The sequence below is a fragment of the Oryctolagus cuniculus genome, chromosome 19 (assembly GCF_964237555.1).
Source record: "Oryctolagus cuniculus chromosome 19, mOryCun1.1, whole genome shotgun sequence".
Lineage (NCBI taxonomy): Eukaryota > Metazoa > Chordata > Mammalia > Lagomorpha > Leporidae > Oryctolagus > Oryctolagus cuniculus.
Window position 1 is genome coordinate 14342569 of NC_091450.1, and position 121896 is coordinate 14464464.

Below are 121896 nucleotides of genomic sequence, written 5' to 3' on the forward strand. Positions count from 1 at the left end.
GCCATGGCTGGAGCTGCACCAATGCGAAGCCAGGAGCTTCTTCCAAGTCTCCCACGTTGGTGCAGGGGCCCAAGGACTTGGGCCATCTTCTACTGCTTTCCCAGGCCATGGCAGAGAGCTGGATTGGAAGTGGAGCAGCCAGGACTCAAACTGGCACCCATTTGGGATGCCGGTACTGCAGGTGGCAGCTTGCCTGTTATGCCATACCGCAGGCCCCTCGAAACTACTCTTAACTATGACACTGCAGAGGTCATGGTGAAGAAGCCAGAAAAATGCACACAGAACAACTGCAACTTGCAAAATGCTCAGGGTCCCCTAAATCTTCTCTGGCCAAGGTTGGTGTTTCCACTACGGGAGCTGAGACCCTGATTCCACGGGAAGCCTCCTGCCAGCCTGCGTAGATCCAGCTCAGGACAACTAAGCCATGGAAACAACGTGGATCCCTACGGCCACACCCAGCTTCTGTGGGCCTGCAGCCAGTTCTCCCGGTGCTTATTGTGTGAGACAAACAATCAGTGTCTTGACTATTTCAGCCAAGTTGAGTCAAGCTTCTGGTACTCACGGCCTCAGCCTCCTCACTGCTGTCCAGCGCAACATCACGTGTCCGTGTTGCCTGATGAGCAAGCTGACATTTAAGGGGGGTGTGTGCTCTACGGTGAGTCTACGGAGAGACTCCAAGCTCCCAAAAGCACGTACCCATCTCTTCCCTGCTTTTTCTCTACCAACAAGACTTACCTGTACCTTGACTACAACAGGGCCTAGGTGCCAAGTTCTACATAAGCACGTCTCCCACAGCCTCTAACGTCTGCACACCCACAGACATCCATAAAGAAGCATCTACATTCAGCTTCTCAATGCCTCAACTCAACACAAAAAGAGGCAGAGCACTCACACTAATGGACACACTTTTCTCTATAAGCCCAGACTGCCCAAGGGAAAAGAGCGGAGCACACTGCAACGTTGAACTTCTTCTAAAACAGTGCTTGTCAGGCACTGAGTTGTGACTCAAACATTGTAAAAAATCAGCTTAATAGTTTTCAAATACACATTTTTAAAAACTCTAGGCTAGAGGGCCGGCGCCATGGCTCAACAGGCTAATCCTCCGCCTTGCGGCGCCGGCACACCAGGTTCTAGTCCCGGTCGGGGCGCCGGATTCTGTCCAGGTTGCCCCTCTTCCAGGCCAGCTCTCTGCTGTGGCCAGGGAGTGCCGTGGAGGATGGCCCAAGTGCTTGGGCCCTGCACCCCATGGGAGACCAGGAGAAGCACCTGGCTCCTGCCTTTGGATCAGTGTGGTGTGCCGGCCACGGCTGCCATTGGAGGGTGAACCAACGGCAAAGGAAGACCTTTCTCTCTTTCTCTCTCACTGTCCACTCTGCCTGTCAAAAAAGAAAAAAGAAAAAGAAAAAGAAAAAAAACTCTAGGCTAGGGTTAAATAGAAAATATCAGCTTGCACTTCAGGCAGTAAAGCCTAAAACTGTCTTGAAACTTCTGTTTCCAGTGTATGCTAGGGGTGTAAGTGCTAGGGGTTTGAGAAATGATTTCAAAGGGATCACCCAGTGCCACCTAGTGGCGAAAGCTGTATCTGCCGCTGACACAAGAAGGGTGGACTAGTGACTTCATGTCCTCCCATTTTGAAGGCTGGGAAGAAGCAGGGGAAAGGATCCAGTCAGCTTCAACAGCCAGCGCAGGAACTGTTTCAACAGTATCACAGCCCCTGTTCTACAACTCGCGCAAGGAAGGCACTTGCCCCACTGCTGTGGAACCTTACTGAAAAGCTGATCAATCACCTCCCTCTGGAAGTACAAACTTGGATTCATTTCTGCCCCCTTGGACCACAGAGAGGAGTTTCTACTGCTCTCGACTCAGGAATACTCAATACTATTGGTTTAGGCAAGCAACACGTATTGTCTGCCATGTGCTAGGCCCTGGTGATACAGAGGAGCGAAGGAGAAAGGACAGAGGCACAGATAAGCAGAAGATGAGGACAAGGGCAGGTGCTCGGCACAGCAGTTAAGCTGCTGCCTGGTACATCTGTGTTCATATCAGAGCAGCTGGTTCAAGTTCTCGCTTCCTTCCCATCCAGCTTCCTGCGAATGTGCACTCTGGGAGGCATCAGGTGACAGCTCAAGAACTTGGGTTCCAGCCACTCCCATGGGAGGACTGAGTGGAATTCTGACATTAGGCTTCAACCTGGCCCAGCCTTGGTTATTGGGGGTATTTGGGGAGTGAATAGGAGACAGAAGATCTTTCTCATCCTGCCTTTCAAATAAAATGAAAATAAACAAATTTGAAAAATAAACTCTTGGGGCCAATGCTGTGGCATAATGGGTTAAAGCCAGCCTGCAGTGCCGACATCCCATATGGGCGCCAGTTCAAGTCCCATCTGCTCCACTTCCAATGGCCTGGGAAAACAGTAGAAGATGGCCCAAGTCCTTAAGCTCCTGCACCCATATGAGAGACCCGGAAGAAGCTCCTGGCTCCTGGCTCCTGGCTTTGGATCAGCTCAGCTCTGGCCATTGCAGCCATTTAGGGACTGAAACTGCAGATGAAGGACATCTCTCTCTCTCTCTCTCTCTCTCTCTCTCTCTCTGGCTCTCTCTGGCTCTACCTCTGTAACTATGTCTTCAATAAATAGAATAAATATCAAAAAAAAAAAAAAAAAAAAACAAGTTCTTGGGATGGAAACATAAAACATCACACTTAGTGAAATAAACCAGTCCCAAAAGGACAAACACCATATGTTCTCCCTGATCTGTGGAAACTAATAGAGCGCCTAAAAGGTAATCTACAAAAATGAAACTGACACTTTGAGATGCGACAACTTTGAATAGCCCTTGTCTCAACTGTTGAGGAACATTTTTTTCCCATATTATTTGTTGGACTCTTAGTATAGTTATTCATATTTGTATAAAGTGAACTGAAAATAGACTTTAGTAAAAAATAAGAATGGGAATAGGACATGGAGGAGGAAGAGGGTGGGAGTGTGGGTGGCAGGGTGAGTACAATGGGAAGAATCACTATGTTCCTGAGGTTGTACTTATGAAATGCATGAAGTTTGAATTCCTTAAACAAAAGGTTTCTGGGAAGAAAAAAAACACACATACAAGTCACAGAAAAATATATAAAATAAAAAATGGAACAAATTCTTAGACGTTTTAAGAAATGTAGCATGTGCTGGGGAGGAGATGAAGAGGGGAACAGGCGTTTGGTCTAGTGCTGAGCCCCTGTGGAGGACGCCTGTGTCCCACATCAGTGACCCGGGTTCAAGAGCCCGCTCCAGCTCCCGATTTCAGCTTTCTGCCAGCGCAGACCCTGGGAGGCAGCAGTGACAGCACAAGGAATTGAATTCCTGCCGCCCTATGGGGGAGACTTGGATTGAGTTCCCACCTCCTGATTCAACCCTGACCCTGTCCTGGTCACTGTGGACATCTGGACAGTTAAGCAGAGAATGAGGGCTGTCTCTCAACCAAACAAGCATGCACAAAATAACTGAGAAATGAAGGCTATGCTAACACCGAGGACGCCCGTGAAGAAGGGATGGGCTCTGGAGGAGGGGACGGCCGGGCTGGGCTCTGGGGAGCAGGATAAGTCGGCTGTACAGAAGGCGCTCCAGACAGGAGGAGGAGCAGCGAGAAGGCGGGGAACGGATGTCGGCACTCCCGCAGCAGATAGGCTGCAGGACTGGCAGGGGAGGTTGGAGAGGGCAGCCTGCTCCCGGCGCACAGAGCCTGGCAGGTGTCTGGGACTCAGCAGGAGAATACACTCGACACAGCCAGGGATGCACATTCAACCAAGAGGTAGCAGGTGCAAATCTACCCAATATATATCAAGTAATACAAGTATACCCAATCACCACCCCAGTTCCTCAAACTCCAAACGTTCTTCTTGCCAGCCCTCAAGTCTAGATGCTTACACGTGGTTTCCATGCTCTGTGCTTTGAATGTCCACACTGAACTCATGCTGAAATCTAATTCCCATTGTGGGCAGTTAAGAGTGGAAACAATCCAACTCTGCTAGCTGGGACTCAGGGAGGTAATTAAGAGTAAATGAGGTCACGAGGGTGGGGCCCAAGTCCCATGGGATTATGGCTTTGTAAGAGGCGCAACAGAGATCCCAGCTAGGACACTCAAGTCCCCCTTGCAGGAGACACCCTGCACTGCCTCTGCACTCTGCAGAGTCCTCCCCACCCACCCCAGCAAGAAGGCCCTCAACCCCTCAACTTCCCAGGCTGAGAACCCAGAGCTCAATATACCTCCTTTCCTTAGGACTCACCCAGTCTGTGCCATTCGCTTACAGCAACAGACCATCACTAAGACGCCATGCTGCCTCTGGGGAAACAGGCCTGAGCGCATCATCGGCCCTGGCACAGGGGCCAGGACAAAAAGACTGACGACTCCCTGGTGGGAAACACCAGCAAGGGAGGACTGTTGGGTGCTACTGGCAAGTGGGTGTCAGGATTTACAGGCCATAGGCTGGCGATTAAGCAAACCAATTACAGTGTACCCATATGATGAGATCCAAACCAGTCATTTAAAATACAAACCAGAAGGGTTAGACATGGCAAGATGGTCACAATATCCTGCTGAGAGACATGGGTACGACCAGAAATACATGTAACGTGTGTGTGTCTGTGTAACACAGAGAATTACTAGGGGAGTGATACCAAATTATTAACTCTTCATTTGGGGAGTGCGCCAGTGCATGGAAGATCGCTCCCTCTCTCTCTGTAACTCTGCCTTTCATACAAATAAAAAATAACTTAAAAAAAAAAAAAAAAAAAAAGGTGGCCAAAGTCCCTGTTCTGCTTGCTCTAACTGATCTGCAGCATGTTGGGAAATGACAGTTCCACTGCACCTGCCAGTCCTCAGATGTGTCACATGAGGATTCTGGAAGACTTTGGAGAGTGAAGACTCCAGTGGTCAGGATGTGGTGAGATACATAACCCAGAGAGCATCTCTTCTATTCTTATATCCTGACTTCATGGTTCAAACTCAGATTCAAAGACCCAAAAAATCCAGACTTGGAAAAACCTTACAGAGTCTCCCAGTCTTTATTCAATCCACTGCTGCTTTCCATTTCCATGACATTCACACCCCATCTGTCAGCTTAGAATGTCTTTGAATCATTCTTTGTCTTAATACTGAGGTCTGATGAGCCATCTAGCATTTTCTTGTACCACGACACAGTGAGATACCTACCTACTAAAATATAAGGTGTCTGCCTGTGTAAAGTCCCCAATCACACACACACTCCTCCCATGGGAAGCTCCAGTCTGGCCCAGCCACCCATACATTCCAGAAGCATTTACTGGCTGTGCCTTATCTGCATGAGTGCCAACCACAACAATGGCTCCTTCATCCGAAAGGTGTGAAATTCCCTGCAGTGGCTGCAGGGAGAGCAGCAGGGCTCTCCCTGCTCTCCCACCTGTGAGCATCAAAGCTCATTTACTCCTTCAGTGGACATTCACCGAGCACTTCCTCTGTGCCAGGCATCATTCCAAATGCTTGGGAAGCACTTAACACTCTGACCCCTGTACAACACTCTATAGAAGGCACTGCTATACAGACTTGGGTATGGGGTATTGGAATCCGGCACTATTAACATGGGGCACTTCATTCCACTGCTTTCCAAGCCTACCTACCCTCCTGCATTTATACCCCACCCCACCCAATTGTTCTTTCTCCCATAACACTTTAGTTGCTCAAATGGCATGCCTGTGTATGTATGGGGACAAACACACATTTTGACAATGGCAAGAATCAACGGACTATTCCTCACAATAAAATGTCCAATTTGGGATTTTTAACTGCCCACCACCTGTGGTCTTGAAGATGATACACTACTTTCAACTCTAATTTTTTTGATGTTCTCTTACATGTTTTGGTTTCATTTTTAGTTTCTGTTTCCTGGTGGTCTTATTCTTGGCTTATAAATGGAAAACAGAAGGCAAAGTCTTAAGGACAATACACTCTGTACCTAAACAACACTTGGGTTTGTTTCGCTTCCCACAAGACCCGTGGCTTTTCTAGGTAGATCTGCCAGACCCTAAGTTCTGAATCACCTAAAACCCTGGGGATCAGTAACTAGAAAGACTCCCAAGCTACAATTCCCTCCCAAAAGAGACGCCTGGCACCGCCTTTCAGCTTTAGCAAACATCTGACTACTTTACAAGGAGTCATCTCTACTGCCTCTGTTGTAAGCAGTCCCTGAGTATCAGCTGCAGCACAAATGAAGGGGTGGGTGTTGGGACCAGCAGTTAAGACACCACGTGCACATCAGAGCCTGGGTCAGAGGGCAGCTCCTAATAGTGCAGACCTTGGGAGGCAGCAGTGAAGGCTCAAGCAGCTGGTTCCTCCCACGTGGGAGGCTCGGATGAACTTCCTGGCTCTGGCCGGGCTCAGCCCTAGCCATTGCTGCCACTTGGGAAGTGAACTGGAGTATAGAAGATCTCCCTGTGTCTCTCCCTCTCTCTCTGTAACTCCGATTCTCAAATAAAATAATAATTTTTAAAAAACTCTTTCCCTCCACTGAATTGACTGAACCGCTTTCAGCAAAAACTGTTAAAATGTATCTGGGCTTATTTCTAAACTCTCTATTCCCTTTCATTCATCTATCTTTATGCCAAGACCACACTGTGTAACCGTACAATAAGACATGAAATTAAGTAGCATAAAAAATTAAGCACTGGTAAGCTCTCCAATCTTGTTCTTCTCACGTTTTTACTTTTTTTGCTTTCTAGACTTTTTTTGCATTTTTTTTTTTTTTTTTTGACACATTGAGTTAGTGAGAGAGAGACAGGTCTTCCTTTTTCAGTTGGTTCACCCCCAAGTGGCCCCTATGGCTGGAGCATTGCGGCTAGCACGCAGTGCTGATCCGAAGCCAGGAGCCAGGTGCTTCTCCTGCTCGCCCATGCGGGTGCAGGGCCCCAAGGACCTGGGCCATCCTCCACTGCACTCCCGGGCCACAGCAGAGAGCTGGACTGGAAGAGGAGCAACTGGGACAGAATCCAGCGCCCCGACCAGGACAAGAACTCAGGATGCCAGCGCAGCAGGCGGAGGATTAGCCTAGTGAGCCCTGGCGCTGGCCTTCAAAGATCTGTTTGTTTATTTGTTTGTTTGAAAGGTAGAGTGTCAAAGAGAGAGGGAAACAGACCTCTCACCTACTGGTTCACTCCCCAAGTAGCCGCAACAGCAAAGACTGTATTTGAAAGACAGAGTTCCAGAGAGGCAGTGGTAGAGAGAGCATAGCTGACACACAGAGTCTGCTATACTACTCCCGCCCCATGGTTTCAGATCGGCCGTCAGGACAAAATCAGGAGCCAGGAACTCCATCCAGGTCTCCCACAAGGGTGGCAGAGGCCCAAGTAAATGGGCCATCCTCTTCTGCCGCCCCACACATTAGCAAGAAGGTGCATAGGAAGCAGAGTAGCCAGTGCTCACACCGGTACTCTACCACAGGGTACCAGTGTTGCAAACAACAGACTTAACTTGCTGTGCTGTAACACTAGCTGCTAATAATTTGTTTTTGATGCAATGGTAAATGATGGTCTAAAACATTATTTTCATACACAAACACACATTTATTTTTCAACATTTTTTGCTAATAAAGAGAGTTCTATCCAGAATACTTTAATGAAAATCAGCCATCAGCCAGCGCTGCAGCTCACTAGGTTAATCCTCCGCTTGCAGTGCCAGCATCCCGGGTTCTAGTCCTGGCTGGGGAGCCAGATTCTATCCCGGTTGCTCCTCTTCCAGTCCAGCTCTCTGCTGTGGCCCGGGAAGGCAGTAGAGGATGGCCCAAGTGCTTGGGCCCTGCACCCCATGGGAGACCAGGAGGAAGCACCTGGCTCTTGGCTTTGGATCGGCGCAGCACCCCGGCCGTAGTGGCCATTTGGGGGGTGAACCAATGAAAGGAAGACCTTTCTCGCTGTCTCTCTCTCTCACTGTCTAACTTTGCCTGTCAAAGAATAAAAAAAAAGAAAAAAAGAAAAAAGAAAAATCAACCATCAAAACTACCAGAAAGAAGGGCCAAAAGACTTGAACAGACAGCCCACAGAAGCTGTAGGAATGCCAAGAAGTACAGGAAAAGGCACCTGTCACCACTGATTAGTCACAAGAGAAATGATATCTAAAACCATAATGAGATGCTACTCCACACCTGCTGACAGTAACAAATGTGAGGAAGGACAGATGCCGGTGGGAGTGTAAACTGACAGACCACTTTGGAAAAGCTTGGCAGCTAGCTTAACGTCCTCTCTATGACTAAGGAATTCCACTCCTAGACAAGGAGAAGCCAAGAGAGATGAAAGACATAATGAGAATGTTCATCACAGTCTGTTTACCATGGCCAATGCTGGACACAATCCAAATGTCCATCAACAGATGAACAAAGTATGGGACACCAATACACCATTAAAAAGGAGAACCCAGGGCTGGCGTTGTGGCAGTTCAAGCCCGGCTGCGTCGCTTCTGATCCAGCTCCCTGGTGATGGCCTGGGAAAGCTGTAGAGGATGGTTCAAGCACTTGGGCCACTGCCACCCATGCGGGAAACCCGAAGGAGTTCCTGGATCCTGCGTTTGGCCTGGTCCAGCCCCAGCTGTTGCTGCCATTTGGGGAATGAATCAGTGGACAGAAGATCAATGGCGGGGCCTGTGCCATGGCATAGCAGGTTAAGCCACCACCTGTGACATCAGCATCTCAAATAGGCCCTGGTTCGTGTCCTGGCTGCTTCACTTCTGATCTAGCTCCCTGCTACTGACCTGGAACAATCAGTGGACGATGGCCCAAGTGCTTGGCCCCCTGCCACCTTGTGGGAGACCTGAATGATGCTCCTGGCTCAGACGTGGCCACTGGACTGAACCAGTGGATGGAAGGGCCTCTCTGTCTCTCCCCCTCTCTCTATAACTCCTCTTTTCAAATAAATAAATCTTAAAAAAAAAAATTGGTCTTTCTAACTGCCTTTCAAATAAATGAATCAAAAAGCTAAACTAAACTAAAACCCCACTGCTTACCCTGACAGCTTCTCTCCTGACCAAAGTCTCACCAGGCTCCTCCAGGCCCTCTTCTTGACCAGGCCTCAACCCTGGCCTCTGAAGACTGACCAAACATCAACAGTTTCTTACAGCTCAAGGCCACATCCCTAGGGTGACTCCTTTCAAGCACCTGCCTGAGAAAACTGCCAACCTGCTGTTCCTTCCAGTTAGCACTCTGTCTCCTGGCCTCTATGGGAGGGCGCAAGCTAACTTTGACAACTGCCCATTTGCAACCCCAGAGGGGTTTCCCACGGGCCAACCCTCCCTTCCCTCTCTTTCTAACATTTCACTTTCCTGGCTCTTCTAGGCTCTTCCTCTGCCCTCCACCATCTTCCCCAACCCCCAACTCAACTCCCTACTTCCTCACTGTCCCTTTAATGTGCCTATACAAATCAAAGTTGAGTTCAGTTCATACTGGATTGAACGTGACTTAAAATCTGTCCTTAACCACTTCAGTATCTGGGTTTATTTACCTCTCTAAGAAGGAAATTGGATCTCTGCAGTATAGAAGTATGAAACAAGACCCCTATCTTACATACTATATAAAAATCAACTCACAATGGATCAAGGATCTAAACCTAAAACCTGAAGCCATCAAACTACTAGAGGAAAACAGGGGAAATACAGCAAGACATTGGCATAAGGCAAGGACTTCTTGGATAAGACCCCAGAAACACACGCAGTAAAAGCTAAAATGGATGGATGGAATACATCAAGCTAAGAAGCTTCTACACCCATAAAACCATAAAAATAGTGAAAGAATGGGCCGGCACTGTGGCGCAGTGGGTTAAGCCACCGCCTAGAGTACTGGCATCCCAGTTCGGGTCCCGGCTGCTCCGTTTCCGATCCAGCTCTCTGCTGTGGCCTGGAAAAGCAGTAGAAGATGGCCCAAATCCTGGGGCCCCTGCAACCCCTTTGGGAGACCTGGAAGAAGCTCCTGGCTCCCAGCGCAGCTCTGACCACTGTGGCCAATTGGAGACGGAACCAGTAGATGGAAGACTTTCTCTCCTTCTCTCTCTGTGTAACTCTCACTTTCAAATTAATAAATAAATCTTAAAAAAAAATAGTGAAAGAAAACATTATAATGATGGGGTATGGTCTTTCTAAGCATTACCCACAACCTATAAAAGTAAAGATTGTTAAGAGTTTCCACCATGATTTACAACTTCTGTACTGTGAAATGCTCCATGCAAATTGAACTGAAAGGTCTGCACTAGCACAGAAGAAAACATCGCAACAAAGACAGAGGCAAAAGATCACTATCTCCAACATCATGAGTTCTTGCAACTCAATGATAAAGATACAAATAACCCATTAGGAAACTATACGGAGAGATGACTCATACAAAAACCAATGTTGTGGAGCAGAAAAGGGGTGGGTGGGCTGCTGTTTGGAATGCCCACAACCCAAATCAGAGTGCTGGTTTGAATCCCAGCACCTTCCCTTCCAGCTTCCTGCTAATGCATCCTGGGAAGGCTGCAGATTCTGGCTCAAGTGCTTGGGCCTCTGCTACCCACACTGGAGGCCGGAGGAGTTCAGGGCACCTGGCTTCAACCTGGCCCAGCCCCGGCTGCTGCAGGCAGTGGAGGAGTGACACAGCAGAGGGAAGATCTCTCTCTGTGTCTCCATCTTCCAGCTAAATGAAAATAAACTTTAAAAAGAAAGGATGAGGCAGTCTTGTATGTGAAATCACATGGACAGTATATTCACACTATTTTTGGCACTAAAAATCTCAGCTTTTCAGAATAAAGAAAGAAGTGACATTAATATTCTAAATCGAAGACCATTATCTTTGGTAAATATTTTCCAAAATTTTATCTGTTCCTAGAAACAAAAAACTCCATGACTTATTTTACTTTCTCAAAGGGCAAGTTTTATAGCTAATCGGTCTTCAACAGAGTGTTCTAGTTTGAACACTTCTCTGGGACACAATGTAGTATCTGCCTTAAAAAGATTTCAGATCAAAATCTCAAGCTCCCTTGCTGGGGCAGAACTCTGCAGATCAGTCAGCGTTCTGGAAAGACCAGGGCGTAACCTCTCAGGAAAAAGCCTGCTTGGCAGAGAGGTGGGTGACCCTTGACATGCTTTCATTGGTGGGGGTGGGGGTGGGAGTGGGGGCCAGAGAGAAATCAGTATAAGTTCTTTAATTTCACAACAAGATTTCCACCTCATAAGCCTTGGTCTGCCTTTTTTTTTTTTTTTTTTTTTTTGACAGGCAGAGTGGACAGTGAGAGAGAGAGAGAGAGAGAAAGGTCTTCCTTTGCCGTTGGTTCACCCTCCAATGGCCGGCGCGCTGCGGCCAGCGCACCGCGCTGATCCGATGGCAGGAGCCAGGAGCCAGGTGCTTTTCCTGGTCTCCCATGGGGTGCAGGGCCCAAGCACTTGGGCCATCCTCCACTGCACTCCCTGGCCACAGCAGAGGGCTGGCCTGGAAGAGGGGCAACCGGGACAGAATCCGGCGCCCCAACCGGGACTAGAACCCGGTATGCCGGCGCCGCTAGGCGGAGGATTAGCCTAGTGAGCCGCGGCGCCGGCCCTTGGTCTGCTTTCTAAAACACACAGATTAGGCAGAAGAGACAGACAAAGATCTTCCATCCACTAGTTCACTCCCCAGATGGCTGAAATAGCCAGGTCAAAGTTGGGAGCCAAGAACTCCATCCTGTCTCCCACATGGGAGGCAGGGGCCCAGGTATCTGGACCATCTTGCACTGCTTTCCCCAAGTGCATCTGTAGGAAGCTGGATCAGAAGTGGAGCAGCTAGGATTTGAACCAGTGCTCAGATATGGGATGCTGGCGTACCCAAGTCACAGCTCAACCCACCACATCACAACACCTGCCCCGTACTGGCTCTACCTTCAAAACACACCCAGATCTGGCAAGTTCTCTGCACTTTCCCAGCTACCATCTTGACCCAAACACCAGCATTTCTTACTTGGGATGTTCCCAGAGTGGCTAACTAATCCATCTCCCTGCCACCATCCCTGCCCCCACTCCCCACTCCCACCCCATTCTTCTCTCCACAGAGAAGCTGCAGGGATGCTGCTAAAACCCACGGCAGGTCATCTCATTCTTCAGCTTAAAGTTCCTCAATGGCTCCCATCTTACCAAGAAGAGGTTCTCACAGGAGCCTACAACTTCTGTCCCACCTGACCCCTAGGCTCCCATCTCCCCACTTCCCCTCTCCCTCTCCCTCCTACAACTCCTGGCACAGTTCAAGGCCTCAGGGCCTTTCTGCTCGTTCCTGTTCCCTCAGGAGCATGCTGTTCAGTCTCCATGTGTCTGCAATGCTCTAGAGATTCCTGAGTTGCTGATCCCCAGCTTCATTCCATGGTGGTCCGAGAAGATGCAGAGCAGGATGTCGATTTTTTTCAATTTGCTGAGACTTGCTTCCTGGCCTAGTACGTGGTCGATCCTAGAGAAAGTTCCATGTACTGCTGAGAAGAATGTGTATTCTGCAACTGTAGGATGAAAAGTTCTGTAGATATCTGTTAGGTCCATTTGGTCAACAGGGTCGATTAAATCTGCTGTTTCCTTGTTGATTTTCTGTCTGGTTGATCTGTCCATTCTGAAAGTGGAGTATGGAAGTCCCACAATACTATTGTATTGGAGTCTTAAGTCTCCCTTTAAGTCCCTTAACATAACTTTTAAATAGCCAGGTGCCCTGTAATTAGGTGCATACACGTTTATAATACTTACATCTTCCTGTTGAACTGATTCCTTAATCATTATATAGTGCCCTTCTTTGTCTCTTTTAACAGTTTTTGGGTTAAAGTCTACTTTGTCTGATATTAGGATGCCTACACCAGCTCTTCTTTGGTGTCTGTTGGTGTGGAGTATCTTTTTCCAATCTTTAACTTTCAGTCTGCATGCACGTTTGTTGGAAAGATGTGTTTCTTGTAAGCAGCAAATAGATGGGTTTTGTTTTTCAATCCATTCAGCCAGTCTATGCCTTTTTTTTTTTTTTTTTTTTTTGGCAGGCAGAGTGGACAGTGAGAGAGAGAGACAGATAGAAAGGTCTTCCTTTTGCCGTTGGTTCACCCTCCAATGGCCGCCGCGCTGCGGCCGGCGCACCGCGCTGATCCGATGGCAGGAGCCAGGAGCCAGGTGCTTTTCCTGGTCTCCCATGGGGTGCAGGGCCCAAGCACCTGGGCCATCCTCCACTGCACTCCCTGGCCACAGCAGAGGGCTGGCCTGGAAGAGGGGCAACCGGGACAGAATCCGGCGCCCCGACCGGGACTAGAACCCGGTGTGCCGGCGCCGCTAGGCGGAGGATTAGCCTAGTGAGCCGCGGCGCCGGCCCAGTCTATGCCTTTTAACTGGAGAGTTGAGACCATTTACATTCAATGTGACTATTGATAAGTAGTGACTTTGCCCTGCCATTTTTCCAAAGATATTCCTAATTTATACTTTGAACTTCCTTTGATCTTTTACTGAGAGATTTTCTTCCTTTACCTTCTTTCATATTGATGACTGTGTTTCTGTGTGTAACACATCTTTTGCAGGGCTGGATGAGCGGTGACAAATTCTTTCAATTTCTGTTTCTTGAGAAAGGTCTTTATTTCACCTTCATTCACAAGTGAGAGCTTTGCAGGGTGTAATACTCTGGGATGACAGTTTTTATCTCTTAGGACTTGGGCTGTATCTCACCATTCTCTCCTAGCCTGCAGGGTTTCTGATGAGAAGTCTGCAGAGAGTCTAATTGGCGATCCTCTTAAAGTAATCTGGCGTTTCTCTCTTGTACATTTCAGAATCTTCTCTTTATGTTTCACTGTGGTGAGTTTGATTACAATGTGTCATGGAGAGGATCTTTTCTGGTCATGTCTATTGGAAGCTCTGTGTGCTTCCTGTACTGGGACCTCTCTTTCTCCAAACCCAAGAAGTTTTCTGCTGGTATTTCACTAAAATGCCTTCTAATCCTTTCTCTCTCTCCACGCCTTCAGGAACTCCTAGAACCCAAATATTGGAGGTTTTCATAGTATCCTGTAGATTCCCAACAGTGTTTTTAGATTTCTAATTTCTTCTTCTTGTCTTTGGTTTGACTGTATACTTTCCTGTGCTCTGTCTTTGAAGTCCAATATTCTCTCTTCTGCTGCACTGATTCTGTTTTTAAGGCTCTCCACTGCATTTGTATTCTATCAAATTCTTCATTTCATTTTGATTTCTCTTCAATTTCTCAATTTCATGTTCTATTGAATTCTTCATTTCATTTTGATTCCTCCTGAAGATTTCAATTTCAGGGGAGAGATTTTCTTTCATGTCCTGCATGGATTTCAATAGTTTCTGTGTTTGCTTTTGGTTACTTCTATGTAATCTTACCATCAATTTTTTGAGTTCCATTTCTTCTATCTGATCATCTTCATAATCTTGTACTGAAGTATCGTGTTCTTTAGGGAGCATCATGTAGTCTTCCTTTTTTTTTAAATATTTATTTCTTTATTTGAAAGTCAGAGTTACACAGAGAGAGGAGAAGGGGGGAGGGGGGGGGTCTTCCATCCAATGGTTCACTCCCCAATTGGTTGCAATGGTTGGAAATGTGCAGATCCACAGCCAGGATCCAGGAGCTTCCTCCAGGTCTCCCATGCGGTTGCAGGGACCCATGGACTTAGGCCATCTTCCACTGCTTTCCCAGGCCATAGCAGAGAGCTGGATTGGAAGAGGAGCAGCTGGGTCGTGAACCGGTCTTGCTTATTCTTGTTTCTAGGATTGCTGCGTTTGTTATTTGGTATTTGTGGAGATACTTGTTGGTTTCTTTTTCTTCTTCTTCTTTTTTTTTTTTTTTCCGGTTGTGGTGGCTTTTACCGTTGTACTATGACTCTGTAGATAAGTGGACTGTCTGCTTTCAGTGAATCTCTAGAGGCTTGTAGAAAACTGTTCAGTTTTCCAGGGCGTGCCTAATGTAACACACCCAACTTTGGTGTGGTGAATCTTCTCTCTCTTTTTTTTAATTAGAAGGGATGTGTATTCTGTTCAGCTGAGCTCTTCTCGATGGAGACCAGTGCCTGAGCACTAGCCCCAGTGGGTATAATATTCAATGTTCCGTCCCAAAGACCACACAAAGGATCTATGCAGACCTCAGTGTAAGTTCAGATTTTTCAGCAATGTCTCTCACCAGGTAACCAGGACCACCCCAACTGTGGCATCTCCCACTGAGACTGCTCTAAGTCTCAGCCACACAGTGAGTTCTCCCACACACCCTCAGTTTTTGTTTTTGTTGTTGTTGTTGTTGTTTTAGAGACCTGGTTCAGAAGCTTCACACAGTCAAAGCCCCTGGCCCCCCATTCCCCCCACCCCGAGTCAGGAGTCTGCTCAGCTGATTGCTGGGTGCAGACACAAGCTGGTGCAGCTGTTACGCATGTCCAAAACGGTGCCAGCTCTATCAGCTTGTATGCCTCTTTAAGGTGATCGGGGAGAGAGAGAAGTGTCCATACCGTCCCTTTCTTTTTTTTCCCCTCCTCTAGTTAGCCTGGTGCACTTTCCTCCATGGGGCTTCAAGCCTCGTTCCCTCTAGGCTCTTCCTGCTGCTCCACATAGGTCCACCATGTCCCTCTAGAGTTTCCCTCTAGAGTGTCCCAGTAGAGTTTCCTCTGCTGTTTTTTCCATAACTCTTCCCTGAGACTACACTCTCTCCAATAATTTAAAACTATCTTCTCCTGGAAGAGCAGAAAGCTCCCTCCCTACTCCGCCATCTTGAAACCTAAGGGCCCAAGTTCCAGGTTCATTTTTAAGTTGATCATTGTGTATGGCACCTGAACGATGTTATAAATACCCAGATAGCCCTTGGCAGAAAAAAGGTTTCCCACCCCTGTCCTAGATAAGTCTTTCCTCTGCACTGACCTTCTCACCCAGGCTTTCCCTGGCCAACCCCTCTCAAATTACAATCCTTTCCAACCGGACAGCTCATTCCTGATCCCAGCATCCAGGACAGCACCTCCATAGTTAAGCAAGCACTCGATAAGGACAGCTGAAGAATGCACTCCTCTGAGAGCTGATGGAGAACTAACTAGGAAAGAAGGAGGAGGAGACGAGCCAGGCCGAGGGAGGAGAGCGCTCAGAGACCCTGGAGAAGGACGGTGCAGGGGAAGGGACATGGCAGCACTGCCAAGGGGAGCGCTGGATGACGCACTGTAACGTCTCAGCTCAACCGACAGGTAACAGTGGGAGGGCAAAGCCTGAAGGTCACAGAGAACCCTGGAGCTCCGAGGAAGCAATGGGCACGGCTGAGGAACTGATCAAACTCCCTGGACAGAGGAGAGCAGGGTGAGAGAGTGTGGCACTATGCACCTGGGAGCTGGTGCAGGACCAGGACGGGAGTGAGGGCGTCGGGGTGGGAAGCTGTGACAGAGAAGGATGAGGAGAGGGGACACTGAAGAGGGTACATGCAAGAAAAAGCACATCCACCTGCAGGCCGGGGACTGCCCATGGACACAGAGGACACCTGGATGATATCGACAGTTGAGGCACAGAGGCCGACAGTGGGCCAGGTACCCGAGTCCCCAGGGAAATGGGTGAAAAACCAGGAGAGGGTACACAAGGCAATGAGGGAGAGTGGAGGCTAAGGGAGGGAGAGAGGGAGGAAGAGGGCCAGGTACCCGTGCCCCCAGGGAACTGGGTGAAAAACCAGGAGAGGGTGCACAAGGCAATGAGGGAGAGTGGAGGCTAAGGGAGGGAGAGAGGGAGGAAGAGGGTGGCTGGGAGATGGTGCCTGGGGAGAGGTGAGCAGACAGAGGCGGCTATTGACTCAGGAATGGTGATTTCAGGACACAGTGAGGGCATGGTGGGTGGGTTGGGTCACGGTAAACAAGAGTGGATGGAAAACTGACTCAAGGCCGTCACAAGAGGGGCAGAACAGAGAGACCAGACTGGGCTGTCTCTGTCCTTCTTGGGCGGCCTCAGTCCCTCTTGGGTGGCTGTAACAAAATACCTGCAGCTGGACACTTCATAAGGAAGAGACTCCTTGGCTCACGATTCTGGTGGCTGGAAGGTCCATGCAGTGTGGCGCCGGGTATGGGGAGGGCCCCTGGCTGTGTCACAATGCAGAGCATTGCATGCTGAGGCAGAGAGGAGCTGACATTTTAAAAAACATCCTAAATTTTAAAGAAAAAAAAAGTATGGGGGGCTGGTGCTGTGGCGTAGTGAGTAAAGCTGCCACCTGCAGAGCCCACATCCCATATGTGTACCAGTTCAAGTCAGAGCTGCTCCACTTCTGATCCAGCTCCCTGCTATGGCCTGGGAAAGTAGTGGAAAATGGCCCAAGTCCTTTGGCTCCTGCAGCGATGTCGGAGACCCGGAAGAAGCTCCTGGCTCCTGGCTTAGGATCAGCACAGCTCCAGCTGCCGCAGCCATTTGGGGAGTGAACCGGCAGAAGGAAGACCTCTCTCTCACTCTCTGCCTCTGTGTAACTCTGCCTTTCAAATAATAAAATAAATCAATCTTAAAAAAAAAAATGCAACAAAGTCAAGGAAAGGCATGCTCCAGTTAGACTATGTCTCTAGACTTTTTTATATTTCTCTGAATCATTGTATAACTCTTACTTTAAGTCAGCAAGTTGGCAAAGACTATTACCAACAAATATTCAATAAACCTGACCCTAATTGCTAAGGAAAGGATTTTATCTCTAATACTTTTTTTTAACTTTTATTTAATGAATATAGATTTCCAAAGTATAGCTTATGGATTACATTGGCTTCCCCCCCACAATGACTTCCCTCCCACCTGCAACCCTCCCCTTTCCCGCTCCCTCTCCCTTTCCATTCATATCAAGATTCATTTTCAATTTTCTATATATATAGAAGATCAGTTTAGTATACATTAAGTAAAGATTTCAACAGTTTGCACCCACATAGACACACAAAGTGAAAAATACTGTTTGAGTACTCGTTATAGCATTAAATCTCAATGTACAGCACATTAAGGACAGAGATCCTACATGAGGAATAAGTGCACAGTGACTCCTGTTGTTGACTTTACAAATTGACACTCCTGTTTATGGCATCAGTAATCTCCCTATGCTCCAGTCATGAGTTGCCAAGGCTATGGAAGCCTTTTGAGTTCTCGGACTCTTATCTTATTTAGACAAGGTCATAGTCAAAGTGGAAGTTCTCTCCTCCCTTCAGAGAAAGGTACCCGTGGGGAGCAACTCGGACTAGACTAAGTTACTGGAATTAAGACTTATTCTATGCATCTGCTCTCCCACAATATGGCGCTGGGAGAGGAGTAAACAACTTCTACACAGCTGCTTCTCTTTGGAGGAGAGCAGCGTGCTCGGCATGTGGGTAGCAGAGTTGGGATTGGTGGAAGAGGACTATAAAGGAGGAGAAAGACAACATGCACCAGGAACATTCGGATAACATCTGAGCAGCCCCCGAGAGAGCCAGCCGGCGGTGTGCCGCTCCCCCGCGGAAGTGGGGAAAGTGGCAGGGGGAGCCGCCCTTCCACAGAGGTGGAAGGGTCAGCAGCCAACCCAGGAAGAACCAGCAGCAAACCCGGGAAGGGCCGAGCAGACAAAAGAACAGCGCAGGGTCCTGTGTCGTTCCTCCACGAATGGGGGAGCGACAGGTACCTCCTTCTTCGAAGACCTGTTCTTTCCACTGGGATCTCACTCACAGTATCTCTAATACTTTTGATGCTACTTTAGATACTCTTAGCAAACAGCAGTCAATACAAGAAAAATTATTTCTAATTGAACAGTGCTGTAAATGTGGTCAACAACAAGTGAAAATGAAGATAAAGCCAAGAGTTACCTATTTAAACTCACACATTTCACCATGACTGCCTCCCACCTTACACACATAAATGTACTCATCAATGTATTTAACCACCATCACTAACACCTGCCATGTCCACGCCCTGCTCGAGTATCCTAACATTGAGCATCATTTAATCTCCACCACCTCCTACGAAGTTTGTTCTCAAACCCATTCTACAGATCAGGAAACTGAGGCCCAGTTTTCTGGGTTTAGTACCCACAAAGTGACAGAGTTCAGTCTGACAGAGTCTGGCTCCTGAGTCCATGTTCCCCATCACCATGCGTGGTCTCCAGGAACTACAGAAAGATCAAGGCTTGCTTCTCCCTCCTCATCCGGCTTTCTGTTCCTTTACCAGGAACTGATAACTCCTCCCTAGCTCTACCTGAGCACCCTCCTACCTACCCCCTCTTCATGCCTTTTGTGCCCAGCTGAAGTATCACTGTCTCAGGTCCTAACTCCAATAGCAGCCATGTGTTGCCAGGGCTCCAGGCGAAACTGTAAGTACGCCTTTCACGGCTAATGATTTGTTTCCTGGCTGTGTTTCCCAACTAGGATGTGAATTCCAGGATGTCGACACAGGCTTGCTGACCCATCAGCGAATCCCCACCGAACCAGGCCCAAGGCAGGGCCCCCATGCAGCGGCCTCTCCCTGACACTCCCAGGATGTGCACGAATGAAACCCGCTCCAGACAACGCCCCGTCCCCAACACCCACGACCACACTCCTAACTGCGGAGCCCTGGGTACCGGCTCTGCGGAAACACACAGGAACAGGGGGCCTGGACAGGTCTCCCCCTCTCACTGGAGTGACAGTGGGGATCCTAGCAGCCCCCAGGGGAGCGTGCCTGCACCCCTTCCCATAACTCATCAAGGCCGCCCTCATACGCTTCGGGACTGGGTGTCCCAGCACTGCTCTGGCGCCAACACCACCAAGACCACGGCCGCCTCCTTCCCGGCTAACCCTGCTCGCTGCATTTCACCCGCGAGGGGACAATCGCTCCACACGGGTGCGACGCGGCTTCGGGCGCCCCGGCGCAGCCCTCAGACACGGGCCCGCCTCCCTCCGGGCCCCGGGCGCCCGCGTGCCGACCCCTAATCCCGCGCCCAGCACACACCTCTTGCACATAGAAGCATCCTCGCAGGTGCCCCGCACGCCCTCGTCGTCCGTGTCGCAGCTCGTGGAGGCGGAAACGTTGAAGGACGGCTCCCTCAGGCTACCGGCCATGGGCTTGCAGCTTCCGGGGAGCCGTGCCCACCGGGGACATGAAAGCAATGCGGACAAACGGCGCGGAAAGGAGCGAGCCGCCGGGAGAACCCACGAGAGGGGCTGGGTTCCACTCGGCTCAGCTGGCGCGGCTCAATGACGCCGCCCACGACGGCTGCCCAGCAACCTCCTTGCTCATTGGCGCCTCTGCCAATGAGGGTGATGCTCATTGGGCAATCTCCCCGCCCCTTCACCCGGCGATAGCGCTCATTGGAGGACTCTTTAGCTCCACCCACACCCCCCGTACGTTGGCCGAGGCACAACCTATACTGCGGAAGAGAGTACCGCAGTGCCTTCTGGGAAATGGAGTCCTCGATGCTTGGTACGACCCTGTTTCCTTGGGGCCGGTCACAAAATTTTATAACCATAATTAACTCAGGGTGGAAGAGCTATCAGGATGCTCAGCAAGGGGCGAAGGGCGGAGAATCCAGGCAGAAGAAACAAATGGGAGGTAACCCTCGGGACTCAGTGTCGTTCAACAATCCAACAGGTTTGAGTGAAGATGTTGTGAAGGAAATATTGCGGGAAAACGCACACAAAGGAGAACTCTGGGGCCTGGAGAAGGAACGAATGGGAGCTGCCAGCTGCAAGCGTCAGCCGCTGCATTTCAGGGAGGGGAAGGACGTAGAATAACATTTTAGTAAAGTTCAAGCAAAACTTGTTTAGAGAAACGTAAGTGGCCGGCGCCGCGGCTCACTAGGCTAATCCTCTGCCTAGCGGCGCCGGCACACCGGGTTCTAGTCCCGGTCGGGGCGCCGGATTCTGTCCCGGTTGCCCCTCTTCCAGGCCAGCTCTCTGCTGTGGCCCGGGAGTGCATTGGAGGATGGCCCATGTGCTTGGGCCCTGCACCCCATGGGAGACCAGGAGAAGCACCTGGCTCCTGGCTCCTGGCTTCGGATCAGCGCGGTGCACCGGCTGCAGCGCTGGCTGTGGCGGCCATTGGAGGGTGAACCAACGGCAAAGGAAGACCTTTCTCTCTGTCTCTCTCTCTCCCTGTCCACTCTGCCTGTCCAAAAAAAAAAAAATAAAATAAAAAAAAATAAAAATAGAGAAACGTAAGTGGTAAAATGCTCTATACAGAAAAAGGGATCAGGATATTGGTGACCTCTAGGGAGTAGAGACGTAGGCGTCAGGACGGCAGGGAAGATACTAGGACAGAAGGAGATGGGGACATAGACTCCTCTTCAGTTTCTCAAGTTGGTAAGGGTGCATGTGTGTTTCTTATATTATTGTGCATATTCAGAATGTCCATTACCTATATTTTGTGCTTAAAACATTTTCTTGGCCAGCGCCGCGGCTCACTAGGCTAATCCTCCGCCTTGCTGCGCCGGCACACCAAGTTCTAGTCCAGGTCAGGGTGCCGGATTCTGTCCCGGTTGCCCCTCTTCCAGGCCAGCTCTCTGCTGTGGCCCGGGAGTGCAGTGGAGGATGGCCCAAGTGCTTGGGCCCTGCACCCCATGGGAGACCAGGAGAAGTACCTGGCTCCTGCCTTCGGATCAGCGCGATGCGCCGGCCGCGGCGGCCATTGGAGGGTGAACCAACGGCAAAGGAAGACCTTTCTTTCTGTCTCTCTCTCTCACTGTCCACTCTGCCTGTAAAAAAAGAAAAAAAGAAAGAAAAACAAAAAACCTTTTCTTGTTGTTAAACATTCCTTTTTTAAAATATTATTTATTTGAAAAGTAGAGTTACAGACATGAGAGGGAGAGAGAGAGGTCTTCCATCTTCTGGGTCACTCCCCAGTTGGCCGCAACAGCTGGAGCTGAGCCCATCCGAAAACAGGAATCAGGAGCTTCCTCCAGGTCTCCCATGCAGGTACAAGCACCCAAGGACTTAAGCCTTCTTCTACTGCTTTTCCAGGCCACAGCAGAGAGCTGCATCGGAAGTGGAGCAGCCGGGACTCGAACTGGCACCCATATGGGATGCCAACGCTGCAGGCAAAGGATTAACCTACTGCGCCACAGCGCCTGCCACTTAAAGCATTTTCTAAATGAAAAAGTGTATCCATGTATTCCATTTTATCTGACAGGTGTTGGGAGCTGTGAATGGATATACTCGAACTTGAAGAACCCTGAATTACACCCATTAGAAAGAAAATAAAAGGAAAATAAATGGCAACAGAAACTCAGACACTCAGCTTGGGGTGAGATGGGACATCTCATGCTTGCTTAGTCTTCAGTGGAGGCCAAGAACTCACTGATGCCCAAGGGAGAAATGACAGTGCAGAGTGACTGAGGTGGGGACTCCTGCCAGGCAGTTGGTGATGGTCTGAAACACACCACTTTCGTGGGATGGCCCTCTACCAAGAGTGTAATGCAAAACCAGCGACCCCAGCCTGGCCGTGCACACAGTCCATGGTCAGTGGTTAACCAGCGGCAACGGCAGCCGCCTCTGCCTTTTGTGTCTACAAAGTCCGCATGCAACAGCTCCTCCTGTTCCTACAACTGCACAGTGCCGCATCCTTCTCCTCTGACCGTGTGTGTGTGTGTGTGTGTGTGTGTGTGTAATAGCTGCTGTGGATCATATCTGTGCAGTGCCAAGTGTTGTGTAGTCAGTCTAGGGTGAGAGTCCCTCCCTCCCTCATCAGCAGATTGAGGAATCAGTAAAACTACTGAAATCACAGACACGATAGCCCATCCTCGACTGTGGATGCACCTGCTCCAGCTTTCACTAACTGCTGGTTTCCTAAGGCGGCAGTGAGCGTCTAGGATGTAACTGCCTGGTGCAGACCAGCTTGCACTTCAGCTAGTGAGTGAGTGTGGACATCTTGTGCACCCTAAGAAAGGCTGGCTGACTGTTCCCCGAGGTGAGGTACCATCAGCCGTGCCCGTATCTGCCAGTTGGTCTCTGAGGCTGTCACTTGGGAGCAGTGACAACATAACATCCTAGCTGGTAGGTTCTTGAAGTCCACTCACTGGAGGTCAGTACAGAGCCCTTTGCTCACTGTACATAGCCACCGGCCATCACTAGCAGTGTGAGACCCTCATCCTGACACTATTTGGGAGAATGTCCTCAGGGCTTAGGCCTGGAGACCACCCTTTGTTTGTGGAAAGGAATGAGCCCACTACCTCGGGAAAGTTTCAAAACAGCTTCCCGGTTGCTGCCTAGAGATACTGTTCAGGCAGGAGTGGTGTTTCCTGGGCTGATGCTTCCCTTGCTGCTGTCCTGAGCTCTCCTGATTGGAAGTGCACCTCCATGGCATTCCGGGGATGGCTTTAGGCCAGAAGTGATGATTAACAAAACAAAGATGTAGGAGGAAGGGCGTTTGGTACTCAACTGCTTTCCCACTTGGAAACCCCTAAGCACCAATGGGCTTTGCTTGGCACTACAGCTTACTGTCCTAGCACCCAAAGGCTGATCTTGTGATCAAGGTATTTGAGGGCCTCACCTGGCTGTAGACAAGATGAATTTACTGGGTATAGATCCCCACACTGGGATGAGTGGCTAGCATTTCCAGGAGGAAGGGGTAGGCCACCTACAGGGTCAACCCCTGGACTCCTTTCCCCATAACCACCCGGAAATCTGTACCTCATGTCATCTTGTGGAGACCCATACAAACATGTGACTTTATGACTCCAGAAATAAAAATTATTGTTTTCACTTAATTTATTCAACCCATCTATTTACAACTACCGCTTTTTGCTTGTTTTTGTATAGGAGTCATGATGCTGCTTTTAAAAATCCTGTATACCTATTTTTATTTGAAAGGCAGACAGACAGAGGTCTAACAGCCACTGGTCCACTCCACACATGCCTGCCACATTCAAGGCCAAATGCAAGAGTCAGCAACTCCATCTGGGTATCCCACGTGGGTGGCATGGACTCAAGCACTTGGGCTGTTACCTGCTGTCTCCCTGGGTGTGAGTTAGCAGGAAGATGGATCAGGAGCAAAGCACTAGGGACTGAAACCAAGCACTCTGATAATGGCAGGTGGGCATTCCAACCAGTGTCCTAACCATGTCCCCATACACCTGCCCCGGGTCTTCTGACATCAGCATTTCCGGTTGGGCTCTTGGAGATCCTCTAATGAACTCTTGCTCATCTTGGAGAGACAAGAGTTAACTAGGCTTATCTGGATTGTATGGAAGGTACTATTGGGCTGTGAAATGATGTTAGACTTTTTTTTTTTAATTTTTAAAATGTTATTTATTTTCGTTTTATTTGAAACGTGGAGAGATACAGATCTTCTATCCACTGATTTTCTCCCCAAATGTCTCCAATAGGAAGACTAGGCCAGGCCAAAGTCAGAAGCCTGAAACTCCATCTGATTCTCCCAGGTAGGTAGCAAGGACCCAAGTACTTGTGCCATCATTGGCTGCTTTCCAGGGTGTGCATCAGTAAGAAGCTGGATCAGAAGCAGAGGAGGGAGGCCAGCACTGTGGCTCACTTGGTAAATCCTCTGCCTCCAGCGCCAGATCCCATATGGGTTCCGGGTTCTAGTCCTGGATGCCGCTCTTCCAACCCAGCTTTCTGTGTGGCCTGGGAAAGCAGTGGAGGATGGCCCTAGTCTTTGGGCCCCTGCACCTGCATGGGAGACCAGGAGGAGGCACCTGGCTCCTGGCTTTGGATCAGTGCAGCTCCAGCCGTTGCAGCCATTTAGAGAGTGAACCAACGGAAGGAAGACCTTTCTCTCTGTCTCTCCCTCTCTCTGTCTGTAACTCTACCTCTCAAATAAATAAATAAATAAAAAAATCTTTAAAAATTAAAAAAAAAAGAAGCGGAGGCAGTGGGACTCAAACCAGGTACTCTTATAAGGCTTGTGGGCACCCTAAGTGGAGACTTGAGCTGCTGCACCAAACACACACCCCTGATGCTAAACTTCAGTTGTATATGATGTTTATAGAGGTCTGGGGTTCCTGGTGATAGCATTGATACCTTAGTGTAAGAGAGAGCCTTCCTCCTCCCTAAGGCCAGGAGGGCTGAAAGAATTGTTTATGAAAACTGGGGCTGGCACTGTGGCAGAGTTGGTAAAGCTGCCACCTGCAGTGCCGACATCCCATGTGAGTCCCTGCTGCTCCACTTCCAATCCAGCTCTCTGCTAGGGCCAGAGAAAGCAGTACAAGATGGCGCAAGTACTTGGGCCCCTGCACCCACCAGAAGAAGCTCCTGGCTCCTAGGTTCAGAGTGGTGCAGTTCTAGCCATTGTGCCCATCTGGGGAGTGAACCAGCAGATGGAAGACCTCTGCCTCTGCCTCTCTGTAACTCTGCCTTTCAATCAAATACATAAATAAATCTTAAAAAAGAAGAGGAAACCTTACTGTGCTTTCTAAAAATGCTATTACAAGGAAAGTAACTAAATATCCTTGTGGATTGCTGAACTGTTACACAAATCTTAATTATGTGTTTTTTTAAAGATGTATTATATTTTGCAGATGAATGGCAGAAGTAAAGAGAGAGAGAGAGGGCCAAAGAAAGATCTTCCATCTGCTGGTTTGCTGCCCAAATGACAGCCAAAGCCAGGAGATAAGGAACACCATCCTGGCTTCCCCGATGGGTGGCAGGGGCCCAAGCACTTGGACCATCTCCCACTATCTTCCCAGGTGCATTAGCAGGGAGCTGGATTAGAAGCTGAGCAGCCAGGATTCAAACCTGTACTCTGATATAGTTTATAGGTGGCAACTTAATCCACTGTGTTACAGTGCTGGCTCCGGTTTTAAGTCTTTTGCCACCAACAGTTCGAGGTCTTCTCTGGAAACATTTAGAATCAGAAAAAAACTCAGCAAATGTTTGTAATTGATTAATTAAGACAATAATTACACAATACTCAGTGAACTAATGAAATATATGGGGTTCTAGGTCTTATTTAAGTCAATATTGGTTTTATACCTAAATGTTTTGCCTTCTAGGCTTAAGGGAATTTTTTTCTTGAGATTTCTAGGGTTTACAACACTTTAGTAAAGTGTGTTTTTAAAAACACAGATGGAGGCAAGCATTGTAGCGTAGTGGGTAAGCTGCTATCTGCAACAGCGGCATCCCAAAGGGTACCAATTTGAGTCCTGGCTGCTCTACTTCCAATCCAGCTCCCTGCTAATGCACCAGGGAGAGCAGCACATGATGACCCAAGTGCTTGGGCTCCAGAGCCCAAGTGAGAGACCCAGAAGTTGTTCCTGGCTCCCAGCTTCTGTCTGGCCCAGCCCTGGCCATTGTGACCATTTGGGGAGTGAACCAGCAGATAGAAAATCCATGTCTCTCTTTGTCCCTACCTTTCTGTCTCTAACTGTGCTTTTCAAATAAAACTTAAAAAAAAAAAAGATAAACATGTGTACCTTTCCTTCCTACTGAATACCTTCGAAGTTCAAAAACTGTTTATTATCATCTTTTTTCTGTGTGCAAAGTGATTATTTGCATAAATTCATTAAGAACATGTTCTCTTCATGATAGAATACAATTTGAATCATTTGGCATATCTAAAAATATCCTCAGGGAGCCAGCACTGTGGCACAGCAGATTAGGCCACTGACTACAATGCCACTGGCATCCCATAATGGATGGAGTGCCAGTTGGAGTCCTGTCGCTCCCCCTCTTCGTGGAGGAATGACACAGGACCCTGCGCTGTTCTTTTGCCTGCTCGGCCCTCCCCGGGTTTGCTGCTGGTTCTTCCCGGGTTGGCTACCGTCCCTTCCACCTCCGTGGAAGGGCGGTTCCCCCTGCCACTTTCCCCACTTCCGCGGGGGAACGGCACACCGCCGGCCGGCTCTCTCGGGGGCTGCACAGGTGTTCCTTCAGATAGATGTTCCCCTTAGATGTTCCTGGTGCATGGTGTCTCTCTCCTCCTTTATAGTCCTCTTCCACCAATCCCAACTCTGCTACCCACACGCCGAGTACGCTGCTCTCCTCCAATCAGGAGCAAGATCAGCTCCTGCAGCTCAGTCAATCAAATTGGCGAGAGGCAGCTGCGTAGAAGTTGTTACTCCCTTCTCAGCGCCATATTGTGGGAGAGCAGATGCATAGAATAAGTCTTAATTCCAGTAACTTAGTCTAGTCCGAGTTGCTCCCCACAGAGTCCTGGCTGCTTCACTTCCAATCTAGCTCCCTGCTGATGCACCTGGGGAAAGCAGCAGATGACCCGAGCACTTGGCCCCCTGCCACCCACATGGGTGACCCAGATAGAGTTTCAGGCTCCTGGTTTCAAGTTGGCCTGGCCCCAGCAGCCATTTGGGGAGTGAATCAGTGGATAGAAGAGATCTCTCTCTCTCTCCCTCTCAGTCTGTAGCTGACTTTCAAATTTATAATATTTATGTGTATATATATATATATATACACAGAATGCCAGACTTCAAGGACTCCAAGCCTTACAGTGAGTAAACAAACTGTAACTTGTTAGCAGATCGTCAAACTTCAAAAGATGAGGTACTATACTTTTTAAGAAAAAATTGAAGTCTGACATAGTTTTCCTGAAAGTTCTCTGAGATCACTACATAGTAAATCAACTTTTCTTGTACTAATGCAAACAGTCAAGTATAATGTACCCGCTATTAGGCTGTAATTCTTTTTATTGCCTTTAAGAGGCACACTTGATTTTTTATGTTCTTGTTGGATTTGTTTTGGGTTTTCCTTTCTAGATTTTATGCCTGCTGCCTGTCAGAATTCTATAGACGTACAACTCCCAGCAAGACAATGCTGGGCCAGCATTGAGACGGTGACTCTCACCCACAGAACCGACGTGGTTTTACTAGGTAGCTAGTTTAGGTCCGAGGGAGCTGGAAGTCTCTGGAATGCTGTCCCTTTACCCATCAATCAAGGTGTTCTCTTTCCCAGGATGCACCTGTTTCATTCAGGCCCTAGAAGGGGAGACACCATGAAAATCTGGATATTAAGCCCCATGTGAATTTATGGAAGTATCATAAAGTCCCCAGGTAGCTTCCTGCATACAGAGACACACCTCCTACCTCATAAGAGCAAGCATCAGAGGTGAGCACTCTCTGTCACCATGGACCATGGCTGAAGGTGATATTCAGGCTTTCTACACCTCTCCCTGTGGGTAGCTCTCTGGCCCACTCATAATGGGTATTTCTCAGTGTGGGGCAACCCAGACTTGCATGTGAATCTATGTTTTCTCTCTTACTGTTAAATAAATCCTGTTTCTATTTGTGTACCTTACAGATGTCTGCACTTAGAAAGCTTCTATTTGGGGCTGGTGATGTAGTATAGCAGGTAAAGCTGCCACCTGCAGTGCCGGCATCAATATGGGTGTCGGTTCAAGTCCCGGCCACTCCACTTCCCATCCAGCTCTCTGCCATGGCCTGGGAAAGCAGTAGAAGATGGCCCAAGTGCTTGGGACCCTGCAGCCACATAGGAGACCTGGAAGAAGCTCCTGGCTCCTGGCTTGGGATCGGCACAGTTCTGGCCGTTGTGGCCATCTGGAGAGTGAACCATCAGATGGAAGACCTCTCTCTCTCTCTCTCTCTCTACTTCTGCCTCTCTGTAACTCTACCTTTCAAATAAATAAATACAATTTTTTTAAAAAAAGGTTATCTTTGTGTGAACCAGGAACTTGAAAAAGATTAGAATATACCCATGTCAACAACAGAATGAAAAAAAAAATTTATAATGGATTCCAAGTAAAGTTAGTTTAAGAACACATCCTCTTAAAACCCCTTGGTTGCTCAAATGCTGCTGAAAGGTTTGTTGACAAGACTCTTGGTTGTCAGTCACTTCCCATCCCTCCAGAATACAGGACCAGATCAGACTAGCAATCTGGGTAGATCCAACCAGAATGAAGGCCAAACAAAACCGAGCTACGGGATGATTAAGCAGCGATGTTTTAGAAAAATGATGACATGGGAGAATATAAAAGTGAAAGATGGGGCTGTCGTTGCGGCGTAGAAGGTTAAGCCACTGTCTGCAATGCCAGCATCCCATAAGGTTGCCAGTTCGTCTCAGCTGCTCCACTTCTGAGCCAGCTCCCTGCTAATGGGCCTTGGAAAGTTACAGGACATGGCCCAAGTGCTTGGACCCCTGCATACACATAGGAGACCTGGATAAAGCTCCTGGCTTCAGCTTGGAACAGCCCTGGGCTCTCATGATCATTTGGGGAGCAAACCAGTGGATTGAAAAATCTCTAACAAGCCTTTAAAATAAATATTTATTTATTTGAAAGAGTTACACACAGAGAGAAGGAAAGCCAGAGAGAAGGAGAGCCAGAGAGAGCCAGAGAGAGAGAGAGAGAGAGAGGTCTTCCATCTGCTGGTTCACTCCCCAACTGGCCACAATGGCCAGAGCTGTGCTGATCTGAAGCCAGGAGCCAGGAGCTTCTTCCGGGTCTCCCACGTGGGTGCAGGGGCCCAAGGACTTGGCCATCCTCCACTGCTTTCCCAGGCCATAGCAGAGAGCTGGAAGGGAAGCGGAGCAGCTGGGACTTGAAATGGCCCCCATATGGGATGCTGGCACTGCAGATGGTGGCCTTATCTGCTATGCCACAGTCCCAGCCCCCTATAATAAATCTTAAAAAAAAATGAAGTTAACTTGGAGTCACTGGTGTAAACCCGAAAGTGGAATACGTAAAGCTGAGAGGTTATGAAGGGCTCTTATGCATGACTGCCTGATAGTAACTATCACAAAAAGACTGCCAGAGTTAGAGGGCCATCATTTCTTTTTTTTTTTTTTTTTTTTTGACAGGCAGAGTGGACAGTGAGAGAGAGAGAGAGAGAGAAAGGTCTTCCTTCGCCGTTGGTTCACCCTCCAGTGGCCGCCGCGGCCGGCGCGCTGTGGCCGGCGCACCGCGCTGATCCGATGGCAGGAGCCAGGAGCCAGGTGATTTTCCTGGTCTCCCATGGGGTGCAGGGCCCAAGCACCTGGGCCATCCTCCCCTGCACTCCCTGGCCACAGCAGAGAGCTGAGAGGGCCATCATTTCAAGAGAGATGCCAACTAGATGTGATGCTTGGTGTTCTCGAACCGTATGTGAAAACCTATATGCAGCACCCACACTGGTGTTCCCAGACCTGAGAAGGCACTTTAACCTCACTGTATACACGAGGCAATTATTAGGACTAACAGCATAGACTCAGAAATCTTGGGAAAATTAAACACCCTGGGGCCAGGGCTATGGCTTAGCAGGTAACACCGCCGCCTGCAGTGCTGGCACCCAATTTGGGCACCGGTTTGCGTCCTGGCTGCTCCACTTCCGATCCTGCTCTCTGCTAAGCTATGGCCTGGGGAAGAAGAAGATGGCCCAAGTCCTTGGGCCACTTGCACCCGAGTGGGTGACTCAAAGGAAGCTCCTGGCTCCTGGCTTCAGATCAGCGCAGCTGCAGCCAATTCAGCCATCTGGATAGAAGATCTCTCTTTCTCTCTCATTGCCTCTTCTGCCTCTCTGTAACTCTTTCAAATAAATACATAAATCTTAAGAAAAAAATTAAACACCCCATGGCGTACTTTTCAAAGAATTTGGGCATTGTCGCAGAAGGCTGGCCAGCTTGGTTAAGAACAATAGCGGAGTGACTTACTGCAGGAGGCAGAGTAGTTAACTCTTGGGTGGGCCACTTCACTGTGCCCCGCCACTTCTAGATCATCAGGAGGTTCCTGGTTCACTTGCAGCCACTTGGGGAAATTAGACTGGAGGAGAGGAATCTGTAGGCAGTGAAGTCCCTGTTCATTGTCTTTGATGCACTCTTTATCAGGCCCCAGTATCTCCCTTGCCTTGCAGTTCCGTTGTAAAGAGTAACTCATTAAATTAAGGGAGGGACACAAGGGTAAAGGCAGAGCCAAAGTCTTTTGAGTCACAAGGACTCACATTGCTCTACAGCTAACATCTCATTGTTCAAAGTAATACCAATCCACCCTCAGACCCAGACAGACCGGAGCCCACTCTTGCCATTCCAAAAGAAACCCACTGACCAATCAAAGGCAGGCCACGGGCACTGTGCACCAACCAGGGGTCCACACATGAGCTGCTCATGGACTGCAGCCCACACTTTAAACACTAAGATTTAAGTCCTTTCCTTGGGGAGCCTGGGGATTGAGTCAGAGCTGTCTCATTCCTTGCTCTGCAGGTTGCACATAAATCGCTATTACAAAAGATATTTATTTGAAAGGCTGAGTCGCAGAGAGAGAAATGGAAGGAAAGACAGATCTTCCATCTGCTGGTTCACTCCTCAAATGGCAGCAACAGCCAAGGCTGGGCCAGGCCAAAGCCAGGAGCCAGGAACTTTACCTGGGTCTCCCACGTGGATGGTGAGTGCCTAAGCACTTGGACCACCTTCTGCTGCTTTCCCAGATGAATCAGCAGGGAGCTGGTTTGGAAGAGTAGCTGGGGCTAGAACCAGCACCCACACGGGATGCTGGCATTGCAGGCAGCTTAACCCGCTGAACCACAAGTGCTAGCCCCAGCAATCCTAACTTCTTCCATCCCCTCTCCCTCGCCTACCCTCACCCTCAGGCTGAAATTTGCTGTGTGTCCTGTGAGTGGACCATCTGGGAGGTTCTACAGAAATTCCTCCAAACACTTTTGCAGAGTTTTAAAACTTTATTGAAAATTTGTCACACATTCTGGTGTTCGGTTTAATATTTCCCCCATCTCTCGAAAGCTAGTGGAACTTCCTGTTGGATCTCGCTGTGTGGGTTCTCTGGTTTGCTGCGTGCAAATCTTCTTCTGCAGACAGTTCTGAGGAAGTGTTAAACCTTCCTTCTCATTCAGCCGTACAACACACTGGTTCTCTTGTTCTTTTGCGACAGAGAGCTGTCATGCCTTTCAGCCCTCGTTTGGAGATAATCGTTGACTTTTTCTGGACTCACTATGTGAGGCAACTTCCTGCGGGAACGTTCCAAGTCTTCAGCAGGTGAAACTAGCTTTTCCTCCAATATGAGAACTTGGCTAGTGGAGCCAGTATCACTTTTTTTTTTTTTTCCTGTTAAGACCTTTATGAACAGGTGCTTCAGTTTGTTGACTTTTTTTGGGAAAAAAGTCAAGTTGTAAACTTTTCTTACAGATTAAAGACAGTTATTAAAAATCTCAACTTGAACAGATGTGAAATAATTTTCAAACCTTAAAAGGTATACTTGAGAAAAACGAGAATTTGAAAAAAAAAAAAAAAACATCTTTAGCTAAAAATAATAAACACCGCGTGCCGCATAGAGAATGGAAATAGTTCTAGTAATCTGGTCAACTGACAAAAAGAAAAGAAAAAGAAAGAGATAAAGAAAAAAGAGAAAGAGAAAAACAAAAAGGAAAAAACATAGTGAGAGTTCGGGCTGTACTATCCCGCTCGCTCCATGCGCCGGAGTTCCACGTCCGTTCGTTGTTGGATGGCGATGGCGGACGACGGCGGCGGCGGCGGCGTGGCGCCCGCGGTCACTCAGCCTGGGCGGCGCCCGGCTTCTCGGCGGCTGGACTGGCGGCTCGGGTCTCCTGGCCGTCGCGGGGTTTGGAGGCGTCGGGGGGCCCGCGTGCGTCACCGCTGTGGCGGTCAGGCGGCTGCAGACCTGGGGCGTCCTCCTCGGGCCGGCTGGGGCGAGGCCGGGCCGTGCGCGCCCCCTCGGGCTGCACGGGAGGCTGGGGGCGCTGCGCTCGTCCGTGCCCGGGGGCTCCCCTCAGGCAGCGAGGGCACAGCAGCCCTCGGGGCCAGCGTGCTCGGGCCTGGCTCTCGGCAGCGCTCTGCGACCCCTCGCTGTCGCTGTCGCTGTCGCTGTCGCGGTCATGGCGCCCAGCGCGCCTCCGCCGCGGGTAGCGTCCGTAATGGCCGCGCTCCGGCGCGTACTGACTGCCTTGCACGGGAGCTCCCCCGGGGCCCGTCACGTTTGCCGCCTCGGCACCCTTCACGCCCTCCACCACGTCCAGCTCCACCGTCTCGCCGTCTCCCACACTGCGGAGGTACTTCCTCGGGTTGTTCTTGGTGATGGCCGTGTGGTGGACGAACACGTCTTCCTTGCTGTCGTGCCTGTGGATGAAGCCATATCCCTTTTTGACGTTGAACCATTTTACGGTGCCCAAAACCTTCCTGGCGATGATCTTCTTGTCGCCTGCAGGTGCCAGCCCTGGGAGGCCCTTGCCCGTGGTGCTGGTGGTGGGGATGGTGACCAGGGCTGGCTGCGGCAGCCAGGCCCCCGTGGGTCTTCTCGGGGCTCCCGGGGATCCCATGCCAGCCCGTCCACCTTCCTCATCGGCTGTCTCAGGGACCTCAGCACCTGCAGATGGGAGAAGATGGCCGAGCACTCCCCGCAGCTCCTGGAGTAACTTGTCCTGTAGATGTTGACTCTTGCGCTGCAGGGCTCGCTCTTCCGCGTGCGTCTGCTGCAGCGCCAACAGCACCGCATCTTGCTTGCGCTCGAATGCCAGCAGCTTCTCCGGGATGGACTGGAGCACACGGAAGAGCTGCTGTGCTGTTCGCTCTTTCTGCTTCAGCTTCTCCTTCACTGCGTAGCAGTGAAAGTCCCGCTCCTGGAGCTGCATCCGAAGGTTCAGGTTCGAGTCCTGTAAAGCCTTCTCCTTGGTCCTGGCTGTGTCCACTGCGAGCTCCTTCTCTTGGCGCAGTTTGTAGACCTCCATTTCTAGCGCTGACTTGCTTTCTTCTAGGCTCCTCACCGCTTGCCTCAGAGTCTTGTTTTTTCTCACTTTGTTTGCAAGGCGGTTCTTCAGAGAGCGCAGTTGGTCATTTTTGGCTTTAATGAAAAGGCCCTTGCCTGTCACTAGTCTTTGTAAAAAGTCTAGCTTCTTCTTCAGGTGTTCTATCTGAGAAGCCATCTCTTGGTGTTTGCGCATTTCAGGTTGGGCCAAGTGAGTGTCGTCGTCCTCTCTGTCTGTCACAGATGGTGTGGAAAGCTGTCTCAATGCCTTTCGAAGCTCCAGGGACTCGTGTTGGATACTTTGGGCTGGCCTTCTGGCTCGCCCTGCCCGGTCTTCCGTGTACTTCTCTCGATGTTGTGAGAGGCTGTGTTCTTGGAGACTCTCTAGAGAGCCTAGGAGATACTCCTTTCTCAGCCAGCTGTATTCTCTAGCCCAGTCCTTGCCAACGGAGAGTACTTGCTCTCTCTCCCAGGTGTACACTAGGAGGTGTTGCCGAGGATGAAGAGCGCCTTTGGTGTCAATGGACGCAGCTGCCGCAGAGTCCGTGCCCTGCGTCTCCACCTCTGTCACCTCTTGATGATGTTTTATCTCCTCCTCCAGAAAACCGTTGATGACCGTCAGCTGAGAGACCTCAGACAGCAGACTGGCGAGAGCCTTGAGCAGCTCACTAGGTGCACGTTCCCTCTGTCTTGCTTTCTCATTAATTAGGTCTAGTTCTTGTCTCAAGACATTCTCTGTATTTTTGGCAGCAGATACCTTGATGTTCAGATCTTGCACTCTGTCTTCCAGCTCTTGCATGTCCCTGGTGGATTTCAGTTGCTGGACCTGTTGTTTCTCCAGTTGGCTCTCTAGCGCCAGCTGCCTTGCCTGGAGAAGCTGGATTTCAGCCTCTTTCTCTTGTAAGGTGCGTTGGTACTGGGTGGCCTGCAGGTGGTTCCTCAGCTCTGCTGCCTGGTACGTTTCTTCCAGCTCTCTGCAGAGACTTCTTAGCCTCTCATCCTGCAAGGATTCCACACCCTTCCTCAGCACCCCCTTTGTAACGTCCGATAATTGGCTCCCGAGGGAAGCCACGTTGTCTTTCACGTGCCTCAGGGAGAGGCCTAAGCCGGAGCCAAGGCCACCAAGCCACGAGGACATTGCTGCGGGTCACAGAACTGACCTGGGTCGCTTCGGGAAAGCGTCCAGGGCAGTCGGACAGTCCCGCCAAGTGTCGCCGCCCCAGCGCGCGCTGGGGGCTTATATAGGGCAGAACCACAATGGGCCTTATTCTCCATCACAGGGCCTTGCCCGGAGAGCCCAGGCCGCGCCCACCGGCCTCCGCCCCGTCCCCCCAAAGCCTGCTGGCGCCGTCGGCCCTTGGCCCCTGCTCCCCAGCGCCAGGCGCTGCCGGCACCACACCGCGAAAAGCCCCCAAATAAAAGATCTTTCCCAGAGCGTGTGCGAGCCCCGGTATAAAAATACAGGGGCTGGCCGGTCTGTCGCCCCCTTCCCCGGCTCGGAATACCCACATTCCACATCCAAGCCTCTGGGTGGAGTCTAGGACCCCCTCCAGAGCCCAATTTCCTGCCCATGCGCAGTAGGGAGGCCGCCAGACCCCTGCCGCCCACGTGGGAGAAGGGACCGAGTGCCTGCCTCCTGGCTTCCGCCTGCCTGGCCCTGTTCTGGCTGTTGCAGGCTTTTGGGGAGCGAACCCTTAGCAGATGCGAGCCTTACTCGCTCGCTCGCTCTCTGCTCTGCCTTTCAAATAAATACATTTTTTTTTTTTTAAGGAGTAACACATGTCACCGTTCCCCTTTTCATTATTGCACTGAGTCGCAACATTGGTGTTCCGCAACCTTGTTATTTTCACCCCACAATCATTTGTTGAATGGAAGGAAGGTTTTCCCACGGTGAAACACAGCCATCTGAGCGGTACCTTCAGAGCGTACTGAAAGAGGTCTACACCCGCGCACAAGCCTGGCGCACGGGAGGCCATCGGCTGTTTCCGTCCCGGGACTAGCCCGCATCTTGGAGTTAGGGCCGCTGTTAGTGATTTACTCGTGTGTTGTCCTTGTGACCGTTGTTCGCGGTCTCCTCAGGGTGGTGGGTTTGAAATGATCGAACCCCACCGGACCGTATCGATCTATCGATCAGCTAACCACAAGGGCACCGAGTTGGGGCGCCACACGAGGCGCGGGTTCAGGGACCGAAAGCGACTAGAGCGGTGGTGGCGCGGTGAGGGGCCCCGGCGGGGCGGCCGAGGCTCCCAGGGCCGGCGCCCGGGCCCTCGCTCGCTCTCCTCCCTGGTTCGGCCTGGCTCGGCTCGGCCTCCTCACGGGCGGGCGGCGCCGCTGGAAGTGACGCGGCGAAGGCGGGGCCGGGCCGGGGAAGCCGCCGCCGCCGCCGCCGCCGCCTGGGCCGGGAAGCGATGTAGGAGCCGCCAGGCCGTCCCCTGCTTCGCCCGGCCCGAGCCCCGCGGGCTGCCGCCGCCGCCATGAAGAAGCAGTTCAACCGCATGAAGCAGCTGGCCAACCAGACCGTGGGCAGGCGAGTGCGCCGGGCCGGGGCGGGCCGGGGCGGGCCGGGGTCGCCTCGGGGTTGGGGGCGGGCGGCCCCTCCTCGGGCCCAGCGGCTTCCCGAGCGGCCTCAAGAGCCCCGCCCGGGGCCCCGCGGAGCTCGGAGTCGGGGGGCTGTGCCGCGCCGGGGCCTGGGCGCCGAGCGAGCTCCGGGCGGCTCCCCCGAGACGAGCCGGTCGGCCCGCTGCCTCCTCCAGGGCCACCCCTCGGGGCTGCGGGCTGCTCATTGTCCCGGCCCGGAGCAGCGTTGCCCTTGCGGGACTAGTAGACCCGATCCTTAGCTTCCCTCTTCGGGGGTCGAGTCTGCCCTGGCTCGCCGCCTCGTGCTGAACCTCCCCCGTCCCTTTCTGTGCCCAGCGCTGTGCAGAGGGGACTTGCCTTGCCAGCCCCTCCCCAGCCCCTTCTCCTGCAAGTGCACGGTGGCCGGAGGGTAGCTAAAGGCTGATGAAAGCCGCTCGGATTTGCTCGGGACATTCGGAGGTGCTGCTGTCTCCAACCCTGGGCTTAGATAGGAACTTTGAGAGCGGCTGCAAGTTCTTGACATTTAGAAATCCGGGGTTGGGAGGAAAAGGATTTTTGGAGACACCTTGTGCCCGTGACACAGTCTTCCCCCTTGGAGTTGGAGACGGATGCTTGCTCATCCGTGGCTCTTTGGTGCTGCTGTCACGCTTAAGCAGAATCGTTATTGATTATTAAGTGACAAAAGTGAGCTGGAGTGCGTGGGTGAACAGGATGTCGGAGCAGGAATGATTTGTGGTTTGGAGAACTTCTCGGAGGTGGTTATCATGAGCGCTATCGGCTGGGCCAAGCGTTTCAAGGACTTCCAGGGCAGCTGGGCTGTGCTGTAACCCAATTTACTGTTTATTCTGCGAAGAGATATGAAAGTGTGAATTTTTCACAGCTCTTGCTGCAGCTTCTCCTTTTTTTTTTTTCTTTTAAACAGTAAAGGGGAGTTTGGTTTGGCTGCAGCACGTGGGACACTTCTTTTTCTGTGTGTCTGTGAAAATACTTTTACTTCCTCTTGAGTTTTCTAAATTTGCTTTTTACACTGTTTCGTTTCCTTCAACGTTTTGCTTAGTTTTGTCCTTTTTCTTTCCTTGCCCTGCCATGGTGTCTTTGGTGGGCCTTTCTCCCATTTGGAGAGTTAATCCCTGCTCCTGACGTGTGGCCAAGGCTCCTTTGCTGTTATCTGTGGGAAAATTAAAGAAATAATGGCAGGAGGAAGGTGGACGTGAGTAGTAATAGGGGCTGAAGTTTCAAGCAAGGATCTGCAAGCGAATGATAGAAGTCCTTGTGAGTTTGGTGCCTGCATTCGTGCAGTCTAGAATTACTGCTCAGTGCTTAGATGGTCACTTTGGCTGTTTTTTTTTTTTTTTTTTTTTTTTTTTTTTTTTTTTTTTTTTTTTTTTTACATTGTTGTGTCAGGCAAGGAAAGTTTGCTGTTTCCAGGCAAAGTTCTGAGAGCTCTGGGTCTATAAAGCCATTTAGGGTCTCTAGTTCCTGCTTCCTCTTAGGCTTCTCCTCTCACACTTTAAATTCCAGCCTAGCTTGCCTGCTTTCAGTTTCTAGGGGAGGCCATGCTTTCTTCATTTCTGACCTGGAACTCTGGGAAGTCTGTCTCACCACACCTTGCCTGTGGCCACCTCAGTCTTCAAGTCTTCCTTTAGAGGTCTCTGTGCCTCTGGAAGCCTTCCGTCCCGGGTGTTTCCTATTCCCCTGCACCCCTGCTTTTCTGTAACCTGGTTTCCCCCTGTCTGTGCTCTCGGTGACACTGAACACCTTGAGAGTCCTTGCTGTGTTGCCTTTCATGCCCAGGGTCAGCTATGGGTCCTGCCACATGATAGATGCTCATTGAACACTGTTAACTCCAGGATTCTGGTTCTTACTGGATTGCCCTGGTGGTGTGGGCTCCAGTATGGGAAACGGTGAACTAAATAGAGGGGTGATTCATGCTGGAAGTGTAATTCTGGATCTGATCTTTGACTTTGTTTGAAAATCTTTATTGCTAGATGCCAGTGGAAGCTGCAGCTATTGCAGAGCTATTAAGGGTGTGGTGTTTATGCACCCAAAGTCAGAACATCTGTCTACACTGAGGAACCTGTTGCATTTCTTACTTGCTGATTTCCTAGATATTTTTGTATTTTTTTTCCACTTAACATCATCACAAAAGACTAGGAAAGAAAAAAATGCAAGCAGGAGAGAGCCCCTGAATGCCTAGTTCTTGGAAGCAGATGGATGGTGTGTATCAGAATCAGGATCCTGAATGTATTTGGGTAAAGATGAAGGCTAGAAGCCTAGAAGATCCCCCCCCCCCCGCCCTTCATGATCTGGGTGGAGAAGGAAGCTCTACATGTGAGTGGCATGCCCCTTGGTTGGTGGTGTCTTGCAATGAAGTCTTCTCCCTAGCATGGAGACCTTGTGACTAACCCCACAGTGGGGCTCCTTGGGATGGACGTGTGGAGAGTTAGTAATGCCTGGACGAGTGAGTACTCATGATGCAATTTGTTTACGATGGGTGGGTGAGACTGTGCGAGAAGATGGTCTAGTGGATCATCGGGGCAAAGCTTGGGAGCTGGGGTCCTGATGTGGTGTCCCAAAGAGGAGACGTGGGTGGTTCTTCTAGTCCACTGCCTTTGTTGATTGAGGCATTCAACAGGAGCTTGTCAGCCCAGACTGTTCCCCCTTGTACATTAAAGAATAAGGGTGAATGCCTGGTTTCTGCCCTGAAGGAGCTCAGTAGATTTGTAGAGGAGATAGGGAAGCAGAACATAATTATGTCCAGGAGATAAGTGCAAGGCCGATGCAGAGGGCAAAACCTAGCTGTGACTGGGTGGACTGAGGTCGCCCAAGTTTTCCAGAGGAGAAAGTATGAGCAGAGCCTTTGATTTTTCCTCCATCTTTAAGCACTTTCAGGTTTTTCTTGTACTGACTGTGTCTCTTTGGGTGGAAGGAAATCCAATTCAGGTGCCTTGACCAAAGATAGAAATGGGCACATAAATGACCAAAGGAGACCAAGAGTGGTGTGGCTTCATAGTTTGCTGGAGCCAGAGAGTTCCACTCCTTACTAGGCAGTGTCCTCAGGGAGACCCCCTGCCCCCGACAGTCTCCCATTGTCCTCAGTTGAAGTCACAGAGGGAAAGAATATTTTTCTCCTGGTCCCTGTCGCCAGAATCCCAGGATTGGCTCTGAATGCCTTTGAGTCATAGGCTTTGCCTGGAAATGGAATGGTGTCAGCCCCACCCCAGCCCTATGGACTGAGGGTAGAGGAGTGCTGCCTCCCCAGGGTAAACTGGGTGCTGTTACCAGCCAAAGGGGAGAATGTGTGTGGGTCAGGCAAGCATGGACATCATACAGTGTGTTCTGCAGTCCTGCTGGAATGAACAAGAGATGTTTTGTTTCTTGAAAACCTTTAATGAAGGCGATCCGGTGGACACGGATGGTGCTCTCGGGCAGGCCACGTCTTAAATGGGGAAGGTGTACACCAGGACCAGGAGCTTGGTGTTATGGGAGGTGTCAAGGAACAGAGGAATCTGAGGGGTGGAACTAAGAGGGCACAGTACCCAGGCTCCGGGAGGGAGCATCTCCCTGGGTATTGATTCCGCAGTGACCAGTTTCCCCTGGAACTCGGAATGCTTTTCCAGATGGTTGTCTTTAGATAAGCCAAGGTTATAAACCCAAATGCCTGGAGGGCCAGGCTAGTAAAATCAATGTCTGCTGTGAGCCAGGTAGGAATGTGGACCCTGTGTGCCCTGATCTTTGGTGTTTTCAAGAAAACCTTGAAATCTGGACTTCAGTGAACGATAGGCGGGCATTCGTTTCAAATTCAGCAACCCCCATGATGCTACAGGGGTTCTTCAAGACCTTGTGCCAAAATGGAATTAAAAGTTAAGCTCATTTTGTTACAAAGCTGTGTAGAAATCCAGCCATAGTTTTCCTACAGTGTGAAGACCCCTTGTACACGGAACTAAACAAAATGCTTTGAGGCCAGATGTGGCCAGATGTGGCCATAGTACAAAGCTGGATTGGAAGTAGAGCAGCCGGGACTCGAACCGGTACCCATATGGGATGCCGGCGCTTCAGGCCGGGGTGTTAACCTGCTGTGCCACAGCACCAGCCCCAAGCAGTATTTCTCAGAATGGACAGGTAGGTGTGCTCTGCTTCTGGACCAGGCGTTCCATCCAGCGTCTGCATTGAGTTGGGGTGGAAAGCGGCCCTGCATCTTTGCAATGTCTTTTTAGTCTGATCTGCCATGGCCTTGTTGTTACATGTATGTTGTGAAATCCTAGAATATCAAGAGTATTTCTAGATGAGTTGGGAAAAAAACCAGATGTGAAAGGATGTGATCATGTTGGCATCATCCTTTGTGAATCACAAACTTTGTGGGAAATGCACATTATCTTTTAATTCTCCTTGTCTGTGAACCTCTCAGAGTGCCCTTGTGTTGTGAACTTGCCCTGCGTCCGAGGTTTTTAGTTAAACCTGGAGGGTTTGACCTGGGGCCCCAGAGTCAGTGTGTGCACCGTGAGTTCTGTCGGATCACGGTTGTTGTGTGTGCGTCCTTCTCTTTCTCAAATACAGGTAGATGTTGTAGTACTTAATCAGTTACAGATCCCTTTCAGAATATGGTTACACCCCAATTTGTTTGTGTGTATTGTTTACTTAAATGTAGTTATTAAAAGTAAATTCACAGGGGGCCGGCGCTGCGGCTCACTAGGCTAATCTTCCGCCTGCAGCGCTGGCACACCGGGTTCTAGTTCCATTCAGGACGCCAGATTCTGTCCCGGTTGCCCCTCTTCCAGGCCAGCTCTCTGCTGTGGCCCGGGAGTGCAGTGGAGGATGGCCCAAGTCCTTGGGCCCTGCACCCCATGGGAGACCAGGAGAAGCACCTGGCTCCTGCCATCGGATCAGCGCGGTGTGCTTGCTGCAGCGCCCCGGCTGCAGCAGCCATTGTGGGGTGAACCAACAGCACAGGAAGACCTTTCTCTCTGTCTCTCTCTCTCACTGTCTACTCTGCTTGTCAAAAAAAATTAAAAAAAAGAAGGAAAAGAAAAAAAGTAAATTCACAGGGACTGTTGCCTGCAACGCCAGCATCCCATGCTAGCACCGGTTAGATCCTGGCTGCTCCACTTCCCTTCCAGCTCTCTGCTATTGGCCTGGGAAAGCAGCAAGAGATGACCCAAGTGTTTGGATCCCTGCCACCCACGTGGGAGACCCAGATGAAGTTCATGGCTCCTGGCTTTGGCTTGACTTGGTGCCGGCTGTTGTGGCCCTCTGGAAAGTGAACCAGTGGATGGAACATCTGTGTGTCTCTCTGTCTCTCCCTCTCTCTCTGTACCTCTTTCAAATACATTTCTTAAAAAAAGTAAATTCACAGTCCCTAATCTGAAACCTTTGGGGCCAATGAACCTTAGAATTCTGAATTTTTCAGGTGTTGGCAGAGTAATGATGGTCATCAATGGTATCTTCAATGGGCCTGGGGCACACCAGCAGTCAAACATACTGTTAATTTTATAGTGAAATGTATGAATCTAGCCACACTAAATGGAAACATAAAGCTTATAAATAGCCTCATGTCAGTTCAGGTCAAGTGTTGTTGCCAAGTGAGTTACAAACAAACTTGTTTTTGGAGTGTTTTGGATTTAAAATGCTGAGTAGAGATTGTGGATCTGCCCTGCTTTTAGTAATAGACCTGTTGAGTTTGCATAATTATTTTACTTTAGATAATGTTTCTCATACCCAAATGGTTGGAAACCACAATTGTGATGTACCAGGGGAGGTCGTGAATTATGATGTATAAGGGGCAGTCGTGAATTATGATGTACAAGCAGGGGTCACAGATTGTGATGTATAAGCTGAGGTCACACTTACGATGCAGAAGCCAGGCAGGTAAAGTGAGTAAGTGAAATGGGAGGTAGGTGGAACAGCAGGGCATGGTGGGGACTGCGGTGTGCTGCCAAGTACATGGCCATTTAAAGGTGTTGTTCCTGTTCAGCCATTTGTTGCCATGGTGCATGTGGGTGCAGTGGAGCCACACCTTCCCATTTTTTTTAAAATGAGTTTTTTTAAGATTTATTTATTTTTTTTTGGAATAGTTACACAGAGAGAGAAGGAGAGGCAGAGAGAGAGGGAGAGAGAGAGAGAGCGAGCTTCCATCCGCTGGTTCACTCCCCAGTTGGCCACAACAATCCGAAGCCAGCAGCCAGGAGCTTCTTCCAGGTCTCCCATGCAGGTGCAGGGGCCCAAGGACTTGGGCCATAGCAGAGAGCAGGATTGGAAGTGGAGCAGCCAGGACTTGAACTGGCGCTCACATGTATGCTGGTGCTTCAGGCCAGGGCCGTTAACCTGCTGCGCCACAGCACTGGCCCCCACACCTTCCCATTTTTAAGGATGCTCTAGACTGCTGGCTTCCATATGAAGTTTTTTGATATTTAAATGTTGGCAACTGAAAAAAAAATCCAGTATGTAGGCCAAATAAAACATATCTGTAATCTTTATCTGGCCTTGGGCTGTCTGCCCAAGGTATGAAAAGTTGTCAGTGGTGGTAGAAATAAAGTATTTCTTAAGCTTTGGAGGGGTACATTTGTTTTATCTTTATTTGTTATTTCTTACATACTGGGTGTTTTTGTGTATAACATATCTCATAATAATACACTCACTGATGGGCACTTTATTTTAAAACTGCCTTATTTTCTAGCCAGTAGGCAGTTTTCTGTGTCATCTACAAATGGGAAACTTCAAAGTTACTTTTCTTGGAGAAGTTAATGATATCCTCTCCTTAAAAATAGGAGCACTTTTAAAACAGGTTTGAGTTAAAGGAGGTTTGATTATGACTGTCCCACGTTTGCACAGTCACGGTCAAGACGGCATTGCTGTACCACTGTGTCCGCTCTGTAAGACCTGGGTTCCCGTGCCACACTCTGTCCCATTAATTACAGCTTAGTGATTAGTCGCACTGGCTGCTTGCTTGTGCCGTGCTAAGATGTTTCTGCCTTCCTCTGCTTTCCCAGGTGTCTTCCTTAGCAGAGATGCTGTTCTGCTAGTCCTCGACGCGATCTCTCCTTGAATGTTTCATGAGCATTTCTTCTATAGTTTCTCAGTGTTCTTCCACGTGGTTCAGCCAAGTTCATGCTGCTTAAGGACTCTATATTATAAATTGGAGACTAAATAAACAGGTGATCAGAGGAGTATAAATAAATGAATGTTTAAAAACTCACAGAACTTCTTTCCAAGCACCTACTGGCTACCTGTCACCTGTCAGGGTGAACATTTTAAATCAGCCAGCTTGGATTTCATGTGGTCATTGGATAGGTGCAGATGCCTGGGCTGGAGCGGCCACTTGAAACCATGCCCTGCTGCACCGTGGGGAGGTACAGCACAGTATTTACTGCATCAGGTGTGTGTGTGCTAGGCCTGAGGGAGCAGGGGCACAGGCACGAGTGGCTCTGAGACGTGCTTGGAGGGTCAGCGAGGATTTCTGTGGACATGTAACACTGGAGGGACTTTTTTTTTTTTTTTTAAGACTTATTGTTTGAAAGAGAGAGAGAAAGAGAGACATTAAGAGAGAGAAATCTTCTATCCCCTGGTCCACTCTCCAAATGCCCGCAGTGTTTAGGCTGTGTCAGTGAGAAGCCAGGAACAGGAACTCCATCCTGGTCCCCTACGTGGGTCGCAGGGGCTTCTTTCCCAGGCCTGTTAGCAGGGACCTCGAAGTGGAAAAGCCAGGACTTGAACTGGTGCTCTGAGCCACTGCCCCACGACTCAGACCCTTGACCGAGCTTAAGAGCAGGCAGCTAGAGACAACAGATGGTTGAGAATCCAAGAGGGCAGAAACCGTTTTAGGGAAACCTCATACTCTGAAAATTGTATCCTTCAGTTTGACAGTTAAACCCCTGTTGTGTGCTTCTTAGGAGGGGAACAACTTTGTCCAGCTCTTTTATTTTTAAATCAGTTGGTAGTGAATGGCTCTTTGTTAGATCTACTTATTGTTTAAGGCCAGAGTGACTGCCATTTCAGTTTATAGCCCCTGGATGCATTTCCATCCAAAAGAAAGTATAAGTTGGTTCCTGGGAGCTTTAAAAAGCTTTCAGACCAGCATAATGTTCTTTGCCTAGTGTAAACTGATGGTCACCTTTCCCCCAACTTGGCAGTCTTCTTGCAAGTTAAAATCTATCATGACTGCATACAGTGTAACTTTTTATTTTCTTTCCTTCCAGCTGTACTTGGACATCTGCTATTTTAGTACTCTCAGGATTTCTGCAGTTTTGGACCTACCAGGGTTAATTCTCCCCCAAACAACCCCAAGATGGCAGGACTAAATGACGCAGACAATTGAGAAAGATGATTTGATACTTAGGAAGAGAACTCTGATAACAGGCAGAGGGAGGAGGGGAAAGAAGACTACTAGGAAATTGCTGAAATAGGCTGAGAGAGGTGAGGACAGCCAGAAATCAGGCGGTACCACTGGGGAACGATTGGGGAAAAATACCTAATACCATGATGTTTGGCAAGAAGGAAAGAGAAAGTGAAGAGCTGAAAAGGTTCAGGTTATGGCTGGATTTTATGTCTGAAATAGGTAACACAATAATACTCACTTTTCCATGGCTTTATAATGATTTTCTTTTCTTTTGAAGTTTCATTTGTTCTCATTTTAATTGGAAGACAGAGACAGAGATCAGCCATTCACTGGTTCACTCCCCAATTGCCTGCCACAGCACAGGGTGATCCAGGCCAAAGCGAGGAGCCAGGAATGCCATCTGGGTCTCCCACGTGCATGGCAGGGACCCAAGTACTTGGGCCGTCTTCCGCTGCCTTCCTGGGCACATCATCAGGAAGCTGGATTAGAAGTGGAGTAGTTGGGACTCCAATACGGGATGCTAGCATAGCAAGTAGTAGCTTAACTTGGATGTACCACAACACTGGCCTCAAACATGTAATTCTTATATATATTTTAACCTTGGGTTGGCCTTTCTCTAATATTCCATTGATTTATACCTTGGGATGTGTGTATATGTGGGCATCAGTGTGCCACTGTTTTTCATATTAATCTGTAATGTATTTTAAATCTGGTAGAGCTGTTCTCTCAATTTTTCCTTTTCAGTTTTTCTCTCTTAATTTTGTATAAGACAAATGTTGGTGTCACCTTTTTCCTAATTTTCTCGGAAAATTCATTTAGGGTTTTGATAGGCTCATTCATTCAAATAAATTTTATTGGGTATCTGATATGGGGTAGGCCCTGAGGGTATAAAATAAATGAAACCCAGGCATTTATGGCCCAGTAAGTATATGAGTAATATCTTGAGAAGAATTGGTATTTTTTTAAAGATTTATTTTATTTATTTGAAAGTCAGAGTTGCACACAGAGAGAAGGAGAGACAGAAAGAGAAAGAGGTCTTCCATCCGCTGGTTCACTCCCCAGTTGGGCGCATCAGCCAGAGCTGTGCTGATCTGAATCCAGGAGCCAGGAGCTTCCTCTGGGGCTTCCCATGTGGGTGTAGGGGTCTAAGGACCTGGCCATCTTCTTCTACTGCATTTCCAGGCCATAGCAGAGAGCTGGATCGGAAGTGGAGCTGCTGGGAATGGAATCGGTGCCCATATGGGATGCCGGCACTGCAGGTGGTGGCTTTACCTGCGGCACCACAGCGCCGGCCCCAGAATTGATACTTTTTTTTTTTTAAGATTTATTTTATTTATTTGAAAGACAGTTACAGAGAGAGGTAGAGGCAGAGGCAGAGGCAGAGAGAGAGAGAGAGAGAGAGAGAGAGAGTCTTCCATCTGCTAGTTCACTCTCCAGATGGCCACAACGACCACAGATGCACCGATCTGAAGCCAGGAGCCAGGAGCTTCCTCCAGGTGTCTCACATGGGTGCAGGGGCTCAAGGGCTTGAACCATCTTCTGCTGCTTTCCCAGGCCACAGCAGAGAGCTGGATCGGAAGTGGAGCAGCCGGGACTAGAGCCGGCGCCCATATGGGATGCCAGCACTTCAGGCCAGGGCTTTAATCTGCTGCACCACAGCACTGGCCCCCAGAATTACTACTCTTTTTTTTTTTTTTTTTTTTTTTTTTTTTTTTTTTTTTTTTTTTTTTTTGACAGGCAGAGTGGACAGTGAGAGAGAGAGACAGAGAGAGAAAGGTCTTCCTTTTGCCGTTGGTTCACCCTCCAATGGCCGCCGCTGCAGCCGGCGCACCGCGCTGATCCTGGCAGGAGCCAGGAGCCAGGTGCTTTTCCTGGTCTCCCATGGGGTGCAGGGCCCAAGCACCTGGGCCATCCTCCACTGCACTCCCTGGCCATAGCAGAGAGCTGGCCTGGAAGAGGGGCAACCGGGACAGAATCCGGCGCCCCAACCGGGACTAGAACCCGGTGTGCCGGCGCCGCAAGGTGGAGGATTAGCCTATTGAGCCACGGCGCCGGCTCCAGAATTACTACTCTTAAAACACGAATATAGTGGGGCTGGCCTTGTGGCATAGCAGGTTAAGCCCACCTTAGCGCTGCTGTCGTCCCATAAGGGTGACGTTTTGAGTGCTGGCTGCTGTGCTTCCCATCCTGCTCCCTGCAGATGGCGCCTGGGAAAGCAGCTGAAGATGGCAGGGAGCTGGATCGGAAGTGGAGCAGCCAGGACTTGAACCGGCATCCATATGGGATGCCAGCACTGCAGGCGGCAGCTTTACCTGCTGCGCCACAGCGCTGGCCCCTTGCTTCTTTTGAGCCACACATATTTAGTGTATCTATGTTTCAAGTGGTTATGTATTTATTTTTTAAAGATTTATTTATTTGAAAGGCAGAGGAAGAGAGAGAGGTCTTCCATCCACTAGTTTCCCCAGATAGTTGCAATAGTTAGAGCTGAGCCGCTCCAAAGCCAGGAGCGAGGAGCTTCTTCCAGGTCTCCCACGCAGGGGCTGGGGCCCAAGGATTTGGGCCATCTTCCACTGCTTTCCCAGGCCATGGCAGAGAGCTGCATTGGAAGGGGAGCAGCCAGGTCTCAAACTGGTACCCATATGGGGTGCTGGCACTGCAGGTGGCAGCTTTATCTGCTGCAAAACAGCGCCGGCCCCTTTAGTGTGTCTGATATTTGAGCCTTTATTCTGTATCTTAGTCATAATGTTGGCAGGTGTTCTTAAAAGCAGAATGCTGAATTTGTAGCACTCCAACTCTATGGAGAAAGCAATGTGATTCACTTTAGAATTAGGGAGGAGTTAGAAGGGGAAGTTGTAAAACGAAGAGTGTAAATGAAGCAGACATGGGAGTATGTTAATGTCATTAATCCAAAGTGGGCAGTAGACTTAATCGTAGGCTCTGAAGCCTTGCTACCTGTGGATTGAAATGGAGGCTATTATTATTTATTTGAAAGATTTATATATTTATCTGAAAGACTGAGTGACAGAAATCTTCCATTTGCTGATTCACTCCACAGATGGCCACAACCACCAGGGCTGTATCAGACCTTGGCTAGGAGCCAAGAATTCCATCCAGGTCTCCCACAGGAGTGTCAGGGACCCACACACTTGGGCCATTGTCTGCTGATTTCCCACGTACATTAGCAGGGAGCTGGATCAGAAGCAGAGCAGCTGGGAGTGCCATCCCAAACAGCAACTTAACCTGCTGCACTATGACGCCCACCCCAGGTGGAGGCTCTAACAACTCTTGCTGGGAAAAATCATTCACACACACAGATACCCATATCGTTTCATGGGCTAGACAGACATCCTCAAGCCCCTGGAAAAGAACCTAGGATTCGAGGCATTGGGTGTAGCAGTTAAGGCACCTCTTGGGACGCCTGCAACCCATATTAGATTCCTTGGTTCCAGTCCCAGCTCTGTTCTCAGTTTCAGCTTCTCGCTAATGTTGCACCCTTGGAGGAAGTGCTTGATGGTCCAAAGGGTTGGGTCCCTGCTGCTCTCATGGGGGACTTGGATCTTGGCTCCTGATTTCTGCCTGGCCCAGCCCTGGCCTTTGGAGGGCATTTGAGGAATCAACCAGCAGGTGGGAGATCTCTTTCTGTCTCAGCCTCTCTGCTTTCAACTGAATAAAATCACCAAACACCTGGCCTATATAAAAAAAGACACAGAAAACCCAAGTATGTGGTTGACAGCGGGGAGCCCACACAGAAGCTTCTAGAGAAACACACTGCAGGTGTGTGCTCCCAGGTCTGTCTGTCCTCTGTGCGTGTGGTTCTGCCAGTTCCCAGAACCGAGAGGTCACCCCCCCCCCCCCCCCACACACACACACAGGAGCAGAAATGTGGTTCTTTGTGATGCGATTTGCTGGTCTGGCAATTACTTTCCCTTAAGAATTGACTTTCTTGGCAAGGAGTTCATTCCGTTTTCAAAAGTTTTCAGACCAGGGCTGAAACATCCCGAAACTGCAGTAGAAGTGCAGGGGACTCAGAGTCCGGCTGTGCCGTCTGCCGGCTCACTCCCTGACCTTGGCTTGTAACACGACCGTGCTTGTAACATGGGGCTCCTGATAACGCACAGGGACCGCCCCGGTCTGGTTAAGAAGTGGGCAAGTGCTGAGGAGGCATCAAAGATGGCGAGGAAACAGCACAAGACGACAGGCTGCACTGGGGAAATAGGTCAGATTCTACCTACCACTCTGGGCCAAGGTAAATTCTGACAGATTAGGCGTTTCACGAGAAAAATAAAACCATAAAATACATAGAAGAAAAGATAGCTCACAGTGGGGAGTACTTCATCGTTTAGCAGAAAATTGCAAAGAATGAAGAATAATAGATGATCACATAATAATTAAACTTTCGCCTGTTATTAAATAAATATATAATGCCATCATAATTAAAATCATGTCGAGTGACTACTTGGAGAAAGCCAAGGGCACCACAGCAGAGGGGCGATATCCTTAATGCATGAAGCGCTAATCAACTTGGAGAACTCCCCTTTCACGAGTGCAGATCCTGAGCAGAAGGTTCTCAGATGAGGTACAGACGCCCAGTAAATACGTGTGGCCCTTCCGCAGTGCAAGTAATCAAGGAAACGCAAGGCTTCAAGGCTTTATTTTTCACTTCTTTGGCTTAGTAAGTCGCAGAGTTCAAGACAATGACCTTTTGCTTTATGGGGTGTGGTGAGAGAGGCCGGGCAGTGCGCGCGCCCGTGGGAATGCAAAGCGACGTGCTCTGCCAGGAGGCAAGCTGCCCCTGCCCTGTAAGGACCACTGATAAAGTCTTAACCCTAACCTTTTGTCCTCTGTGCACCCCCAGCCCCTACCGTTCCAGACTCCCGTCTGCCTCCTGAGTCAGTCACGCCGGTTACTCTTTGACATCACTCTCAAATCTGTCCAGCTGGCCTTTTTCTGTCACCTGTGCTGCCAGCTAACAGCCTGGGTCTGTGTCTTTTTGACCTCTCCACTCCCAGACCTGGGGTGTGGGGTGTAGCCCAGAAAGATCATCCAGTTATGCAGGCTAGGGCTGCCAACATTTTATAGCCTCCTAGCTCAGCTGAGCTTTTCCTACTGCCTTCCAGTCCTTGGCTAGAGCTCCTCTCCCATTTTCCTGAGTGCTTTTGCCAGCCTCTCACTTTTCTCAGACCCACTCCACCCTCCCCAGACACACCCACTCTCCTCAGATGACCTGCCTCCTCACTCCCAGAGAAGAGCAAGTGCGGCCTCTGCTTCCCAGAGTCCGATGCTCCTGTTTATACCAGTCTTCGTGGTCGTCATCTTGCCTGTTGGCCTCGGGTCCTGCCACCTATCTGGGGCCAGCCTCTCCTACCTGTGCCATGTGCCCCGAGCATTCCACCAGGGTCTCGGGTCCTGCCACCTGTCTGGGGCCAGCCTCTCCTACCCGTGCCACATGCCCCGAGCGTTTTGTAAGGGTCTTGGGTCTGCCACCTGTCTGGGGCCAGACTCTCCTACCCGTGCCATGTGCCCCGAGCATTCTGTAAGGGTCTCGGGTCCTGCCACCTGTCTGGGCCAGCCTCTCCTACAGGTCAAACGTGCCCCCCCAAGCATTCTACAAGGGTCTCAGGTCCTGCCACCTGTCTGGGGCCAGCCTCTCCTACCTGTGCCACGTGCCCCGAGCATTCCATCAGGGTCTCGGGTCTGCCACCTGTCTGGGGCCAGCCTCTCCTACCTGTGCCACGTGCCCCGAGCATTCCATCAGGGTCTCGGGTCTGCCACCTGTCTGGGGCCAGCCTCTCCTACAGGTCAAACGTGCCCCCCCCAAGCATTCTACAAGGGTCTCGGGTCCTGCCACCTGTCTGGGGCCAGCCTCTCCTACCTGTGCCACGTGCCCGAGCATTCCATCAGGGTCTCGGGTCCTGCCACCTGTCTGGGGCCAGCCTCTCCTACCTGTGCCACGTGCCCCGAGCGTTCCACCAGGGTCTTCCCCTTGCTGCTGTGCATTCTCAGCCTCCCTCTTGTGGCTGCTGCAGTCGTGTCGGGACATTCTCAGCCTTCCCCTCCCTTCCTGGGGCTCTTTCATCAGTGCCCTGCATCTTGGTCTCCCTGACCCGTTCTCCTTTCCTTTCCTCTCTGCTGCAGTTTGCAGAGTTGCTCTGCTCACACCCAGTCCCGCTCTCTTGCGTGCCCTCTCTAGGGACTCTTTTTCTGTTTCCTGTGTTGGCTCCTCTTCCGGTATATTCCTGACTCATCCGTCCTTCACCCCATCTTCTCTGCAGGATCTGCCTCCTCAGTGAGCTGCCCTAGATCCGTTTGCCGCTGATAGGTAGAGCATGCCCTGGGTTTCTGGTCCAGATGCCTCTTCCATGCTTCAGGGCCATGCAGCCACAGCCACACTGGACGTCCCCATCAGAAGTTACAGATCCCTGAAACAGCATTTCCAGAGCTGACCTCACTCACCGCACCTGCAGATCCTCCCAGATTCTCTCTGCACGAAGGGGCACTTGGCATTGAAACGTGGGGTGTCCTAGGCTCTCCCCTCTTTTCCCATCCACACCCAGGTCACATCTTCCCCTGCAGTAGCTCTCTGTGCCCACCTCCACATACTATGATTCCTGGTTCCCTTCTCAATTGGACCTCACGTTCGTCTTTGCAGATGAAGAAACAGGCCCAGGAAGATTCAGTAACTTGTCTGAGGTCACAGAGACAAGACTCTTCCTTGTGTAACAGTTGAAAAAATGCCTTTTAAAGATTGTTTATTTATTTGAAAGACAGAATGAAATACAGTGAGAGACAGAGATCTTCCATCTGCTGGTTCACTCGCTGGATAGCTGCAGCCAGGGCTAGTGTTGTGATGCAGTAGGTTAGGCCATCCTGTGTGGGTGCCAGTTCTGCGACCTGGCTGTTCCACGGCTGATCTAGCTCCTTGTTAGTGTGCTTGGGAAGGCAATGGAAGACGGCCCAGGTGTTTGGGCTCCTGCCACCATCATGGGAGATCCTGAGAGGCCTCCTGGCTCCTGGCTTCAGCTTGGCCCCCTCTCCTCCCATTGCATCCATTTGGGGAGTGTGCCAGTGGATGAAGTATCTCTCTCTTCCTGTCTGTCTGTCTTTTGCCAAACCCCTACCATGTAACTCTGCCTTTTAAATAAATCTTTAAAATAACAACAACAAAATGGCTGCAACAGCAAGGCTTGGACTGGGCTGAAGGCTGGTGTCCCATGTGGGCGACAGAGACCCATGTGTTTGGGACATCACCCATTGCTTTCCCAGGTGGATTAGCAGGAAGCTGGATAGGAAGCAGAGCAGCCAGAACTCAGATTTTGGCACTCCAGTGAGGGATGCCAGCATCACAAGTGGCAGCCCCTGTAGCATCACACCTGTCCCCAGACCTTTTTAGGAATTAGCGCTTAATACATATTATTATTTTTTTTTTAGAAGCAGAGTTATAGAGAGAGGGACAGACAGAAAGGTCTTCCATCTGCTGGTTCACTCCCCAAATGGCCACGACGTTCAGAGCTGAGCTGATCTGAAGCCTCTGGGTCTCCTTTATGGTTGCAGGGCCCAAGCACTTGGGTGGTCCTCCAGTGCTTTCCCAGGCCACAGCAGAGAGCTGGATCAGAAGAGGAGCAGCCAGGACACAAACTGGCACCCATATGGGATGCCGGTGCTGCAGGTGGAGGCTTAGCTCACTGTGCCACAGTGCCAGCCCCGATACCTGCATTTCCAAAGGAAATGGAGACACAGAGATACATCTTCTGCTTTATTGCTCCGTGGCTCCTAGGCGCTGGGCTGGGGTTGACTCCGCACACTTGCACCAGGCTTTCGGTCTTAGCCCTTTTACCCACCTGCAGGGAACTAGCACCTTGATGGAGGTGGAGGTGGGAGGTGGGTGCCTTCAGAACACACATTGTTGGGCATTTTTCTGTTGTGCTTTCAGAGCTGTGGGTGGCGAAGGAGATGTGTGTGTATAAGGTGTTCTCATTAGTTAGAGTGCTTGTGATAATAAGACTGATATCCTGTTTGAACAGTGTCCATATCTGATGAGAGGCTAGATTTGTCCAGTAATGCTGGAGAAATTACTAGGCGGTTTAAAATGCTCCCTCCTTTTGCTACTGCCCCTCCTGCCATTGTGTCAATTTATTTTATAACTTGTTGACAGATTCTTAGGAATACAGCTATCATAATTATTTGACATAGCATGACAGATTGAATGGCTGTCTCCATGGATGGGTTCTTGAAATCGTTGATGGCAGGAAGATCCCCAGGGACACTGTCAATGGGAGACAGTTGAAGACAGACTGAACACATGTTTGTTTCTTCTCTCCCCTTGAAGTCCACCGAGATGTTACAGGAGTAACATTTAGGTCTTAGAAATTGAAAGCCATTTCAGAAAAAGTCCAAGGTGTACTTACCACTAAAAATAGGTCTCTAGATAACTGGCACAAGTGGAATTGTATTTGTTCATTCATTATCTGAGGCAGGACAATGGTATATAAGAAAAACCGTATATAAGAAAACTCTTTAGAAAGTCTGTTATATCCATTAAGGGGGAAAAAGCAGGCTACTAAGACAAAGATACGGAGTTCTTAGAAATTAAAGAATATAGTACCATGGGGCCGGCGCTCTGGTGTAGCAAGTAAAGCCGCCGCGTGTAGTACTGGCATCCCATATGAGTGCCAGTTTGAGTCCCGGCTGCTCCACTTCTGTTCCAGCTCTCTGCTGTGGCCTGTGAAAGCAGTGGTGGATGGCCCAAATCCTTGGGCCCCTGCACCCAGGTGGGAAGAGCTGGAGGACACTCCTGGCTCCTGGCTTTGGATCGGCACAGCTGTGGCTGTTGCAGCCAATTGGGGAGTGAACCAGCAGATGGAAGACTTCTCTCTCCCTCTCTCTCTCTGCCTCTCCTCTTTCTGTGAAACTCTGATATCAAATAAATAAATAAATCTTTAAAAAAAATAGTACGATAACCCATGGGTATGATTTGGATATTGGTAAGGCTGTCCCCCTAGAGCCCATCTGTTAAAGGCTTGGTCCCCAGAGCCTTATATTAGTGGTTGTAAAGGTAGAAACTTAGTCCCATTGTAATATTTAGGGGTGGGGCCTTGGGAAGAGATTAGATCAGATTGGGTTGTTGGGGTGATATCTGATTGTGGTGGCTTCATCAGGACAGAGATGAACGCTGTCCTCTCTCTTGCCATGTGGCGCTCCTGCTGCCTTGAGACTGCCAGCAAGCACGCCATCCCCAGGTGCTGAACTAAAGGGGCTGCCCAGTGTCGGACTGTGAGCCGAAATACACCTCCTCCCTTCCTAAGTAGCTTGTCTTAGGTATTCTGAGAAGCCGACAGATACACCTATTCAGGAAAAGTCTCAGGGGAACTAAAGAAGAAACAGTCTCGGAAGTGGATTAAAAGCAAATTTCTGTGTTCATTTTCCAGGATTTAGGGGTGCCCTAAATTTGCATAATCAGAAATGCCACTGATAAAGAGCATTTAGTTGCAGGTCATTACAAGTCGGAAGGACCCAGTTTGTCTTCCTCCAACCTCACATTCCAGGAGCCTGGCTGGGTGGTGCTGCACTGCCACACACAGAGGCTGCCACCTTTTTGCCTCCTGCTATCAAGAGGCCTTTCCTTTCTGGCAGCCCTAAGGTTCTTCCTGTTAACCAAAAAGTTCTCAACTTGGGGCAGTTTTTCTTTTCCCTGAGGGCGTCTGGCAATATCACCAGACAGTTTTGGTTGTCACCACTGTTGAGGAAGGGGAGAAAAGAATGTGTTGTCACTTGAGGGTGAAAGCCAGGGATCCTGTTAAACACTCTGTAACACCAAGGTTAGCCCTCAAAGGAAGGAATTATCAGGGCTGGCGCTGTGACTCACTTGGTTAATCCTCTGCCTGCGGCACCGGCATCCCGTATAGGCGCCTGGTTCTAGTCCTGGTTGCTCCTCTTCCAGTCCAGCTCTGCTGTGGCTCGGGAAGGCAGTGGAGGATGGCCCAAGTGCTTGGGTCCTGCACCCCCATGGGACACCAGGAGGAAGCACCTGGCTCCTGGGATCGGCGGAGCTCTGGCCGTAGTGGCCATTTGGGGGGTGAACCAACGGAAGGAAGACCTTTCTCTCTGTCTGTCTCTCTCTCTCACTGTCTTACTCTGTCAAATTAAAAAAAAAAAAAAAAGGAAGGAATTATCTAGACCCAGGTGGTCAATTGTGCCAAGAGTTTAAACAGAGCCTACCAGGCCTGCAGGCAAAATTCTCCCAAGGTCTTGCAGACCATAAGTGGTTAAATTGGCAGTTTAATGCTAAACTATGCTAATCATTTGCTAAAGAGCAGATGAAATCTTCAACCTTCCACGGTGCCTAATCACTCTGCAGAGTGAAACTTCAGGTGGATGTCCAGAGTGACACTTAGCCTGGGGCAGACATACTCCCAGAGTGACTGCTGGATCCTCCTACTGCTCCCTTCTGTGGCAGGCCTGTGTGGTCCTGTGTCCTGGGGAGTCCAGATACAGCCTCAGGATTCTCTGTCTTCTTTTAAGATTGTTTATTTCTTTTAAGACTTATTTATTTATTTGAAAGTCAGAGTTACATAGAGAAGGAGAGGCAGAGAGAGAGAGGTCTTCCATCCGCTGGTTCATTCCCCTGTCAGCCACAATGGCCGGAGCTTCGCTGATCCAAAGCCAGGAGCCAGGAGCTTCTTCCGGGTCTCCCACGTGGGCACAGGGGCTCAAGGACTTGGGCCATCCACCACTGCTTTCCCAGGCCATAGCAGGGAGCTGGATCAGAAGTGGAACAGCTGGACTCGAACCAGCGCCCATATGGGATGCTGGCACTGCAGGTGGCAGCTTTACCTGCTATGCCACAGCGCTGGTCCCTTATTTGTTTATTTTGAAAGGCAGAGTTACAGAGAGAGAGGGAAGGCCACAATAGCCAGCTGGGCCAGGCCGAAGCCAGGAGCTTCATCCAGGTCTCCTGCGTGGGTTGCAGTGGTCCACATACTTGGGCCATCTTCTGGTGCTTTCCCAGCACGTTAGCGGGGAATGTGACTGGGAGTGGAGCAGCTGGGACGTGAACCCCATGCTCCATGGGTTGCTGACGTTGCAGGCTACAGCTTTACCTGCTGTACCACGCCGGCCGTGTGGCTCTTCTTTGACCAGGACTGTAGTGGGCTGTGACTAATCAGGGCTGGCATGGGACGTATTAAAGGTGTTTGCCATCGTCCCTTCAGAAGCTGTACCAACTCAAACTGCTTCAGCAGAAACTGCCTAAGTTCTTCCATCTCCCTTTTCCCTCCCCACTGTGATATTACAGCGAGGTCACATAGAGATGAATCCTTTTTCACCCTTTGTCTAAGAGTGTCTTTATTTAGCGTTTGTGTTTAAGGGGTATTTTTGTTTGATGTAGGATTGTTGGTTGATAATTTTTCTAACACTTGAAAGATGTCATTCCATTGGCGTTCCGTCTCAGTGTTTGGTCAGCTGTCACTCTTATCACTGCTCCCATGTGTAATGCACTCCTCCCACCCTCCCACCTTTACTCTGGTTTTCAGCAGTATGACCTTGATATTTCCAGTTGTGTTTTTCTTTGCATGTGCATATCCTGCTTGGGGTTTTCTGAGTTTCTTAGATCTATGGGTTAAGCTTTCATTAATTTTCAAAAATTTTCTCTGTTGTTTCTTCAAATATTTCTTCTATATTCTCTCACTTTCTCCTCTGAGGCTAATTACATACATGATAGACTGTTTGAGATTTGCCTATGGATCTTAGATACTTGGTTCCCATTTTTCTACCATTCTAGGGTCTTAGTCGGGATCATTCCAAACCTCTGCTGAAATACCTCATCTGTTCATGCATTTTGATTGCTTTTTCTGCCAGCTCCTTTAAAATATTTATCACAATTGTTCTCATAATCCCATTATCTTGTCTCTCTCTGGGTCTAGTTGTACTGATTGTAGTATGTCTTGAAGAGGAGTCATTTTTTCTGACCCACACCCCCGCCCCCAACACATTTTTGATTGAGTAGCAGGTGTGTGTAGAAAGTCAAGGTGGCATGACCCCTCTTCTCCCAGGCTGTTGGTGTCAGGACTGCTGTCAGTCTAATCTGTAGTTGCATTTGCATGAGTCTAGGCTTTGTCCTTACTCTTTTTTTTTTTTTTTTTTTTTTTTTTTTTGACAGGCAGAGTGGATAGTGTGAGAGAGAGACAGAGAGAAAGGTCTTCCTTTTGCCGTTGGTTCACCCTCCAAGAGCATAGTTGAGAGCCACTGTAACCTGCTATTTTATTTTATTTTTTCCTTCTCCACTGTTCCCAAGGCTCAGAGTGACTCAGAAAAAACAATAGGCCCCTGCCAGGGACACCTTTTAGATAAGCTCTGAGCTAAATGGGTCCTTGTGAGTAGGCCTGGGAACGTGTGATCCTTTATGACCTGCATGCTAGGGGAGTCCAAAGGTGCTGAGTTAGGAAGAACTGCTCAGAAAGGAGCCTGACGACCTGTCTCGGCCACAGCTCTGAGTCAGCCCAGGTGCAGAGACTGAGCCCTTGGCACTTCTGCTGTAGGTTTTCGTGTGTGTTTCAGTTCCTCCCGCCCTCCTTAGCTGTAACCTGGACTCCCTTGTGGTCTCCCTGCCCCCGGCTGCCTTCAGCTCATAGCCCTCTGTGCACTGTCTGCACCGTGCTTTGTGCAGATTTGACTGCTAACATTGGTTTTGCTATCCCAGACTCAGCTGCCTCTGGGTCGGAGCAGGTACCCTGGCCGACAGGAGTAGGCTGGGGAGTGAAGTGCTTGAGAGCGCACTGAGGGAAGCGCCAAGTGTGGTGGTGGCAGAGAAGTTTCCTTCAGACTTTGCCATAGGCAGGAAACCTTGGTGGAGCTGTTAGGCTTAGGTCACGTGGTCAGGGCACGGACAGCAAATAGATTCCATTTCATATGCCAGAGGGGAAAAAGCCAACTGACCAAACACAAAGCTGCTGCGGCCGCTTCCATGTGAAGGAAAGCGATAACCCTCCATCCAGGTTATCTTCCCATGTAACTGTTCATCTTAGTCACAGATCGGAATTCAAATAACGTGAAGGTTTGGTGGAGGTTGATACGGGCGTTGTTACTGTTGTTTAAAGTGAAAAATGGGGGAATAACCCTGTCTTAGAGAAGGTATAAGCATGTGGACCAAGCCTCATCTCTTGAGGACGATGATTCAGAGTATAGAACTCCAGTCTTAGGTCTGTTTTTCCTGTATCTTTGCTAAGATATTTTGTACTTGATCGTTTCCCCCTGCTAAATACCCTTTTTCTTGTCAGCATTAAAGTATGGGAACAATTTTTTTTCAGTCCTTTCTAAACTACTTTGTGGAATGTGTAGCAAATTGTTTCATTTATGAAGTGTCAGAGGGTCCTTTATTTTTAAAATCCAATTAAGTAGATTAGATTTCAGACTCCTTCTCAGAAATTTAAGAAGGCAGCCCATCTAATGAGATGAAACAGTGAGAGCTCACTCAGCCCACCGCCCGGCCGTGAAATCCAACGACTGCATCCGTGCTGAGTGCAAGGGCTCAAGTGGATTTTGTGAGTACTTGACGCCGGAGGCGACAGTGTTGCACAAAGTTGGATTCCCCGCACAACAGCGCACACTGTGGATCTGCTTGCTGTAATTTCACAGTGAATGCAAAGCAGTGGACTGTGGCAGGTTTTCTGTTGTGACCCTCTGTGCAGTATTCAGGTCCCTGGGGATATCAGTACTAGCTTATACCATGAAAGGAGCCAAGAGCCACCATAAAAAAAATGGGGCTCCTGAGACAAACCGTTCCAGAGACGGCCTTGGGAAATGGGGAGTAAACCGGTTCACAGAGAAAGCAGTCAGCTACTAACCAGAGATACACAGAACACCTGCCTTGTAGATAAGCCCCTTCCCTACGCTTGCTCAAGGTTAACAAAGAAAGCTGCAAGGCACGTAGCAACCTATTCCTCTCTCCTAGAAACCCCCTCCCCTAATGTATCCCTTTGACCTAGTACTTTTCCACCGACATTACCACTTTTAGACTGCCATACAAGGCCTGCTACTGAAAATTATCCAATGAACTTACGCCAGCCTATAATATGTTAATTTTGTGGTTTTGCCCTTTAAAAGCTGTGTGAGATAGCTGCTCGGGGCTCCTCTCACTTGCTTGCTGCTTGCAGCAGTAGGGGGCCCATTTGTACAAATGAAATAAAATTACCTCCTGTTCTATTGCATCGTCTGGTCCGGAGTCTGTGTTTCTGGGGTCGTCACAAGAGGACACCGCTTTTGGGGTCCTACATATGGGGGCTCGTCCGGGATTTGGGGGACCCCAGACTCCCACACTCCATCGGCCAGACGGAGGTAAGTTTGCTTATTTGTGTATTATTGTAACTGTGGTTTGTACTGTTTGTCCTTGTCTGCCAGGACGACGTGGAATCTGTCCTGGGGCGCCTGTACAGGCTCAGTACTGACTGGACCAAAGGGGAAGACAGACGTGTAGTGAGGCCCCTGGTCCAACCCTGGAGGACGCTCCAGTGGTGGTCTGGGAAGGAGGGAAAGAGAGTGTTTCCCTTCTTCAAAGGGAGAGCCTGGCCAAACGGCCGCTCCCTTCTGAAATTCTGGTTTTGGTTTTGTCTCGGTCTGTTGCCGCGCGGCTTGTGATTTGTGTTCTGTGTGTCACTGTTTTTGTTGTCCTTTATCTCTTACTGTCTCCCCCATCTGTTTTTATTGTTGTGTTTGATTGATAGATGTATACTTGTATAAAAAATGTGTATTGTATTCTTATGATGTGTTAATTATGTCTACTTCTCAATGCAACTCTAGGGCCAAATGTAAGGACAAATTTTTGGGCTGGAGAGGCTTGTACCTAGATTTGGCTCTGGTAACCAAGAAACTTTGCTGCCGAATGACCTTCTCCTGCTCCTTGGGAGCCTGGCCAGTTCCCGGGGAGGAGGATAAAGGAATGTTTTCTGATAAACAGGTGGGCATGCTTCATGTCTCGGCTCTCTGGCCAAGACCCGAGATGGGACGCACTGCTTGCCTAAAATCTTGGCAATGAACCACCCTTGTCCTTGGAGGCTTTAGGGGGGAGCCGGAGCAAGCCTCTGCTGCTGCTGTTTCATCCTGGGGGAACACGCAGTCAAGCTGAATGTTAAATGTGCCCGTAATGATTACATGATCAATTGGCTACTGTGATTGAGGTGTTCTGTGACAGTCCCTTTAATGAAAAATTAACAAAATGGATTAATAACAGGACATTCAGGACCTGACGCTCTGCTTGGTATGTCATTACAAAAATCATCAAGGAGGGCTATGCCTGATAAATGAGGGTGCTATAAATGTGGGCAACAGGGACATGTACAAAAATTGTCCAGAAGTCAAAAATCAAAATAAGGCTCTTCCTGGGATTTGCTTCCAGTGCTAAAGGGAAAGGCATTGGGCCAATAAGTGTCACTCCAAAACTGATAAAAAAAGGTAATTCATTAAAAAACAGAGTTCAGGAAACTGGAAGCGGGGCCAGCCTCAGGCCCTCCCTACAGGGATCAGTGGACCATCTTGCTATAGTATCATTAAAGCAATGGAGCCATGTTTATTGCAACATTCTGTTAATCTATGCTCCTTTACCATCTTTCCTGTAAATAATTTTAGTGTGCACTACAAGGCTTGCAGCGTATTTCTAGCAGATTAAAAGTAACTAAGTCTGTGCACAGCAGACAGCTAAAAAGTAATTTACTGTCACAAATTGGCGTAGTTGGCAGGATCTGCAAGTATGCAAAGCAATGCCTTTCTTTAAAAGAAAAACTGAAGTTGCATGTGTAACCTGTGATGTTCCTGGCTGAAAAGACCTTCAGTTCGCCTCTTTGGTGAAGGAATGGGCTCTCTGCTCAGAATCGAGTGAGAATTGGGATGGCAAGTTACAGAGTGCACAGCCTCCACAAGTTATTGAGGTTTTGCTATCAGTGCCGGTGGAAAAGGGGGACGAACTATAGGCTTTGGGGAGGTGAGAATAGATTTTGTTATCTGCATACTGATGCATGTATAAGCAATTAGAAAAATAAATACAGAATAAATATAAATTGGAAAAAAAAATACTGCCCTTTGGAGTCAAACTGCTAGGTAGTGGTAAAAAAAAAAATTATATCAAGCTCCTGTACTGCTGCCAGGGCCAACTAAGGTTATTCAGTGTAAACAATACAGAATTCCAGGTGGATATGAGGAAATATCTAAAACAGTAAAAAAATTATCTTAGTGCTGGAGTGATGATTCCCATAATCACTAAAAGGAATTATCTAATTTGGCATGTTAAGAAATCAGATGAAACCTGAAAAATGACTGTGGATTACAGGGAATTAAACAAAGTTACTCTCCCATTGACTGCTACAGTCCCAGATACCATCATTTTAATGTAAAAGGTCACAAACATAAAAGCGTGTTCTTAATAAAAAAAGTTAAAAAGAAAAAAATACTTTTAAAAAAATATAATTTATAAAAATTGTTTATCTTAATGGCTGGTTTATACTGGAATGAAAAAAAAGGGGGAGGGAGAAGAGAAAGGTTTGAGCAAGTTACAGAAGGTGTGAAAAAGTCGCAAAATGTTATAAAAAAAAAATCTTTGGTTATTTTCTTTGACATAAAATCAAAATCTGATCCTCTGTTAGAACAATGAGTTAAAGTAATCTATTATGTTCTCTTGATGTCTCTGTTAAATTCTAACTGCTTAAAAACAGCTGTAAAAAGAGCAATGGTGAAATGGAGGGATCCTATCACCAATCAATGGAATGGACCTGATCCAGTACTGGTATGGGACAAGGGCTCCTAAGGGATGGGTTTTTCCATGTAACCAACATGCCTTTCTGCAATTGCTCCCTGGGCCGTGTGGCCCTGATGCTAACATCTGTATTTACAGCAGCGGATAGAGCACGTCAGTGGCGTGCTTTACCTGAAGACTACAATAACAACGTCATCCTAATAGGAGAGGACACTGCTCTTGCCATGGCTGCATCAGTAGTAAGTGTTCCTGGACTGGCTTTTGGAAATAATCATGGACTATAAAGGCTTACATGTTTGGTGACCAAAGCAATCAATCTTACTGCTACTGTGCTATCCAATATAGCCAAAGAATTGGATCAAGTTCATTCAGGAGTGCTTTTAAGCCATGCAGCTAACAATTACTCGCTGTTAAAAAAATCATATAAGTTGTAAATCTGTACCTGGGGGATGTTATTTTAGTATTACTAACAATGTGCCATATATAAAGTCTGTTATTGATAAACTTAAGAGTAAAATGCAACATATGTTTATTACTAACCCACTATTCATTTGAAGGGTTTCAATGCATTCATTGGTTATTAATGTTGGCTGGACTGCTACTGCTTTTCCCACTTTGTATGGGATGTCTTCCGTGTGTTCTGCATTTTATGCTGACTTCCCTATAGTATGAATGGACTGAGATTCATCATTTAAAACTTCGTACCAAGCCTCCTTTGTAATCAAAATAATTGATATTTGGCTGTATGTTTCATCTCTCACCTAATGTTGGGCTGGAATGGTACTCAAAGACGGGTAAGACGCTCAGCATCCTGTACCAACCTAAGACAGGGCTCTAGGCCAAGCTGCCAGAGTTACCGATGACGGGTAAGGACAGAGATGACTGAGGGCAACCTAAGACAGAGGCCATTCTCAATTTAATTAAAAAAAAATATATATATAAAGACCCATGGCTGGCCATGGGCCCACATGCTAAGGCCTGGCTTGCTGATCATTGGCATTAGTCCTCACGCAACAGTATCAAGCCCTGGCCACCAGTGACCGTATTGAAACCCCTCATTAACGACACACAATTTTAGGATTAAAATTAGTTCAAAGAGAAAATGGGGGAATGAAAGGAGCCAAGAGCCACCATAAAAAAAATGGGGCTCCTGAGACAAACCGTTCCAGAGACGGCCTTGGGAAATGGGGAGTAAACCGGTTCACAGAGAAAGCAGTCAGCTACTAACCAGAGATACACAGAACACCTGCCTTGTAGATAAGCCCCTTCCCTACGCTTGCTCAAGGTTAACAAAGAAAGCTGCAAGGCACGTAGCAACCTATTCCTCTCTCCTAGAAACCCCCTCCCCTAATGTATCCCTTTGACCTAGTACTTTTCCACCGACATTACCACTTTTAGACTGCCATACAAGGCCTGCTACTGAAAATTATCCAATGAACTTACGCCAGCCTATAATATGTTAATTTTGTGGTTTTGCCCTTTAAAAGCTGTGTGAGATAGCTGCTCGGGGCTCCTCTCACTTGCTTGCTGCTTGCAGCAATAGGGGGCCCATTTGTACAAATGAAATAAAATTACCTCCTGTTCTATTGCATCGTCTGGTCCGGAGTCTGTGTTTCTGGGGTCGTCACAAGAGGACACCGCTTTTGGGGTCCTACAACCATTTCTCGAAGATGCCCTTAAGATATTTCCACATCACCAGGATTGAACACCACTTTATCAAGAATTTCTTGCTGTGCACATTTCGCTCTCATTCTAATTAGCAGAGCAGAGTGGATGCACATGTAAACAGCAGCAGCAATGGTGGTCGCTTCTGTGAGTTTGTAAACCAGGGAACGATAGCGCTGGGCCAAGGGGGCTGTAGGAACCGTTGGTGTTTGGTGTTAGTGTTGGTGACCCGGCCACGCACTTGTGAGTGCACTGGGTGGGAGCAAGTGGAACTCCTGCCTTCAAGGCCCCAGAAAGGCTGAAAGGATCGAAAAGGAGACATTTGACACAGTCTTGAAAAGCCAGCGTCTCTCGGTCTCTGAAAGGCATGCTGGGAAAGTGCACAAATCCCCTCCAGAGTAAGAAGAATTTGGATTTTTGGAAGTGATTAGAAGGGATTGAAGTTTCGTGGGAAATAGTACTTAACTCATATGTGGACCAGGGCGTCATCAAACTCTGGCTTGCAGGCCAAATCTGGAGGCCACAGGCTCAGCATGGTTTTTGCATTTTTAAATGCTTGAAAAAAAAAATCGAAAGAGGAACACGATTTTGTGACCCATGAAAATTAGGTGAAATTCAGTTGTCCGTGCCCATACATGAAGTTTGGCTGGAACGGGGCCAGGTTCCTTCGTCTGTGCGTAGTCTGTGGCGGCGCTTGCTGCGATGGCAGAGCTGAGGAGTGCAATGGGCCGCAGCCTGCAGGCCTGAAGTGTTTGTTCTTCGGTCTTTCCAGAGCAAGTCTGCTGAGCCCTTACATAGAGAATCGTTTTATTTATTTATTTTTTAAAAAGATTTATTTTTATTTATTTGAAAGTCAGAGTTACACACAGAGAGAAGGAGAGGCAGAGAGAGGGGGGGGGGGTCTTCCATCCGCTGGTTCACTCCCCAGTTGGCCACAATGGCCAGAGCTGTGCTGATCTGAAGCCAGGAGCTTCTTATGGGTCTCCCACATGGGTGCAGGGGCCCAAGCATGTGGGCCATCTTCTACAGCTTTCCCAGGCCATAGCAGAGAGCTGGTCATAAGTGGAGCAGCCGGGACTCGAACCGGCGCATATATAGGATGCTGGCACTGCAGGCGGCAGCTTTACCTTCTACATCACAGCACTGGCCCCCAGAATGGTTTTATTTGCATCATATACTGAACTGTGTCTGTAAGTAGAGATCAGAAAGACAGCAGCAGTCATATCTCAGTGTTTTGAGGGCACACGTGGGTGGAGGTGGGCATGGAGGACAGATTTGCGGATTTCTTTCTTGTCACTTGCGTCCCCGGTTGCTAGGCTGTGCCTTCACGCTGGTACTTTATGATCAGGGTCAGTTTGGGCACTGCTTCTTGAAGATGAAGCACGGTGTCAAAGAAGAGAAAATAGACGTCCGCCTCAGCCTCACGGACAGCCCTCGGAGTGAGCCTGAGAGCCTGCTTGCATGGTTTGTACCACATCCTGTAAGCACCAAATGTTTTCCTGCAAATGGCCAAATGGTAAATACTTTGAGCTCTGCAGGCCATAAGGTCTGTCTCCCAGCAACCCTACTTTGCCATCATAGCCAAAAAGCATCATAAATAATTCATAACCAAATGAGCCTGGCTGTGTACCAATAAGACTTGATTAATACATACTGAAATTTGAATTGCATGTGATTTCCATGTATTTCAAAACATTATTCCCATTTTGGTTTTCTACAACCAGTTAAAAACAAAGCCTCCTGGTAGCTCCCTGGCCATATAGAATTGGGTGGTGAGCTGGATTTGACCTGTAGATGTAGTTTGCTGATTGCTGGGACACACAGCCCTAGTGTCCAGGGCTTCTGGATTTGCATCCTGTAATTCCACTTACTAGCCTGTGGTCCTGGGTAGTTACCTCTCAGAGCCTCACTTTTGCTCACCTGTAAAATGGGGGTCATAGTAGTCCCTACTACATAGGAATGATGTGAGATTTAAGGTAAGAATAGATGTTGTTGTCAGCAGAGGGAAGTGGTTGGCATGGAAAGCCATTGTTAAGTGTTAACTGCAACCCTTCTTAGCTCTCAGAAAGGCTCCGAGGGACCCCCAGCCTTGAAGAAACCTCTTCTTTTATTTTATTTTTTTAAAGATTTATTTATGGGCCCAGCGCTGTGGTGTAGCTAGTAAAGCCGCCACCTGCAGTGTGGCATCCCACATGGGCACCAGTTCGAGTCCTGGCTGCTCCACTTATGACCAGCTCTCTGCTATGGCCTGGGAAAGCAGTAGAAGATGGCCCAAGTCCTTGGGCCCCTGCACCTGCATGGGAGACCTGGAAGAAACTCCTGGCTCCTGCTTCGGATAGGTGCAGCTCCAGCCATCGAGGCTGACTGGGAGTGAACCAGAAGGTGGAAGACTTCTTGTCCTCTCTCTCTGCCTCTCTGTAACTTTCTGCTTTTCAAAAATCAGAGTTACACAGAGAGAAGAGAAGAAAGGAGAGGAGAGGAGGGGAGAGGAGGGGAAGGGGGGGAGGGGAGGAGAGGAGAGATCTTCCATCTGCTGGTTCACTCTCCAGATGGCTGCAACTGGGCTAGGCTAAAACTAGAAGCCAGGAGCCTGCTCTGGGTCTCTCACATGGGTGCAGCGTACTTGGCCATCCTCGGCTGCCTTTCCCAGGCCATCAGCAGGGAGCAGGATCGGAAGCAGAGCAGCTGGGACTGTCAGCGGTGCCCTTATGGGATGCTGGCCCTGCAGGCTGTGGTTTAACCCACTGCGCCACAGCACCAGCCCCCAAGAAACCACTTCCGATATGGAGGTTTGACTCTCTTGACCTGTCTGCAGTCCACAGTTGGATTAGATTCAGAATGAGGACGGATGGTTTGGGTGGGGCTGCCTTGATTTCCTGCAGTTAAATGCTATAAATAGGTTATGATATGTCCACATATAGATGTACTGTGCAGCCATCAAAACAGAAGGAGGTAGAGCTGTACTTCTGTGTTCTGGCCTGTGAAGGTGCCCGTCATGTCTGTGTGTGTGTGTGTGTGTGTGTACTGCATGTATAATATCTGTGTGCCTATGGATGTGTGTGTCACTTAAAATCGGGATTTCTTAACCTGGGCACTGTTGACCCTGTGCCCTTTGGTAGGCAGAATAACGTTCCCCCTGCCCATAGCTGTCCAGGTCCTATTCCATAGAAGCTGTGAATGTGTTGGGCAGCTGTGGCACAGGGGAATTCAGGTGGGAGATGGAATTCGCGTTGCCAATCCATAGAAAGTCTCCTGGACCAGTGTGATCACAGATGCCCTTCAAAGCAGAGGTTGCAAAGTCCGTTAGAGCTGGATGTGACGGTGGAAGAAAGATCCTGAGCGAATGTTGCTGGCTTTGATGTGCCCAGGCACGCGGCAGCCTCCAGGTGGTTAGGAAACATGTTCTGTCTTCAGTATCCACAAAGAAATCCAGCCCTGCTGACGCCTCAGTGTTAGCCCAACAAGACCTATTTCGAACATCTGACTTCCAGAACTATAGGAGAATAAATTAGAATCGTTTAAGCCCCTAAGCTTGAGGAGATTTGTTACAGCATCGCCAGATGAATACAGGGTCAGATCATTCTTCTAGTTCTATATGTGATTTAGGCTTCAATGCATTGAGCATTGAAGATATTCAATAGCATTCTGGCTTTTACCTATAAGTTGCCAGAAGCAACCACCAGACATTACCAGGTGTCTCCAAGGGGACACTCTTGCCTCCCACTGAGAACCACTGGTTTAAATTTAGAAAAAAAAAAAATAGAAATTCTTCAGAAATCTGTAATAATAGTTCCCTCTGGAATGGGAATGGTTTCCACTCCTTTTTTTTTTTTTTTTTTTTTTTTTTTTTTTTTTTTTTTTTTTAAGATTTACTTATTTATTTGGAAGGCAGAGTTAGAGCGAGTGAGCTAGCGAGAGATCTATCTGCTGACTCACTCCCCAAATAGCCGCAACAGTCAGGGCTGGGCCAATCAGAAGCCAGGAGCCAGGAACTTCTTCTGGGTCTCCCACATGGATGCAGGGACCCAAGCACTTGGGCCATCTTCCACTGCTTTCCCAGGCGCATTAGTGGGGAGCTGGGTCAGAAGTGGAGCAGCCAGGACTTGAACTGGCACCCATATGGCTTTACCTGCTATACCACAGTGCCAGCTCCTCCACTCTTTTTTTTTTTTTTTTTTTTTTTTTTGACAGGCAGAGTGGACAGTGAGAGAGAGAGACAGAGAGAAAGGTCTTCCTTTGCCGTTGGTTCACCCTCCAATGGCCGCCGCGGCCGGCGCGCTGCGGCCGGCGCACCGCGCTGATCCGATGGCAGGAGCCAGGAGCCAGGTGCTTTTCCTGGTCTCCCATGGGGTGCAGGGCCCAAGCACCTGGGCCATCCTCCACTGCACTCCCTAGCCACAGCAGAGGGCTGGCCTGGAAGAGGGGCAACCGGGACAGAATCCGGCGCCCCGACCGGGACTAGAACCCGGTGTGCCGGTGCCGCTAGGCGGAGGATTAGCCTAGTGAGCCGCGGCGCCGGCCTTTTTTTTTTTTTTTTTTGACAGGTAGAGTTTTAGACAGTGAGAGAGAGGCCGCCACGGCTGGAACTACGCTGATCCGAAGCTAGGAGCCAGGTGCCCCCTCGTAGTCTCCCACACGGGTGCAGGGGCCCAGGCACCTGGGCCATCCTCCACTGCCCTCCTGGGTCATAGCAGAGAGCTGGACTGGAAGAGGAGCAACTGGGATCAGAACCCAGCACCCATATGGGATGCCGGTGCTGCAGGCAGAGGATTAACCAAGTGAGCCACGGCACCAGCCACTCCTCTTTTAACATAAAGTTTAAGAACTGTGAATGTGAATGGTTTTACCTTTTTTTTTTTTTTTTTTTTTTTTTTTTTGCCATTTTTAAAGGCTTTGAAACACTGTCACACATTTCAGTTGTGGTCTTTGTGGATTTTACTGCAGAAGGCAATTCTGTACACCTGATGGCTGCCTTTCTACCTAGTTGTATTCAGTTTTCCCCCTTGCAGCTGTTTTCTTTTACCCTTCCCCTGTGGTTGAGACTGCCATCCCTTGGTCCGTTGGCACCTCTCTCACGGCAGGAAGGCTCTGGGCAGGAGCACACGGATTTGGTCTCTGACCCCATGGGACTCGGGGTCTAGTAGGTCAGTGACACTCGGTGCTTGGAGACCACAGCCTGCACTGAGTGTTTCTGCCTGTGGCTCTTGCCGTGCACGGTCTATGAAGGTGTAGATGCCCCAGGGGACAGAGTTGGGATCCTGGGAAGCAGCCTGGAGGCTACGAGCCATGGGATTGGGCACTGGAGTGTAGTGACAGTGACGACAGTAACTGTGCCGCAAGTCAGCCCCTGAGTGGAGATGGAAGTTGTCAGGCCAATTGGAAATTTTCCTTTGACCCTGTCTGCTGGTCTTGAGCATTTTTGCTTTTTTCCTTTGGTACCATGAACTCCTTCTGATTGGGAACATTTCTGTTTTTTCCTTGCCTGGTAAGTGGGCTGAGTGAAACTTCCTGTTGGCCACCACTGAAGCATTGGCGGTGACCACACCTTGTGTGGGGGAAAGGTGAGCAGCGCACGAAGGCCTGCACAGCTCTGCTGCTTTACGGCCCCAGGCATCATAAGGAGAAATGTGCTTTACCAAAACGTAAATTGAAAATCCGGCCGCTCTCGCCCCGTCTGAATGGCCAGTGAACTTGCAGAGGGGCTTGCCCAGGGAACAACAAGCCGCAGGGTGACACGGCGAGTGGGAAGTTCCTTCCTGAGTCGTATTGTTTTTGCAGTCATGGACAGGAAGCGTTCAAGTGTGTTTTCAAGCACAGAACCTCGAACACAAAGAAGGTTCTGACAAAGCAGAAAAGACCCATAGGCCAAATGTTTTGGTTTGTGCAGCAAAATGTCTGACTTAATACAATCTGACTTAGCAAGCATTGTTTTTATTATTGGATCACTTTGTCTACTGTTTTAATTTCTTGTCTATCAGTGTCTTGATAAATCCAGTCTGTCCCCTGCCTGCTCTTTTTGCTTTAATAAACTCAAAACAAAACAAAACCCACCATGAAAAAAAAAAAAAAACACATCTTGGTAAAAACCAACAAATTTCTATGGTTAATGTATCTGGCTAGTGAGTGGGTGCCTCGGCCAGTATTCTGAATAGATTCCCTTCGATAAAAATTCCCCGTCACTGACAAATATGAACATTCCCAAACAGTCCAGGATGGATAGGGCTAAGCTGGGCATCCACTGTGATGCGGGAAATCAGATCATTTGGATCACAGAATGGGGGAGGTAGGGACACTAATGGGTCCATAAACTTAAGGTGCAGTTAGCACAGGGCCAACAGAGGAATCTCTCTGTGAGGGAGCCACCCCAGTTTGTACGTTATATTCTGCAATGTTGATTTGCCATTTGAGCGTCATCTTTCCTGATTATAGGTCATTTTTAATAATTTCAGTGAATCTTTTTTTTTTTTTTTTTTTTTTTTGACAGGCAGAGTTAGACAGAGAGAGAGAGAGAGACAGAGAGAAAGGTCTTCCTTTTTCCATTGGTTCACCCCAACGGCTGGTGCGTTGTGCTGATCTGAAGCCAGGAGCCAGGTGCTTCCTCCTGGTCTCCCATGCGGGTGTAGGGCCCAAGGGCTTGGGCCGTCCTTCACTGCACTCCCGGGCCACAGCAGAGAGCTGGCCTGGAAGAGGAGCAACCGGGACAGAATCCGGCGCCCCGACCAGGACTAGAACTCCGTGTACTGGCGCCGCGGGCGGAGGATTAGCCTAGTGAGCCACAGTGCCGGCCAATTTCAGTGAACCTTAAAATCTAAGGCACAATGAATCTTTTCTTAAAATTAATCTTATTCGTATACTATGCAGAATATCCACAAAGGCAGGGAACATAAGGCAAACTCACATTTAAACAGCATGCTAGCATTTTCATATAGTATGCTTAGTATATTTCTCAGCTTCCAAAGACCTTTTCGGGTAAATGACCTCTAAACTTAAAACATAACAGTGTTACTTTGGGACAAGGACAATAAATATACCAACTTTTATTTTGGATGAGGTCTGTGTCCTATTATTCTTTTGTAGAGATTGACAGTTGGACTCATTGCTTTAAGTTGGAGGTACTTCATCTCTAACCATACCAAGAATGTGACTTAAAAATATAGCATACTGTCTTTTTTTTAATTAATTAAAATATTTGAAAGGCAGAGTTACAGAGAGATAGAGGCAGAGGGAGAGGGAGAGGTCTTCCATCTGCTGGTTTACTACCCAGATAGCCGCAACGGCTGGAGCTGTGCCAATCTGAAGCCAGGAGCCAGGAGCTTCCTCCAGGTCGCCCACGTGGGTGCAGGGCCCCAAGGACTGGGGTCATCTTCCTCTGCTTTCCCAGATCATTATCAGAGAGCTGGATTGGGAGTGGAGCGGCCAGGACACAAAGTGGCACCCATATGGGATGCCGGCACTGCAGGCGGCAGCTTTACCTGCTACGCCACAGTGCAGACCCCTCACATACTGTCTTAAGTTTGGAACCATGTGTGCATGTAGTTTAAAAATTAAGAATCATAGTAAATAGCTTATCACAAAACACAATAAATTCTTTTTTTAAAATAGATTTATTTATTTATTTGAAAATCAGAGTTACACAGAGAGAGAGAGGCAGAGAGAGGCAGAGAGAGAGAGAGAGAGAGAGAGAGAGAGAGAGAGAGAGAGAGAGAGAGGAGCTCTTCCATCCGCTGGTTCACTCCCCAATTGGCTGCAACTGCTGGAGCTGCGCCAGTCTGAAGCCAGGAGCCAGGAGCTTCCTCCGGGTCTCCCATGTGGGTGCAGGGGCCCAACTGCTTGTGCCATCCTCCACTGCTTTCCCAGGCCACAGCAGAGAGCTGGATCAGAAGTAGAGCAGCTGGGATACGATCAGGAATACTGGTGCTGCAGATGGTGGCTTCACCCATTGTGCCACAGCGCCAGCCCCTACTTGCTATCTTTCACCTTTGCCTTATTTTCTTTGTGACTGTTGCAGCATTGTGCTCATAAATGTTTTAAAGTAGGGTGTCAAAAAAAGAAAAAACCCTGATTTGATTTGTTTGTAGTTGTTTGTGTATTTTATTTTGATTTAAGTTACTAGTGTGAGTTCCCTGAACAAGGAGCTGTGGAAAGATGGACATAACACAGTTCTCCTGAGCCCGCTCTAGTATGCTACTGGGTTGTCACTGATTCTCCCGTACTTGCTAACAGTCCACATTGGAATTCTAGAATAAGTTTTCTCCTATTACTTTTTTTTTTAAGGGTAACTTGTTTTGTAAGAGGATATGCAGGGTACTTCAAAAAGAGAGGTGGACATTGTGGCGTAGTGGGTTAGGCTGCGGCCTGGAACATCCACTTCCCATCAGAGTGCCTCTGGATCCAGTCCTGCCAGTCACACCCTGGGAGGCAGGACCCTGGGCAGGTTTGGGGCCCTGGCCAGAGCAGAAAAGGAGAAAGTTGCAGAGCCCAGGAGGGGTGTTTGCTAGGCGGAGGTGGGTGTGCTGGTGAGCGGCAGGGAAGGCTATGATGGGGAAGCTGTGGTCTCCCGTTAGCCGTGTTCCTGCACATGACCTAGCTGTGCGACTACCCGTGTCTGGCGCTTCAGCTTCACCTGTGCCATGTGTCCAGCAAGGGCTAGCATGGCATACTTCAGCTTGCTACTGGAGACACTCGGGCATGGAGCTGAAGTGGGGGCTGGAGCCTTGGCTGGAGCCTTTGGCCCTTGGAGGTATTTGGTCAGGTCAGAGTTCTGGTTTCCTGCAGCAGCTGGTTAAAGAGCCACTCCTGCATGCACCTGCAGGTTAGCAGGGACGCTGCTGTGATGGTTGGTACTGGGACCCTCTCTGGCAGTGTCCAGCTTGAGTAACATGCTGCTGCCCTGAGTGTAGGCTGGGATGGCGGAGGGGTCCGTGGTACTTCTTGCCCTCACCCACAGCTGGTACTGCTCTAGCTAAGCAGTGTTTTGAGGTCATTCCAGGGGTCCCATTCACTTTTTGGCTCAATATTTTTTCCTTCTCTTGCATTAGTTCATAGCCAAGATCACACAGTCTTTCTCACCCCTACTCCTCCCCATCCATTCTGAATTCCCCAAATGCTCACAACAGCCAGGGCTAGACGAGGCCAAAGTCAGGAGTCCAGAACTCAGTCCAGGTCTCCCCCATCCGAGGCAGGGACTCAAGTGCTTGAACCATCACCTGCCTTCCAGGGTGTGCATTGGCAGGAAGCTACAGTCAGGAGCATGCAAAACCCAGACTCTCCAATGAGGAATGCTGGCATCCCGAGCAATGTCTTGTGGCTGTGCCAAACCAAATCCCTGCCCTACAATATGTCTTATAGAAAGGCTTTATGTTTTTAGGTTTACTTTGGCCTCTTCCCAGACCTATCACTGTTTAGGGCAGATACAGACTTTTTCTTTCTCTTAAAAATTTCCTCATTCATTTCAGTGGAAATTTGGTGGGGATATCAAATGACTTGAGTCCAATCATTCTTTGAACCAGATGTCCAAAAATGCACTTAAATTGTGGCAGCTTCAGGTATTCACCGGGATGCAGCCCTTCTGAACTGTAGAGAAAAGGCAAAGTTATTATGGTCTGGCAGCTTAGAATGCCCCTCTTCTGAGTGCTGGCCACCGCCTCCGTTTCCTGGAAAGGTAGATGATGTTAATAGTTCTGTAGCATAGCAGAGGGACAGTTATGGAAACCCACTGTTTCTCCAGAAGTGAAGGTGGGGAGAAGTCAGGAGGGCACACTCAACTGCTACTGTGATTGATGGCCTAGGCTTGCATCTTTGCATTGTTTCTAGGCTCGCGCCTAGCTTGTTTCAGTAAGGCTATGAAACGTGGAAATGATCATTCTAAGAACTGAAATGGAAGCCTCTGTAGTGTGGTCTGTAGGCTCCTGTAGTGGGCTTTGGAGCAGGGAGGGCCTTGTTAACAATGCACTCTCACTCCAGACCCACTGAAGTAGGCAGCAGCCGTTCGAGGTCACCTCTGTGGCTGTTATGCTCTGTAAACTTGTTTCTTTGGTGTTTCTAAGTTGTCCCCTGATCTGAAAGTCGGTGAAGTATTTCCCCTGATCACTTATTTCCGATTGTTCTGCTTTAACCTCCAGACTAGTAATTGTTACACTTCGTGAGCTGCTTTTCATTTCTGGATATCTAACTCGGAACTTTCAATTTTTCCCACAGAGCCGAGAAAACAGAAGTCCTCAGTGAAGATCTATTACAGGTAACAAAATAGAGACTTTTAAAAATGCTATTTAAGGACATGGGAAAAAAATACATAAGTGAGGTTGGAAGCTTGTGCGTTCTGTGTGTGTGTGTGTGTGTGTGTGTGTGTGTTTTTATGTGAGATGGTATCAAATTAGCCTGGTCTGGAGTAGGAAAGAAACACAGTTGGCTGCTTGGTGATAAAAGGGGATCTGAAACTTTGGTGTTCTGTGATGAGGGTCACATGGGGCTAGGCCTACTCTCAGGTTCCAGGTGTTGGGGTGGGGCTGAGGGAGGGCCTGGCCAGGGCACGGGCACTGTGACCTGAGCTCAGGTCCTGGGTGGATGAGACTCCAGTCCGTCTCTGTGATGGCTCCCTTGATGAGACACGCCCTCCCAGTGGGAGCAGGGGGCTCGCTGGCTCCAGCCTGCAGCTCTCAGGTCTTGCTCCCTCTCATGCTATTGCACTCCAGCTCCAGACTGGGTTGGGGCCTGAAGGGCGTAGGTTCCCAGGGACAGCAGCCACTTCTCCCAGCACCACACTGAGGCCAGAGGATGCTCTCAGCCTAGACTTTGCTTCCTCCCTGAAGACAGAGGGAACCTGGCCCAGGCCACTCCACTCTGTCCACAAGGTTTCCTAACGGTGGGCCTGGGGATTTCTCCCAGACGGCTGTGGATCCTTTATCCACATCCCTTCACCCAACCCCAAAGTACTCACGAAGGACAAACTTCTGCATAGAAGTTCCCATGAAGCCTGCTCACCTGTCTGCTTGCCTTTCATTTCCACAACCCATCAACCCATAGCAGTCATCTCAGGTGAGTCCCTGGAGAGTTTCTTCCTGTGTAGAAAGATGCTGCCCCTACCGCACCATGCCAAGGCATCCTTGTAAGTTATCACAGCCACCACAGGTGGAATGTTATCAGAGTACTTCTTGGGGTTTTCTGTTTGTTTAAGGTCTTCCCTCCCCTCCTTAGGAAAATTTTTAAATTGAGGAATAGAAGGTTTTTGAAAAAGATTTATTTAGAGGCCAGCAACTGTGTGGTGCAGTGGGTTGCACCCCCATCTGCAGCGCCGGCATCCTATATGGGCACCGGTTCAAGTCCAGGCTCTCCTCTTCCAATCCAGCTCCCTGTTAATGCACCTGGGAAGGCAGCAGAAGATGGCCCAAGTGCTTGGGCCCCTGCATCCAATAGGGAAGTCCAGAAGAAGCTCCTGGTTCCTGGCTTTGACCTGGCCCAGCTCCAGCCATTGTAACCATTTGGCGAGGGAACCAATGGATGGAAGCTCTCTCTCTCTCTCTCTCTTTCTCTCTCTGTAACTCTGCCTTTCAAATAAACCTTTATATAAAAACATGTTTGTTTAAAATTATTTATTTGAAAGAGTGATATATGGAGAGAGGGAGAGAGATCTTTGATTTGTGTGTTCAGTCCCCCCAATACCTTCAACAGCCAGGACTAGGCCAAGCTGAAACAGGAGCCAGGAATTCTACCTGGGTCTCCCCTGTAGGTGGCAGGGGCCCAAGTGCTTGAGCCATCACCCACTACCTCCCAGTGTGTGTGCATCGGCAGGAAGCTGGATTGGAAGCAGAGCTGAGATTCCAACCCAGGCATTCCAGTGTTGGATGCAGGCATCCCAAGTGGCAGGCAAACTGTTGTGCCACAAAGCCTGCCCCAAGAGTTCTTTAAAAAATCATATTCTTAACATCCCTAGTGGTTTCTATAATATATTTTAAACTCATTTTCAGATGTGGAGAATTACTCTTTGGTTCAGTTAAGCATTAACCAAACTGGATTTTCATGTCAGCATTTTCCCTCCCAGGTCCCACCTTGGGTGTACACATTATCTGCTAATCCTCGAAGCCCTGAGGCAAGGCCAGTGGACCCTGCAGGCACGTGCAGGAAGACGGAGTCTGCTTGGAGCGAGGTGGCAGCTGTCCCTTTGTCCGAGGGGTTTGCCAGTGACCAGGAACCCCCGGTCTGCCCTCGCTACTCGCTGTGTTTTCCCACTCTGGTTTCGGGAGTTCTCCACTGGAAAGGAGGTGACTGGTCACAAGTTCAGACACTGGTGCCAGCCACCTGAATCCCAGGGCCAGGTGGGCCCCAGGCCCTTTGTGGCCTCAGGGATTTGCTGACTCTGGCTGTGGTTCTCAGGGCTCTCTGGAGAGTATGCAGGTACACAAAGGGGCGTGGATTAGGGGAGTCCGCTCATACGACAGAAGCTAAGTCCCATGACGGGTCGCGAGCGGCTGGAGATGCACGCTGGGGTGCCCGTCGTGTGACACAGACTGAGTCCAAGTCTGCCGCCCTCAGACTCGGGGAAGCCGAGGGTCTAACTTGGAGCCCGAGGCGGTGGGTGTCAGTTACGGAGCTCAGAGGCAGCCGCTGATATCTAGGCAGGAGCCCAGTCTGCCCCGGTGTGAAGGCAAAAGATCAATTCACCTCCTTTTCAGGGCTCTGCAGACCCTCGGCCCACGTTGTGGCTGGGTCTTCACATCAGACCAGCGCACTGATCTCGCCTGGAAGCACCCTCACACACATGGCCACCACCATGCTTTCCCAGGGTGTTAGGTGTTCCCTAACCCACTTAAGGTAGCAATGCAAAGTTCACTCTCTCTCACTCGCGCTCCCTGTGCCTCAGTTTCCATTTCTCTGCAGGAGGACCAGGGCAGTGTCCACCCCATGGGGTTGTCAGGGGGGTCAGTGAGTTGAGCTTGGCAAACGCTGGCCGCAGAGCCTCGCACGTGGGAGGGGCCGGCTGTGAGTGATTTGTTGTTACTGCCACTGCTCCACGCGGCCGAGATGATGTTCCTGGGATATTTCTCCTGTGAGGTGCACCTTGATTTGCTCTGTGTGCTCCTACCTCTTTCCTTGGGTCTCTGTTGGAGCCGCTGCCTTTTATTTTGGTTGTGCTGAGTTTCCCCGGGGAGGCTGAGAATCCCAGGCGGAGATCCAGGATGTGTTTACTGTTGTTTTGCCGACGCCTCGCACAGGGACTCAGCAGACATGTGTCCTGTTTGTTCAGAATAGTGAAAGAGCACCTTCTGTTCCTGTGACAGCATTCCCGGCCCTCAGCATCAGGCAGCGAACAGAACAGGAAGGGGCTCCTGTCCTTGTGTGCTTCTGCTAGTGGAAACAGGAATCAAAATCAAATCAAGGAGCTGCGTTCGCTTTTTATTTTGTTCCCGTGACAAATGAAGGATGTGCCTTTATTAGTTTCCTGGTGCTCATACAGTATTTTTCACTTTGTGTTTCTATGTGGGTGCAAACTGTTGAAATCTTTACTTAATATATGCTAAACTGATCTTCTGTATATAAAGAGAATTGAAAATGAATTTTGATGTGAATGGAAGGGGAGAGGGAGTGGGAAAGGGGAGGGTTGTGGGTGGGAGGGAAGTTATGGCGGGGGAAGCCATTGTAATCCATAAGCTGTACTTTGGAAATCTATATTCATTAAATAAAAGTTAAAAAAGTTATTAAAAAAAAAAAAGAAAGAAAGAAAGAGGAGAGGGAGGAAGAGGAAGGGTGGGAGTGGGAGTGGGAGGGCGGGTATGGTGGGAAGAATAACTATATTCCTAAAGTTCCACATACACAATTTGTATTCCTTAAAAATAATTAATTAATGAAAAAAGATGTAAAAAGATGTCTGTATCTTAGATCCTAGTACCTGGGTTCAACATTCAGTTCCAGCTTTTGATTCCAGCTTCCTGCTAACGCAGACTCTGGGAGGTGGCAGTGATGGATCGAGTAATTGAATTTCCTCCACCCACATGGGGAGACTTGGACTGAGTTCCTGGCTCTCAGCTTTGGCCCCACCCAGGGGTCACTGTGGGCTTTGGGAATTAAACCAGTGGCTAGGAGCTGTGTGTGTGTGTGTGTGTGTGTGTGTGTATGTGTGGGTCTTGACTCTCAAATAAGTAAGTAAATAAATAAAATGGAAACAAAGGCAGCCTACTATTTCTCCCATGAAAGAAATGAGTTCTTTTCATTCATTTTCACTGGTGAGAGATCTTAGGAGAAAAATCAACTGCAGGAAATCAAATGCCAGCAACAAGAGATTGGCTGAAAGGAATAATAACTACATCCACCCAACGGACTGCTATGCAGCTCACCAGTGCGATGCTTCAGCACCGCTGCCCCCCGTCCCCAGACGCGGGGCCTACTGCCCGCTTCCCTACACTTCAGAGCAGGTGCCCCGCGAGTAACTAAGCAGTCAAATATAACGAGCTGCTAACAGCTCTTTTCCTCACCCCACAACGTATACCCTGCTTTGTTCATGGCTCTACAGGGAGTTCCTGTACCTCAGATGTTCTCAATTATTTGCTGAGAGGATAAATAAGCAAATAAGTGATTATATATGTACACAGACACACATATATATTTAATTCTCTTTTTTTTTTTTTTAAGATTTAATTTATTTATTTAAAAGGCAGGCTAACAGAGGAATGAGAGACAGAGAAAAAGAGATTTTCTATATGCTGGCTCACTCTCCAAATGGTCACACTGACTGGGGCTGGGCCAGGCCAAAGCCAGGAGCCAGGAACTCCATCCAGGTCTGCCACGCGGGTGCAGGGACCCAGGCACTTGGGCCATCTTTTACTGTTTTCCCAGCTGCATCAGCAGAGAGCTAGACTGGAGGTAGAGCAGCCAGGACTCCAACTGGTGCTCATACGGGATGCTGGTGTTGCAGGCTCCAGCCCCGCCTGCTGTGGCACAAGGCAGGCCCGTGTTCAATTCTTTCAAAAGTTCCCAAACTGTATATGAAGTATGATCACCTCATATTTTAAAGAAAAACATACATTTATGAATTCTGACATAAAGTTTATGAAGATGGTTATCTCTCAGTGTTGGGTTAGGAAATTATTTTTATCTTCTCTTCTAGAAACCATGAGAACAATCATAAGCAACAGTTAAAATCAGATATGACGGGGACCAGCATTGTGGTGTAGCAGGTTAAGTCACCACCTGCGATGCTGCCATCCCGTATTTGGAGCACCAAGTCAAGCGCTGGCTGCTCTCTTTCAGAGCCAGTTCCTTGCTAATGGGCCTGGGAAAGCAGCAGCAGATGGCCCAAGTGCTTGGGCCCCTGCACCCATGTGGGAGACCCGGATGGAGTTCCTGCTCCTGGCTTTAGCGTGGTCCAGACATAAATGTTGTGGCCATTTGGGGAGTAAACCAGAGGACAGAAGCTTGTCCTCTTCCTCACTCTGTCTCCCTGTCCATGTCTCTCCCTCTCACTGTCACTCTGCCTTCCAATCAATCCAACAGTGCAGATGATGGGAACCCTCCTTACGCATGTGTGCAGGACCTCGTCGGGGAACGTTCAACAGCGGAACTATTGTACCATGTGGTGCACACATTCAGTTCCACCAGATACTTTCTCAGTGTTCCTCACAACTGGTCCATGTTCACGCCCACCAGTGGTGTAAGACCACTCCCTAGGCCCTGCATCTTTGCCAATACTTGACACTGTCAACTTTATGTCTGTGCCAACTTGGAGGGAGTAAAAGAGTTTCATGGGATTACTACTCAAGTTCTCACAGGACATTTAGCTGCTTCTGAGCTGCAGGTGTTTTTAACAGTAGTCATTCTTTATACACTCTGATACTACTTTCTTTATACATTGCAATTGTGTTTTTATCCATACAACTATATTCTCTCAAACTTATTTATAACACTAGGCACAAGTATTTTAAAAAAGTAATGCCAAAACTTTAAAGAATCGTAAAGAAAAAACATAATGGCAAGGGGTGGGCATTTGGCCTAGCAGTTAAGATACCACTTGAGTTCCTGGTGTTTCAAAGCTCCCATGTGGGAGACCAAATTGAGTTCTTGGATTCTGGTTTCAGCCCAAGCCCAGCTCCAGCTGTCACAGGCATTTGGGGAGCAAACCAGCAGACAGGTGCATGCACTCACACTCTCTCTACCTGTGTATGTGTCTGCCTCTCAAAGTGAAAAAGGGGGTGGGGAGGGGAGTATGGGTGAGTCCGACAGGGGTACAAACTTGAGCAAAGGTGTTCCTTGAAAATTCCAGAAAATGACTCAAGAAGCCATGAGAGGAGAAAACATCCACACTGAAAATGGGCCCCAGGCATCGTGCTGCATCTGCCAGTGGGCTTATCTCAGGATGAGCATAAAGTCATGAACGCATAAGAGGTTAAAAAAAAAATCTCACTGTGTATTCATGTTACATTTCTTTAGTTTCTCTTCCAGTTCAGATAGGTCTCGGAGGTCTGCTCCAACAATGGCATATCTCTTTGAATCCAACATGTGTCCATCTGCAAATGCAATGAGGGAGAATAACTTCAGCAGAAATTCACCAAGAAAACATAATTTCAATGTAGGAGGCTTTTTAACCATTCAAGTAACTTTACTATTCTTACCCATTATAAAAACACATACTCACTGTTTCAAGTAGATGAAAATAAACATTTTAAAAGCATTAGGTTGGGGCCGGCACTGTGGCACAGTGGGTTAAAGCCCTAGCCTGATGCACCGGCATCCCATATGGGCGCCAGTTCTAGTCCCAGCTGCTCCTCTTCCAATCCAGCTCTCTGCTGTGGCCTGGGAAAGCAGGAGAAGATGGTCCAAGTCCTTGGGCTCCTGCACCCACATGGGAGACACGGAAGAAGCTCCCGGCTCCTGGCTTTGGATCGGCACATCTTTGGCCGTTGCAGCCATCTAGGGAGTGAATCAGCGGAAGGAAGACCTCTCTCTCTGTCTCTACCTCTCTGTAACTCTGTCATTCAAAATAAATAAAATAAATCTTAAAAAAAAAAAAAAGCATTAGATAAGAGGAGGGTGAAAACTGATCAAAAATCACAATGTCCAAATATAACTGTAAGTGCTTTGGTATGTAACATTCCAGTCTTTCTGCCTATGTGCTAAGATCTTGGGCACAACAAAACACACTCTCTCCCCCTCTCTCACATACACTGAGCAGATAAAAGAAAATGGAACTACCCCACACCTGTTCTAAAAACTTCTTCTGTGTATATATTACCATGAAACACCTGTCCAGTTATTTCTCTAGAGTAGATCACCACAAGTGGAATTAACAGGGCCCAGCGCTGTAGTGCAGCGGTTTTAAAGCCCCGTCCTGCAGCGCTGGCATCACATATGGGCGCCAGTTCAAATCCTGGCTGCTCTACTTGTGACCCAGCTCCCTGCTGATGACCCTGGGAAAGCAGCGGAGGACGGCCCAAGTGCCTGGACGTCTGCACCCACGTGGGAGACCCAGAAGATGCCCCTGGTTCCTGGCTTCGGGCTGCCCAGCCCTGATCATTGCAGCCATTTGGGAAGTGAATCAGCGGATGGAAAACCTCTCTTTCTGTGTCTCTACCTCTCTCTTTCAGATAAATACAATTAAATCTGCCTTTCAAATAAATACAAATAAATCCTTAAACAAAAAAAAAGTAGAATTAAGAGATCAGCAAGCAAGCTCCCTAAAATACTGGTACCCATGGGCAGGCTGCTACTGTTGTGCCGGTTTGTGATGTGTTATGCTTAAAAGAGTACACTTTAAATGGAAACATTTTGTTTTCCATATTCTCCCCGGTGGGATGGAATGGTGTACACAGGGCTCTCAGCCTCGCAGACATCAGAATCACTGGGAGGGCTTGCTAAGAAGCACAGTCTGGGGCCTGGTGTTGTGGCATGGTGGGGAAAGTGGCTGCCTGCAGCGACACATCCCACATGGTGCCGCTGTGAGTCCTGGCTGATCCATTTCCAATCCAGCTTCCTGCTCATGTGCCTGGGAAAGCAGCGGATGCTCACTCCCATCAGGGGAGTGAGTCAGAAGATGGAAAATCTCTCTCTTTCCCTGTCTCTGTAACCCTACTTTTCAAATAAATAAAAGAAATAAAACTATTTTTTTTTTTTTTTGCCAGGCAGAGTGGACAGTGAGAGAGAGAGACAGAGAGAAAGGTCTTCCTTTTGCTGTTGGTTCACCCCACAATGGCCACTGCGGCTGGCGCACCGCGCTGATCCAAAGCCAGGAGCCAGATGCTTCTCCTGGTCTCCCATGTGGGTGCAGGGCCCAAGGACCTGGGCCATCCTCCACTGTACTCCCTGGCCACAGCAGAGAGCTGGCCTGGAAGAGGGGCAACCGGGACAGAATCCGGCGCCCCGACCAGGACTAGAACCCGGTGTGCCGGCGCCACAAGGCAGAGGATTAGCCTATTGAGCCACGGCGCCAGCCACAAATAAAACTTTGAAAACAAATAAGCATAGTCTGATGGGCTGATTCTGCAGATCTTCCAAGAGTAGAAATCTGTTATTTCTTTAAGACCGATTTTATTTGAAAGAGTTACAGAGGAGAGGCACACACACACACACACACACACACACACACACACACTCTTCCATGTCCTGGTTCAGTCTCCCAGATGCCCACACTGGCCGAGGCTGGGCCAAACTGACGTCAGGAACTCCACCTCAGCCTCCCGCACGGGTGACAGGAACTAAAATACTTGGGTTGTCATCTGTTACCTCCCAGGTGCATGAAGCGCAGCTGTACTGGAAGCAGAATAGTCTTGAACCAGGCGCTTCAAGGAGGGATGCAGACATTGTGAGAAGTAGCCTATCCACTGCCCTGCAACGCTGCCCCTGGATCTGCGGTGCGTACACAGCCTGTGTAACCCCTGAGCAAGTGTGTTGTGATGGTGGTGTGTGTTACAGTCATCAAACCCTGTTACTTGAGGGGCCCGATCCAGCACGACCAGATTCCCTGTGATGCCAGCTCACCATGGCCTCCAGTCACCGATGCCTTGCAGCTCTGTGTGGCTTGACTCAGTTTCTGGGAGTGACTATGCTGACAGGGGAGTTTTACTCTGCAAGCTACCTTCCTAATCTGAGTCAGATCCGTCTTCCCTGAGCTAGAGAACAGGATGCTCCAAAATGCTGGTGTTTTGTATCTTTTTCCTTTTTTTTTTTTTTTCCATCAGGGATGGAAAACTCAGGCCAGACACGCGTATTGTTAATGCATTCAGGCACTGCTTGCTTGCACAGGACAGGACAGGGCCTTCATGCTCTGATATGACTTCTCTGGCCTGTGCACTGGGGCAATGTGGGCAGACTGTGGCTTCCCTGCTTCCCCTTTATTACTTTCCTTTTTTTTTTTTTTTTTAAGCTTTGTTTTATTTGAAAGGCAGAGATACAGAGAGAAAACAAGAGCCAGAGAGATCTTCCATCCACTGGTTCACTTCCCAAACGGCCACAACAGCCAAGGCTGGGACAGGTTGAAGCCAGGAGCCGGGAACTTCATCCAAGTCTCCCACGTGGGTGCAGGGGCCCAAGGACTGGGGCCATCTTCCTCTGCTTTCCCAGGTGTGTTAGCAGGGAGCTGGAGTGGAAGTGGAGCAGCCAGGATTTGAACTGGTGCCCATATGACACGATACGCCCAGTGCCAGCTTACCTTTCTCTTTTTCTCACTGTATCTCCCTCCCTTTCTGTTGCTCTGCCTTTCAAATAAACATTATCTTGAAAAAAAAAAAAAAAAAAAAAGCAGATGTATGATCTATCCTGGAAGGATTTTTTTTTTTTTTTATTAATTTTTTGACAGGCAGAGTGGACAGTGAGAGAGAGAGACAGAGAGAAAGGTCTTCCTTTGCCGTTGGTTCACCCTCCAATGGCCTCCGCGGCCGGTGCGCTGCGGCCAGCGCACCGCGCTGATCCGATGGCAGGAGCCAGGAGCCAGGTGCTTTTCCTGGTCTCCCATGGGGTGCAGGGCCCAAGCACCTGGGCCATCCTCCACTGCACTCCCTGGCCACAGCAGAGGGCTGGCCTGGAAGAGGGGCAACCGGGACAGAATCTGGCGCCCCGACCGGGACTAGAACCTGGTGTGCCGGCGCCGCTAGGCGGAGGATTAGCCTAGTGAGCCACGGCGCCGGCCCTGGAAGGATGTTGACCTCATTTTGCAGGGACCAGAATGCAACTGTGGAGGACACGAGCACTAGCAGAGACCAAGGAAGAACAGAAAATCCCTGGAACCTTTGGGATGACGCTGTGAGCTGCTGGGGAAAATAACTCGTGGATGAAATGGGCTCCACGATGCTTTCCCACCCTCTGCTCCTCATTCTGTTTCATAAGAGAATAAAAAATGGAAGGGAACTCAGAGTGTTTAGTGCGATACGTAGGAACTTTCTACAGGAACAGATCATAGCCACCCTGTCCTGAAAAGCCAATGAACACTCTCTATGGCTACCGGTGGTTCTTTCTGTGATCAACACTTCTTTAGATGACTCATTCCCAAGAGGATGGAAGAGGGAGAAGCCCTGAAAATATGACATCATACTGTGGTTTGAAAAATTAAGAATCAATTTATATATGGCCAGAATAGACTTTGGTCATTTCTGAAGTAAAGCAATGGTTCTCAAACAGGGTAATTTTGCCACCAGGGAACATGTTGCAAGGTCACACTAGAGGGCGCTAATGGCCATCATAAGATTTTGCTGTCATCCAATGCCCTCAAGATGTCCACAGTGCTGAGACTAAGAAACACTGCATCAAAGTTACACACAAATTTCAAGAATCATTAGGCCGGCGCCGCGGCTCAATAGACTAATCCTCCACCTAGCGGCACCGGCACACCGGGTTCTAGTCCCAGTTGGGGCGCCAGATTCTTTCCCAGTTGCCCCTCTTCCAGGCCAGCTCTCTGCTGTGGTCCGGGAGTGCAGTGGAGGATGGCCCAGGTCCTTGGGCCCTGCACCCCATGGGAGACCAGGAGAAGCACCTGGCTCCTGCCTTCGGATCAGCGCGGTGCACTGGCCATTGGAGGATGAACCAACGGCAAAAGGAAGACCTTTCTCTCTGTCTCTCTCTCACTATCCACTCTGCCTGTCCAAAAAAAAAAAAAAAAAAAAAATCATTAGTCAGTATTAGATGGTTTAGATGGTTTAAAATCCTTAAATAATCCTAATTATTCTCTGCCAGGGGAAACGGCACACTGTGGCTTTTCCCCAGAACAGTGTCTCCAAGGCAAAAACTCTCTGAAGTGAATCTGTAGCAGCCTGGGCATTGGTCTCAAGTAGTCCTGAGATCGCATTTCTACTCGGCTTTGCTAACCATGTGGCTCTGGGCAAGTTCCGTCACCACTCAAGGTTACCTTCCTTTGATCTTTGATGTAGACAATGCCCATCTCATGCGATTACAGTTCAGATTCAATGCACTGAGCTCCCTAGATCCTGAACCATATGCCATGGGGCCCTGGGGTGGCCCCAGACTCACAGAGGTGGAGGAGATAGTTTACATTTCTGAGGGAAACGCAGAGGCTCGGCGCTGGTCAGACAGAAGCAAACCACCAGCACGACTCAGCCCCAGGCTCAGCACTAGACTGCTGTGCATTCCTTTCCTGACCTCCTATCTTCCCAAAGCCAAGTTACAGACGCTGGTGTGGCTGAAAAGTACTGTGTGAACATCAAGGTGGACGGGGCAGTGTCCCAGCTGATACCAAAGTGACAGCATCAAGTGCTCAACGAGGGCACACAGCTCATTAGTCGCAATTGTGATTATTCAAGAGTGAAATAAAAATAGCGTTTGTTGCTTCAACGTAATGTGCATTATTTTCCCAAATGACTAATTAAGTTGTTAGGATGTAAATATTTAAGATGCCTGAACCCAAATAATTGATACACAGAACTGCTGCATTTGTTTGTTTACTTGCCTCAGGGTTCTGTGAAACATTTGCTGAGACACAGGGCACTATGAGCCAAGAAAGGTGGGTCCCCTAGGCTAGTCAATGCCTGCTACACATGTGGTCTCTGGCAGAGACTAGACCCCCGATGAAATCTAGCCAAGTGCTCGAAGGTCCACCAAGACAAACCCAACACGATTGGTCAGGCTGCAGAATTGTGACCTAAGAGACAGCTGACGCTCGAAGCCACATGTGTTGCAGGGATTTGTTAATGGGGCAAAAGCTTCTACAGACTTTAATTATCGGCCTCATCAAGCTCCTATGCTTTAATTATGTTAACCTGGAAAAGCATCAAGCTTTATAAAGTAACACAGTAACACACACACACACACACACACACACACACACACACACACACACTGTCCACAGTCCACAGTCCACAGTGCTGCTGTATCACAGAACTAAGGATCTATTCCATCACCACCAAGTAAGTGTAGCAGGAGCGGTGTGTTGCTGTTTGGTGGATCCCATCAATTGCCTGCACCATGTCTTCAATGAAAGACCAATTATTGGTGAGGATTGCAAAGATGCATAGATTTTCCCTGGGACACTTTTTAGGTAGGGGGTGGGGAGAGGAACAATGGAGACACTTCTGGAGGTTTGCTGGGCCATAAAGAGGATTTCCTGTGTCCACGTGTCCACCCTCTGATACTCAGTGCGCGCTCACTATGTTCTGGGATAGGCTGAAGAAAAGCAGGCTTGGTCCCTGCCCATCCTGCAGGGAAAAGGAATCAGGAACAAGGCCACGTGTGGCGAAGGGCATGCAGGACGGTTTCCCAGCTCTCTCAGCATGGAATCTGCATTCTTAGCAGGGCTGGAGAACCCGGGTGATGCTGTCCCTGCCACCTTCTCTTCAGCTTCACCCTGAACCACACTCCTCCCTCCATGCCAGCGCCAGCCACACAGCTTGCCAGCTCCTTGCACGCCCTTCCTCGTCGGGCAGTCTTCTCCCCGGACAGACCCTCCTCCTGAGGGCTCAGCTGCGAGGCCGGGGAACGCTCTGAAATGCCTGTGTTGACTGTTTTTCCTTACACCTACACCCACTCACTCCGTCAAGGAGCTGAGATGGGTGACAAAAGCGCAGAGTCGTTCAGGTAAGGTGTGTGTGTTTACTCACTCAGCACTCCCGGTGCCGGGCACTGTCCTAGCTGCTGGGGATGTGGCGCAACAACACACAGGTGTTCTCAGGAAGCTTCCACGGCAGAGGGAGAGGGCGAGCGAGCGAGTAAATAAATGCATAATTAAGATGACATCAGAGGACGTGGTCCTGGGAAGCAACTAGAGAAGGTAGTGTGAGAAGAGTGACGCCTCAGGCAGCAAGGAGAGGAGACTGCTCCGCAGCTTGGTAGTCAGGGAAGGCCTCTCGGAGGAGGTGGGGGTTGAACTGAGAACAGGGGATGAGAAGCAGATCATCAAGTAAACTGCGAAGGAAGAAAAGACCCGGTGGGGGGAAGAGGAAAGGCCTGGGGCACAGGATGCCTTGGCACATTCAGAGGACAGCAGCAGACCCCTGTGGTGATGAGGGTTACTGTGGCTGAAAATAAATCAGGAGGCACACAGAGGCCCACGAGCACCTAGACATAACTATAATTTATGAGACAGAAGAGTATCCTCCACTTAATACACTAAAACAAAGTAAATCTTTGGGAACAAGTTTTACTATTAACTCTCATAATACAACCCTTTGAGGACAGAGGTCCTGCATGGGAAGTTAGTACACAGTGACTCCTGTTGTTAATTTAACAATTAACACTCTTACTATGATGTCAGTGATCACCTGAGGCTTTTGACATGAGATGCCTAGGCTATGGAAGCCTTTTGAATCCACAAACTCTTTCATTATTTAGACAAGGCCATAAGTAAAATGAAGTTCTCTCCTCCCTTCAAAGAAAAGTATACCCTTTCACTTCTTTCCACCGGGGTCTCGCCCACAGAAGTCCTTCATGTATGTAGGACACTTTTTGCCACAGTGCCTTGGCTTTCCACACCTGAAATGCCCTCATGGGCTTTTCAGCCAAACCAGAATGCCTTCAGGGCTGATTCTGAGGTCAGAGTGCTTCTTTAAGCAATTATCATTCCATGAGTCTGCTGTATGGACTGCCTTGATTTCTGTTTTAAAAACTCATTCTGGGGAGGGCAGCACTGTGGTACCATGCGTTAACTGCCACTTGTGAGGTTCGCATTCCACAAAACAGAACCAGTTGGAGTCCTGGCTGCTCTGGCTTCCAATTCAGCTTCCTGCCACTGTACCTGGGAAAGCAGAGGTGATGGGACAAGAACGTGGGTCCCTATCATACATGTGGGAGACCCAGATGGAGTTCTTGGCTTCTAGCTTCAGCCTGAACCCAGCGCTGGCTGTTGCAAGCAATTGGGGAGTGAACTAGCAGATGACTTTGAACAGCCCTTGTCTCAACTGCTGAGGAACAGTTTTTTTGTGTTTTTTTTTCCTCATACTATTTGTTGAACTCTGTACGTGGAGTAGGGTTAATCTTACATGCATAAAATTAACTGAAAATAGATTTTATTAAAACAGAAAAAGGGAATAGGAGAGAGAGGAAGAAGAAGGGTAGGAGTGAAGGTCGGAGGAAGGGTAGGGTGAGAAGAATCACTATGTTCCCAAATTTGTATTTATGAAATGCATAAGTTTGTATACCTTAAATAAGAGGTTTCTGGGGGTGGGGGGAGAAAATGTCTGGTGGTCCTTTCTCAACACAGCATGGAAAATGACTGTTGGCTGAGTTGCAGAGTCGTTCAGGCAAACAGGATGCTATGGAGTAAGCAACTGACAAGAGGAAATTAAAGTACAGAGAAGGACTGAGAAAGGTAACTATCACTTAGGTGACCTCAGGAGAAGACTGCACACCCCACAGTACTCAGCCAGTGAGGAACCAGGGGAGGACCTGTGCTAGGATACACATGATTTCCTGTAACTTTCCTGCGTGTGCTTGCTCCTCAGACATCTGATCTTGCAAGACCAACAACAAAGTCTCGTTTTCCCTGAACTTGTGAGTCTGAGTCCATCTCTTGGGGGACAGGTGGGGATATTTCCCACACTGACCTTTACAGAAGGCTATCTTCACAGAGCAGGTTTTATGATCTTGGGAACTAATACACTCTTTGAACTGCTCCATCAGACACAAACTGAAAATAATGGAAGATTCTGAAAGAGACTCTCGTAATTTGAAAGGCTCAGAGGTGAGGGGAGTATTGATAGAAACATTCCTAATTAAAAGTTGGGCAGAGAAACTGACTGCAGGGGCCCAGCAGATACTATACATGAGTGGAGCTGCTCAAGTAAGACAGTGGATGGAGGCCAGACCTGGAGGAGGCACAGTTCCTCTAAAAGAGGCAGCTGCCACCAATTACTGCCGTGTTGGAATTAGGGTCTAATGTTACCACATCCTGATTTTTCCAGGGGTAGGTGGCAACTGAGATTTTTCATGAGAAATCTATTTTTGAAATGCTAGCAACTAATTGCAGTTCTTTAAAAAAACTGATTTAAGGGGCTAGTGTTGTGGCACAGAGGGTTAAGTTGTGGCCTATAATGCTGGCATCCCATGCCAGAGCCCTGGTTTGAGCACAGCCACTCTGCTTCTGATTCAGCTCCCCACTAATGAGCCTGGGAAGGCAGCAGAGTGATGGCCCAAGTACTTGGGCCCTTGCCACCCACATGAGAGACCTGGATGGAGTTCCAAGCTCCTGGCTTTGGCCTGGCCCAGCCCTGGCTGTTACAACCATTTGGGCAGTGAACCAGCAGATGGAAGATCTCTGTCTCGCCCTCTCTCTATGTCACTCTGCATTTATAATTAGTAAAAACAAATCTTAAAAAAAATTTAAGCTTGGGGACCTAAGGCCATCTAAGAAGAGTCACACAGAAAGTCGTTGTAAATTCCTTCACTGTAACTGTGCTACAAGTAAGCATCTATCAGCAGCCGCATATGTTGTGTAAAACCCCCCTACACACACACACACACACACACACATCTTTAAGAAGGAAAAGGAAAAACAGGTAGCACAAATGCTTCCAGCATTCACGCTGCACTCCTCGGGTTCCAAGTACTTGCCCATCTGAAGCGTGTCCTCTGAGTGTAACTCCACAATGGGGTTTAGCAGGACAGGCTTGCATCTGAGGGAAGACGGGACAACGGAGAAGGATGAGTCAGTTTACTCAAGAGCTCCCTGGCTGCAAAAGTGCAGATCCTGCTAGTGACAGGGCAGACACAGGGGGAGGGGCTTGTACCCAAAATGTTGGGAATATAAATGTTTCAGAGTTTGGATTTTTTTTTAATATTTGCGTAGAGTTTCTCTGTTGCTTATCCCCACTCAGACACGATGCTCAAAAAGTGTCAGAATTAGGAGCATTTGGGATTTTCAGATCAGGAGTGCTCAGCCTGTACATGCTGCTACTGTGCAGAGCCACTAGGTAAATACATTTGACCCCAGGCACACACAATAAGAATTCAGTGTATATTCAGACTAGGGCTGCTAAATAGTATATTCAAGATTTAATGGGCAAATCACAAAGTGATCAAAAAGCGCTTAAACTCAGAAACAGTTAAAGACAGGCTAACAAGAATTTTCTAAATATTCGAGTTTCTTGCCTATTCTCAAACAAAAATTTTAAGTAGCTGTGATCTGCCTTAGGTAATAGAAAGAAGTGATTCTTACACAAACCTAAAGTTCAGTAACATTTCTGTGATAACTCCACCAACCCAACATATGAAAAAAATCAGCAATCGGAGACCCAAACTCAATATCCCAACAGGTACACACAGCACCAATCTACTCTTTATCTGAGGGAACCACCTCTGGGCTTCGCTCAGAGCCCATTTACTCTCATTTCATGCGGAGTTCTAACAGCTCAGTGTGGTCTGCAGTTCCCAGGGCATCAGAAATGCCACTTCCATATTAATAGCATGTTTCATATAAAATGCAATCTTGTTTTAGAAAAGGTAAAGAATTTATTTTCAAAGGATAACCCAGAAAAGAAGAAGCCTGAACAGTATTTCCAATCTGGAAGGATCAGACATCTCTAGAAGCTGAAACTCCTGTGTTCATTAAACAAAGTTTTTAACATAAGAAGTAGGATTTTATTTAAAGTACCAGTTCAGAGGGTGGGTGTGTGCGTGCGAATGAGACTGCTGAGAAGCCCTGACCCTGGGCCTGACGTCCACACTTACTTGATGTTGTGCAGCTTCCTCGTTACTATCATCGGGAAGTCGACTTCAAAATATTTACTTGGCAGGAGACCTTCATCCTGCGGAAAACACACACAGTCTTTATCAGTGCTTCTTCACCCACATACTCGCTGATCATCTTCCTCACCCGCAGCACAAGGCACCAAGACCAATGGGCTGCTGCTGCAGGCTTTTTTTTTTTTTTTTTTTAAAGATGTATTTCAAAAGCAGCTTATAGAGAGGGAGAGGCAGAAGCAAAGAGAAGGGGTGGGGGGGTCTTCCATCTACCAGTTCACTCCCCAAAGGGCTACAACACCCAGGGCCGGACCAGGCTGAAGCCAGGAGTCAGGAGTTTCCCCTGGGTCTCCCACATGGGCACAGGGGCCCAAGGCATTGGGCCATCTTCTGCTGCCTTCTCAGGCGCATTAGCAGGGAGAAGAATCAGAAGTGGAATAGTCGGGACTCGATCCAGTGTGCAAACACAGGATGCTGGCATCACAGGCTGCCGCTTAACCCACTGCACTGGAAAGCTCGTACCAGAGGTAATCTTTTTCAAAATTAACTAATTAATTTGAAAGGCAGCGAGGTAGAAAGAAAAGGTGGGGTACGGAGAGGGTCTTCCAGCTGCTGGTGCTCCTCAAATGTCTGCAACAGTCAGGGTTGGGCCAGGCCAGAGCCAGAAGCCAGGAGCTCCATCTGGGTCTCCCATGTGGGTGGCAGGGCCACAAGCACTTGGGCCATCCTTTGCTACCTCCTAGGCACATTAGCAGGAAGCTGAATGGGAATGAAGAGGGGGGAATTGATCCCAGGCACAGGGATAGAGGATACAGGCATCCCAAGCGGCAGCTTAACCCACTGTGCCAAAACACCTGCCCCATGAACGTTGTAACCTGTGCTTAGAAATTCTACACCACCTTTTAAGAACTTCTACTCTCAGGGTATGGGAAGTTAAGGATCTTCTAAATTTCCAGAAAGCAAATGAATGACGGGTGTAACAGTGTCCTCCAACTCTTAAAGGCCTTCCTCCTTTCGAAAGAGCTTTCCCGGGGCCGCCTCCATGGTTCACTTGGTTAATCCTCCATCTGTGATGCTGCCATCCCATTTGGGAGCAGTGTTCTAGTCCCGGTTGCTCCTCTGCCAGTCCAGCTCTCTGCTTTGACCCAGGAAGGCAGTGGAGGATGGCCCAAGTGCTTGGGCCCCTGCACCCACATGGGAGACCAGGAGGAAGCACATGGCTCCTGGCTTCGGATCGGTGTAGCTCCAGCCATAGCGGCCAGTTGGAGGATGAACCAACGGAAGGAAGACCTTTCTGTCTCTCTCTCACTGTCCAACTCTACCTGTCAAATAAATAAATAAATAAATAAAGAACAGCATTTTGAAAATAAAAAAAAAAAAGAGCTTTCCCATGCACTGGCTCACATGACTCTCAGAAGACCTCTGAGTTCACTGCATAAGGAAGGCTTCTAAAGGGCACACTTGGAGCTATAAAGCAGCAGCCTCGGGGCCAGCACTGTGGCTTCACACTTTGAGTGCCAGCTGTTCCACTTCTGATCCAGCTGCCTGCTAACCTGCCTGGGAAAGCTGGGGAAGATGGCCCAAGCGCTTGGGCCCCTAGATCCATGTGGGAGACTCACGAAGCTCCTGGCTTAGGCCTGGCCCAGCCCTGGCCAGTGTAGCCATTTCGGTGGGGGGAGTGAACCAGCAGATGGAAGATCTCTCTTTCTCGCTCCCTCTAATTCTAACTTTCAAATAAATAAATCAAACAAAGAAACAGCTTCTTGGCACAGAGAAACAGGTGAAATGGCTGTAGCAAGTGAGGCTTCAACTTCCTGTGTCGTGATTCTCTGCAACCTTGGACACTCTCCCGTGTGCCAGACCTGTGGCGGGGAGGATGGAGACGCCCGAGACGGGACCTAACGCTAGAAGGCAGCCTCAGACTCCAGGGGATGACAGCAACCCCGTCACAGACTGCCAACAGACACACTGCTTCCCCCGTGTGGAGACAGAACCCAAGAGACACCGAGAAACTGAGTCCACTTCAAGGGTTCCACTAGCCCTTTCCTTTCTGTGTACGTGACAATATCGACCGCCCTGTGCCCTCTGCCCTCCAGATGGGAGCTTCACCGGGTGGATTTTTGTGACAAGGGAAATACCCAAGAGGAGCTTCCTAGGAAGGAGGGAGGCTCATTTCAGCTGAGACTTTTGGAGATTCCAGTCCAAATCAGGCAGCTGTGTTAATCTAGCGTCTGATACGGGAGAAGGGGCGCAGAGGCAGGAGCCATGGTGAGCCAGGAAGCAGAGGCCCGGGGAGCAGACTCTTCACTGCCTCCTTCTAGTCCATTACAGTTCTGTCATGGGCCCCACACTAGCTACTGAGTCCAATCCAGTCTCTTCCCAAAGGCCTCACCTTCAGACACCATAACTAGATCAAGCCTGCACCCTAATCCATCAACCACTGACACCAATCCCTTAGCCATTAACCTAAGACTCTGGGATTTAAAAGTGCACACTGAAGGATGGCGCCACAGCTCACTAGGCTAATCCTCCGCCTAGCAGCACCGGCACACCGGGTTCTAGTCCCAGTTGGGGCGCCGGATTCTGTCCCGGTTGCCCCTCTTCCAGGCCAGCTCTCTGCTGTGGCCAGGGAGTGCAGTGGAGGATGGCCCAAGTGCTTGGGCCCTGCACCCCATGGGAGACCAGGAGAAGCACCTGGCTCCTGCCATCAGATCAGCGCGGTGCGCCGGCTGCAGTGCGCCGGCTGCGGTGCGCAGGCCGCAGCGCGCCGGCCGCGGCGGCCATTGGAGGGTGAACCAACGGCAAAAAGGAAGACCTTTCTCTCTGTCTCTCTCTCTCACTGTCCACTCTGCCTGTCAAAAAAAAAAAAAAAAAAAAAAGTGCACACTGAGTGTGGGGAGCTACCTCCTCTGTAAACCGTAACAGGAATCCTCCATGGCATAAACAGTCACAGGCTCCTGAGAGCAAGTGGAAGGAGCTCATGCAGTAGTGGCAGCAGGAAGCCCAGGACTGACGCTGAGCCTGCAGGTACAACGAGGGAACCAGCCCGGGTGGAAGGTGCATGAGGCACTAAGACCAACGGACAAGGTTTGCCATACACTTTCATGGAAACCTGTGTATCTCTAAATCAGAGATGGGCAGACGTTTGAAAAGAGCCGGAAGGTAAACATTTAAGCTGTTGCAGGCCAGATGCTCTCTGTTCTCACTACTTAACTCTGTCAAGGCTAACGTACACCAACACTGCCAACACACAAGCCAAACACGTGCCTCTCCACAAACTTGTTCAAGCACACTCGTGTACGTATAATAGGTATTTACAAAAAGAACTTGGAACTCCCCACCCCAAGGGAAAAAACCCTTCAGACAAATACAGTCATCCATCAAAAGAAACTTTGCACAGAGGAGTGTCAGACACTGCAACCCCCCTTCCTCAGCACGCACAGACGCTCTTTCTCGGGCAGGGGTGCAGCGTGCCCCTGAGCGTACTTTGCTCAGAAACTGGAACTGCAGATTGATGAACCATCAGCGGACCTACAGGACAGGGGAGGCTGCACAGAGCCAGCGGCAGCTTTCTCCAGGGGCCTCAGTCAGCACTGATGGAGCGCGTCCTCTTACACTCTCCTGCTCTAGGTCCTCACACCACAGCCCGGGACACGCCACACACACACACACACACAGTGGGCCCACCGTGGTGCCGGCATCTGTCCCCTGTCCATACCACTGGCTGTGCAATTCTGATAGACACGACTTCTGCAGCCCCATGTCTCATTTGTGAAGCCTCACAGAGCTGTCATGCAACGCATTCGGTCATGTTTGTAAAGCACATCAGACGTGTTAGCTACCCTACCCTAGGCCAACAATGAGTACCAAGACTGGGGGGAGGCCACCAATTGTCACTTCATGAGAGAAAGGCCGGGACCTCTGATTGCAGGAGACCTTCTTATCAGGGATCCGATGACCACCAGACAGATCTGCAGGCCGGGTATGTCCATACACTCTCAGTTATCTCGGTCTACACCTCCAAGGAAATCTGGCAAAATGCACATACCCGTGACCGCCACATGACCGACCTCATAGAAGAACCGAGCAAACTCTGTACTAACCTACAACAAAGAAAACAGCCAGAGGAGGCTTCGCAGGGAAAAGGTTTGGCAGTAAAGACCCAGCCCAGGTCTCCAAGACTGGCAGTTCAGAGCTCTAAGACTGGCTCTGCTGCCCACCAGACCCAGGTCTCTTTTCCTCTGTGTGTATGTAATTACAGCTGCACTATGGGCGCTGGTTCGAGTCCCAGCTGTTCCACTTCCAACACATCTCCCTGCTAATGCGCCTGGGAAAACAGCAGAAGATGGGCCAAGTGCTTGGGCCCCTGCATCCACATGGGAGACCGGAAGAAGCTCCTGGCTCTTGACTTCAACCTCGCCCAACCCTGGCCATTTGGGGAGTGAACCAACAGATGGAAGATCTCTCTCTCTCTCTTTTCTCCCTTTCTTTCAGTAACTCTGCCTTTCAAGTGGATAAAATAATCTTTTAAAAAAATGGCAGTTAAAGCATGAAATCAGAAGCCAAGAAAAGACCTGGCACCATATTATCATCACCCAGTCCCACAAATCTCCAAGTTTTATCCACGATGCCCACAATCAGGACTCTTTGTCCCAGCAATTCCACTGGGGGATTTTTTCTTGCTGTTTTCACATGTACAGGGGAAATACACACAGATATTTGTGTTCATTATGCTGAGAGCAACAACAATTAGAAACAACCTGAAACATGTACCACTGGGGCCCTGGCCAGATAAACCATGGGGCCGGGGCAGAGCGGTGCACCTGGGCACAGTGGCTGGAGATGGGGCAGGAGGCACGTTGTCACCTCTTACCTCTTAGGCTGCTTTTTACAGCTTTCAGCCACACAGACCTCAACAGCTGGGGAGGGAGGAGGAAAATTTGGACTCACCTTTAATTTCCAGAAGGTTGTATCCATCCCAGCCCCGAGGTTGAGGACTTGACAACGACATTCTGTTTTCTGTAGAAACGCCTTTACAAGCTGACCGACACCGTGGACTCGCGCGAAATATCCTGAGACAGGGAGAGAGACAAGCTACCGCTCAGTGATGTCAGCAATTAGCCCCCCACCCCCAACCCACACGGGGAGGCGGAGCTCAGCAAAGCTGCAGGGAGCTGTTCAAGGCGCCTTCTGCTTCTCAGCAAGGACACCCAGGCCACAGACCTTGGCCTCTCTCCACTGCATCTGGCATGAGGGTTTCTCCAGGATGCGCTTATTAGACCCGTGCTGCCCAGGTCCCTGTGGGGAGGGGCATGGCCGGCTGGCACAGGGGCTGCTCATGGAGTCACCACATGAGGTTGGAATGTGGTTGGTGCCACAGGGGCCAGAGGGGGTCCTGCTCACTGCCAGGAGCTTTCGTCTTAGGAGGACATCAAACTGCCACCTGCTCTCCCCAGCACTTCTCAGTTCTGTGCCCTCCTCACTGTGCACTGTCACAAGGACGCTGTGGAATGGCTTCAGTCCGCAGCTCACACCAGGAATCTGAGGGCTCTTCAGAAGGTTCATGGACAACAAGTCATACGAACAAGCCGCCCATGGATTTCAGAGCCGTGTACACCAACCAAGCGACCAGGACTCAGGTTTCCACGAGCTCTCTGGTACCCTGGTGTCTCTGGTTTGGCGGCTGACCTCACACGGGTGCCAGCACACCTGCTATGTGCCCTGACCCCGAGCCAGGTGCTGGGATGTCATGGTCTAAGGGACACACATGGTTCTGCTCTTGTGGGCTTCAGTCCACTGCAGTGTGGAGCAGGAGTAACCCAGAGATGGCCAAGGTGATCATAGCACACAATAAAAGCTTCTAAAGCAAAAAAAAAAAAAAAAAAAAAAAAAAGGAATTGGCCCTACAAAGCCCATCTGACAAAGGAGCAAAACAGAACACCTAGGGCCGGCAACACGGCACCACCGGTTAATCCATTACTTGCAATGAGGAAATCCCATAACAGAGCACCAGTTTGCGCCCCAGCTGCTCTGTTTCTGATCCAGCTCTGTGCTAATGCACCCTGGAAGGAGGTGGATGATGGACCAAGTGCTTGGGCCCCTGCACCCATGTGGCAGACCTGTATGGAGTTCCAGGCTCCTGGCGTCAGCCTGGCTACTGTGGCCATCTGGGGAGTGAACTAGCAGACAGAAGATCTCTCCTCCTCTCTGTCTCTCCCTCTCACTGTTACACTGCCTTTCAAATAAATAAAATAAGCCTGTAAAAAAAAAAAAAAAAAAAAAACCCAGAAACAACAACAACAACAAAAAACACTGGCCCTTCTTCATGCCCAAAGGATTATCTTTGATGTGAGAAATGTCAACTTTCAAATTCTCTCTTTTAAAAGTTATTTGTGCCGGCCGGCGCCGCGGCTCACTAGGCTAATCCTCCGCCTAGCGGCGCCGGCACACCGGGTTCTAGTCCCGGTCGGGGCGCCGGATTCTGTCCCGGTTGCCCCTCTTCCAGGCCAGCCCTCTGCTGTGGCCAGGGAGTGCAGTGGAGGATGGCCCAGGTGCTTGGGCCCTGCACCCCATGGGAGACCAGGAAAAGCACCTGGCTCCTGGCTCCTGCCATCGGATCAGCGCGGTGCGCCGGCCGCAGCGCGCTGGCCGCGGCGGCCATTGGAGGGTGAACCAACGGCAAAAGGAAGACCTTTCTCTCTGTCTCTCTCTCTCACTGTCCACTCTGCCTGTCAAAAAAAAAAAAAAAAAAAAAAAAAAAAAAAAAAAAAAGTTATTTGTGCCAAATCAAATACAAGCTATTTAACCTTGAGAAACATAAAATGCTCAGTTTTATTTAACACAGACAAGTTTTTCATCAAAACAGTTGCACAACAAGCTCTTCCTGAAAGTCTGGTTTCCAGGGCCAGCGGTATGCTATAGCAAGTAAAGCCACCAGCTGCAGTGCCAGCATCCCACACGGGAGCCAGTTCGAGTCCCAGTGGCTCTACTTCTGATCCAGCTCCCCAGTGTGCCTGGGAAATCAGCAGCAGATGGCCCAAGTGCATGGGCCTTCGACCCAAGTGGGAGACCCAGAAGAAGCTCCTTGCTCGTGGCTGCAGCCTGGCCCAGCTCTGGCTGTTGTGGACATCTGGGGAGTAATCCAGGGGCTGGAGACTTCTCTCTCTTTGCCTCTGCCTCTCCCTCCTGAAACTTCACCTTTCAAATAAATAAGTAAATCTTTAAAAGAAGAAGAGAAAGAGAAAGAGAAAGAGAAAGGGAAAGAAAACGAAAAAGAAATGGAAAAAGAATAAGAAAAAGAAAACAAGCTTTCTATGGCTGCAGTGAACCCACTCAGGACTCCAGTAAAATGCAAACTTTGGGTGAGGAAATGGGGCAGATGACTCTTTATTTATTTATTTATTTTTAAGATTTACTTCTTTTTTTTTTTAAGATTTACTTACTTATCTGTAAGTCAGAGTTACACAGAGAGTGAAGAGGAGGCAGAGAGAGAGAGAGACAGAGAGGCTGCATTGGCCACAGCTGGGCTGATCTGAAGCCAGGAACAGGAGCTTCCTCCAGGTCTCCCACGCAGGTGCAGAGGCCCAGAGACTAGGGCCATCTTCTACTGCTTTCCCAGACCATAGCAGAGAGCTGGATTGGAAGTGGAGCAGCCTGGACACGAACTGGCATCCATATGGGATGCTGGCACTGCAGGTGGCAGCTTTACCTGCTACAACACAGCACCAGCCAGCAGATGACTTTTAAAGTGAAGGAGACCGTATTTCTCATCCTGTTCCTTTCACCTCCACCCTGAACACACCAGAAGCTCCAAGTAAAATGTTGGCCAGTGAGGAGAGGCCCGAAGTAAGCAGGTGCCAAAGAAAATGACTTAGGTCTTGGTGCATAAGCCTGGAGAAAGGACACGGGACACAAAGCAGGAAGAAGGGAAGATGGGCCGGCACTGTGCTGCAGTAGGATTAGCTGTGGCTTGGGACGCCTGCATTCCATATCACAGACCTTGTTTCATTCCTGCCCACTACACACTTCCTATCCAGCTCCCTGCTAATGTACTGGGAGGCAGAACATGGTCCAAGTGCCTGGATCCCTGCCACCCACATGGGAGACCAAGGATGCAGTTCCAGGCTCCTGGCTTTGTAACAGTCCAGCCCTGGCTGTTGTGGGCATTTGGGAAATGAACCAGCAGATGGAAGATCTCTGTTTCTCCCTGTCATTCTGCCTTCAAATAAATCTAAAAACTTGAAAGAAAGAACAGAGACAGAATCAAAGTGCTCAAAGTGTGTGGGCGAAGAGTTTTTAAATTGCACATGATTATTTTAATAAAAATTTTTTTTAATTTATTTATTTGAAAGGTAGAATGACAGACACACAGAGAGAGATCTTCCATCTACTGATTCATTCCTGAAACGCCTGCTAACAGCCACAGCTGCCAGGTCAAAACAAGGAGCCAGAAATTTCACTGTGGCTTGGGCCATCATCTGCTGGCTTCCCAGGTACATCAGCAGGAAACTGGATTGCAAGTGGATGTGCCTGTCCCAAGCGGCAGCTTAACCAGTTGCACCACAACACCTGCCTCTAAGGACGATATTTGAGAGTAGCATTTTTTAAACATTTGTTGCAATCTGGCAGAGTAACCTTGTTTCTGCTCAATATACTAGTAAATAATTTGGCCTTGTTCTTTGTATGTCTTCATTTTATTTTCTGGTAAATCATTTTTATCATATTGTAGGGAAATACCACCCATGAGGACTAGAAATGGAAGACAAGGATCCTTACTGCACGCTCTCGGGGCAGCACCCTCCTACGGGGTTGTAGGCCCCCCAGTCCAGAGGCAGAGGGCGAGAGGAGGAGGAAGGCATGCTGGCGTGCAGCTGGGCTCAGGGCTGGGGGACACTGCGTGGCAGGTCTCTGCCTCTGCAGCAAGGAGGGAAACCCGCCTCCAGGGCACAGGAGGGAGGAGAGGAAAGGGAACAGCCCTGTTCTCAGGAAGCGGCACTTTAGCCTCTCTGCTGTCCTTACAGAACTTCCCTCAGGAGTCCTCTGAGGGCCCTCGTCCCTGCACACACAGTGTGACAGCCATCTGGCCAGTTTTTCCTTCTGGCTGAGAGTACGGCAGGCTCCTGGCTCCAATCCGTTAACCTCCTTGATGGAAATTACTCGCAGAGCCTAACGGTCTTATTACCTAACACCATCACGGGGCCATAAAAAGTTATCTTTGACATGAACACAATTCACAGTAAAAGATTTTTGAATGGGACTCAAACAGAAGAATCATGTTCAACGTCACCTTAAGAGGAATATAAAATAAAATTATAGGGGCCAGTGCTGTGGAACAGCAGGTTAACGGCCTGGCCTGAAGTGCCAGCAGCAGAGAGAGAAGTGGTGGTGGTTAGAGACCTGGCTGCTCCACTTCCGACCCAGCTCTCTGCTATGGCCTGGGAAAGCAGTAGAAGATGCCCAAGTGCTTGGGTCCCGGCACCCACGTGGGAGACTTGGAAGAAGCTCCTGGCTTCGGATCGGCACAGCTCCCACCATTGTGGCCAAGTGTGGAGTGAACCAGCGGATGGAAGACCTCTCTCCCTCTCTCTGCCTCTCCTTTCCTCTGTAACTCTTACTTTCAAATAAGAGTTACACAGAGGAGAGGCAGAGAGAGGGAGAGAGAGTAAATAAATCTTTAAAAAATAAATAAATCAAAGTAAAACTACAGTAAGAGGCTTTTCTCGTATCAGATTCACAAAGATGAAAGTCTCACAGGTGCCGGCACTGGTGCAGTGAGTGGGTAACTGCGGCCTGCAACACAGGCACCCACATCAGAGCACCGATGGCAGTCCAGCTGCTCCACTTCCCATCAGCTCCCTGCTAATCCACCCGGAATGCAGCAGAGGACGGCCCAAGTGCTTCAGCCCCTGCCACCCACTTGGGAAACCGGATGGAATTTCACGCTCCAGATTTGGTCTGGCCCAGCCCCGGCCACTGCAGCAGATGACTTAAATATTAAAAAAAAAAAAAAAAATCTGTGTTAAAAAACATTGTATGAGGTGCAGTGCTGGGAAATGAGCACTCTCCTATGCTGCTGGAGAGGGCACTGGGTCTCCAGTTAACAAACCCCCACACCTCTGGCCCCGGGGGAGGGAGGTGGTCACTTGCCTCTGTTGATCTCGGGGGCCTTCCTCTCCTTAGACAGTCTCACAAAGTGCTGGATGTAAGGGTCATGCCAGTAGCCGAGGCTCACCGCAAACCTGAAGACGGAGGGAGGTGGGCAGAGATTAGCAGGTTCAGGCCAAGGATCTGCGGCCAAGCTCACAGGAAGCAGCTCCCGATCTCCAGGAGAGCCGTCCAGCCCACAAGGCCAACACATGCTCGCTCAGTGCCCCAGCGCAAACGCAAAGACTCACCATCCACCCATCCCTCCACCTGTCGCACAGTTCCTCGCGTTTCCCATGTTGGTTTTCCCTCACAGGACCAACTCCCGTCCCAGGGCCGAATGCCACATACTTCCTGCAGGAGACTTGCCACCATTCATCCCATCTATCACTAGCAAACGCACTGGCCAGGGCTAGTCAGGTCACTACTACTCGAAAAGCAGTAGACGAGAAGCTCAGTACAGAGAGAGGGGAGGCTGAAAGAGAAAGAGAGGTCTTCCTTCTGCTGTTTCACTCCCCAGTTGGCCGCCATGGCTGGAGCTGCACCAATGCGAAGCCAGGAGCTTCTTCCAAGTCTTCCACGTAGGTGCAGGGGCCAAGGACTTGGGCCATCTTCTACTGCTTTCCCAGGCCATGGCAGAGAGCTGGATTGGAAGTGGAGCAGCCAGGACTCAAACTGGCACCCATTTGGGATGCCGGTACTGCAGGTGGCAGCTTGCCTGTTATGCCATACCGCAGGCCCCTCGAAAATACCCTTAACTATGACACTGCAGAGGTCATGGTGAAGAAGCCAGAAAAATGCACACAGAACAACTGCAACTTGCAAAATGCTCAGGGTCCCCTAAATCTTCTCTGGCCAAGGTTGGTGTTTCCACTACGGGAGCTGAGACCCTGATTCCACGGGAAGCCTCCTGCCAGCCTGCGTAGATCCAGCTCAGGACAACTAAGCCAAGGAAACAACGTGGATCCCTGCGGCCACACCCAGCTTCTGTGGGCCTGCAGCCAGTTCTCCCGGTGCTTATTGTGTGAGACAATCAATCAATGTCTTGACTATTTCAGCCAACCTGAGTCAAGCTTCTGGTACTCACGGCCTCAGCCTCCTCACTGCTGTCCAGCGCAACATCACGTGTCCGTGTTGCCTGATGAGCAAGCTGACATTTAAGGGGGGTGTGTGCTCTATGGTGAGTCTACGGAGAGACTCCAAGCTCCCAAAAGCACGTACCCATCTCTTCCCTGCTTTTTCTCTACTAACAAGACTTAACCTGTACCTTGACTACAACAGGGCCTAGGTGCCAAGTTCTACATAAGCACGTCTCCCACAGCCTCTAACATCTGCACACCCACAGACATCCATAAAGAAGCATCTACATTCAGCTTCTCAATGCCTCAACTCAACACAAAAAGAGGCAGAGCACTCACTAATGGACACACTTTTCTCTATAAGCCCAGACTGCCCAAGGGAAAAGAGCGGACCACACTGCAACGTTGAACTTCTTCTAAAACAGTGCTTGTCAGGCACTGAGTTGTGACTCAAACATTGTAAAAAATCAGCTTAATAGTTTTCAAATACACATTTTTAAAAACTCTAGGCTAGAGGGCCAGCGCCGTGGCTCAACAGGCTAATCCTCTGCCTTGCGGCGCCGGCACACCAGGTTCTAGTCCCGGTCGGGGCGCCGGATTCTGTCCAGGTTGCCCCTCTTCCAGGCCAGCTCTCTGCTGTGGCCAGGGAATGCCGTGGAGGATGGCCCAAGTGCTTGGGCCCTGCACCCCATGGGAGACCAGGAGAAGCACCTGGCTCCTGCCTTTGGATCAGTGTGGTGTGCCGGCCACGGCTGCCATTGGAGGGTGAACCAACGGCAAAGGAAGACCTTTCTCTCTGTCTTTCTCTCTCACTGTCCACTCTGCCTGTCAAAAAAGAAAAAAGAAAAAGAAAAAAAAAAACTCTAGGCTAGGGTTAAATAGAAAATATCAGCTTGCACTTCAGGCAGTAAAGCCTAAAACTGTCTTGAAACTTCTGTTTCCAGTGTATGCTAGGGGTGTAAGTGCTAGGGGTTTGAGAAATGATTTCAAAGGGATCACCCAGTGCCACCTAGTGGCGAAAGCTGTATCTGCCGCTGACACAAGAAGGGTGGACTAGTGACTTCATGTCCTCCCATTTTGAAGGCTGGGAAGAAGCAGGGGAAAGGATCCAGTCAGCTTCAACAGCCAGCGCAGGAACTGTTTCAACAGTATCACAGCCCCTGTTCTACAACTCGCGCAAGGAAGACACTTGCCGCACTGCTGTGGAACCTTACTGAAAAGCTGATCAATCACCTCCCTCTGGAAGTACAAACTTGGATTCATTTCTGCCCCCTTGGACCACAGAGAGGAGTTTCTACTGCTGTCGACTCAGGAATACTCAATACTATTGGTTTAGGCAAGCAACACGTATTGTCTGCCATGTGCTAGGCCCTGGTGATACAGAGGAGCGAAAGAGAAAGGACAGAGGCACAGATAAGCAGAAGATGAGGACAAGGACAGGTGCTCGGCACAGCAGTTAAGCTGCTGCTTGGTACATCTGTGTTCATATCAGAGCAGCTGGTTCAAGTTCTCGCTTCCTTCCCATCCAGCTTCCTGCGAATGTGCACTCTGGGAGGCATCAGGTGACAGCTCAAGAACTTGGGTTCCAGCCACTCCCATGGGAGGACTGAGTGGAATTCTGACATCAGGCTTCAACCTGGCCCAGCCTTGGTTATTGGGGGTATTTGGGGAGTGAATAGGAGACAGAAGATCTTTCTCATCCTGCCTTTCAAATAAAATGAAAATAAAAAATTTGAAAAATAAACTCTTGGGGCCAATGCTGTGGCATAATGGGTTAAACCCAGCCTGCAGTGCCGACATCCCATATGGGCGCCAGTTCGAGTCCCATCTGCTCCACTTCCAATGGCCTGGGAAAACAGCAGAAGATGGCCCAAGTCCTTAAGCTCCTGCACCCATATGAGAGACCCGGAAGAAGCTCCTGGCTCCTGGCTCCTGGCTTTGGATCAGCTCAGCTCTGGCCATTGCAGCCATTTAGGGACTGAAACTGCAGATGAAAGACATCTCTCTCTCTCTCTCTCTCTCTCTCTGGCTCTCTCTGGCTCTCTCTGGCTCTACCTCTGTAACTATGTCTTCAATAAATAGAATAAATATCAAAAAAAAACAAAAACAAAAACAAGTTCTTGGGATGGAAACATAAAACATCACACTTAGTGAAATAAACCAGTCCCAAAAGGACAAACACCATATGTTCTCCCTGATCTGTGGAAACTAATAGAGCTCCTAAAAGGTAATCTACAAAAATGAAACTGACACTTTGAGATGCGACAACTTTGAATAGCCCTTGTCTCAACTGCTGAGGAACATTTTTTTCCCATATTATTTGTTGGACTCTTAGTATAGTTATTCATATTTGTATAAAGTGAATTGAAAATAGACTTTAGTAAAAAATAAGAATGGGAATAGGACATGGAGGAGGAAGAGGGTGGGAGTGTGGGTGGCAGGGTGAGTACAATGGGAAGAATCACTATGTTCCTGAGGTTGTACTTATGAAATGCATGAAGTTTGAATTCCTTAAACAAAAGGTTTCTGGGAAGAAAAAAAAACACACATACAAGTCACAGAAAAATATATAAAATAAAAAATGGAACAAATTCTTAGACGTTTTAAGAAATGTAGCATGTGCTGGGGAGGAGATGAAGAGGGGAACAGGCGTTTGGTCTAGTGCTGAGCCCCTGTGGAGGACGCCTGTGTCCCACATCAGTGACCCGGGTTCAAGAGCCCGCTCCAGCTCCCGATTTCAGCTTTCTGCCAGCACAGACCCTGGGAGGCAGCAGTGACAGCACAAGGAATTGAATTCCTGCCGCCCTATGGGGGAGACTTGGATTGAGTTCCCACCTCCTGATTCAACCCTGACCCTGTCCTGGTCACTGTAGACATCTGGACAGTTAAGCAGAGAATGAGGGCTGTCTCTCAACCAAACAAGCATGCACAAAATAACTGAGAAATGAAGGCTATGCTAACACCGAGGACGCCCGTGAAGAAGGGATGGGCTCTGGAGGAGGTGACGGCCGGGCTGGGCTCTGGGGAGCAGGATAAGTCGGCTGTACAGAAGGCGCTCCAGACAGGAGGAGGAGCAGCAAGAAGGCGGGGAACGGATGTCGGCACTCCCGCAGCAGACAGGCTGCAGGACTGGCAGGGGAGGTTGGAGAGGGCAGCCTGCTCACGGCGCACAGAGCCTGGCAGGTGTCTGGGACTCAGCAGGAGAATACACTTGACACAGCCAGGGATGCACATTCAACCAAAAGGTAGCAGGTGCAAATCTACCCAATATATACCAAGTAATACAAGTATACCCAATCACCACCCCAGTTCCTCAAACTCCAAACGTTCTTCTTGCCAGCCCTCAAGTCTAGATGCTTACACGTGGTTTCCATGCTCTGTGCTTTGAATATCCACACTGAACTCATGCTGAAATCTAATTCCCATTGTGGGCAGTTAAGAGTGGAAACAATCCAACTCTGCTAGCTGGGACTCAGGGAGGTAATTAAGAGTAAATGAGGTCACGAGGGTGGGGCCCAAGTCCCATGGGATTATGGCTTTGTAAGAGGCGCAGAGATCCCAGCTAGGACACTCAAGTCCCCCTTGCAGGAGACACCCTGCACTGCCTCTGCACTCTGCAGAGTCCTCCCCACCCACCCCAGCAAGAAGGCCCTCAACCCCTCAACTTCCCAGGCTGAGAACCCAGAGCTCAATATACCTCCTTTCCTTAGGACTCACCCAGTCTGTGCCATTCACTTACAGCAACAGACCATCACTAAGACGCCATGCTGCCTCTGGGGAAACAGGAATGAGCACATCATCGGCCCTGGCACAGGGGCCAGGACAAAAAGACTGACGACTCCCTGGTGGGAAACACCAGCAAGGGAGGACTGTTGGGTGCTACTGGCAAGTGGGTGTCAGGATTTACAGGCCATAGGCTGGTGATTAAGCAAACCAATTACAGTGTACCCATATGATGAGATCCAAACCAGTCATTTAAAATACAAACCAGAAGGGTTAGACATGGCAAGATGGTCACAATATCCTGCTGAGAGACATGGGTACGACCAGAAATACATGTAACGTGTGTGTGTCTGTGTAACACAGAGAATTACTAGGGGAGTGATACCAAATTATTAACTCTTCATTTGGGGAGTGCGCCAGTGCATGGAAGATCGCTCCCTCTCTCTAACTCTGCCTTTCATACAAATAAAAAATAACTTTAAAAAAAAAAAAAAAGGGTGGCCAAAGTCCCTGTTCTGCTTGCTCTAACTGATTTGCAGCATGTTGGGAAATGACAGTTCCACTGCACCTGCCAGTCCTCAGATGTGTCACATGAGGATTCTGGACGACTTTGGAGACTGAAGACTCCAGTGGTCAGGACGTGGTGAGATACATAACCCAGAGAGCATCTCTTCTATTCTTATATCCTGACTTTATGGTTCAAACTCAGATTCAAAGACCCAAAAAATTCAGACTTGGAAAAACCTTAAAGAGTCTCCCAGTCTTTATTCAATCCACTGCTGCTTTCCATTTCCATGACATTCACACCCCATCTGTCAGCTTAGAATGTCTTTGAATCATTCTTTGTCTTAATACTGAGGTCTGATGAGCCATCTAGCATTTTCTTGTACCACGACACAGTGAGATACCTACCTACTAAAATATAAGGTGTCTGCCTGTGTAAAGTCCCCAATCACACACACACTCCTCCCATGGGAAGCTCCAGTCTGGCCCAGCCACCCATACATTCCAGAAGCATTTACTGGCTGTGCTTTATCTGCATGGGTGCCAACCGCAACAATGGCTCCTTCATCTGAACGGTGTGAAATTCCCTGCAGTGGCTGCAGGGAAAGCAGCAGGGCTCTCCCTGCTCTCCCACCTGTGAGCATCAAAGCTCATTTACTCCTTCAGTGGACATTCACCGAGCACTTCCTCTGTGCCAGGCATCATTCCAAATGCTTGGGAAGCACTTAACACTCTGACCCCTGTACAACACTCTGTGGAAGGCACTGCTATACAGACTTGGGTATGGGGTATTGGAATCCGGCACTATTAACATGGGGCACTTCATTCCACTGCTTTCCAAGCCTACCTACCCTCCTGCATTTATACCCCACCCCACACAATTGTTCTTTCTCCCATAACACTTTAGTTGCTCAAATGGCATGCCTGTGTATGTATGGGGACAAACACACATTTTGACAATGGCAAGAATCAACGGACTATTCCTCACAATAAAATGTCCAATTTGGGATTTTTAACTGCCCACCACCTGTGGTCTTGAAGATGATACACTACTTTCAACTCTAATTTTTTTGATGTTCTCTTACATGTTTTGGTTTCATTTTTAGTTTCTGTTTCCTGGTGGTTTTATTCTTGGCTTATAAATGGAAAACAGAAGGCAAAGTCTTAAGGACAATACACTCTGTACCTAAACAACACTGGGGTTTGTTTCGCTTCCCACAAGACCCGTGGCTTTTCTAGGTAGATCTGCCAGACCCTAAGTTCTGAATCACCTAAAACCCTGGGGATCAGTAACTAGAAAGACTCCCAAGCTACAATTCCCTCCCAAAAGAGACGCCTGGCACTGCCTTTCAGCTTTAGCAAACATCTGACTACTTTACAAGGAGTCATCTCTACTGCCCCTGAGTATCAGCTGCAGCACAAATGAAGGGGTGGGTGTTGGGACCAGCAGTTAAGACACCACGTGCACATCAGAGCCTGGGTCAGACGGCAGCTCAGGCTCCTGACTGCAGCTCCTTACAGTGCAGACCTTGGGAGGCAGCAGTGAAGGCTCAAGCAGCTGGTTCCTCCCACGTGGGAGGCTCGGATGAACTTCCTGGCTCTGGCCGGGCTCAGCCCTAGCCACTGGGGCCACTTGGGAAGCGAACTGGAGTATAGAAGATCTCCCTGTGTCTCTCCCTCTCTCTCTGTAACTCCGATTCTCAAATAAAATAATAATTTTTAAAAAACTCTTTCCCTCCACTGAATTGACTTAACCACTTTCAGCAAAAACTGTTAAAATATATCTAGGCTTATTTCTAAACTCTCTATTCCCTTTCATTCATCTATCTGTATGCCAAGACCACACTGTGTAACTGTACAATCAGACATAAAATTAAGCAGCATAAAAAATTAAGCACTGGTAAGCTCTCCAATCTTGTTCTTCTCAAGTTTTTACTTTTTTTGCTTTCTAGACTTTTTTTTTTTTTTTTGACACATTGAGTTAGACAGTGAGAGAGAGACAGAGAGACAGGTCTTCCTTTTTCCGTTGGTTCACCCCCAAGTGGTCCCTATGGCCGGAGCACTGCGGCTGGCACGCAGTGCTGATCCGAAGCCAGGAGTCAGGTGCTTCCTCCTGCTCACCCATGTGGGTGCAGGGCTCCAAGGACATGGGCCATCCTCCACTGCACTCCCGGGCCACAGCAGAGAGCTGGACTGGAAGAAGAGCAACCGGGACAGAATCCGGCGCCCCGACCGGGACTAGAACTCAGGATGCCAGCGCAGCAGGCAGAGGATTAGCCTAGTGAGCCCCGGCGCTGGCCTTCAAAGATTTGTTTGTTTGTTTGTTTGTTTGAAAGGTAGACTGTCAAAGAGAGAGGGAAACAGACCTCTCACCTACTGGTTCACTCCCCAAGTAGCCGCAACAGCAAAGACTGTATTTGAAAGACAGAGCTCCAGAGAGGCAGTGGTAGAGAGAGCATAGCTGACACAGAGTCTGCTATACTACTCCCGCCCCATGGTTTCAGATCGGCCATCAGGACAAAATCAGGAGCCAGGAACTCCATCCAGGTCTCCCACAAGGGTGGCAGAGGCCCAAGTAAATGGGCCATCCTCTTCTGCTGCCCCACACATTAGCAAGAAGGTGCATAGGAAGCAGAGTAGCCAGTACTCACACCGGTACTCTACCACAGGGTACCAGTGTTGCAAACAGACTTAACTTGCTGTGCTGTAACACTAGCTGCTAATAATTTGTTTTTGATGCATTGGTAAATGATAGTCTAAAACATTATTTTCATACACAAACACACATTTATTTTTCAACATTTTTTGCTAATAAAGAGAGTCCTATCCAGAATACTTTAATGAAAATCAACCATCAGCCGGCGCCACAGCTCACTAGGCTAATCCTCCGCTTGCAGCACCAGCACCCCGGGTTCTAGTCCTGGTTGGGGCGCCGGATTCTGTCCCGGTTGCCCCTCTTCCAGGCCAGCTCTCTGCTGTGGCCTGGGAAGGCAGTGGAGGATGGCCCAAGTGTTTGGGCCCTGCACCTGCATGGGAGACAAGGAGGAAGCACCTGGCTCTTGGCTTTGGATCAGCACAGCGCCCCAGCCGTAGTGGCCGTTTGGGGGGTGAACCAATGGAAGGAAGACCTTTCTCGCTGTCTCTCTCTCTCTCTCTCTCTGTCTAATTTTGCCTGTCAAAGAATAAAAAAAAAAAGAAAGAAAGAAAATCAACCATCAAAACTACCAGAAAGAAGGGCCAAAAGACTTGAACAGACAGCCCACAGAAGCTGTAGGAATGCCAAGAAGTACAGGAAAAGGCGCCTGTCACCACTGATTAGTCACAAGAGAAATGATATCTAAAACCATAATGTGATACTACTCCACACCTGCTGACAGTAACAAATGTGAGGAAGGACAGGTGCCGGTGGGAGTGTAAACTGACAGACCACTTTGGAAAAGCTTGGCAGCTAGCTTAACGTCCGCTCGATGACTAAGGAATTCCACTCCTAGACAAGGAGAAGCCAAGAGAGATGAAAGACATAATGAGAATGTTCATCACAGTCAGTTTACCATGGCCAATGCTGGACACAATCCAAATGTCCATCAACAGGTGAACAGATGAACAAAGTATGGGACACCCATGCACCATTAAAAAGGAGAACCCAGGGCTGGCGTTGTGGCAGTTCAAGCCCGGCTGCGTCACTTCTGATCCAGCTCCCTGGTGATGGCCTGGGAAAGCTGTAGAAGATGGTTCAAGCACTTGGGCCACTGCCACCCATGCGGGAAACCCGAAGGACTTCCTGGATCCTGCGTTTGGCCTGGTCCAGCCCCAGCTGTTGCTGCCATTTGGGGAATGAATCAGTGGACAGAAGATCAATGGCGGGGCCTGTGCCATGGCATAGCAGGTTAAGCCACCACCTGTGACATCAGCATCTCAAATAGGCCCTGGTTCGTGTCCTGGCTGCTTCACTTCTGATCTAGCTCCCTGCTACTGACCTGGAACAATCAGTGGACGATGGCCCAAGTGCTTGGCCCCCTGCCACCTTGTGGGAGACCTGAATGATGCTCCTGGCTCAGACGTGGCCATTGGACTGAACCAGTGGATGGAAGGGCCTCTCTGTCTCTCCTTCTCTAACTCCACTTTTCAAATAAATAAATCTTAAAAAAAAAAAATGGTCTTTCTAACTGCCTTTCAAATAAATGAATCAAAAAACAAAACTAAACTAAAACCCCACTGCTTACCCTGACAGCTTCTCTCCTGACCAAAGTCTCACCAGGCTCCTCCAGGCCCTCTTCTTGACCAGGCCTCAACCCTGGCCTCTGAAGACTGACCAAACATTAACAGTTTCTAACAGCTCAAGGCCACATCCCTAGGGTGACTCCTTTCAAGCACCTGCCTGAGAAAACTGTCAACCTGCTGTTCCTTCCAGTTAGCACTCTGTCTCCTGGCCTCTATGGGAGGGTGCAAGCTAACTTTGACAACTGCCCATTAGCAACCCCAGAGGGGTTTCCCATGGGCCAACCCTCCCTTCCCTCTCTTTCTAACATTTCACTTTCCTGGCTCTTCTAGGCTCTTCCTCTGCCCTCCACCATCTTCCCCAACCCCCAACTCAACTCCCTACTTCCTCTTTAATGTGCCTTTAATGTCCCTTTAATGTGCCTATACAAATCAAAGTTGAGTTCAGTTCATACTGAATTGAATGTGACTTAAAATCTGTCCTTAACCACTTCAGTATCTGGGTTTGTTTACCTCTCTCTCTAAGAAGGAAATTGGATCTCTGCAGTATAAAAGTATGAAACAAGACCCCTATCTTCCATACTATGTAAAAATCAACTCACAATGGATCAAGGATCTAAATCTAAAACCTGAAGCCATCAAACTACTAGAGGAAAACAGGGGAAATACAGCAAGACATTGGCATAAGGCAAGGACTTCTTGGATAAGACCCCAGAAACACACACAGTAAAAGCTAAAATGGATGGATGGAATTACATCAAGCTAAGAAGCTTCTACACCCATAAAACCATAAAAATAGTGAAAGAATGGGCCGGCGCTGTGGCGTAGTGGGTTAAGCCACCGCCTAGAGTGCTGGCATCCCAGTTCGGGTCCCGGCTGCTCCGTTTCCGATCCAGCTCTCTGCTGTGGCCTGGAAAAGCAGTAGAAGATGGCCCAAATCCTGGGGCCCCTGCAACCGCTTTGGGAGACCTGGAAGAAGCTCCTGGCTCCCAGCGCAGCTCTGACCACTGTGGCCAATTGGAGACTGAACCAGTAGATGGAAGACTTTCTCTCCTTCTCTCTCTGTGTAACTCTCACTTTCAAATTAATAAATAAATCTTAAAAAAAAATAGTGAAAGAAAACATTATAATGATTGGGTATGCTCTTTCCAAGCATTACCCACAAGCTATAAAAGTAAAGACTGTTAAGAGTTTCCATCATGATTTACAACTTCTGTACTGTGAAATGCTCCATGCAAATTGAACTGAAAGGTCTGCACTAGCACAGAAGAAAACATCGCAACAAAGACAGAGGCAAAAGATCACTATCTCCAACATCATGAGTTCTTGCAACTCAATGATAAAGTTACAAATAACCCATTAGGAAACTATACGGAGAGATGACTCATACAAAAACCAATGTTGTGGAGCAGAAAAGGGGTGGGTGGGCTGCTGTTTGGAATGCCCACAACCCAAATCAGAGTGCTGGTTTGAATCCCAGCACCTTCCCTTCCAGCTTCCTGCTAATGCATCCTGGGAAGGCTGCAGATTCTGGCTCAAGTGCTTGGGCCTCTGCTACCCACACTGGAGGCCGGAAGGAGTTCAGGGCACCTGGCTTCAACCTGGCCCAGCCCCGCTGCTGCAGGCAGTGGAGGAGTGACACAGCAGAGGGAAGATCTCTCTCTGTGTCTCCATCTTCCAGCTAAATGAAAATAAACTTTAAAAAGAAAGGATGAGGCAGTTTTGTATGTGAAATGACATGGACAGTATATTCACACTATTTTTGGCACTAAAAATCTCAGCTTTTCAGAATAAAGAAAGAAGTGACATTAATATTCTAAATCGAATACCATTATCTTTGGTAAATATTTTCCAAAATTTTATCTGTTCCTAGAAACAAAAAACTCCATGATTTATTTTACTTTCTCAAAGGGCAAGTTTTATAGCTAATTGGTCTTCAACAGAGTGTTCTAGTTTGAACACTTCTCTGGGACACAATGTAGTATCTGCCTTGAAAAGATTTCAGATCAAAATCTCAAGCTCCCTTGCTGGGGCAGAACTCTGCAGATCAGTCAGCGTGCTGGAAAGACCGGGGAATAACCTCTCAGGAAAAAGCCTGCTTGGCAGAGAGGTGGGTGACCCTTGACGTGCTTCCATTGGTGGGGGTGGGAGTGGGGGCCAGAGAGAAATCAGTATAAGTTCTTTAATTTTCGCAACAAGATTTCCACCTCATAAGCCTTGGTCTGCTTTCTAAAACACACAGATCACTCAACATCAGGAAACCAGAATGTGAAGGCTCCACGAGGAAACACAGCCTTGAACATCTGCCTCAGTTCCTAAGCACCTGGGTGTCTGACAAGCATTTACTGAGTGCCCTCAATGCACACGGCACAAAGGCAGACACGGTCCCGGCTCTGCGTTGAGTTCACTCCAGTGAGACACAGATACTGAATTCCTGAATTACAGCTGGACTGCTGACCACAAAGATGCACAGGGGTCATGAGAACACTTGTCTGGGGCAGTCCGAGAGCCCTCAGGAGCACCACCTGAGCCACGCGGGTGACTCCTTAGTCTCACCCTGCATCCTAGTTGGCAGCACATCCTATCAACTCTATTTTGTATTATTTATTATATACTTATTTATTAGAAAGCCAGGGCAAGGGAGAGACAGAAGAGACAGACAAAGATCTTCCATCCACTAGTTCACTCCCCAGATGGCTGAAATAGCCAGGTCAAAGTTGGGAGCCAAGAACTCCATCCTGTCTCCCACATGGGAGGCAGGGGCCCAGGTATCTGGACCATCTTGCACTGCTTTCCCCAAGTGCATCTGTAGGAAGCTGGATCAGAAGTGGAGCAGCTAGGATTTGAACCAGGGCTCAGATATGGGATGCTGGCGTACCCAAGTCATAGCTCAACCCACCACATCACAACACCTGCCCCGTACTGGCTCTACCTTCAAAACACACCCAGATCTGGCAAGTTCTCTGCACTTTCCCAGCTACCATCTTGACCCAAACACCAGCATTTCTTACTTGGGATGTTCCCAGAGTGGCTAATTAATCCATCTCCCTGCCACCATCCCTGCCCCCACTCCCCACTCCCACCCCATTCTTTTCTCCACAGAGAAGCTGCAGGGATGCTGCTAAAACCCACGGCAGGTCATCTCATTCTTCAGCTTAAAGTTCCTCAATGGCTCCCATCTTACCAAGAAGAGGTTCTCACAGGAGCCTACAACTTCTGTCCCACCTGACCCCTAGGCTCCCATCTCCCCTCTTCCCCTCTCCCTCTCCCTCCTACAACTCCTGGCACAGTTCAAGGCCTCAGGGCCTTTCCACTCGTTCCTGTTCCCTCAGGAGCATGCTGTTCAGTCTCCATGTGTCTGCAATGCTCTAGAGATTCCTGAGTTGCTGATCTCCAGCTTCATTCCATGGTGGTCCGAGAAGATGCAGAGCAGGATGTCGATTTTTTTCAATTTGCTGAGACTTGCTTCCTGGCCTAGTACGTGGTCGATCCTAGAGAAAGTTCCATGTACTGCTGAGAAGAATGTGTATTCTGCAACTGTAGGATGAATAGTTCTGTAGATATCTGTTAGGTCCATTTGGTCAACAGGGTCGATTAAATCTGCTGTTTTCTTGTTGATTTTCTGTCTGGTTGATCTGTCCATTCTGAAAGTGGAGTATGGAAGTCCCACAATACTATTGTATTGGAGTCTTAAGTCTCCCTTTAAGTCCCTTAACATACCTTTTAAATAGCCAGGTGCCCTGTAATTAGGTGCATACACGTTTATAATACTTACATCTTCCTGTTGAACTGATTCCTTAATCATTATATAGTGCCCTTCTTTGTCTCTTTTAACAGTTTTTGGGTTAAAGTCTACTTTGTCTGATATTAGGATGCCTACACCAGCTCTTTTTTGGTGTCTGTTGGTGTGGAGTATCTTTTTCCAATCTTTAACTTTCAGTCTGCATGCACGTTTGTTGGAAAGATGTGTTTCTTGTAAGCAGCAAATAGATGGGTTTTGTTTTTCAATCCATTCAGCCAGTCTATGCCTTTTAACTGGAGAGTTGAGACCATTTACATTCAATGTGACTATTGATAAGTAGTGACTTTGCCCTGCCATTTTTCCAAAGATATTCCTAATTTATACTTTGAACTTCCTTTGATCTTTTACTGAGAGATTTTCTTCCTTTACCTTCTTTCATATTGATGACTGTGTTTCTGTGTGTAACGCATCTTTTGCAGGGCTGGATGAGCGGTGACAAATTCTTTCAATTTCTGTTTCTTGAGAAAGGTCTTTATTTCACCTTCATTCACAAGTGAGAGCTTTGCAGGGTGTAATACTCTGGGATGACAGTTTTTTTCTCTTAGGACTTGGGCTGTATCTCACCATTCTCTGCTAGCCTGCAGGGTTTCTGATGAGAAGTCTGCAGAGAGTCTAATTGGCGATCCTCTGAAAGTAATCTGGCATTTCTCTCTTGTACATTTCAGAATCTTCTCTTTATGTTTCACTGTGGTGAGTTTGATTACAATGTGTCATGGAGAGGATCTTTTCTGGTCATGTCTATTGGAAGTTCTGTGTGCTTCCTGTACTTGGACCTCTCTTTCTCCAAACCCAAGAAGTTTTCTGCTGGTATTTCACTAAAATGCCTTCTAATCCTTTCTCTCTCTCCACGCCTTCAGGAACTCCTAGAACCCAAATATTGGAGGTTTTCATAGTATCCTGTAGATTCCCAACAGTGTTTTTAGATTTCTAATTTCTTCTTCTTGTCTTTGGTTGGACTGTATACTTTCCTGTGCTCTGTCTTTGAAGTCCAATATTCTCTCTTCTGCTGCACTGATTCTGTTTTTAAGGCTCTCCACTGCATTTGTATTCTATCAAATTCTTCATTTCATTTTGATCTCTCTTCAATTTCTCAATTTCATGTTCTATTGAATTCTTCATTTCATTTTGATTCCTCCTTAAGATTTCAATTTCAGGGGAGAGATTTTCTTTCATGTCCTGCATGGATTTCAATAGCTTCTGTGTTTGCTTTTGGTTACTTCTATGTAATCTTATCATCAATTTTTTGAGTTCCATTTCTTCTATCTGATCATCTTCATAATCTTGTACTGAAGTATCGTGTTCTTAAGAGAGCATCATGTAGTCTTCCTTATTTTTTTTTTAATATTTATTTCTTTATTTGAAAGTCAGAGTTACACAGAGAGAGGAGAAGGTGAGGGGGGGAGGGAGGGAGGGAGGGAGAGAGAGGGAGAGAGGGAGAGGGAGAGGGAGAGGGAGAGGGAGGGAGGGAGGGAGGGAGGGAGAGAGGGAGAGAGGGAGAGACAGAGAGAGAGAGAGAGAGAGAGAGAGAGAGAGGTCTTCCATCCAATGGTTCACTCCCCAATTGGTTGCAATGGTTGGAAATGCGCAGATCCAAAGCCAGGATCCAGGAGCTTCCTCCAGGTCTCCCATGCGGGTGCAGGGACCCATGGACTTAGGCCATCTTCCACTGCTTTCCCAGGCCATAGCAGAGAGCTGGATTGGAAGAGGAGCAGCTGGGTCGTGAACCGGTCTTGCTTATTCTTGTTTCTAGGATTGCTGCGTTTGTTATTTGGTATTTGTGGAGATACTTGTTGGTTTCTTCTTCTTTTTTTTTTTTTTTTTCCTGTTGTGGTGGCTTTTACCGTTGTACTATGACTCTGTAGATAAGTGGACTGTCTGCTTTCAGTGAATCTCTAGAGGCTTGTAGAAAACTGTTCAGTTTTCCAGGGCGTGCCTAACGTAACACACCCAACTTTGGTGTGGTGAATCTTCTCTCTTTTTTTTTTAATTAGAAGGGATGTGTATTCTGTTCAGCTGAGCTCTTCTCGATGGAGACCAGTGCCTGAGCACTAGCCCCAGTGGGTATAATATTCAATGCTCCGTCCCAAAGACCACACAAAGGATCTATGCAGACCTCAGTGTAAGTTCAGATTTTCCAGCAATGTCTCTCACCAGGTAACCAGGACCACCCCAACTGTGGCGTCTCCAACTGAGACTGCTCTAAGTCTCAGCCACACAGTGAGTTCTCCCACACACCCTCAGTTTTTGTTTTTGTTGTTGTTGTTGTTGTTTTAGAGACCTGGTTCAGAAGCTTCACACAGTCAAAGCCCCTGGCCCCCCATTCCCCCCACCCCGAGTCAGGAGTCTGCTCAGCTGATTGCTGGGTGCAGACACAAGCTGGTGCAGCTGTTACGCATGTCCAAAACGGTGCCAGCTCTATCAGCTTGTATGCCTCTGTAAGGTGATCGGGGAGAGAGAGAAGTGTCCATACCATCCCTTTCTTTTTTTTCCCCTCCTCTAGTTAGCCTGGTGCACTTTCCTCCATGGGGCTTCAAGCCTCGTTCCCTCTAGGCTCTTCCTGCTGCTCCACATAGGTCCACCATGTCCCTCTAGAGTTTCCCTCTAGAGTGTCCCAGTAGAGTTTCCTCTGCTGTTTTTTCCATAACTCTTCCCTGAGACTACACTCTCTCCAATAATTTAAAACTATCTTCTCCTGGAAGAGCAGAAAGCTCCCTCCCTACTCCGCCATCTTGAAACCTAAGGGCCCAAGTTCCAGGTTCATTTTTAAGTTGATCATTGTGTATGGCACCTGAACGATGTTATAAATACCCAGATAGCCCTTGGCAGAAAAAAGGTTTCCCACCCCTGTCCTAGATAAGTCTTTCCTCTGCACTGACCTTCTCACCCAGGCTTTCCCTGGCCAACCCCTCTCAAATTACAATCCTTTCCAACCGGACAGCTCATTCCTGATCCCAGCATCCAGGACAGCACCTCCATAGTTAAGCAAGCACTCGATAAGGACAGCTGAAGAATGCAGTCCTCTGAGAGCTGATGGAGAACTAACTAGGAAAGAAGGAGGAGGAGATGAGCCAGGCCGAGGGAGGAGAGCGCTCAGAAACCCTGGAGAAGGACTGCACAGGGGAAGGGACATGGCAGCACTGCCAAGGGGAGCGCTGGATGACTCACTGTAACGTCTCAGCTCAACCGACAGGTAACAGTGGGAGGGCAAAGCCTGAAGGTCAGAGAGAACCCTGGAGCTCCGAGGAAGCAATGGGCATGGCTGAGGAACTGATCAAACTCCCTGGACAGAGGAGAGCAGGGTGGGCGAGTGTGGCACTGTGCACCTGGAAGCTGGTGCAGGACCAGGACGGGAGTGAGGGCGTCGGGGTGGGAAGCTGTGACAGAGAAGGATGAGGAGAGGGGACACTGCAGAGGGTACATGCAAGAAAAAGCACATCCACCTGCAGGCCGGGGACTGCCCATGGACACAGAGGACACCTGGATGATATCGACAGTTGAGGCAGAGAGACCGACAATGGGCCAGGTACCAGAGCCCACTGGGTGAAAAACCAGGAGAGGGTGCACAAGGCAATGAGGGAGAGTGGAAGCTAAGGGAGGGAGAGAGGGAGGAAGAGGGTGGCTGGGAGATGGTGCCTGGGGAGAGGTGAGCAGACAGAGGCGGCTGTTGACTCCGGAGTGGTGATTTCAGGACACAGTGAGGGCCTGGTGGGTGGGCTGGGTCACGGTAAACAAGAGTAGATGGAAAACTGACTCAAGGCCATCACAAGAGGGGCAGAACAGAGAGACCAGACTGGGCTGTCTCTGTCCTTCTTGGGCGGCCTCAGTCCCTCTTGGGCGGCTGTAACAAAATACCTGCAGCTGGACGCTTCATAAGGAAGAGACTCCTTGGCTCACGATTCTGGTGGCTGGAAGGTCCATGCAGTGGGGCGCGGGGTATGGGGAGGGCCCCTGGCTGTGTCACAATGCAGAGCATTGCATGCTGAGGCAGAGAGGAGCTGACATTTTAAAAAAACATCCTAAATTTTAAAGAAAAAAAAAAGTATGGGGGGCTGGCGCTGTGGCGTAGTGAGTAAAGCCGCCACCTGCAGAGCCCACATCCCATATGTGTACCAGTTCAAGTCAGAGCTGCTCCACTTCTGATCCAGCTCCCTGCTATGGCCTGGGAAAGCAGTGGAAAATGGCCCAAGTCCTTTGGCTCCTGCAGCGATGTCGGAGACCCGGAAGAAGCTCCCGGCTCCTGGCTTAGGATCAGCACAGCTGCAGCTGCCACAGCCATTTGGGGAGTAAACCGGCATAAGGAAGACCTCTCTCTCTCTCTCTCTGCCTCTGTGTAACCCTGCCTTTCAAATAATAAAGTAAATAAATCTTAAAAAAAAAAAATGCAACAAAGTCAAGGAAAGGCATGCTCCAGATAGACTATGTCTCTAGACTTTTTTATATTTCTCTGAATCATTGTATAACTCTTACTTTAAGTCAGCAAGTTGGCAAAAACTATTACCAACAAATATTCAATAAACCTGACCCTAATTGCTACAGGAAAGGATTTTATCTCTAATACTTTTTTTAAACTTTTATTTAATGAATATAGATTTCCAAAGTATAGCTTATGGATTACATTGGCTTCCCCCCCACAATGACTTCCCTCCCACCCGCAACCCTCCCCTTTCCCGCTCTCTCTCCCTTTCCATTCATATCAAGATTCATTTTCAATTTTCTATATATACAGAAGATCAGTTTAGTATACATTAAGTAAAGATTTCAACAGTTTGCACCCACATAGACACACAAAGTGAAAAATACTGTTTGAGTGCTCGTTATAGCATTAAATCTCAATGTACAGCACATTAAGGACAGAGATCCTACATGAGGAGTAAGTGCACAGTGACTCCTGTTGTTGACTTTACAAATTGACACTCCTGTTTATGGCATCAGTAATCTCCCTATGCTCCAGTCATGAGTTGCCAAGGCTATGGAAGCCTTTTGAGTTCACGGACTCTTATCTTATTTAGACAAGGTCATAGTCAAAGTGGAAGTTCTCTCCTCCCTTCAGAGAAAGGTACCTGTGGGGAGCAACTCGGACTAGACTAAGTTACTGGAATTAAGACTTATTCTATGCATCTGCTCTCCCACAATATGGTGCAGGGAGAGGAGTAAACAACTTCTACACAGCTGCCTCTCTTTGGAGGAGAGCAGCGTACTCGGCGTGTGGGCAGCAGAGTTGGGATTGGTGGAAGAGGACTATAAAGGAGGAGAGAGACAACATGCACCAGGAACATCTGGATAACATCTGAGCAGCCCCCGAGAGAGCCGGCCGGCGGTGTGCCGCTCCCCCGAGGAAGTGGGGAAAGTGGCAGGGGGAGCCGCCCTTCCACGGAGGTGGAAGGGTCGGCAGCCAACCCGGGAAGAACCAGCAGCAAACCCGGGAAGGGCCGAGCAGACAAAAGAACAGCGCAGGGTCCTGTGTCGTTCCTCCACGAATGGGGGAGCGACAGGTACCTCCTTCTTTGAAGACCTGTTCTTTCCACTGGGATCTCACTCACAGTATCTCTAATACTTTTGATGCTACTTTAGATACTCTTAGCAAACAGCAGTCAATACAAGAAAAATTATTTCTAATTGAACAGTGCTGTAAATGTGGTCAACAACAAGTGAAAATGAAGATAAAGCCGAGAGTTACCTATTTAAACTCACACATTTCACCATCACTGCCTCCCACCTTACACACATAAATGTACTCATCAATGTATTTAACCACCATCACTAACACCTGCCATGTCCACGCCCTGCTCGAGTATCCTAACATTGAGCATCATTTAATCTCCACCACCTCCTACGAAGTTTGTTCTCAAACCCATTCTACAGATCAGGAAACTGAGGCCCAGTTTTCTGGGTTTAGTACCCACAAAGTGACAGAGTTCAGTCTGACAGAGTCTGGCTCCTGAGTCCATGTTCCCCATCACCATGCGTGGTCTCCAGGAACTACAGAAAGATCAAGGCTTGCTTCTCCCTCCTCATCCGGCTTTCTGTTCCTTTACCACGAACTGATAACTCCTCCCTAGCTCTACCTGAGCACCCTCCTACCTACCCCCTCTTCATGCCTTTTGTGCCCAGCTGAAGTATCACTGTCTCAGGTCCTAACTCTAATAGCAGCCATGTGTTGCCAGGGCTCCAGGCGAAACTGTAAGTACGCCTTTCACGGCTAATGATTTGTTTCCTGGCTGTGTTTCCCAAGTAGGATGTGAATTCCAGGATGTCGACACAGGCTTGCTGCCCCATCAGCGAATCCCCACCGAACCAGGCCCAAGGCAGGGCCCCCATGCAGCGGCCTCTCCCTGACACTCCCAGGATGTGCACGAATGAAACCCGCTCCAGACAACGCCCCGTCCCCAACACCCACGACCACACTCCTAACTGCGGAGCCCTGGGTACCGGCTCTGCGGAAACACACAGGAACAGGGGGCCGAGACAGGTCGCCCCCTCTCACTGGAGTGACAGTGGGGATCCTAGCAGCCCCCAGGGGAGCGTGCCTGCACCCCTTCCCATAAATCATCAAGGTCGCCCTCATACGCTTCGGGACTGGGTGTCCCAGCACTGCTCTGGCGCCAACAACACCAAGACCACGGCCGCCTCCTTCCCGGCTAACCCTGCTCGCTGCATTTCACCCGCGAGGGGACAATCGCTCCACACGGGTGCGACGCGGCTTCGGGCGCCCCGGCGCAGCCCTCAGACACGGGCCCGCCTCCCTCCGGGCCCCGGGCGCCCGCGTGCCGACCCCTAATCCCGCGCCCAGCACACACCTCTTGCACATAGAAGCATCCTCGCAGGTGCCCCGCACGCCCTCGTCGTCCGTGTCGCAGCTCGTGGAGGCGGAAACGTTGAAGGACGGCTCCCTCAGGCTACCGGCCATGGGCTTGCAGCTTCCGGGGAGCCGTGCCCACCGGGGACATGAAAGCAATGCGGACAAACGGCGGGGAAAGGAGCGAGCCGCCGGGAGAACCCACGAGAGGGGCTGGGTTCCACTCGGCTCAGCTGGCGCGGCTCAATGACGCCGCCCACGACGGCTGCCCAGCAACCTCCTTGCTCATTGGCGCCTCTGCCAATGAGGGTGATGCTCATTGGGCAATCTCCCCGCCCCTTCACCCGGCGATAGCGCTCATTGGAGGACTCTTTAGCTCCACCCACACCACCCGTACGTTGGCCGAGGCACAACCTATACTGCGGAAGAGAGTACCGCAGTGCCTTCTGGGAAATGGAGTCCTCGATGCTTGGTACGACCCTGTTTTCTTGGGGCCGGTCACAAAATTTTATAACCGTAATTAACTCAGGGTGGAAGAGCTATCAGGATGTTCAGCAAGGGACGAAGGGCGGAGAATCCAGGCAGAAGAAACAAATGGGAGGTAACACTCGGGACTCAGTGTCGTTCAACAATCCAACAGGTTTGAGTGAAGATGTTGTGAAGGAAATATTGCGGGAAAACGCACACAAAGGAGAACTCTGGGGCCTGGAGAAGGAACGAATGGGAGCTGCCAGCTGCAAGCGTCAGCCGGTGCATTTCAGGGAGGGGAAGGACGTAGAATAACATTTTAGTAAAGTTCAAGCAAAACTTGTTTAGAGAAACGTAAGTGGTAAAATGCTCTATACAGATAAAGGGATCAGGATACTGGTGACCTCTAGGGAGTAGAGACGTAGGCGTCAGGACGGCAGGGAGATACTAGGACAGAAGGAGATGGGGACATAGACACCTCTTCAGTTTCTCAAGTTGGTAAGGGTGCATGTGTGTTTCTTATATTATTGTGCATATTCAGAATGTCCATTACCTATATTTTGTGCTTAAAACATTTTCTTGGCCAGCGCCGCGGCTCACTAGGCTAATCCTCCGCCTTGCGGTGCCGGCACACCGGGTTCTAGTCCCGGTTGGGGCGCCGGATTCTGTCCCGGTTGCCCCTCTTCCAGGCCAGCTCTCTGCTGTAGCCAGGGAGTGCAGTGGAGGATGGCCCAAGTGCTTGGGCCCTGCACCCCATGGGAGACCAGGAGAAGCACCTGGCTCCTGCCATCAGATCAGCGAGGTATGCCGGCCGCGGCGGCCATTGGAGGGTGAACCAAAGGCAAAGGAAGACCTTTCTCTCTCTCTCACTGTCCACTCTGCCTGTAAAAAAAGAAAAAAAAAGAAAGAAAAACAAAAAACCTTTTCTTGTTGTTAAACATTCCTTTTTTAAAATATTATTTATTTGAAAAGTAGAGTTACAGACATGAGAGGGAGAGAGGTCTTCCATCTTCTGGGTCACTCCCCAGTTGGCCGCAACAGCTGGAGATGAGCCCATCCGAAAACAGGAATCAGGAGCTTCCTCCAGGTCTCCCATGCAGGTACAAGCACCCAAGGACTTAAGCCTTCTTCTACTGCTTTTCCAGGCCACAGCAGAGAGCTGGATCAGAAGTGGAGCAGCCGGGACTTGAACTGGCACCCATATGGGATGCCAACG

At 49.1% G+C, this 121896-nt stretch overlaps 2 protein-coding genes and 1 long non-coding RNA gene across 5 annotated transcripts; 2 read left to right on the plus strand and 1 right to left on the minus strand.

Annotated features, from left to right (window-relative positions):
* The first annotated feature begins 20281 nt into the window (after nucleotides 1-20281).
* Nucleotides 20282-22163, plus strand: LOC138847033 (uncharacterized). Of its 2 annotated transcripts, none has more exons than XR_011384644.1 (2): nucleotides 20282-20363; nucleotides 22068-22163. It is a non-coding gene; the product is annotated as an uncharacterized lncRNA (long non-coding RNA). The 2 variants fall into 2 exon arrangements; XR_011384645.1 differs by having other exon boundaries at nucleotides 20325-21241.
* A 13700-nt stretch (nucleotides 22164-35863) lies between these two features.
* LOC103348590 (rho GTPase-activating protein 44-like) lies at nucleotides 35864-99631 on the plus strand. 2 transcript variants are annotated; one of them, XM_070064575.1, is made up of 4 exons: nucleotides 35864-36066; nucleotides 73046-73085; nucleotides 81561-81681; nucleotides 98676-99631. In XM_070064575.1, the coding sequence occupies exons 1-4, from the start codon at nucleotides 36014-36016 to the stop codon at nucleotides 98690-98692; spliced, it is 231 nt and encodes a 76-aa protein (XP_069920676.1). In that variant the 5' UTR covers nucleotides 35864-36013; the 3' UTR covers nucleotides 98693-99631. The 2 variants fall into 2 exon arrangements, with proteins under 2 accessions (XP_069920676.1, XP_069920675.1); XM_070064574.1 differs by lacking the exon at nucleotides 98676-99631 and adding an exon at nucleotides 82984-83173.
* Nucleotides 77454-120483, minus strand: LOC138843237 (leucine carboxyl methyltransferase 1-like). The gene is made up of 7 exons (XM_070064573.1): nucleotides 120214-120483; nucleotides 100094-100185; nucleotides 94898-95019; nucleotides 89936-90012; nucleotides 88820-88881; nucleotides 78210-79341; nucleotides 77454-77606 (listed from the first exon to the last, which is right to left on the minus strand). Exons 1-6 carry the CDS (start codon nucleotides 120321-120323, stop codon nucleotides 79235-79237), a joined length of 570 nt encoding a protein of 189 aa, XP_069920674.1. The 5' UTR covers nucleotides 120324-120483; the 3' UTR covers nucleotides 77454-77606; nucleotides 78210-79234.
* Between the last annotated feature and the right edge of the window lie 1413 nt (nucleotides 120484-121896).

What these genes read in the sequence shown, in the direction of transcription:
- LOC103348590 (XM_070064574.1), top strand. Translation starts at nt 36,014, where the DNA reads ATGAAGAAGCAGTTCAACCGCATGAAGCAGCTGGCCAACCAGACCGTG. An exon ending in GCCAACCAGACCGTGGGCAG is followed by an intron (nt 36,067 to 73,045) that starts GCGAGTGCGCCG and finishes TTTTTCCCACAG; the next exon opens with AGCCGAGAAAACAGAAGTCC. An exon ending in ACGCTGCCCCTGGATCTGCG is followed by an intron (nt 81,682 to 82,983) that starts GTGCGTACACAG and finishes CTCATTTTGCAG; the next exon opens with GGACCAGAATGCAACTGTGG.
- LOC138843237 (XM_070064573.1), bottom strand. Translation starts at nt 120,323, where the DNA reads ATGGCCGGTAGCCTGAGGGAGCCGTCCTTCAACGTTTCCGCCTCCACG. An exon ending in GGCCCCCGAGATCAACAGAG is followed by an intron (nt 95,020 to 100,093) that starts GCAAGTGACCAC and finishes TCCCTGTCTCAG; the next exon opens with GATATTTCGCGCGAGTCCAC. An exon ending in AGGAAGCTGCACAACATCAA is followed by an intron (nt 88,882 to 89,935) that starts GTAAGTGTGGAC and finishes GTCTTCCCTCAG; the next exon opens with ATGCAAGCCTGTCCTGCTAA.